The 144,179-nt window shown below is 36.5% G+C and overlaps 4 protein-coding genes across 4 annotated transcripts; 3 read left to right on the top strand and 1 right to left on the bottom strand.

Moving 5' to 3' along the window:
• The first annotated feature begins 45,203 nt into the window (after positions 1–45,203).
• LOC121422621 (calcium-binding protein P-like) lies at positions 45,204–46,085 on the top strand. The gene has a single exon (XM_041617779.1). The coding sequence runs from the start codon at positions 45,204–45,206 to the stop codon at positions 46,083–46,085; it is 882 nt and encodes a 293-aa protein (XP_041473713.1).
• Positions 46,086–64,372: 18,287 nt separating this feature from the next.
• On the top strand, positions 64,373–66,818 carry LOC121423333. The gene is made up of 2 exons (XM_041618687.1): positions 64,373–64,582; positions 65,982–66,818. The coding sequence occupies exon 2, from the start codon at positions 66,071–66,073 to the stop codon at positions 66,614–66,616; it is 546 nt and encodes a 181-aa protein (XP_041474621.1). The 5' UTR covers positions 64,373–64,582; positions 65,982–66,070; the 3' UTR covers positions 66,617–66,818.
• Positions 66,819–74,936: 8,118 nt separating this feature from the next.
• LOC121423057 (acetylcholinesterase-like) lies at positions 74,937–88,260 on the bottom strand. Its single transcript, XM_041618331.1, has 11 exons — positions 87,922–88,260; positions 86,958–87,140; positions 85,852–86,011; positions 84,657–84,734; positions 83,984–84,102; positions 82,403–82,567; positions 79,745–79,973; positions 78,964–79,171; positions 77,881–78,057; positions 76,829–77,001; positions 74,937–76,280 (listed from the first exon to the last, which is right to left on the bottom strand). The coding sequence occupies exons 1-11, from the start codon at positions 88,084–88,086 to the stop codon at positions 76,165–76,167; spliced, it is 1,773 nt and encodes a 590-aa protein (XP_041474265.1). The 5' UTR covers positions 88,087–88,260; the 3' UTR covers positions 74,937–76,164.
• Positions 88,261–93,897: 5,637 nt separating this feature from the next.
• LOC121423096 (3-phosphoinositide-dependent protein kinase 1-like) lies at positions 93,898–143,417 on the top strand. Its single transcript, XM_041618385.1, has 14 exons — positions 93,898–94,107; positions 103,830–104,090; positions 107,014–107,056; positions 108,515–108,652; positions 113,103–113,247; positions 123,779–123,885; positions 125,317–125,392; positions 125,739–125,807; positions 130,259–130,355; positions 131,553–131,723; positions 134,461–134,688; positions 136,984–137,081; positions 137,813–137,867; positions 139,649–143,417. Exons 1-14 carry the CDS (start codon positions 94,081–94,083, stop codon positions 139,748–139,750), a joined length of 1,617 nt encoding a protein of 538 aa, XP_041474319.1. The 5' UTR covers positions 93,898–94,080; the 3' UTR covers positions 139,751–143,417.
• The last annotated feature ends 762 nt before the right edge of the window (positions 143,418–144,179 follow it).

The raw sequence follows: 144,179 nt of genomic DNA, 5'->3' as shown, positions 1-144,179 counted from the left end.
GATTACTGTCTTCCGAATACCATTTGAAGGGTCAATAGCAGGCTTGACTAGTGAACTGGTGGGAGCTAATTTGAATTTACAGATCTATTGTTTCGTGAATAAACAGATCGGCTTATCGCGATTTCTAACTTTTCTCACTTGGTTTCTGGCAAGTGATTTAAGACAGGAAGGTGCTGTCTAAGATTATTGTCTTCAGAATACAATTTGAACTGCCAGTCGCATGCTTGACTAGTGAACTATAGGCAGTTAAGCTTAGACCTATTTCTTGTGATTGATTTAACGATTTCTAACTTTAAGCACAAAGGATTGTGAGGTCTTTGTCCACTCTGTTCCACATGCATGTATTTGTTTAATTTGTAATAAGAGTTTTGACCAAAGCGTTGTAATCTTTACCTCTGCATTTTCTGATTGCGATTCCCCCATTCTCGCTAGAACGACTGACATTGTCTGATACATCGTCATGGAATGCCTTCGGAAAGACTTGAGGGAATGGTTGTTTAGAGTAACTATGTGGAGCCTTTTAGGGGTATCGGTACCCATGATATTATTTGGCGCCATGGACATTTGGAAACCTCATATCATCGGGAACCCGAGATCCACAGGAAGGGCCTTCATGATCGCAGGAGTCACCCTGTTCATGCTGACGTCCTTGAGCCTCTGGGTTTGTTTCAACTCCTGCTGCCAAGGTGCGGAAGGTCCTCTCAACAATGCAACACTGCTCGAAGTAGAATCGTCTCTATCCACGCAGCACACAGTAAGTCACCCTCAGGTTCCGGTCTACAACCAGCATACAACCTACCAGCTTCTGACCTATCCACTAGACCCGGGTGACCAACACTCCATGGATGCTGAAGCCCCACCTTCTTATCACGAAGTGGTAAGCCTTATGGCTAAAGTGGATCCGGCAGAAAGGCCTGACGAAACGGACAGTTAATATATGTAGTATTATATTTTGAGCTTTGTGCAGTGCCGATTCTATCCGAGCTCTCATTTACCTCGGTAAAAGGCTAGCAACATACAGCCGCAATTAATGTTCTTCTTGCCATGTTTGCTGTATGACTTCGTATATAATGTGACATTCATAGTGATGATGAACAAAAGCGTTAAGAAACTTTAAAATCAAAGCAATACAAAGGAAATCAGAAGACTGACTCTCGCGATCGCGTTCATCATTAAGACAACCGTGGCCTTTCAAGCTGCTAATTGTTATTTTACAGTACTTACGAAAAGTCAGAGAGATCTTGAGCCATTACAGAAGCTACAAAATTCTGCAAGCAGGGCTTGGATTCAAGCACCACGTCGGACCATGAACCTTTTACTGGGTCCACATATCATCTGCGTTGTGATCTTCAAAAAGGTACCTGTCCGTCAGAGAACAGCCTTCAGAATGCTTCTTCGATAGTATTCATGGCCCTTCATCAACATTTTCCAGGGCATATCGATTGACTTACCTCTTCATCGACCTCGAGCTCGCCTGACTCCTTTATCATCATCATCGTCTCTTTAGGAAACATGTGGGGGACATCTCTTTCGTCGTTGTTGCTGCTGAGCAGTGGAAGAAGAAACCCGTCTATCTGCAGACTGCTGTATCTTTTGACCTGTTCAACGAGACCCATTTAGCCTGTTAATGAACTTTGATTAAATATCTGATTGATTAATCGGTTTCAACAGGTTTTGGGATGTTTTCACTACTGGGTGGGTATGTATAGTAATAATAATAATAATGGTCTTTATTAAAGTATCAAAACATTATTGGCAGCCACAGGCATAATTACGTAAAGGATGAACTCCGTTCAACCTTACAAAGATAACCAGAAAAGGGCAATATTTGAGTGGCACTACATGGTATGAGGGCGATCAATCAACTTGAAACACCAATAAATATTTAACTGATAGAAAAATGAAAGACAAAGGGGAACAAAAGCGTAGCCATGGTTACAGTTATAGAGTGGAATGGAAACGTTGGTCATTTGATTAAGATACATGGAGTAACTAAAACTGTATAAAGATTAAAAAAATCAAATAAAAGCTTTGCAAAGCTGAATGGAACACCGAGCACTTATAGAGTACTGGACATGCATCGAAGATTTAGATTAAACTCGACGCGTAATCGGGAATCAATATCAAAGCTCCAGTCCACCCCAGCAACCATCTGATCTGAATGAAATGACAAAATGAAAAGAAACGTGCACTACATGTACGTGGAGGAAATTGTAAAGTGCTTTGTAACCAAAAGTAAAATCGGTCTAGGAAACCTTCAATGTACTAGTATTGGATTGCATTGTTATGACAAGATGTAGATGTTTTCGCTGTCTTATCCGCTATTTAAGTTTGCATTCCTTTCTGGGGAAAAAAACTGTGATGATAGAGATGAGGAAATATCTAGATGGGAGCTAGTACTCCGGGCTGAAAATATATCTAACTAAATAAAGTAAACTTTACCGAGCAAATGGAAAATTTCATCGCAATCTGATAACAAACAACAACGTTATTGAATTTCGAAATTTAGCAATATTTTATGAAAACACTCAACGCCGTCATGAATATGCAGAAGGCATGCTGATGATGCCATGGCTACACCTTTCCTTTTATTTTCTTATGTTATTACTTTAAATCATAATGTTTTCATATTCATACTGCTGTGTGTGTCGCGGGTGTGACTATGTGTGATGTCTCTCTTACCCAAATAAGTTACAGTAATGATTATTTTACTCAATATGTCTATCCAAATTCAAACAGAATTGTATTATATAGGCCTAATTTCATAAAATGAAATATGAAAGAATAAGTGGAGATAAGGAGATATGAAATCATCTGCTTTCCCATTTCATATTCATGATTGCTTACATGTGTTTCAGCGAAATAATGAACAACTTCAAAGTTCACTTTGTTAATCCTAGTCCGACTTTGTCTGGTTTTACTTTGTCTGTAACAAGTCATGTACCGCTCTAAGAAGTAGGACCCCGTTTAGGAGAAATCTGCATGTTCCCTTGACAGTACAGGAGGTCCAAAGTACCCTGAAAATGGTGTATTCTCGACGGCTGTAGTCTTGTGCTGGACATCAGGAGAATACAACCGTACATTTTGTGTGTCGTGGGTTCGAATCCCAGCCATGGCGTAATTTCCTTCAGCCAGAAACTGATCCACGATGTGTTGTACTAAACCCAGGTGAGGTAAATGGGTACCGGTAGGAAGTAATTCCTTAAAAAGCTGTGTGCGCTATGAACGCCTAGCTTAGCCGGTAATATAGGAGCGCCTTGAGCACCTGACAAGGTTGATATGTGCACAATATATATAAATACCCTATATTATTATCACTGGCCATACTGCTATGTAGGGAATGTATTGTGCATGATATGGGCATACCATACTAATGAAATACTACATGTACGAGTAAGATATCCGGTTATTACCTCCATTGGCGGCGGAAGCCCCAAAAAATAGGGGGGCCCACGTAAAAAAAAAAATTAAAGAAAAAAATGTCATCAACCAAAATTTTAGAGGGAGGGGATATCCCCCAGAATTCGGGGGGGGGGGACACAGGAAATGAAATTGACAAGCCAAAAAAATGAAGTTAATAACAGATTTTAGGGGGGCGGTCCGTCCCCCACCTCAAATTTAGGGGGGGGGGCATGACCCCTGCTTCAGCCGCCTATGATTACCTCCCATAAAACCTTATCTTCGTTGTTTAACGTAGTATGTTATGTTGCATATTTGTATATTTTAGTAGGCCTACTATTCTGTCGGCTCTTGACGCATCGTATTAGGTCTTTAAGAGATAAGGAAATAAATGATTGCCAATTTGAACTCTGTCTTTAATACTGGTATTATTGTGGCATATACGGTCTATATTTCTTATATCAGTTACCATGCTGAACTATATATTATTTAAATAGACTTTAAAATTGTATCTATAGTCAGGCATTAATAGTCTACTCTTCACGATTTCCCTAATTTTCACTAAACCAAGACTAAAGCGTCCGACAAATTGCCATCTCATTTCAAGCAATTTGCAAACATTCTAGGGGGAAAAGCCCCCCACCCCAATATATATATATAAATATATATATATATATATATATATATATATATATATGTATATATATTAAAGGTAAAGTCCACCCCAGAAAAAATGTTGATTTGAATAAATAGAGAAAAGTCAAACGAGAAAAACGCTGAAAATTTCATCAAAATCGGATGTAAAATAAGAAAGTTATGACATTTTAAAGTTTTGCTCATTTTTCACATAACAGTGATATGCACAACTCAAATGAGACAGTCGATGATGTCCCTCACCCACTATTTCTTTTGTTTTTTATTGTTTGAATTATACATTATTTCATTTTTTATAGATTTGACAATAAGGACCAACTTGACTGAATTAGTATTAACAATGCTGAATTAGTATTGACAATGCTCATTCCACATATTCAGGGAGGAATTAATCGTTGTTTCACTTGACAATGAGGAGAAAAATAGAATATTCCATATTTCATATATTAAAATAAAAAAAAAATAGTGAGTGGATGACGTCATCAGTCTCCTCATTTGCATACCGACCAGGATCTGCATATAACTGTCTTGTGAAATTAAGCGAAATTTTAAAATGTCATAACTTTTTTATTTTACATCCGATTTTGATGAAATTTTCAGTGTTATGCTTGTTGGATTTTTCTCTTTTTATTCAAATCAACTTTTTGTTGGCATGGACTTGTCCTTTAAGGAAGCCTACAGGTTTTTCCTTTCCCCCAGAACATTAGATCTAATCTTAGGGTCAGCTGGGGGCCAGACGCAACTGATGATCTGGGGTCAAACGCAACTCTAAAAATCACGCGCAACTTGATTTTCAACCAATCAACAGCGCGCATTTGTGACTTGCGATTGATTTTTTGACTTGCGTTTAAACGCAACTCTTTCTGCAACGGGCCCCTGAGCGTTGTACCAGGGAGTAACGTACTCCCAACTCCCTGGTTGTACAGTTTCTGCTGACAGCTCCCTGGTTGTACCATAGAGCTATCATGGTTGTACAGTCTCTGCTGACAAGACCATGGACTATTGCAAAACGCCTGAGGTCAGGCGAGGTCGCACGTGCATCGATCTTCACGGGACGAGGTTGCACGCGACTGAAAGAATGTTCTCGATATTACGTAACACGATGATAGACTCTGATTAACGAGTGAAACCCTGGATAATGCAAAGACACCGTGTCCTCAGCATGAGGTCACGCGAATTCGCAAGCACATTAAGCTCTGTCCTCACTCACTGGATGAGGATACACGCGACTGTATTATGTAGCGCGACGACACTTCTTCACAGGCGAGACCCCATGGCGAGACCCTGGACTTGAGACGGACAAAGTAGACCTCTTCTCAGCGTCGGGTCGGGCGAGGTCACGTGATTTGGAGACTGTACGGTACGGTTGTAGAACTCGGGGACGATTCCTCCTGATTAGCGATGTCCTGACCATCATAAACAAAGTCTGACCGTGGTAAAGAGTACGACACAGCGGGTCCAGGAAGGGAGGGGGAGCGGTGGGGGTTCAGTTCTTAGAAGACACCATAATTGTCTTCCGTCCATATATTTTTCATAAAGGAAACTAAAGAGGTAACCTGGGGCGGTATTCTGAACATTGTCTTTTCTCCATATTTTATCTTATCTCAGAGATATGACAAAATCGGTATTCTGGTGGATGTCATAACTTTTGTCACAAAAACTGTCATAAATTTTGTCTCTTCTCTTTAGCGCGCAGCAAAAATACGCGGCTTTAAATACGCGTTATCCTTTTATACAAGCAAAAAATATGACAAAAGTTATGACAGGGGGGTAGCAGTCATAAATTTTGTCATATCTTTTAGTACCAAATATCCCGATACCCTGCCAACTGAATGTCAAGCAAATAATTATATTATTTAGATTAGATTGTGTTATTAGCTTCACTCATCTTCCATGACAATTTTCAAAATTATTTTTTCATGCTACAATTAGGCCCTAAATATTTATTCCTCCTTTTTTCCTCTGTTTTCCTTACTTTTCTACCTCTCCTCTAAAATTCTTCACAGCTCCCTAGCCCTGTCTCTCTTTGTAATTAAGCGCATCAATATACGCGTAGTTGCGCGATGCCAGCAACTGTTTTGGGGATACGCCCTACCTGCCACGGGGCTTTCCTATTGGCTAGAAAGGCTTCAACTGGGAACTAACGATGATTTTGGTTGGTTCGCTTCCGAAAAGATGGGTGGGAACTTTGAGAGATATGACAGGGAAAAGACAATGTTCAGAATACCGATTTGTGACAATCATAGCGGTGTCACATCTCGGAGAGAAATGAAAAAATTTATGACAAAAGTTATGACAGAGTTCCAGAATACCACCCCTGGCTTCGATCTAAAATATATTATACAGATATTGACTGATGGGGTGTGTAATACAAACATTCTTTGGACCGCCGGATTTGTATTTTCCCGAGGGGTTATATTTTCCCGAAGTGCGCAGCGCTGAGGGAAAATATGATCACGAGGGAAAATATTAATCCTTTAGGATTAATATTTTGTCATAAATTTTTTCATTTCTCTCCCCGACGGAGTTATATTTTTCCCAAGGGATTATATTTTGCCCGAAGCGCGCAGCGCTGAGGGAAAATATTATCCCGATTGAAAAATATAGCTTCGGAGGGAAGTTGAAATGTTATTTATTAAAACGATAGACCAGGCAATATCTGTTATATTGTGGATTCGCCATCAGATTGCATTCATCTGGCTCAAACCCGAAATCCTTGCTACAGCTCTGATCCATCTACGTCATAATAGATTTTTTTTTGGAAAATACATCAAGCGCGTTCTTCATGCAATCGACGCGTTAACATTAGCGCGTACATCATATAAACTACCTTGGTACGCAACTTGTATGCAGCGAGTGACGTCACCTTAGTGAATATAACGCCGCAATTGAAAATACAACGCAGTATATTCCCTAAAGTGACGTCAAAACATAGAATATAACAAATGTGATCCTCGCAGCTATGATCACGTGATGGCATATTGACCTATCACTGATTCGAATCTACATAACCTATGTAATATATATATTGCCATATATTATCCACACTAAATATAAAATAGTATATTTTCTTGATAGGGAAAAATATATTTTTCCACGTAAAATGTCCGTTAGGCTTCTAAAAGGTATACTCTTTCCCTCGATGTTAACAATTTTATGCCCTTTTCAGTACACCCCCTTTTAAAATGCTTTTCGGATAGCAGATCATACAAACGGTCGACTCGGATTTATACTAGCATGCCTAGAATAAACTGCATGTAGGCCTACCTCTTTCGTAGTTCATCACTTCAAGTCTCTTATCACATACCGAATAAATTTTTAAATGTGACCATGTATAAAGAGGGGTTCTTTGTTTTTTATGATTTGTTTTTGACGAGCGTCTTTCCATCTCGCAAGTGAATTTCACTGATCGATGTTCTTTGCCTTCGACATGTTTGTTTCATGGCTTTCCATAATACCACTAGTATGGATCGCTGTATACATGGTAGACGAATCTTCGAAATAACCCCATATACCACATGCACCATGTATACACCAAATGAACCTAATTCAACGCCAAAGACAGATGACCTCTTGCTACTATACCTTGCGAGCTATGTATAATCTGACTGTCGACAAACCATACAGGGATAATACTGGAGCAATTGGCACACATGCCAACGCATACTCCATAGAAATAAGTTTTCAGTTCGAAATGTTAAAGTAGGAATCAATGAGGTCAAGTACACCGATAAACTTGACGGAATGGGCACCATGCAGAGCACAGTTATTCCTCAATTCAAACCATTCAGGCATTCAGGTATTCAGGTAAGATTCGTTTTCGCTGTCTTGATAGAATAGAAAAGTAATACTAGTATATTACTATTATAATTCGATTTGAATGTGATATCCTATTATATGTAGAGCTTTGCTGGGCTTGTTTTTTTATGCCTGTAAAGAAATGCCGTATGTATAGTCTGTCGCACAGATTCATACAGCATTTTATTCTCTCGCCTCCCCCTCTTTGTATTATTTTTTTTATGGCGAACCAGTGAGCTTGTGTGCGAGGGGCGCATTCAACACACAGTAAGCATATTATTATCATTGAATAGTTTCATACACTGAAAATAGCAGTGTATATATAATATATATATATATGAAATTGATTAAAATATCCAGCATATGACAAGAAGGCCTTAGAACATAGACCTATTACTATAGTAATTGTAATAGGTCCTTGAGAGGTAGGACGAAGTAGTGAAAACGTGTTAGAAAGCTAGACAGAGTGAAATAAGAGGAAGGGGGGGGGGGGTAACCAAGTTAAAGAGGTTAGGTATCTCACTGAGATTGAAAATGATCATCGGAAATAGTAATTGTAATGCAACAAATGGTAAATTAATGAAGAAATAAATGAGATTCTAATTTTTTTAAATTAATGCAAATAAAGAGTCACATAGGAAATCGGAATTCCGCAGAACAGTTAAACAAATTACGGAAAATGAAATATATAATTTTTAACATTATTATGACATTAATCGTATTGACATTTAGCGATACAGAATTCAAGGTTATGATTATTTATCAAATAAGTATGGAATAATCCATGTAGGTAATCTGTCATAATGAAATGATATTTTGTCATAAGGGAGTATTTGGTATCAATAGGAGGCACATGAGTGGTTTCAGTAAATACAAAATAACAAGTTCCTGAAAATAAATACCTGTATGTTTCTATAACATGTATAATGTACATAGTGTACACTCAAATTCTTCAAAATTTACTTTCCTTTGTTATTAAGGCTTTGCAGTCTTAAAACCCAAAACGTCCTATTTCTATCTCATCTAGTTTACTTTCTATCTTCCCGACTTTCAACTCAACTTTCTTCCCTCCCTTTGCTCTCTCTCTCTTTCATACCTTATTTTCCTATTCTATCTCTTCCCAGTCCCCTTTCACTTCTGCTCAATCAAACTATTCTTGCTCTGATGCCCGTTTCGTAGTTAAAGTTGATGGACATGGCGTGTGTGTTTTAAACAAATCGTCTCTCTTATGCGTCTATGCTTTTCTTCTCCAAATAATGCATGAAATATTACATACTCATTTTTCTAGGCAAGCTTGTTTATAGAGATCGTATAACTTAAAAAAAAAATTAAGCATTGCGTAATTATGTGACCTATGATTATGTTTCACTTGTAAAACATTCTGCTATTCAGCCTTTGGCTACTACTGAAATTTTAAAGAAACCATTACCATTACCATCTATGCATAAATCAGATAAAGAAGCTGATGATAAAAAGCTAAACAAATGCATGTTACAATAAATGGTTGATACTTAACAATTTGGGAACAGGCCCAAGAAACATTCACTTGGGTGTAAATTATTTATTTAAAATAAATGAGATTGCACTGTCTCTTGATCTGTTTGCCCTGAATCTGACAAACACAATCTTCAAAATATTAGTGCAACCACATGAGAGTTGGTATAAAAAGCTCATCTCAGTCCTCTATTCAAACTATTTCTTTTCAAGGTTGAAGTGGACCCCTCCCCCGCCTCCCTCCGAAAAAGGAGAGTAAATTTTCTTTGGGCACACAAATGTCAATTGTAAAGTTGAATATGTTTGCATAGTGCATTCAACAATCCATTTCATCATGATTGCTTCCAAACAGACGGAACCAGTCATGATATTGCAAGTGTAACGATAAACAGCTGTAATAGTTATGGGTACAAATATGAATAAAATTCAACATATTATGAAATAAAAATATGAATGTATAATTCAGAGGAGCTGAATAGACTGTTTCGCCAGAACGCGCGTCAGCAACTCTCTCTCTTTCTGTAATAACAGATTATTATTCTCAACACCATTATTTCTTTACTTTGTTTCAGGATAGAATCTTCCGAGCATTCATCAAGATCGATCCAATATGAACCTTGAGATTCTGGGTACGTAGTATTCTATTCGACCTAGAAGGTGTCCGATGACTCCAAAATGGCATCGGTTAACAGACAAGGAGCCCCATCAGTCGTGCTCCAAACACAAACTTATAACATGAATTCAAATTCCCAACGAACCCAGGGTGGAGTATGCCAAGGATGTGGTTATTTTTGCGCACTTTTCTGGATAATCATCTCTTGTGTCTTGGTCTTCATTGGAGTCATAAACACTCTAGTTGGAAGCTTGAATGACGGAGCAAGCACGTCAAGCAGCAGTCTGACGTATGGAACGTCGCCTCGAGCAGTTGACCGTACTCAGCTGTACATTGGAATAAGTTTTTTAGTAGTTGGGGTAGTATTGTTGGTTCTTGCCATCATTTGTTGCCGAAGAATCAAGCGCAGTAATCCAATCCCGACTATGTACTCCGGTGCTGCCATGACAACAACTGTTATACAACCTCCACCTATGCAAGCGACAGGGGATCAACATGTCTACGTGTACTCGTCTCATCCAGCGGCACACCAATCAGGGTCTATTCACCGGGATCGATCTGCAGCAAACCAGTTCCAACCGGCTCAACCAGATGTAAACCGGTATCATACTGCGCAGCCGTCGGCACCTTCTGAGGAACCGCCGAATGTACCGCCGCCGTCGTATAATGAATTGATGCAGTCCGACACAAACAAAGCATTTCATCGTGGAGTTATGATGACTGATGTGTAAATGAAATATAACTTAATGATGAATGGTTATGAGAATCCTTTGTATTGACTCAAAGTTCTTTTAGGCGTCGTGATCTAGTGGTTACGACTCTCGTCTATCAATCAGAGGAACATGGGTTCGAATCCCAGCCATTTACATGATAGAGTGCTTTCCTTTAGCAAGAAATTTACCCACATTATGCTGCACTCAATTCAGGTGAGGTGAATGGGTACACGGCAGGATGCACCCACCGCCTTTAGCAACTGGCGGTATACACACCGTTTTGTTGGCTCAGTTGGTAGAGCGTTCGTCTCACAATCGGGAGGTCGGGGTTCAATCCCCGGCCGCGTCAGACCTAAAGACGTTAAAAGATGGGAGTTGCTGCTACCCTGTTTGGCGTTCAACGATTACAGGGACAGAGCCTCGTCGATCTGGCGCTGCACAGCGGCTGTCGGGCCCACGATTTATTGGGCAAAGCAAATTTTCGGAGTATTTCAGTTCATGTCTATTTCGAACAATAAATTATGAATTGGATTGGATTGGATAAACCGGCATAATATGTAGTGCGCCATCATTAGGCCTACATCAGCAATTACGAGATGGGGCCTTATGAACGCTTTATAATAATAAGGTAAATAGTACAGAAATACAATGAATGACAATGTCTCATCTCTGTTCCAGTATGGTCAAGATTCAAGAAGCATCACGAAGATGAAGGAGGAGTCATTGGAGCGATGCGAGAGAACACATGGGCCCCGTCTTACAAAGAGTTACGATTGATCCAATCAATCGTAACTCTATGGAAATCCATCAGTGTCATAATTTTTTTTCTACGAAAAACTTGCACAATGTTCTCTGTATGCAAAGAGAAGCAAATTGGATTTTCAAGAAAACAATGAATGCATGAATATACATCGTAGCTAGAAAATATTTTGAACAAACATGCATAATAGATGTTGTTGTTGCTGGCCATCCATAGTTACGATTGATCGGATCAATCGTAATTCTTTGTAAGACTGGGCCGTGAACATACCTTCCCTCAGTGACAGAAGGTACCTTTTTCATAGTTCCGTCACCTCTTGCTCCCGCGTAGTAAACACCGGTACAACACTAGGTACACTGGCAAATTTGTGAACGTGCAGAAAGAGCAGGACTGAAAGACATAGGAATAGTCCAATACTCTATCTTATACCATGGTCACATTTGTTCTACGGCGGCCGTACGGCGAGTCGAAAACAGCAGTTTTAACAATTTTTTGTACCAGCTACATATTAGGTGGTTTGAATAAAAATTAATAAAACGACTGTTTTTGACTCGCCGTACGGCCGCCGTAGAACAAATGTGACCATGGTATTACATGCCTGTGATAAATGAATTTGAATGTTTTATATTGTGTAAATCACGTTATTTTTTTTAATTATTTTTTTCCATGCTTGCATGAATTTGATGTACCCCCTCCGAGCTCTTGACGTGAAACAATGACTATGATATTTCATTTTTACTCGAATTACAGATTTACCACTAAAGGCATATAAAACTTATTGTTCCAAATAATAGCTTGAATTACACATTATACAGCCTTAGGTAATAATAATGATATTGACTGGCTCTTCTTTCAGGAAACATCAAATATGCTGCCCTTAAAACGAACCACATTGCCCTCGTCTAAAGACTCGGGCCATTCATATGATTTATATTTCTATGTTTCCGTTTTGTCATATTTCACTTTCCATTATACCCGTCCTCCATCCACTTTTGGTTTTCAGAGTACCCTCCCTGCACCCCATTCAGCTTCTTAATCTTGATTTCTTCCTCCTTCCATTATATTCAATCTTTGTTCTTGATTTGAAGATGTTGTTTTTTTATATGTTTTTTTTTGTAATTGATTACGAGTATGTGATGTAGATTCCACCCTATTCAGCTTTGCGCTACCATGTGATCTTTAAAGAAATACCTCTTTAAATTCAAATTCAAATCGTAAAAATTAGGTCCACCAATACGAACTGCTGTTTTTTGTAATAAATAGACCAAAGTGTAATGTATTACGTGATTCCTACCAATTTAGCTTTGGGCTTCCATTTGGTTTTTAAATGAATACCACTTCAAATCGGAAAGAAACACCTATGTTTTTGGCATTTCAAAGCTTTGCATTTTTTTTCGGTAAAACAGTTCCTATGCATGTCTTCAAGAAAATGCAATGAGAAAACTCATGTCTTACTTTCTTTTGTATCTAATGTTCTGAAGTTATATTTATTCAAGTTTTGTTTAACGGAAATGGAACAAAATTGGTTTGAAAACTGATTGAATGCATTAGATATTAATTGCTGCAACTTATTTCATTATAAAAGGGAGACATATGATGTATAAAATATGAAATGTTTATGATTCCATATAATAACGTAAAGGAAAGTGGGGACATGACACCAACAGCACGGTGCCAGGTAAAAATGGCAGAGGTAATAATGGCACAGGTAAAAATGGCACAGGTAAAAATGGCACAGGTAAAAATGGCAGAGGTAAAAATGACAGAGGTAAAAATGGCAGAGGTAAAAATGGCAGAGGTAAAAATGGCAGAGGTAAAAATGGCAAAGGTAATAATGGAAGAGGTAAAAATGGCAGAGGTAAAGATGATAGAGATAGGCTACAACATAATAATTATCATCCAGGACTCTTGTCGACGAAATGGGCTATAAAATATGATTAAACATTATGTTGTTTTTCGTCATTTATATGGCTAAACTCAAGCATTTTCTTAAAAAAATTTATTTCAACTAGTGACTGCATGATGAAAGGATCTTAAGCTCGTAAGCAGAACAACGCTTTACATACAAACCCAACGATCTTTTTTTAAATGTAAACACCAATGTGTGCAGCCACTAACCCTCTGAAACGAACAAGTTCGGGTGTACTTCGAACTACTTTCATAATTTAACCTGGATAAAAAAAAATAACTGAACACTCTGTAATAAAAGTATTTTTTTATTTCCACATCATGATGGATCATGATGAATAGATATTGATGTCACTGGCGGATCCATGGGGCACAGCTGGCCCGTGCCGCCCCCTCCCCCTTTAGAGGTACAATTAGAAACTTTTTTGCGTGTCATTTTTCAGGAAAATGTGCCCCTTGGAAAATCCTGGATCTGCCCCTGATTAATGTGTGTGTGTTACGTTAAATGTAAATGATACAATTATTGTTCAGTCTTTAGAGCAATACCTCAATGCAGCTAGTCCAAGTGGATGTCAGGTTCCCAAAGGGTTTGACGTCATATATGGGAAGCTGCCCCATGACATTTCATGCACTACAAAATGGTTCATAATTGTTTAAAAAAATATTTCAGGACCGTCAGTGAAATGATTTGTCTCTTGATATATACTGAAGAGAAAAAAACATTTGGATTTTTTTCTAGAAAATTACATTTCATTAATATTTTCTATACACCAAATATGGGAAAGCTGGTCGCAAATGACGTCATCATAAAAATATAAAAGAATAGATTTTTTAATCTTTGATTGATTTCCTAGAAACCCTCACCAATATCATTTTACTTTTTTTCTGCTATTCAACAATGACGATTAACTGAGGTTAAACTTCCCCTGTAATGAATTAAGTGCAATTGCGATCAGGAGTGTGCTTCATATTTGAATATTAATACAGCGATTTGACATGAGAGGGCCGTCCATGAGAGTCCAGAAAAAATAAGATATTCCAGCCGAAAGATTATCAATTTGGTGCAGACGATCTATCTATGATTTTAAAAATGTCACCCTTTCCATTATTTTTATTTTCTTAGAACCTTTCTTAGTTAATCTATGCAGGGCCCACATGCGGGGGCTTTTTGATTTTTTTTGCATAGGAGTTTAAGACCCTTTTTACCTATATCATTTTTACCTCTGCCATTTTTACCTCTGCCATTTTTACTTCTGCCATTATTACCTCTGCCATTTTTACCTCTGCCATTTTTACCTTTGCCATTTTTACCTCTGCCATTTTTACCTCTGCCATTATTACCTCTGCCATTTTTACCTCTGCCATTTTTACCTCTGCCATTATTACCTCTGCCATTTTTACCTCTGCCATTTTTACCTCTGCCATTATTACCTCTGCCATTATTACCTCTGCCATTTTTACCTCTGCCATTATTACCTCTGCCATTATTACCTCTGCCATTTTTACCTCTGCCATTTTTACCTCTGCCATTTTTACACCGAGCCAACAGCACACGTAAAGAATATCAATGAAATGTGCATATAACTGTTCTACCATTTTACATTTTCAGGGTTTTGCTTTGTAAATATTTTATGTATTTATACATTATTATTTCCAGCTCGGAGGACCCCTTTTCAATGCTGAAGTATACAAAAATGTTAAAAATTTCATATGAAATAGATAATCTAATTTTGGTCATGATATGCAGTTTTTGTTATCTTTTTAAAGATTTCAATAGACTTTAAATCCAGAAGTACATAGGCCTAATATTTTTTTCTTGACATGGATAAATTAAGCTTCACGATCTCACTTTTAAACACCATTACTTTGTCGGGACTCCAGGATTTTTTTAATAGGGAGGGGGGATGATTTTAAATATGGCTTCATATTTTCTCAATGATTGAATCATAGTAATATCATAGCCTAGAATTACACATGGTTACCATAAATGGTAACTTTTATGCAACGGAGATCAGACCTCTCATGTTTATGCTCTTCTCCCTTTCCCTTTTAAACTATTTGAAAAATCACAATGGACGCGGCCCCTGCCCCCCCCCCCCCCAGCCTCCGTGGCGCCTGTCCTGACCACTTGTGGTAGTATGAAAAATGTTCCCTTTTTCATACGGTTCGATATTCATAATGGTGAGTAACTACATCAACAGTCTCCGGAACAAAACCAGTACAGGACAGACTTCTTTATTTTTTCACGTGCAAAAACTGGAATAGAATGGCTGATGATAATTATTAGGTTTTTTTTCACCATGCAAAGTGATATTCGTATTGACAAGAAAACAGAATGGTATACGACTGTAGATAAGAATACATACTGGAATAAGAGCAAAGCCAGAATACATGGACGCGTCCCGGTCTAGTGGTTCATTACTCTTGCCTATCTTAGCCATGGCGAGTTTTCCTTCAGCAAGAAATGCATCCATATTGTGCTGCACTCGACCCGGGTGAGGTGAATGGGTACCCGACAGGATTAATTCAATGAATGCACTGAGCGCCGGTGATAGTAGCTCGAGCTATAGCCTGGTTAATAATAGCAGCGCTTACCTCTCTATTGTTTAACATGTTTAACAACAAATGTAGTTCATGCTTTTGAAAACCGTTGGACATGATGAAGCCGGCTATTAAAGTTTGGAAAGGAATTCCACGCATTGCGAATTTCCAATAATGTTTAGAATTATCAAATACGTCTCAAAATTCAATTAATGTGTCATCCTCTTGCGCTTAGGGATTTCTGATACAGCGCTATACAGGAAGTAGTTTTATCATGACTTTATTCAAGTCCAAAACAATGATAATTTAACAAACGATTGCGTACCAAGAGACCAGGGGGCCCGTAACACAAAGCTTACCAATCATTGTAAAAGATTTTTTTTTTCTGATTGCATTGGCCACAATGTACAATCAATCGTGAAAATCAAGCGTATTATTTATCGCTGACCTCTGTATTACGAAACCCATATTAATCATTTCATATACTAAACGGATGGAAGGGCAAAATATTTACATGGATTGAAAAACAAGACATTAAAAATTTATGTTATTATCACAGATCAATGTACCTGGAATATTATAAATGCTGGAGATTATTCAAAGCTGTTATTCAATCATTTTCATCATGCAGTTAGTCACCTTTTGCCAGAAACGAACTAAAGTTTTTTGTTTAAAGGGAATTAAAGTTTTTGTTTAAAAATAGCAATATCTTCATAGCCCCATTCTTCCAGCCATATAGGTCAGTATCTTAATTGATTTATATCTACCTGTTGATCTGGGATTCTGAATTCGAACGTAGAATTATATATACGATATACAATATACAAAAGATCGCCACTTAAGTTAAAATTTGTATTTTGTAACCTGTAACCTAGATAAAATTCAACAATTTTAATCTTGCTATAGTATTTACGGATAGCATGGTTGATTGCAACGTCAGGCAATAATCATCAACTGCACATCGCAAGTACATCGTAAACATATGTAATCAGACTGTACAGAATTACTTCAAATGAGAGTTCGTGTCGGCTCCACTACACTTCACAACGGCTACACTTCGCTACTCCTGCATGGGGGCCGTTGCATAAATCTGTTCGTAAGTTAAGAGCGACTTTAAGAAAGACTGGTGATCCTTTATTGTGGTAAATTGTATATTCAATGGTGATGGTTTAGCGCGTAAGAAAGGATCGCGAGTCGTTCTTAAAGTCGCTCTTAACTTACGAACAGCTTTATGAAACGGCCCCCTGATCATGAACTGTACCGGAGCCAACAAGAACCCTCAATTGAGGAAGTCCATGTGACTGAGGTATTAATTGAAACTTCTGGCAATAACCATTAACTGCATCAAAAGCAGTTTGGATCGAGTGGCCTGGGCTTTCAGCTAGAATGATACAACAATCTACAAATTAACAAGAGGAACCCTCTCTGTGCATCTCACTGGCAATGTCATATAACAAGCGTTTCAATCCGTACATTTTGTTTATTCCACATTTAAAAAAAAAACGTTCCGTGTGAATCAAAGGCTAAGGATGACCCCGAGGATCCCTCATTTCATATGTCAAAGAGTCATTTTACAGATAGGAATTAACACCCTGATATTTTACACGGGATCCTAAGGTCACTTGTATATAGACTGTTAAGGGTCAACCTTTGTTCCAAAATGTGAATTTCAATATCGATATGGATACCAAATATGCAGTTTAACTCGACGGCAATACCCGCGGGAATACCATTATGAGTTAATGGCTATTAATGGTGTAGATTGGCAATACATTATGACTCATATATGCTGCTTGGACGGTTGTACGTACGGGAGGTGCCCCAATCTACATCCGCGCACAAATCACATCCGTGTAAAATGATGTGTGTTTTCCATGGATAGGAAGCCAATTTATTAGAATGGAAATCTTTCCCACCCACCATATATTTACGTTAAGAATTGGAGACTACTTTCGTCGTGTAGTTTTTGTCAGCAGCTGCATATGACGAGGCTAGTGCCGTAGTGGCAACTTCTTCATAGCTTGTGGACACAAAATAATTATTTGATCAATATTGCAGGTGAGTGATATTATTACACATGAATAATTGCGGGATGTGAAGGGGATGGGGGATGCTTCCAAGAAATACGCCTAAAATAATCTTGCTTCGATCGCAGAGTACCACGTTTTCTCCACTGAATAATGCCTCAAGATGTCTATGGGCATATCTTTTCCCCTTTCCCAATTGGCGCTTTTGAAATATGTAGGTTAAAGGTCAAGTACACCCCAGTAAAATGTTGATTTGAATAAATAGGGAAATATCAAACAAACATAATACTAAAAATTTCATCAAAATCGGATTTAAAATAAAAGGTATGGCATTTCAAAGTTTCGCTTATTTTTCACAAAACAGTGATTATGCACAACTCAGCGACATGGAAATGGGTCAGTCGATGATGTCTGTCATCACTATTTCTTTTGTTTTTTATTGTTTGAATTATAGGCCTACAATATTTCATTGCTTGCATATTTGACAATAAGGACCACGTTGACTGTAGCATATATTATTAAACAATGCTAATTCCACATTTTCAGGGAGGAATTAATAGTTGTTTCCCTTGACAATATAGAGAAAATTATAATATTTCATATTTCACATAATAAAATACGAAAGATATAGTGAGTGAATGACGTCTTCAGTCTCCTTATTTGCATACCCACAATGATGTACATATTACTGTTTTGTGAAATTAAGCGAAACTTCAAAATATAACTTTCTTATTTTACATCCGATTTTGATGAAATTTTCAGTGTTTGTTGGATTTTTCTGTTTTTATTCAAGTCAACTTTTTGTTGGGGTGGACTTGTCCTTTAAGGTTATCCCCTTTTCCTGATTTTTATTTCAACTGTGACACCCTTACTCCACCCACCCTAATAACTGCGTGACATGAGTTACGGTTATACATCTCCCTTTCTGTTTGCGTTTGTAAACAAATGAGCATTGTATCCACTTTGTAAACGCAGGGAAACGCAGGAGCTGCCGCAATACAATTTTTCGTATTTTCCATGAGCTCCCTATTCTTCCAACTCTTCATTTTCGTTGATTCAGACAGTTTATATTTTAAGATTTACCAAAGTATTCCCAAATTTGTTAATGCCCCGTTTTCCGTTCGGCAAATCGGAACGTTTATTTTGTGGTTCGAGCTAAATTTTTTTATTGAGACAGGCATCTGGGAACATAGTCTTTGAAAATGTTACTGTTTTAAGGCATTAGGAACTGTATACAACTAATCCTACCTGCACATTATTTTGCGCTCGCATTATTTAGTGAGTTAGTCATATCGTATGACAGTTCAAAATTGCCACCAAGATGTTCAGATAATCATCTCTCCATGTCTACAATCCTTGGAAACATGATGAGATCACAAGATCTCGGATCTCGTCATATTTACACCTCAAGTTGTTTGAGAGATGATCAGATGACAAGATCTTGGCTCTCATCATGTCTGCAACAGGGGCCGCGAAACGGTTTTCAAAGTGTGGGGGAGGGGCTGACCATGTAAAAAACACAATCCTATGGTAACTTTTATGTTTTTGTACACGGTTTTGGAAAAAAGTGGGGGCTGATTAAGCCCCTCCCCCCCCCCGCTGCCGCTACCCCTGTACATTCCGTTTGAAAGATAATCAGTTGACGAGATCTTGTGTCGAGTCATGCCTTCATCTTTTAGAAGAGATAATGATAATGATAACAACTTATTTTCCCAGGGTACCACTCCAGATAGGAAACTGTTCTACCAGCGGCCCTGCTTAATGTAATATGGGTCTTTGATATTTATACTCGGCCTGGGATCGAACCCACGACCCATGAGGTGGGTGATCTACCACTAAGCCACCATGATTAGATTTCATGATCATGGATCCAATATCTTGTCATCTGATCATCTCTCCCACAGGATAAAGACGTGACGAGATCCCAGATCTCGACATCTGATCATCTCTCCCACAGGATGAACACATGGCGAGATCCCAGATCTCGACATCTGATCATCTCTCCCACAGGATGAACACATGGCGAGATCCCAGATCTCGACATCTGATCATCTCTCCCACAGGATGAACACATGGCGAGATCCCAGATCTCGACATCTGATCATCTCTCCCACAGGATGAACACATGGCGAGATCCCAGATCTCGACATCTGATCATCTCTCCCACAGGATGAACACATGGCGAGATCCCAGATCTCGACATCTGATCATCTCTCCCACAGGATGAACACATGGCGAGATCCCAGATCTTGCCATCTAATCATCTCTCCCACAGGATGAACACATGGCGAGATCCCAGATCTCGACATCTGATCATCTCTCCCAGAGGATGAACACATGGCGAGATCCCAGATCTCGACATCTGATCATCTCTCCCACAGGATGAACACATGGCGAGATCCCAGATCTCGACATCTGATCATCTCTCCCACAGGATGAACACATGGCGAGATCCCAGATCTTGCCATCTAATCATCTCTCCCATATCTGATCATCTCTCCAAATTCCAAACGGATGCAGACATGACCAGATCTCGGATCATGACGAGATCCAAGATCTCGTCAACTGATCATCTCTCCAAAAGGATGTAGACATGACGAGATCCGAGATCTCGTCGTTTGATCATCTCTCCGAATTCCAAACGGATGTAGACATGACGAGATCCGAGATTTCGTTATCTAATCATCTCTCCAAGAGTAGGTAGACATAGCGAGATAATTAACTGAACAGCTGTGTGGCACTTTTAAGCTTCGTGTTCATGAATTAATGTCCCGTATTTAGCTATTCAGTCGAGAAGCTGTTAGAAGAAAAGGCAGATTTTCATAATCAAGAATTACATGTAAACACATTAGTCATGATAATGATAAAAATTCAGTGACATCTATTCATCAAATAATAAGAAATGAAGTCAAATCGTTTTATCACAATAATAAACCCTTATGAAATTCATAAATGACCCTATATATTCACGCGCAGTGATTTCGTAAGATAATTGGCGGGAGGGCACGGGGGTGGACGGGTCGAGACGACAATCTCCCATAGATTTTTGTACAAAATTCGAGGGGGTGGATTGGGGGCACGTCTCCCCCACTCACTTTCTCTCTTTCCCTCTCGATCGCCGATCTTCTAAAAATTGCTCTTTAGCAACGATAACATTCATAATTAGCAACGATAACATTCATAATTCTGTTTCATGCATATTTCCAGGTAAAAGCCAGAGTACTGTAGAAGTGGTCAACGAAAAGGAGGGACTCTGCTTATATTTCACACCAAATATACACATTCTAATAGAAGATGGCCGCAACTACTACGAGCCCATGTTTGTCGCAAACGCAAACAACAATGAACACAAATCAGCAAGAAGTGTCATGTTTTAAACGTGCATTTCCCTGCGCGATATATCTGGGGATGATTGCTTTCATGATCATGTTTGCTGGGGCAGTTAACATAGGAATAGGATCGACGACTGGACGTGGTCTATCGGGCGACATCTTTTACCACTTTCGACAGTCGGCGAAAAGGCAGATGCATGCAGGCATAGCACTACTGGTTATTGGAGTCATCCTTATGATGCTGAGCATCTATTGGTGTCGCTACACCAAACGGTTCATGTCAAATGTACCAGTCACGTCTTTTTCTGGAACGACAACCACAGCCATCGCCCCAAACACCGCATGTGCAGGGGTAGTGCAACCGCCCTCTCTCCAGGGAGGAGGGAATCAACAGGTCTTTGTATATCAACATCAGCAGCAAGCAGGGGCTTTTCAACCGGTTCAAGGCGGTCCGATCTATTACGCACCAGCTCAACCGGGTATCGGTCAGTACCCACCAACTCAGTCCGGTATCGGCCAGTACCCACCAGCTCAATCCGGTGTCAACCAATATCCTCCAGCTCAACAGACATTACAACCATCAGCCCCTACGGAAGAACTACCCGATCAACCACCGCCAGCATATAACGAGTTGATGAACCCTGCCAACGACACCGTTAAGTCATATGGGAACGTCTAACGATGGAATGTGGTTTAGTCTCCTATTCAAAACTATTTATACCACCATCTTGCCATTATTGCAAGCGTTCATGTGGCAGGTCTTTATTGTCGCATTTTTTTGTAATGGAGTCAATTGTCAATGTGTGAATCTGCATCTAAAATAGTTCATCATAATCACGCATTTATCTTTCAAGAGGCTGTACTATTCTGTTGGCATCAATCTGTCTTTGATTGGAACCCTAATTTTATCACAGATTTTTTTTCACTTTGTAAAGTATCTATCTCATGTGCTGGTGATGTTTATTGCTTGTTGATTGTTAAGAATGTATGAATGTTTGTATGTATACAACCAGATGAATTATCCGAGGGACCTGATATTTAAATGCATTACGTAAGGGCACTCGCGCACCAACTGAAAATCGAACCCACAGGTCACCGGAATCTAAAACCCGTTATATCGACTGAACTCTCTTAGTATATGGATGATGCAACCATCATTTAATTTGTCTATTCTTCAGTTGTATGATGAATATCGGAATATGAATATGTAATGTAATAACCTCAAATTTCATCGCCAACATTAAGGTGTTCTTGTAATTATTTTATTTCAATCGAAACAACGTAGCACAAGTTTCAGCAACGCATGTACAGTATTTATTAATTGGACCTGTGTATTTTTGGAATCTTGAGGGCATTTCATAGGAAGTTTCAGTGCAATCCTTATTTTTGTACCGGTACGGTAGCATGCCCCCGATTAATATTGTCTTATGGTACATGTAACATTCGGGGAATTTTATGATAACTTTCATGAAACAGCAACCTGGTCACATATCGGGTTATCAAAATCAACGGTAAGTCAAGAGTTTAATTGGAAATGTAAAGAAATAGAAAACAAAGGAAAGACATAAAACAAAAAATATGGAACCCTCATTCTAGGACGCACTATTAGCTCCATAAAAAAAATAAACGCAAAGCAAACTTCTCCCCCTTACAACATGTACAAAGGGACGGGACAATCGATTCTCGTGAGCAGTTTCATTTTTGTCAAAGAAGTGGTGGCCATCTTGCAGTTGGCCATGTTGGCATATTTGTGGAAGTGTCGCTGTGTAGCGGTTCTGATTCTCTCCTTGAGAGGGTCGTGTGTGCGAATCCTGCCGCGGAATATAGCGACCTTTGACAGGGCGTCAATCCTCACTTTGCCACTCTCCACCCAGCGAAAGCCCATGTCGTATGCCTTGCAACTGAGACTTGGAAGTCTTGTTGGAAAGCTCCCCATGCAGTGGAGAAAGTGCACACATTGCGTGCCAGGATCCGATGACCGGGATAATCCTACTGGCAATGCAGCGCGCTTAGAAACAAGGCGTAACAAGCGCTATATAAATGTAAATTTTGTTATTATTTTAGGCGATATTTTCTTTTTTCCTCTGTGTCGACGTGATGATGCTAACTGCGATTTCAATCCTACTCCTAACAGGTATTTCATCGTGAGTAACGAATGACTTGACGCACGACAGGAGACCGTTTTATGCTCCATGATAATTATGTGCCCTACCACCCCAAAACCACCAATAAGTCGCCATGTAAGGTTCTCTGTAATTAGTCAAACTAGTAAATTAGTCTCCAAGAAAAAATAAAATGAAAAAAAAAGCTTATGTGAAAGAGCAATTCTTCTTTTTTACTGTGAAAATTTGAAGTCGTGAAGTTGAATAAAAGAAAAGATACACGAGTTACTTGGACACTACTTTTTCGGATTGCTTGGAAGTTTCACTAAGATTACACAGTATTATATACATCTCATGATTGAGAGAACCCCAGCTTCAAACCTTGTTTTCTCTTGCTGAATTTCCTCTGCATTCAATCAAGTACTTGTAATGGTTATTGTTGGTCAATTTTAACATGTTATATATCATTTTAAAGCTTAGGAAATGAATTTTCAAGCTCAATAAAAATATCATCATTCATTTTGGTCGACTTGTTGTTGGTTTTGGAGTGGCAGGTCACATATGTTCCTTTGTAACTGACTTGGTACATCTGGGCCCTGTTGTACAAAGAGTTACGATTGATCCGATCAATCGCAACTATGGACGGCCAGCAACGTCAACATCTATTATGCATGTTTGTTCAAAATATTTTTTATGATGTATATTCAAGCATTCATTGTTTTCACGAAAATTCACTGCGCTTCTCTTTGCATAAAAAGGAATTGTGCAAATATTTCGCAGAAAAAATTACAACACTGATGGATTTCTATAGAGTTACGATTGATCGGATCAATCGTAACTCTTTGTACAACAGGGCCCTGGTTGTACGTAACCTTACGAACAGTTTTATGAAAACCGACCCAATGTTCTTTCACAATCCATCGAAACTCATCCGGTATATTACGTTACAGTACTTTTGATAAGAATTATCTCGATCAGCATTCAAGGTTTTATAATGTGACAAATAAACAGTTTATTTTCAAGGTTTGTGTAAAGATGTCTTGCCATATTTATGTCTGGTAGATTTAGATCGCTGCTTCCGACAGTTATGGGTTTTTATTGTTTAAACAAGAAACAAACCAATTAAACAAAAAATTGTATTTGTCCTTGCATCATTTACTTGTATTTCAATAGCTGAAGAAATAAAACTGTAACTCGTTAAAGTGGAATAATTAAACATTCTTCGTTTGTTTAAGTTGGTTTGTTTCATATTTTTTCCTGTGACGAGAACATATTTATACTTGAAGATTGGATACTCAGAAAAAAAGAATATCATACACGATGGGCAATTATGTATCGCCTTATGTGTTTCAATTTTCATTCTTAATAAATGTAAACATGGTTATTAATATTGACCGACATTGTTTTTCTTTGACACTGAATGGAGTTTCTATTTCTTTCCTTTTTTATTGATTAATTGATTAAACGAAATATTTAGAAATTATCGGAAGAACAAAGTGCTGATGAACTGCTCACTTAAATTGATGGGCAACATACTGTCCACTGTGTTGGGAAATGTATGTGTTGGTGAAAACATATATTCTGGGCAATTATTATCCGATTGAGCAAATTTATTATCCAATTATTAGTTTTTATTACCCAATATCGGCAGATTTTAACCTATTCAGATTCAGATCTATTTCCAACAGAAATTGCATAAATGTTGATACAAATCATTTTCATACGTTATAACAAATATTTGCGATACAAATCATCGTCATTATAATCATGTTAAAAAAATCAATGATAATTAACATATAAAGATACATACAAAATACGGTGCAATTTGTAGAAAAAAAAGGATCTGTGGAAATGGCATTTTACAAGCATAGCTTGTATAATATGAACCTCCCTGAAGGAAGAGAAAAGAGGAGAGAGAGGAGGGGGGGGGGGGGAGGGCGCAATGGTTGCTATTTGCCTACAGAGACTTACTGAATAGATTAAAATGAACGAGACAACCCACAGAACAAGACAAAACTAGGAAAGAGTGATAGTTGTGTGGACACTATGTTTCCCAGGGTTAAAAGTTTGGCATTTTTTGCCCGACTATTTTAAGAATGTGAACTGAACGAAGCCTTGTTCGTAATGGTGATGATGATGGCATAATGATGATTAGTTGATTACCATAATAGTTATGGTGGTGATATTTATGAAGATGGTGATTGTGATGATTATGATGATAATTACCATTATACGATGAAGAAGATATTGGTCAGGATATGTAATGATGGTGATAATGGTGATGATAGTGATGATGATGATTGTTGTGATGGAGGTAGTGGTGGCTGTGATGTTGATGATGATGATGATGATATTAACGATAATGAATGTATTAGTAATCATGATATAATCAATTATCCTAAAACCATCTCGTTCATCAATATCACATCATCATCGTCGTCATCATCAAGCTATTTTATGCATGTACATATTTTATTTCATAATCATCGGTGATGGCCATCATTGCCGTTACCATCAAAATCGCTGTAATGATCACGACGTTCCTGACAATCTATATGATCATCTTGATAAAAACAGCGCTTTGATGATTGAAATAATGCTCATGAAAAACAAGAATGCACGAAATGTGTTAAAGACCTAAATTACAAATCTTTAACAGTTGTCATTTTTTTCTCGTCTTAATCATTTTTTGAAGATGCATGAAAATAAAGACGGATGTTATATAATAATAATAGTAATTAGACTTATATCGCGCCATATGAGACTGTATAACCTTAACTGCATCATATACGGATTCGTAAAATTATTAATTTTGATAAATTTGATGACGTCACGAAACAATGGTAATTGGAATTCTGAATCCATTATAATTACATTATAACATACCTGAGGGTTAAATGAGACATCATATCACATGTCCATGGTAAACTTAATAGAAGACATGCATTTGAAGTCTTTGAATTATCTTTCTTTATCTCTTTTCCCTTTTTATTCTCGTATCCCTTGTGTGTGTTTCCATTATTTCTTTTTTGTTTTGTTTTTTGTTCTTTGTTTTGTTTGTTCTGCTGTTCTCTGTTTTGTCACCTTCGTGTCTGTCTTCGTAGGCAATTCTAAAATGATTATTTAGAGGGGTCCACACAATACAAGCACTGCTTTTTAGTGGATCCCTCCATTTTCTCAGAATTTTATTTTATAATGGTTATGATATTTTGTTTATATATATTACTCTGTTTTGTTTTACTTCTACTTATAGATAAATATCGTATACTGTACATGCCTGAATTTATTTTGTCTGTATAAGTTCACTGTAACTATTTTGACTCATTACTTTGTTCTATTGAAAATGAAAATAAATAAATTGAAAATTGAAAAATTGAAGGAAATTGACTATTGGCGGATTTTGAGATAAACTGCATACACAATTTGAGGTTTTTGTTTTAAAATTATTTAATAGATAAAATTTTATGAAATTATAAGAGCTGATCTGCCAAATAACTAACAATAAAATTTATAGATAAATAGAATTATGACATAATTAAAAGGTGCCTACGTCAATTATCTAGACAAAAATTGCACTAGTTTGGGCCAATTGCCAATTCCTGTCCCATGCACTTTTGTGAGCCTTGCCCCTTGAAATAATGCATTTTATTGGAGCAGCCGCCATCTTTCGGACAGAGAGAGACACTTATTTCCTCTTGGTGAATGATTGAAGTAACAGTAGGCCTATACTTATTTAATGAGACCCTACCTGGCTACTCCCATTCCATTTTGCTTATTTTTCAGAGAATTCACAGAGATTACTGTTCTCCTTTTCTTGATAAGTATTATCAATCGAAATTTCATTGACGTCCGTTGACACAAACACTGCGAACGACAGAGAATAGCTGGTAATCGTTTTGGCTTTCCATACTAAGCTATTATGAATCGCGATAGGTAGGGTGCCGAGGGAGTTCGGTTCGGATATTCGACTTCCATATCGCAACACGACACGAATGCCTCCGCGATTCATGCATGCGGGTCAGTCTTTGGATATAACGGTCTTGTAGATTTTCTTTCTCAGCAGAAGTATCCGATTTGCATAACAATGCTTGCGAGAGGACTGTCTGAATTCCTAACTCTCTCGGAATTCACTTGACCGCGAGTTCGACACAGCACAGGACGGCAGTCTTTATATTATCAACGCTTCTTCCACGTTTTGAACTCTATAGGCCTTATCGTAATATGAATGGATCCGATGTTAACTATAAAATACTACTAAGAAATAACAATGAACCCAGAAATCAACCTAGGTTTTTTTTACGTATGAAATTGTTGTATGTATTCTATATTCCAACAAATCTACTGCATCTCAAAATTGACTTTTGTAATTATCGGGGAGGGAATAAAATTGTTTTGATGCAGGGTGGGATCCTCTTCGACTCATACTTCCTTATTACTAATAGAATTCTAATCATACTTCCTTATTACTAATGGAATTGTAATCATACTTCATACTATTTGTATAATTTACGAATTCTATTACGTAACATTCATATAAGAGGGCACTGGGTTCCGCATAATGATGGGCTGATGGATGGGTTGGGGTGAATGAAGCAGATGTGAAATTATTATTCTTATATTGTACTTGTCCATGGTTCTTGTGTAGTATTTAAATAAATTTCTATAAAATCTAATTTTTTACATTGTAAAAGAGAACTGTTGCTCGGCTAGCGCCATGAGCGTCTACTGACGGTGTGTGCGCTTTACAAATATACACTATTATTATTATAAATCTTCAGAGGATGTTCAAAGCAAAGTAAGGAAACCAGAAGTCAATTTAATACGATTTCTCCCATAATGATCTCCTAAAATCATATCTCAACGTGGACATACAACGTTGCCAACATATAACAGGTTTCATAGAAACATTTAAAGCATCTTAGAATGACTTGACTTTATGAAAATGTACAAGTAATCATGGTAATAAGAACACATTTCTGCTGCCCTAAGCTAATTGTGTTATATCATGATTACGACGCGTATGTTATCACCGTTGACATATGAGTCAATGAGAGGCTATTACAAAGGCATTTTTAGATAACAGATTAACTCTGTGAAACAACTTACTGTCGAAAAAAACTTGAAAATAATAATATTAAGGCAAATTCGTAACATTAAAGGAATGCATGTAAATCCGTGGTTACTTGGTTTTAAAACTTGGTACATTCACTGTTACACCAACTGAATAGTATCATCAAAAAGTAACCCGAAAACGCAGAATGCAATTATAAGGAATATTGAACCAGCCACAGATGATATATATACATTTATTGATTTTTTAATGAACAATTCATGGAAATTGACCAATGAAATATTCCTGTTTGATAAATCTTACAAATTATCTCAAATCAAGTAGATATTATACGTCTATGTATTTCATTCGCTAAAAAATAATTATTGATTATTAATGATTTATCTAGATTTGGAATATTATCAAATATTCTTATATTCAGGTTAAGAATCATTTTAAGGTTTCCTACATTGGTGTCAATTTCTTAAGAGTCATCCGTGACATGTATTAAAAATGTAAAGTATCGATCAAATTAGACGAAGGTGTTACCCCCATATTTTTATACTAATGTTGGAGTAAAACAGGGTTGCGTAATTAGTCCAACTTTATTTAATTTATATCTTAATGACATAACTAATATATTTGATACATCAGTAAGCGATCCAGTATCACTTTTTGATAAAGAACTAAATTGTATAATGTATGCTGATGATCTCGTTATTGTGTCGAAATCCCTAAAGGTATGCAAGACTGTTTAGATAAATTCACCACATACTTTAAATCCTGGATGCTAAACATAAATGTATCTAAGACTAAGATTATGGTGTGCTCAAAATTAGGGAGATCGAACGAACAGGTTTCATTTGAAATTAATGGAGAAACACTATGCACTGTTAAGGAAATGAAATATCTTGGTATTGTTTTCGCAAATAATGGATCACTTAAAGTGGCCGCAAGGGATTTAGCTGATAAAGCGAGAAGAGCATTGTTCAAATTGTACAAATCTTTTGGTTCCTATACTCCTAGCACTAAAACCTTGTTGCATCTTTTCGATGCAACGATACAGCCGATATTACTTTATGGATCTGAAATATGGGGTACAAATGCTATAGATATGGAAAAAAATCTACAATTAATTGATGGGAAAACAGGGCTATATTTTAAGCATGAATCTGAAAAGGTGCACATTCAATTTTGTAAATATATTCTTGGGGTAAACCGCAAATGCAGTAATTTAGCGGCGACAGCTGAAATTGGTAGATATCCAAAAGTCATCCAAATTGCAATAAATATACTTAAATATTGGATTCGAATACGTAATATGGACGAAGATAGTTTGGTTTACAAAGTTTTTGTAGAAAATGTAAGTCTATTGAAAAACGGAAACAATTGCTGGCTTAAGACAATTCAGGATATTTTTAACATATTAGATATTTGTCGGAAAAATGACACCCCCATACTCGATCCAGAAATATACCAATTTCCCCAAAAGAATTTATTACAATATGCAAAACATCCTTGGAAAGGAGATTTGACGAACAGTATAAATTGGATTTATTTAACGACAGGGACAGTAGGAAGGAAATAAACTAAGAACTTTTAGGCAATTCAAACTCAATATAAGGCAAGAAAATTATTAATGTTCAATACACAATGTCAATTTGAGAAAAAATATAACCATGCTCCGACTGAGCGCTCATAATCTACCAATAGAAACAGGGAGGTACAAAAGACCGGAGAAGATACAATCTAACCTGAGATTTTGTGAGGATTGTAATTTGAATTTGGTGGGGGATGAGTTTCACATTATAATGAAATGTAACAAATATAATGATTTGCGCAAAGATTTTTTTGAAAAGATAACTACCCTTAATATTAGGTTTTCTGAAATGGAGTGCCAGGAAAAATGTATTTACATCATGAAATTGGAAACTGATGCATTGATTAAATTATTTTGTTCTTTTGTCCAAAACATAATTAATATTAGGGGGAATTCTGAGTATTAAAATATCAACCGGCAAACACTTTGAATTAATACACTCGCAATATTCTTACACAATAAGTTTACATGTTTACATGTGATGCCATTCTTCTCACTCTTCCTCTCTCCCGCCCTCTCTATTTTCGAACTTCTTTCCTCTTTATTTCCCTTTCCTCTCCCACTTTCCTTTTGTTTTCCTTGTCCTCTCTTGGACATCAGCTTTTTTTTTACTCATTGTTAAAATGAGTACCCGAATAATGCCTATGTTTATAGTGTATACTTGTATATATAAGTTGCTTTGTTATGTTTGTTTTTGTTTTGTTTGACAAAAAATACTATTTTGTTTTTGTAAATCTCTTTATGTATATATTTTCTTGTTTTGAACAAAATGTTGGCAATTGCCGGTGACGTTCTGTAATAAATTCAATTCAATTCAATTCATCATTCAGTAGAGTAATAAATGAACTCACTGAAAGAGCCATGTAAAATAATGGAGCACGTAGACTCAGTTTTCGAATTTATCCAAGCTAGGAAAACAAGATAGGCCTAGAAAATTTTACTGCAGGAACAACAGTATTTTCCAGTAGATGCGAAATAAAGGTATAGAGATGAGATTAATTAATGTCAAAGAATCATCATAAGATGAAAATAATCACATTTTGCTTCAGATTTTAAAAGTAAAAAATATATCTTAATAGCCAAACAAATGGTTGAATGAGTGGTAGAGAGGTCATTACTTTAATGATTGAATACACGAGGTCAAATAACCGATGCATCACGGCATAACGTGTACAACTGTAATTCAGATTTGAATCTGAGACATGGTAATAGTTGATTTAGGTGGTTCCAATGGGTGAATACTAGAATGCACTCTTGTGCACCTTTATTCTAATACAAGTACTTTGGAAAAAGCAATCAGCAAAAATAAACTGATACTTAAGCGAAGAAAATAGTGGTGTTCAAATACGTATCTCTCATCGTACAAAAAAAAATGAAATAACTTTAATGACAACTTTGAAAGTGAAATTTGGGTGCTTTGAGCATTCTGAATGTATTTGCTGTCAACAGAAAAGAGCAGCTTTTTTTTTTTTTTTTGCAGGAGTTTCTGCATTTTATTCAGAAATCAATGATAGATTAACATGTTCACATAATTGAATGAATACAAATTAAATGTGACAATTTAAAAGATACAATGTAAATAATACAAACAAGACTGGTAATTAAATCATACCTAAGCATGTGATATAGTTCGGTAAAATACAGGGGCCAGCTATTATAAGCAGGGGCCAGCTATTATAATATTATAATATTATAATATTATAAGCACAGAGGTGCTTGAAGCAATAGCAGCCAGGAGCTTTATTGCTTGAGCTTGAGCAATAAAGCTGCAATAGCAGCTTTATTGCTCAAGGATAAGCCATGATTTTCCATAAAAGAGGTACATTCAACAAGGGTACAATGCAATTGAACCAGATTTCCTTGTAATTTGGTGTGCTATTGAAGTAAGAGAATTACTGAATACAAATATCATATTTGATCATACGATTGATATCCATTATTGGATGTTCTTTCAAATTAGAAGTCCAGAACAGGGCTGTAATGTATATAGATGTAAGTATTGATAGGAAAAGCTTCCTGAAAGTTTTCTGAAAATGTTGATGATTTGGTTTAGATCAGATAAAAATTCATGTTTCTGAAAACTGTTAATTAATTTTATCATTCATTACATTTGATATTTATTGATAAAAGTTGTATTGCTGTCAAACACGATTAGAATTGAGACAATGAGCTCAACTAGGATTTGTAGGCAGAAGGGTGCCTTTAATAATTCAATAATGCTTGACAAAGATGGGGATTTGGTTAACAGCACAGCTTGCGAAATACAATGGAGTTGATTCCTTTCATCAAACATACGCACGAATTGGTTTGTTACATTGGTATCCATTTTGTTTGCATGTTCTATAGGGCACAGGTGCCGTGCAAGAAAATGATTCCTAAACTTTTATAAATGTTATAGTCTAGACAGAAATGGGGATTCCCGTGCACAATCATGATAATGTGTTTTTAACCAACTTTTTTGTATTCACTGAAATGTCAAGTGAATGAATCTTGATGTTCCCTTTGCAAAATCGTGTCTCACGGGGTTCAAAATCGACAATTTTGTCTGCCATCTTTCATTTTTCATGAAAATCAATTACTCTCATATTTTTTTAAACAGACAATGGGAACATCTTAAATGAATACGCTTTTCACTATGATTTAGATGGTAGAAATCGATTGCAATCGTTTTCTGGACAGTCCGGTTAATATTTTTTGAAAATTGTAAGAATTTATGAAAAAAAAACATGTTTTTAGTCAAAAATTTGCATGTGCATTATTATCTTTCTGTGTTATCATTAACACAAACAACAAATGCAACATATCAGCATTCGACACGAATCCACGAGAATACTGATATGTTTCATGACAGAATTAATGTTTTAATTTGCTTAGATGAAGGGAAAATACCTCGAAATGTATTTATTAAGATAAAATGACACCAAAAAGCAACTGTGTCTTAGTCACGCTATTGATATCGACTACAATGCGATCGCTGGTATGCATTTTAAGAGAGTACAATAGACTATATCGGTTTTGCCTCGCCTTTGTTGTCATAACTGACATGCAGAAATGCATGTATTGTGCGTAGCGATAGAAAAGTGTACGTGGATAAGTGTGAGGGCAAAAGGCATTTTATACATAAAATCAACCTTTATGTTAATGAAACCTCTTGGCAGAGTTAGAGGAGGCATTACTCTGGATGTTACATGCAGTTAGGTTCAGACGTCTTAAAGCATAGTCTCGCAAGAGCCTGTTGAAGATTCCCCACCCTTATCCGTAGCTTGACTATTGAAATATTTTGCGTTTTGGAGCCCCAAATGTACCAAAATGGTGTAGAAAAACAACTTTTATTTTCTTGAAATCACTTGAAGACAGAAGAGTAGGCCTTTTCTATCAGCTGCATATAAAGAAGTGAGGGCACAGCAAAGCCTACCCCCTCAGGGGGCTGCCGAAGTCACCCAACGCCTTTTTCGTATTTTGCCAATTTCTTGGAAAAATCGCCACTTTTTAGCCCCATTGAGGCAAAATGGGTTTCTCCTATGCAGTAAACCACTTTTATTGTTTTTTTTTTAACCATTTGGAGATAAAAAGTAGATTTCCTCCATCAGCTACATATAAAGAAGTGCTGGCACAGCAAAGCCTATTTCCTTTTAGGGGCTGGCAAAATCAACAACCCCTTTTCCGTATTGTACCTATTTATTGGAAAATCTGCCATTTTAAAGCCCCAAATTGAGTCAAAATTCGGTTCTGCTATGTGATAAAGTCACTTTTATTACTTTGAAACCACTTGGAAACAAAGGAGTCGTATTTCCTCTATCTTCTACTTATAACGAAGTGCTGGCTTGGAGCCTACCCCTTCAGGGGGCTGCCGGAGTCACTTCCTTTTTTGTATTTTGCCCTTTTCTCGATAATTCGCTATTTTGGATCCCTAGTGAGACAAAGGCGTTTCTGCTTTGTCTTTTTTTAGCCTTGGCCTTGGGTATTTAAGCTTGGCCTTGGGTACTAAAGCATTGGCCATGGGTATTAAAGCCTTGGCCTTGGGCATTAAAGCCTTGGGCTTGGGTATTAAAGCCTTGGCCTTGGGTATTAAAGCCTTGGCCTTGGGTTTTAAAGCCTTGGACTTGGCCTTGGAGGTTTGAGCCTTGACTACAACACTGATTGGTTAGTTTCATTTATCGAATGTGTAGGACAAGTACTTAAACATATGAAGGTTTGTTCTGCTAGGGGGACTTTGGTTGTTCCCTTCTGGCCCTCAGCACCCTTCTGGCCATTTTTTTTCTCTGAACACAGTGAACGTTGTTCCTTAATTTCTAAATACAGTACTTGAAAATAGATCAAGGAATTTTCGTTTAAGGCAAAAAAATTCCAAAACCGAGTGTTATGTCTACACCTAAATGACTTTTGAGAGATTTTTGGAATGCAATATGTTGTAATTATTGTACGGTCGTATGACAGATACATGTGTATCTGCATAGCTGGAGGATCCACTTATGTTGTAGAGCAAAGTAGTGATGATGAAAATTGAAGAACTTGAAGATTATGTAGAAGGATATTCATTGTAAATATTGATAAGCAATTAATATGAGGTTCATTCTCAATTAGTTATAGTTTACTGGCGGTGGAGCCCACATGAGAAATTTGATGATGAATGTTTTTTTTAAGGAACTTTGGTCATGTTGGGGGTATTTGTTGAATTGGCATCATAACTTACAAACATGGACATAGGGGTAATCAAGTTTAAATTATTGTTTTGCACACATCTTAGATCACATGATCATGGTCAAAGGTCATTTTGGGTCAATGAATATAGTGTTTTATCATCATATAAATGTTTTATTTTGTGAATAATTGTTCAATAGCTGTTTTCAAAGTCAGCACTGCTGCTATATAGAACTTAATGCAGGCGAGACTGCCAGAGGCGTTCCATTTTTTTATGTGCGATGGTAGCCCCTCTTTCCATTTCCATGCTGTAATAATGAAGATATTGATAAGGATAATAACAGTTATGCCATAATATCGAATTAATGATGATATTATGGTGTTGGTGGTAGTGGTGATGATGTTGATGATGATGACGTTGATAAAAATGAGAAAATAATCATACTGATAAGAATATTCATAATAATGAAAATAATAATAATAACAAACTAAAAACAGTTTAATATGAGGGTTGTACCAATCACGCTTTTCATCGTACAAAGTTAATTACAACACAAAATGAAACTGGCCTATAATAATCATCTCTCTTCTCTTATCTTTATTTACTAAAAAAACAAGAAAAAATGAAAAGAAGTTGAAAAGGTAGTTGATAAATAGTTGTTGCTTTGTGAGATATAGGCCTATTTTCCTTTTCTGGATTGATATTACCGAGCATTATTTAAACGTTAGCTTATCACATATAGGCCTACGACTTTTAATCTTCAGGTAATTATTACATTGGGATTGAGAACAACTTATGTATGAAATTCAAGAAATTGTCTGTTTCAAAATTTAAAAACGGTTACACTTCGTAATTCCGAAGGTTCGTAATTCTGAAACACGTAACTTGTCTATACCTCGATGTTCGTTAATCCGAAAACGTAAAAGGGTTCGTTTATCCGAACATTTGTGGCGTTATCTCGAAGGTTCGTTATTCCGAAGGTTCGATGTTCTGAAGGTTCGTTAATCCGAAAACGAAATAAGGTTCGTTAATCCGAAAACGAAATAAGGTTCGTTGTTCCGAAGGTTCGTTAGTTCGAAAACGAAATAAGGTTCGTTAATCATTTCGTTTTCGAACCTTCGGAATTACGAACCTCATTTCGTTTTCGGATTAACGAACCTTCGGAATTACGAACCTCACTTCGTTTTGGGACTAACGAACCTTTGGAATTATGAACCTTCGGAAATACGAACCTTCGGAATAACGAACCTTCGGAATAACGAACTTTCGGAATATCCGAACCTTCGGAATAACGAAGCTTCGGAATTACGAATGTATGCGCTTAAAAACACGCCTGTGTATGAGCTTATTACATATTTATGTTTTTTTTATAAGAATAAAGCTAAGAAGTGACTGTTAGCCCCCCCATTGGTGAAAGCTGGATCCGCCCATGATCATCATTACTACTACTGCCACCACCATTACTACTACTACTTCTACTACTACTACTACTACTACTACTACTACTCAAGGTTAAATCTAGGAAATGTACTTTTTAGAGCTTTTTTTCTAGAGACTGGGCGAAAGTCTAGGCGAAGCGCCTACGCATATGCAAAATAATTTGAAAACTTTTTGTTTTGTAAATTAACTACACCTTAAAATCCCGCGTCGTGTAGTAAGAACGTGCAGCTGTACTATAGTTATCATTACGTTTCTTTGATTTGAAGGGAGCAAGACATGATTTGCCCCGTTTTATTTTTGCCGCATGAGGGCAACGTCAAGTTCAACTTGATTTTCATTTAACCTCTTATAGCAGACATAAATGGACATTGTTTGTTCTGTGTCACCGACATGATTTTGTTTATTTTATGCTGCTATGTCAGGAAGGAGTTTTGATATTTCTTTGGAGCAGTTTTAACCCATAGGCCAACGTGGTAAGTTTAAATCATTTCCTACCGAATAGGAATTCAATTCACAAGTCTTTGAAGCTCTGACGTAATCTACATGAAATAATTGTAGCAACTGTGTTTAATTGCATTTTATTATCATTACTACTACTTCACCACCATTACTACTACTACTACTGCTACTACTACTACTATTACTACTACTACTACTACTACTACTACAACTACTGCTACTTCTGCTTCTACTACTTTTGCTACTACTTCTACTGCTGCAACTTCTGCTACTACTACTCCTACTACTACTACTACTACTACTACTACTACTACTACTACTACTACTACTACTACTTCTTCTTCTTCTTCTACTACTTCCACTACTACTACTACTACTACTACTACCACTACTACAATGTAGTTCTACTTCTACTACTACTATTACGACTACGACTATACTGCGACTACTACTACTACTATTACTATTAATACTATACTACTACTACCAGTTAATGCATATTTAAAGAGTAGAGTGCCTATAACTGTCACGTTCCATATCACCTCGCTCCCATGTCGTAATCACACATCATTCTAAATTGCACTGATTCAGGCTAAAATGTTTTATTTTCTAATTCAGTAAGTTTTAAAGTTTTTACTGTCATAATTAAATGAAAGATGAACCTTATGTAGTAATGTATAATACACTGTAAAAAATATTGGGTTACATTCTTTTACCACCACGAGGGTAATCATGACTGTGTCCAACCAATTTGGGGCAGTATTTTACACAATGCGGGACTCACGTTGTCCAGTGAGGTAAATAAGTAAGCAGCAACTACTTTAGAATGGGCAAAATTTTCATCACACTGGATAAAAAAATCCCAAATGGTGGTTGGACACATCATCACCCCCATGGAAAACTTTTACCCAATATTTTTAGAGTGTACGAGGAATTCGTGTTTTTTCGCAGGTAACTTCCTCTTTGTTTGTGTTTGATGATAATGGTATTTCCCAATTTGGTTTTCTGTAAAAATGACGTGTTTTTTTTTCTTCTCGTTCCGAGCGAGTTGCAAACAACTGAATATTGTAAACCCTGATAAATATTGCAAATGCTTAAAGTGCACTGTTTCCAGACAGCAAATGAAGGCTAATACTATAGAACTGAATTGAATTTATTCTTCTTGATTTCAAATAAAAAAATAAGAGAAATGAAGAAAAGGAACTCACTGGAAAGCAACGCTTGTGTATGTGAATCACTTGCAATAAATAACTGAATAAAATATTTCGAATACAAAATAAAAAACATACTCATGGGGTCAAACTTTATATGTTTTTTGCGCTGTGCGAATAATTAATACAAACATGACAATATTTCATACCCCTGGTATACAAACAATTAAACACACCTAAAATTCTTTAGTGTGATCCATTTCCATATGATTACAAAAACTCCTCGGAATGTTTAATTTTTTATGTCTTATTACACGAAATGTCCAAATGTTTGAGCTCGTGATTCGCTCTCACAACATCTCGTACATATGATAATAAATCAGACAAGCCAAGATGCAAAATGATTATAATAAAAAGGAGAGCAAACAAATATCAAAGGCAGTGTACAGTGGAAGACAAGACAGGAAAAGATGTTGTTTGAAGGTTTGCATGGTGGCATGTACAATTGCTAATGTGGTATACGGTAAACCATGTGGAATGTTATACAAACAGTGGATAGAAGAAGAGAAGAAATGGATAGGCGAGAAAGTGGAGAAAGTGGTCTTCTCCTGAAGACGGACAGTCAACCTGTCAGAAACGTCGAGTCTCTCTACTACTCATCATCTCTGCTCGCCGACTCAAGCCAGCATCTCCTCATCAGCTCTACAACTCAAGCTGTTCTCACTCATCAATTCCTTCTGGTTTACAGTCCTTTTCGGGACTACTTTTAAGAAAGAATACTCTACTCTCAAATCTCCACTTTCTCGCCTATCCTTATCTTCTCTTCTTCTATCCACTGTTTCTATAACCGTAAACCGCATCAGTAAGACAGGAAAAGTCAGAACATAAAACAAGAAGCACAACAAACACTATACTCCATAAATTATCGCATTATGGTATTCATGGGAAAGCCTTGCACTGCAAAAACTCCGGTGTTGATTTAACACCAGCCTGGAATCTATTATGTCCACACCAGAGAAGTAATGAAACAACACCAGTTTGGAGTCGAACCGATGCTGTTTTAATACGAATTGGTGTTGTATAAACACTTTTCTCTTGTTAGACAAAACGAAACTGGTGTTGTTTAACACTTCTCTGGTGTGTACATATATATATTCCGGGCTTGTGTTAAATCAACACCGGAGTTTTTGCAGTGTGGAGTGGTTCAGAAATTACCTCTCTAACAGAAAAAAATTTGTTTTACGGAATGACCATTCCTCTAATTTATGTAATGAATAATTGTGATGTGCCACAAGGTAGTACCCTTGGACCCCTTTTGTTCATTTTATATATAAATGATTTTAGTAGAGCATCTAATATTCTATCTTTCATTATTTTTGCTGATGAGACGAATCTATTTTTCTCACAATGATCCGCTTACACTTGTTGAAATAATAGACTCTAAATTAACTAAAATTTTGAATTGGATCAGAGCTATCAAATTATCAATTAATCTTCAAAAAACTAAATTGATTTTGATTCGTTGCCTTTTGACATTTGTATTGAAGATTTTCAGTTGGAAAGTGTCTCGTCAATTAAATTTTTGGGTGTTCATGTAGACAATAAACTCTCCTGGAAATGTCATATTGATATATTTGTAAAATAATATCACGTAATATAGGCATCATAAATAGGTTAAAAACATGTATTCCTATTACTTCGTTACTTGCATTATATTCTTCTCTTGTATTAAAATATATGAATTATGGGATCCTTGTTTGGGGCAATATCCAATAAAATTTACTTAACAAAATATTACTATTATTACAAAAAAGCCCTCGTATTATTTCATTCTCACATCCTCGATATCACACTGATCCGCTTTTTCTTGATTTCAGAATTTTAAAGATTCAAGATCAGATAGGACAGTTAATGTACATATATACGAATAGTATGGTTCCTTTGCATTTCAACATGTGTTTGCTCAGAATAACAATTTTCATAGGTATCCTACCAGACACGCCGATAGCTTTCATCTACCTATCCTAAACACTCGTTTGCTCAAAATACTTTTATTTTCACCGCCCCAAATTTTGGAATTCCCTCCATAAAGATATTCAACAAGACCCATCCACCCCTTCTAAAGAAAAGAAAAAACAAATAATTGTGTTACTGTCTTACCAAAGTCATTAATTAGTTAGTGTATTTTCAAGAATTGCCTAAGCACACTCTCTTTGATCCACCGTTTGCACTCTCCTTGTTCTCCCCTTCTCGTTCTATCTACATATCAATCTGTGTGTCTCTCTGTCTGTCTGTCTGTCTGTCTCTCTCTACTTATCTTTGCCCTCTCAGCCTCTTCCTCTCTCACTCCCCCATTAGTACTTTTTTCTTCTCCCTCTCCTCTGTTCTTCGCCATGTCTTTGTTTTCTTTTGTGTTTTAGTATCGTCCCGTATATTGTCCAGCAAATTGTCCAATAAGGTTAAAAAGTAAACAGCAATTACTTTACATTGGGTTAAATTTTCATCGCACTGGATAAAAAAATGCCCAGTGTTGGTTGGACACATAATTACCCTCATGGAGCACTTTTACCCAATACATATTCATAGAGTGTACCAATTCATGTATTTTTTCGCGAGTAACTTCCTCTTTATTTGTGTTTGATGATAATGGTTTTCCCCAATGTTTTTTTTTGTAAAAATAACGTGTATTTCTCGTTCTCTTTCCAAGCGAATTGCAGCAATAATCATTGATTCGTTAACAAAAACCACACATGTTGTACAAAAAAGTGTTATATTCAGGAGGATTGTCGAGCTCTTGTTGGTTGAAAAAGTCCGGCAGACCTTGCTGGATAATGATGAATATTGCATTTTTAGTGAACATGGAATTAAAAAAAGGGTAATTCATTTCTATGCAAATTATACATGGGTTTTCCAAGATAATAACTATATAAATCACCGAACTTTAAAATATCATGTCTCTAGAAAAGTGCATCAGTGTGATTATGTGAAGGAAAATCTGCATGACAAACAATGGGCGTATATTATTTTTGTTCTGCAAAGTAGAATTCTGTTCAGGAGGTAGACATCCCAATTCCCCTATGCTATCATACCATAGTTCAAGTGCGACATAATCAAAGTTGCAAATAAAGTCAATACTATATGATTGGGGAAGAAGATTTTAACTTTGTTTATGATAGCAATAATTCTCGAAATGATTTTCCAAATATGATCTTCGTGTTCCTTCCAGGATAGATTCTTATCAATAGTTACTCCAAGGAATTTTAGTATTGTAAACTCTGTGTTAATTAGTATTTTCAAAAAGGATATTACCCGGAAGTTCATCTATTATTACTTAAGAGCATATATATTTATTCATTTTTTTTTAAGATTAAGTGATAATTCATTGACTTTGATCCATTCTGAAAACCTGTTCCAGTTCATGATTAATAGTGGCAAGTAAATGGCGGAGATCCTAATGAGATAGAAAAAATGTTAGAGTCGTCAGCGAACAGAATAAAAGATAAAATATTGGAAGACATGCAAAAGAATCAATACATACAAGAAAAATAGGGACCCAAAATAGAGCCATGCGGAACACCACAGTCACCATTTCAATGTCGGAGATAATATTTTCGACAGAGGAAAAAAATGTTCTCTATTGTCTATATGTCCTGAACCACCCCAAGGCTATTCCTCTGACTCCATACTAATTAAGTTTGTAAAGTAATATTTCATGAACTATGGTATCAATAGCCTTGGAGAAGTCCAGGAACACCCCAACAGTATGTTAAAAATTGTCAATTCCGCTAGCAATCTTACCAACTACAATGTAGTTAACAGTGCATGTGTAGTACTATGATTTTCACGAAAGCCAAATTGTAAAGAATGAAACAACGTATGCATATTAAAGAGTTTCGTGGTTAGAACATCAATTTTAAAGAACTTTATACAAATAGGTTAATATGGATATTGTTCGATAATTACCTAACGCATTAATGTCACCTTAAAAAAAAACACAGGAACAACACAAGCTAGTTTCAGTGATGAAGGAACAACACCATTAGACATGTTAGACATATAGATATATGCAAAGGGCTGGGCAATGACATCAATTTTTTTTCATTAAGATCGATTCCATCATGACCAGATATTTGCCTATTCATTTAAGTTATGTATTATGTTCGCAATTTCTGCCTCATCTGTAGAATACAATAAATGGAACTCTGGTTAATGTCATGTCGCAAATTTGTAGAGTGTTTTATGGGGTCAGGAATGAGTCTGGCAATATTTAAGTCAATACAAGAGAAACAATTCTAAAAAGTGTTTGCCAATGTATAGGTTTTCTTTCATTTTACCATCAGTGTTTATTTTGGAATCAGTAGATTCTTTTATGATTTACCTTGCAAAACTTCTTTGTTTCAAGGAATTGTGTATATCGTTTCCATATAAGTGAAATTGGGTACGCAAATACATATTCTTACTTTTCATAAGTCTCCCAGTAAGAATGTCTTATTTTCGTAGTCTGTGAACTTAAAAAACATCTTATGACGTGGTTTAATTATATATTTCTAATAAAGATTATTCTTCCTGTTAATGGATCGTAAACTACCCTAGAAGATCCATGAGGATTCTAATTTTTTTTTGTAATTTGATCTCTTTTCGTATCGAAAGAAAACAAATATTCCTATACTCATATATGAATCAAAGGCATCATTAGCATTTTGTAAAGTGAAGATTCCAGACCACTGTATGTTTTCTAGCTCTTGTTTGAATTTCCCCATATTATTTTAAGAAAAAATGATTTTTCTTTAGGTTAAAAAAAGTTGAGTTAACCGAGAAGTTAGTATTGAGTTTAAAATGTAAAAATGGTTTGACAAATCAGAAGGAATTATAACACCAGATACCAGCGCACGCGGTACATTCGTGAATACATTATCAATCAAAGTATAGCGGAGTTACAATACATTCTAGTAGGTGTAGTAAATGTTGATGTAAAAAAAACATGTAAGGAATAAATTCATGAAATGTTGAGTGAATGAGAATAATATATTAAGAGGTTTGCATTACAACCAACCAGTATAAGGTATTAAGCACGACGGGGCGGTTTAATAAGTCACTAAAATTGTTCAGAAAAGTCATCACGAAGACAATTTGGAGGTCTGTGCATAGCTCCAATAATAATTACTCCAATTATTCACGCGGCTCCGATCTGGTCGTAACTTATACTAGTACCGTTCTGAAAAAATACAGGCATACACTAGCTTCCACCTGATTTATCTGTCCCGTTATTCGTAATCAAATGAAACCCAGGGATTGAAAAAAAATATAATCCAGTAACCAGAGTGAACCAGGTTACTGATAAACCTATAACCGAACAGTTAATCTTCGAAATTGAGTAGTAGGGAACGCAATGAATCAAAGTTTGTGTTGACACTACGAATATCGCAGGGTAATATTGAATAGTCATCTTTAATGTTTAAATGCTTAGTTGCAGCTTATAACGAGGTTGATAGGTACTATCATTTGAATCGGATGTAGAATCAAGGTTAGGGGAGGGCGGTAAGTTGAGCGTAGGGGTAAGTTGTGCCACCACCTCCAGGTCAATAATGAATGAGTCAAACATTGTGGTGGTGCCATGTATTGACGACCCACAGCATATATTGACAACCCAACCAAATTATTTTCAACGTTTAAAAAAAAATCGGAGGAAAAAATTTAACTTTCAGTCAAAAGAGATTTTAAAAAAGGTGTAAAATAGCTAAACTCTTTTACCTATGTATCTTTAAACATAATAAAGGCATAAGAACAATATTGCCCATCAAGGTATATGGATCCTCATTCTTGCGATAGTCTGTTACTTGATGGATGCATAAGAAATGTGTTTGATGTGAAAAAATATTACATTAAGTTCGGGCAGGGGTAGGTCGAGCCAGCCAACATGGGGCAGGTTGAGCCATATGGTAATTCATAATGTATATAAAGAAGCCAGAAATTCTCAAGAAAATTGTTTTACAAATTTAGGGATTTTAGTATATATATAGAGAAATAGCAAGTGAATAGACTTTGAATAAAAATTGTCATGCTGGTTCTCGTCCCATAGCTTTTGTGAACAGTTGTTGTTTCTCAACTTACCCCAGAAGGTGGCTCCATAGTTGGGGCAAGTTGAGCCATTTGACTTCTGTTTTTTTCAAAGATGACAGTGACTTTCAGTGTTGGGGTAGAATGTTATATATAGGTAAAACATGTTTTCCCCAAAAATCATATTTTAAGGTATGGTACTTTTTTTTCTAACATGAAAAAAAAAGCAAAAATGGCTGAACTTCCCCCGCCTTCCCCTATTGTTTAAAGGTATTGTTTAACTTTGTGAGCAGCCGATTTAAAAAATTCTCAAACCAAGATGAAACATGTGGACACGTGCATGTATTAGAACTAATAAACCCTGAAAACAACCGTTATTGAGAATGAAAACTACAAGGCAAACCCCGATTTTGTAAATACGCGTCTTATATAGACGCCTAAATAGTACACATAAGTGTATGGGATGAAATTAAGATGGTGTTTCAGGTCATTTTATATTTCAATTTTTGAAGCACTAAATAATTATTTTCGAACGCAATTTTTTCTGGGCTTCATTTTTGTAACATATCACAAACACAGGTGGCAAGTGTGACCTTCTAGCTCAGATTTTTTAAAAGCATAACCAATCATTTTAAGGAGTTTATGGACGTACTGGGCAACAAAACTATGAAATTGGAATTGGTACTTGGATCAGACTGAAAAACGTCATATGATTCATCAAGGTCACAAAATGGCAAAAGAAAGAGCAATAAAACTGAGATGGGATTAAACCAAATGGTCATTCTTTGCTTGACTGCTATTAAGTCCATTCAAGCATTATGCTTCTTTGGCTTCAATAGGTGCGTTTAAAACGTTAATATTAACTTCCTGTAACTTCTTAGTTATTTAAGGCAATCAATTAAACATGCCGATGGTCATAGCTTGTTTAATCCCATCCAATTTTCATTGGTTTTTCTTTGGCCACTTTGTGACTTTGAATTCCGGAACCAATTGATATGAGGGGCGCTACAGCCAGGAGCCTCTTTGTGATTAAAACAATCTCTTGATTCTTGACATGTGCTTAGTAAAAATCATCGAGGCTAGCCTGTGTCAAAGATATGGTTCATTTTGACTAAGTGGAATATGTGTGGTGCGCTTGTGAAGTTTGATAAGTTTCTTTTGGAACCCAGTTCATTTTGGTAATTGCTCCCTTGTCCTATTTCTATCTTATGCACATTTATAGGTATAAAGTCAGCGTACTGTAAAGGTGGCCAACGAAAGGGAGGGACTGAGCTTCTATTTCGCACCAATTATACACATTTTGATAGAGGATGGCCGCAACTAGCACGAACCCTTCTTCGTCGCAAACGCAAACAACAACGGACAGAAAAAGGCACGCTTTGCCATGGTATAAACGGGCATATCACTGGGCGATATTCCTGGGGACGATTGCTTTCATGGTCCTGATTGCTGGGGCAATTAACATGGGAATAGGATGGAAATCTGGGAGTGGTCTGTCGGGCGGAATGTCTGACAGTTTCGGACAGTCGGCGAGGCAAGCAGGTATAGCACTACTGGTTATTGGAGTCATCCTTTTGATGATTAGCATATATTGGTGTCGCTACGTCAAAAAGTCCAAGTCAAACGCGCCAGTTAGTTCTTCTTCTGGAACAACGGCAACAACAACAGAAACATCCCTAAACACCGCAGATGCAGAGATTGTGCAACCACCCGCTCTCCAGGGAGGAGGAAATCAACAGGTCTACGCATATCAATCTCAGCAGCAAGCGGAGACTAGGCCTATTCAACCCGTTCAAGGCGGTCAAATCCAGTACGCACCAGCTCAACCGGGTATTGGTCAGTGCCCACCAACTCCATCCGGCATCGGTCAAACACAACCGGTTCAAGGCGGTCCGATGCAGTACGCACCAGCTCAACCGGGTATCGGTCAGTACCCACAAGCCCAATCCGGCATCGGTCAACCACAACCGGTTCAAGGCGGTCCGATCCAGTACGCACCAGCTCAACCGGGCATCGGTCAGTACCCACCAACTCAATCCGGCGGCATCGGTCAACCACAACCGGTTCAAGGCGGTCCGATCCAGTACGCACCAGCTCCACCGGGTGTCGGTCAGTACCCACCAATTCAATCCGGCGGCATCGGTCAACCACAACTGGTTCAAGGCGGTCCGATCCAGTACACACCAGCTCAACCGGGTATCGGTCAATACCCACCAACTCAATCTGGTGTCGGTCAGTATCCACCAGCTCAATCCGGTTTCAACCATTATCCTCCAGCTCAACAGACGTTACAACCGTCAGCTCCTGCGGAAGAATTATTTCCACCACCAGCATATAAGTCATAAAGGAACGTCTAACGATGGAATGTGATTTAGTCTCCTATTCAAAACTTTTTATACCACCATCTTCCTTAAAAGGGATACTCCAGGCTGAAGATATTCATATATCAATAAATAGAATATAATTTACCGAGCAAAGTGCTGAAAATATGATCAAAATCGGCTAACAAATTTATTTAACTAAGTTATTGAATTTTAAACATTTGCATTATTCCAGTGAAACAGTACTGGGCCTAGGCATAATTTATGAATATTCATTAGGTGGGCTGATGATTTCACATCTCCACTTGTTCGTTTGCATTTTTTATTATATGAAATCAGGTTTCTTAAAAAGTTTCTACCAAGAACTAAAACAATTGGATTGTCAACTAATTAAGTGCATTACTTATTTATTGCTGCAGCATAATTATTTCGTTATAATGGAGGCACATCATTACACATGTATGAAAAATGAAACAATTATCATTTCATGTAATAACATAATAAAATGGAAAGTGGAGATATGACATCATCAGCCCACCTAATGAATATTCACGACGACGTGCATAAATGACTGTTTTCACAAAAATATCAAATTCAAAACTATCAAATTAAAGGGATGGTCTAAGCTGGAAATATTTATTTCTCAATAAATAGAACAAAATTCACAGAGCAAAACGCTGAAAATTTGATTAAAATCGGACAACAAATAAAAAAGTTATTAAATAAAAAAAATCCATTATTCCGGTAATTTAATAGCAGTTCTAGGCATATCTTTATGAATATTCATTAGGTGGCCTAATGATGTCATATCCCCACTTGTTCTTTTGTATTTCATCACATGAAATTAGGTTTATTTCAAACATTTTCTACCAAGAACTAAAACAATTGGATTGACAACTGATAAAATACATTAGTTACACATGTATTTATAGCCGCAACTTATTTCATCATAATGGAGACACACCATTTACACATGTATGAAAAAAAATGAAACATATATGATATTATGTAATAACATAAGAAAAAGGAAAATGGAGATGTGACAACATCAGCCCACCTAATGAATATTCATTATGAAATTATCAGCGTTTTGCTTTGTGAATCTATTTATTTATATAAGATAATATAATATGAAGATATAGATATCTTCAGCCCGGAACATCCCTCTAAAGTTATGTTTGCAAGCCTTCATGTGGGAAGTCTTTATTGTCGAAACAAAAAAATCTTTTTGTTGGAGTCTATTGTAAATGTGTAAATCTGCATCTGATTAAAACTAAAATAGTTAACCATAATCACGCATTCATCTTTCAAGTTGCTGTAATACTGACACCAATCTTAGATGTGCTTGGATTTCTAATTTTACCTAAGATTGCTTTATTTGTAAAGTATTGATCTCATGTGCTGCTGATGTTGCTCTTTACCTGATTGCTGAGAAAATATGAATGCTTGTAAGCTTATAGGACGGAAAGGGTTGAATTCCTCTCCGAGGGGCCGGGTAATGCGTATAAATGCCTTTCCAAAGGGCACTGGCGCACCAAGTGGCAATTGAACCCAGTTCATCGGATTCTGAACCCCCGTTAGACCGGCTTTGCTATCTACATTGATTCATGGAGGATTGTCCATTCGTAATACACTCATTTTTTTCTCCTTCTTTCAAAATATTGGGGGCCAATTTATACAAGCAGTTGTGCTTTCTTTGACCCCTCCACGTGTAATATATCTTTTAATGTCAACGATTTGTATATACGTATATTTTTAATTGTGGAAATAAATTTGAATTTGAATTTGAATATCAAAAAATTTGAAAATTAAAGTGTTAACCTCGAATTTCATCGCCAACATTATGTCGTTCTCATATTTCATTTCAACAAAAATAATGTAGCACATGTTTCAACGGCGCTTGCACAGTGTTTATTAAGTATACTGGTGAGTGTTTCATAAAGCTGTTTGTATAAAGATAAGAGCGACTTTAATAACGACTGGTGATCCTTCACTTTAAAAACAAGAAATGTTAACTTAACATTTGAAAGGCTGGAGGAGTAACAATATTTTCTAGATGTTGCATTTACCACTTTAAGTGGTTCTACCCAACACTTAAAATGTGGGATTCAGTTTAATACAAGGTTGGGTTTAATATTTGGAAAAGGTTGTCACTCCTCCAACCTTTCAAATGTTGATTTAACATTCGAATTTTTAAAGTGTTTCTTTGGTAAATGGTATACATCATTGGCGATGGTTTAGCTTGTAAGAAAGGTTCACCAGTCGTTCTTGAAGTCGCTCTTAACTTACGAACAGCTTTATGAAACTAACCCCTGGTGTATTTTTTTTTCACTGGAATCCCTATTCTTGTGCAGGTTAGTATAGCACTGCCCCCGATTGTTACTATGGTAACTTTCGGGGGGGGGCATATTGTCATTTATGATAACTTTCATGAAACAGTCACCTGGTTACATATTGGGTTATCAGCGGTAGGCTTATATCACGGGTTTCATTGAAAGGTTTGATTATCTGAAAATGAAAAGAAGAAGAAAACAAAACAAAGAAATAGAAAAAAAATAAAGGAACCCACATTCTGAATCCAAAGGAGGACGTACTTGCACTAGCTCCATAAAAATAAACGCAAAGAAAACTTCTCCCTCTGGCAAAAGGACAAGCAATTCTTGTGAGCAGTTTCATTTTTGTCTCACCTGCATAGCAGAGCGAGATTATAGGCGCCGCTTTTCCGACGGCGGCGGCATCGTCAACATTGAAATCTTAACCAAGGTTACGTTTTTGAAATGTCATCATAACTTAGAAAGTATATGAACCGAGTTTATGAAACTTGGACATAAGGGTAATAGTGTATTTCTAGAGATCCTTGAGTCTCAGGTCCCATGACCAGGGGCGGATCCAGCTTTCGCCAATAGGGGGGCCGAAAAATATTTTGATCAACATTTTCTCGATTGGCCGCTACAATCTGGCTTTTTTTTTGGTTGGTTTTTCAAGGGGTAGTCCTAACTAAAGACTGAAGTTTTAAGTATATGTTAGTTTTTATTGCTATAAAAAATATAAGGTATCTCATGTGGTCTTAATATATAATGCGAGCGCGAAGCGCGAGCTAAAAATGTTTGATATTTTATGTCCTTAGAACTGAAGATTCAGAGCAGTTTTTATAATCATGAACAAAGATAAGTATCCAACTAAACAATGCGAGCGCGAAGCGCGAGCCGAAATTTTATCATATAGTAACGTGAAAAGTGACTCAATTAGGACTGTTTTTAGTGATTAATGGAGAGGATACAAGTATCACCAATTAAATAATGAGAGTGCGAAGCGCGAGTTCAAAATTTCTGATATTCCGACCTGAAAAAAATGAACAGTCTAAGCGCGTTTTTATTTAAATAAACAAGCTGTGTGTCTCAAACAATTAAATGCGAGCGCGAAGCATGAGCTTAATTTTTTGATATACTGACATGATAAAGGAACATTTTGACAAATTTTGGTAAGAATTTCCAAAGAGCATAGGTTTCTCACAAATCAAACGATGCGAGCGTGCAGCGCGAGCTGAACATTTTGATACACATTAACAAAATAACGAAAGCTTGATGTCCGAGCTGGATATATTGTATATATATATTGGTTATATATCAGTGTCATTTAACCCTCTTGAATGGGATTCATTTCACAGGCAATGCGAGCGCGAAGCGCGAGCGAAAAATTTTATATAAAGTCTATTTTCCAATTCTTCCCCTCACCTTTTTTTTTGGTTTCTTTTCGAGGTCGGGCCGGTCGTTACGAGGCTGTAAATTACACATCATGGGTAAAATACCTCTTTCTTACTTTTCTTTCTGTTTTTCGTAGTTTCTATCAACGTAAAGAGTACACCTTTTCTGCAGGTTGTCAAAAAATAGGGGGGGGGGGGGCGGGGCCGGCTCGGCCCCCTCCTGGATCTGCGCCTGATGACCAAGGTCAAAGGTCATTTAGGGTCAATGAACTTAGACCATAATGGAGTTTTTTGTGGAATTCTCATCATACCTTTTAAAATTTATGGATCTAGTTCATGAAACTTAGACATAAGAACAATTGATTATCCCTGAACATCCGAGTTTCAGGTCACATGCCCAAGGTCAAAGGTCATTTAGGGTCAACGAATTTTGATAATGTTGGGGGTATTTGCTGAATTGTCATCATAACTTGGAAAGTTTATGGATCTGCAATTGTAGTTCATGAAACATAGACATAAGGGTTATCAAGTATGTTTTGCACACGTCTTATAGGTTACAAGATTATGGTCAAAGGACAAGTTGGGTCAGTGGACATAGTACTAGTATCTTATTATCATATGGGTGTTTTCTTTTGTGAATGATTAATCAATAGCTGTTTCCAACATGTCCAAAGTCAGCACTGTTGCTACATGATGTACATTGAATCGCGTAATGTAGGCGAGACTGCCAGAGGCGTTCCCCTTGTCAAAGAAGTGGTGGCCAGTTGGCCATGTTGGCATATTTGTGGAAGCGTCGTGGTGTAGCGGTTCGGACTCTCGCCTTGCAATCAGAGGGTCGTGTGTTTGAATCCCACCATGGCCTAGCGTCCTTTGGCAAGGCATGATCCACGCTTTCCCACTCTCCACCCAGGTGTTAAATGAGCACCCGGCCTGTAGAATGCCAAAGCATGTAGTATGCCAGACTGAGTCTAGCATCTTGTATCTGAACCTTTGATGTTATCTCAAACTGATAATTGATCAATAAATTGTTCAAAAATTAATGTAGAAAAGTTCTCGTTACTTTTGCACACACAATATCTCACCATGTCTCACTGATTCGTTTGATAATTCTAAAGTTTGAAGTCACTGCTTACTAAAACTGGTTATGTTTTAATTGTTATCCTCATCTCTACGACATGTATCCATTTCCCCTCTTTTGAACCACACCCATACCCCTCTCTGTCCGCCTTACTCTCTCCCCTTTCTATTTTTCCCGATCGTTGAAGATTCTACAGCTACCTTTCACACTTTTTAATATGCCATAACCAGATGCCAATCTGAACTACATATTTTTTGAACTAGGATTATCCTTTATGATGTACACTCGAATTTTTCCAATTTTTCGTTCCTTTCAATTCTTACCTGAACTTTGCAGCCTTACAACTTCCTGTTTCTACTTCCTCTAGATAACTTCCTGTCTTCCCAACTTTCAACTCAACTTTCTTCTCCTCGTTTGCTCTCTCTTACTTTCCTATTCTATATCCACTCCCCCTCCTTTCTCACTTCAGCTAAATCCTACTATTCTCGCTCTCATTCCCGTTTCGCAGTTTTAGTTTATGGAAATGGCCTATGTGTTTTAAATAAATGTTTTGTGTGTGTGTCTATACTGTTTTTTTTTTGGTACAATAATGCATGATATAATTATTACGAACTCATTTATCTAGGCAAGTTTGTTTTATTTTATAGATCGTTAAACTTTTTTGATTTATTAAGCATTGTGTAATTATGTAATTCGTTAAAATGTTTATATCAAGATACTTTTAAAAGATTTTGCAATTCAGCATTTGGCTTTAAATGATAATATATATATATATATATATATACACCATTACCATTACCAACTTACCATTGGATAGCCCTTGATGCTCTTTCATAATCGATTGAAACGCATCGGGTAATTATTACGTTAATTAATATCTTTACATTCAGGGTATGATAATGTGACAAACTAAACAATTTATTTTCAAGGTTTGTGTAAAGACTTCTTGCTGTATTCATGTCTCGAAGATTTAGATTGCTGCTGTTTGCTTATATTGTTTGAACAAAAAGGAAACCAATTAAACAATAGTTAGGTATTAGTTTGTTGTTTATCATTTTATTTCACTATCTGAAGAAATAAAACCGAAACTAGTTATAGTTATACCTTTTTGTAAGAGAAATGGAAAATAGAGTAATTACAAACAAAGAATTGAAGAAGCCAGATAAGAGATTGCCGGAGAAAATGTAAATGTATTGTGATGTTCAGTTTATTATGACATGTGTGATGAATTATGAATAAATCCCTCGTTTAGAGGTACAAAAAAAGTTATAGTGGAATAATTAAGCATTTTTCGACCTTTCTCAGTTGGTTTGTTTCATATCTTTCTTTCTGTGACGGAGAGCATTTATATTGAATATTGGATACTCAGAAATTAAAGAATGAATAAATATTATGCACGATAAATTGCATCTTTTTTTTTTGACTTTCATTGTTATTAAATGTATGCATTATTAACGCGGATAAACATTGTGTTATATTTTCACTGAATGTAATATCTCTTTTATTCATTATATGAAGTGACGAGTGAGGGTTGATCAATTGATTAATTGCTTAATGGTTGCTTGGTTGATTGATTGATTGCTCGCTTGATTTATTTATTGATTGATTGTTCGCTTGATTGGTTGATCGGTTGGTTGATTGGTTGATTTATTGATCGGTTGTTTGGTTGGTTGATTGATTGATTGATTGATAGCTCGCTTGATTTTTTGATTGATTGATTGTTCGCTTAATTGATTGGTTGATTTATTGATTGGTTTGTTGATGGGTTGATTATTGATTGGTTGATTGATTGATTGATTGTTTGGTTGGTTGATTGATTGATTAATTAATTGATTGTTCGCTTGAATGGTTGATTATTGATTGGTTGTTTGATTGATTGCTCGCTTGATTGATTGATTGATTGGTTGGTTGATTTGTTGATTGATTGATTGGTTGATTGATTGCCAGCTTGATTGATTAAAGATTTGCATTATTCCGTTGAAACAGTTCTAGGCATGTCTTTATAAATATTCATTAGATGGGCTGATGATGTTATATCCTCACTTCTTTTTTTTTTTATTTTATTATATTATGATATTAGGTTTATTCTAAAATTTTTTACAAAGAACTAAACCAAATGACTAAGTGCCTTAGTTGTTTATTGATGCAACCTACATGTATTTCGTCATAAAGGAGACACATCATTTACACATTTATGAAAAAGTGAAACAAGTGTGATTTCATGTAATGAAATATAAGAAAAATGGAAAGTGGGATGTGACATCATTATCCCAACTAATGAATATTCATGACGACATGCCGAGAACTGCTTCACCAAATCTTTAAAATTCAATTAACTTCGCTATTTGTTATCCGATTTTGATGAAATATCCATTATTTTGCTCCGTGAATTTTACTTTTATTCATTTGGATATAAATATCTTCAGCCAGGAGTATCCCTTTAACAGCGATTTCTGTGCTCCATTTTAATTTCAATCCCAGATAAACTTTGCTTAATAAGTATTATGAATCGCAAGTCGACATTTGCGACCATTTTCAACGAGGTACGATGGCACAAACACTTCGAGCGACTGAGAATTATAATAAGTGATCGTTTTGGCTTTCCATAATAGAGTGTTATGAATCACCATGATGGGTAGGGCGCCAGGAGGGCATACCTTCATCACTAACTATTTCCCCATAGATTCATGTGTTAAAAGTGAGATTTGAAAAAAATCGCCAAAAAATAAGTCTTAATAATGACATTATCCACACCTTTATCGTTTGGTAGTTCATCCAATATCCTTCAAACGCTAAAGATATGAAAGGTGTTTTGCAGCATTTTTTCGCGCAACAGGGGCTCAAACCAAGACTACATGCAAACTTGGTTGCAGTCACAGTGCTCACAGGGTTTCTTGGGCAACTAATTAAGTTCCCATAAAACCCAGCATTGACAAATTACTTCTCTCCCATGGGACTGAACAGATTCAGTAGTAATCCCTCTCTGTGCCCATATGAAAAAAAAATGCTCAGATATGCACCGTTGATTTTACATGAATATTTTTCCAACCATTGCGTCATTTTATTTACTATTAGTGGTGTGCGTCCAGAAGCGTTCGCTTCGGATATCCGACTTCAATACCGAAACACGACATGAATACCTTCGCCATTCGTGGGGCCAATATTTGGGGATAACATTCCCGTCCACCAACGTTCATATTCAGTGCAATCTACTTCGGAAATGATGTAAGCTTTCCGCTCTTCCACACTTCCCATTTGTCAAGGCTTTTTTTAAAAGCAGGATGAATTCAACCAACTCTGAGAATATTGGTGCTATGTTTAACTTCTTTGAAACGAGGTAAGATTCACATCATAATGTTGAGTTATAACGGATGGAGAGAATGGATGATGACGATAATAATGGTGATATGATAACAATGATTATGATGATGATGATGATGGTGATGGTGATAATGATGGCGGTGTAGCATTGATGTTGATGATGACGGTAGTGGTGGTGATATTGATGATGATGATGAAGACGGCGATGGTGATGATTATGATGATGATGATCACGACGATGACGAGTGTAAAATCATCTACTTTTCAATACTTTATACGGATCTGGAATGAATGTTTCATTTTTTAATGATATGCTATGGTATCCCCTTGTTCCATTTCTATACTGTAAATATGATGATGATAATAATAATGATTATAACAGTGATGCCATGATATCGAAATGATGATGATGATGGTGTTGCTGGTGTTAGGGAATGATGTTGATGATGATGATAATAGTAATAATAATAATAATGATAATAAAATAATAATATTAGTAGTAATAATAATAATGATAATAATAATGATAATAAAAGTAAATGATAATAATGACCAAATAAAAACAAATAAACAAGTGTTATTCAAAGGACGCTGTTAATTAAACACATTGAAACACAAAATAAAACTATAAAGGCCTAATTTCAAAAAATGAAAATAAGATGAAAATGGAGTTGAAAGAACGATGTAGCTTAGTGAGATACATGCCTATTTTTTTTTTCTGCACGACAGTTACAGTCTGGGTATGCTCACTCGCAGTTTCACTTTCATTCTATAACAACATTGCCAGGCATATGATTACATTACAAGAGATGGTATTTCTATTCGTATAGTACACTCGCACTCTGGCTGCCATGAATATAGACTTGCCCTTGTTATATCATAGATATATGGTTACACTTCAACGCCGACTAATCCTCCATCATGGATGTGCCTACTTCGGTCAGTGTATAGCCGTAATACACTTAGGTTATAGCCCATAATATTTTGCCTCTTGTTGGTATATAAATTTGAACTAAAAAAATAATTATGGTCAGTTTTAGATTGTAAAAATAATTATGAGATATACGCATTAATCATGTATATGATATGGTAATGTACAAAAATATGGTTAACGTTTGATTGTAAAAATAAATCCGGAGGTATAAACATTAACCATGTATATGATAATGTATAGAATAATGCGATTAATAGGCCTATAAGTATTATTGTTATCATTATCATTGTTACTACAATTAATATTTTCATCATTATTATCATCATTATTGTTGTAGTTATTATTATTTTTATTAATATCACTATTTTTGATTCTTACTAAATGATTGCATTAATCATGTATATGGTATGGTAATGTACAAATATATGGTTAGCGTTTGATTGTAAAAATAAATCAGGAGATATAAACATTAATCATGTATATGATAATGTATAGAATAATGTGATTAATATGCCTATAAGTATTATTATTATCATTATCATAATTATTATTGTTACTACTAATATTTGTATTATTATTATTATTGTTGTTGTTATTATCATTTTTATTGATATTATTTATTCTTACTAAATGCCAAATTTAAAGGTCAAGATAACCTGATTATGACTTTTTTACAATCGTTTCTATGAAAAAATCTGTTTTTAAAACGAGTTTCAGGATTTTTAATTTTCGTTCATTTTTGCTTCTTACTTCAAGGTGTTTTTGGTCCATTTCATTTTCCGAATCCACTATCGTCTTCAAACTATCACACAAAAATTGAAACGTGAAACGCTCTTTCATGTGAAAAAATGAAACCTCAGATAAATTTTAATAAGAAATTTAATGATTCGATGATATGTACCATAATTTTGTTGCTTTATTGTATTATGTTTTTGTTGTTATGTTCTACACTATGCTTATTCCTTATGATTTCAAACTTTTATATTGTAAAAGCTCTTTGTAATTCGGCTAAGTGCTGCGATGGAAGTTTTTATCTTAATAAATCATTTTGAATTGAATATTCAATTCGATAAGTTATTTGCCAAGCATTGCCAACAACAACAATTACATTGCAGTATGAATCTATTTACAATAGATTAATTCATGCTTGTCTGTATGGTATCGTAATTACTAAAAGGTAAATAACTAATCATAATGATTTATGGATTATGGTTCTGAAGGACCTTTTGTTATGTACAATATTTTTGTTTTATATATACTTTTTTTCTGTCGTCGAAAATGAACCATCTGGGCTATTTCATCAAATTTTACAATTTCCTATATTGAAACAGATTTCGAGTATTCGCGGTCTTCTCTCATTATAACATAAATCAATTATTTATCCAGGTGTAATATAAACATTGATCATGTTTTATTTCGTACACGGTTTTTCTCTATTCATAGGAGAGAGCTCAACTGACGTTTCGAGGTTGATGAAGTTCAGAGCGAGCGAGGGATAGGCCTATATATTTCTGATGTCTTTTTCCTCATCGCAAACTGTAGAGATGAAAATGGCGGCATCAACAAGTTCTTTTCCCCTGCAATCAAGCACTTACAAGATGAAAGCAAATACCCCCAGTAGACCTTGCGAGCATCGCTGCTACCCATGTTCAATATGTTTAACGATCATGTCCTGTTTGGTCATCGCCATGGGAGCCGCCGTGTTAGCCATAGCATTGGCAAGGAAAAAAACGATATCCGACGGTTTGTACGAACATTTCCCGGAAATCAGGAAGTCGGCACACCGACAGTTTTCGGCAGGTATAGCAGTTGTTGTGTTTGGAATCATACTTTTGATCGTGTCTGTCGTTTGGTGCTTTTATATCAAGAAGAGTACTTCATCGTCAGGGGTGTACGCTGGTGTTGCCATGACATCCACTTCCGTTTTCCATCCGTCCGGCTCATCTTCAAAGATTGATCACCCTCCAGAATCTAATGGGAAAGGATCAAACACTCAACCACTGGGTCCACTAACATCAATTCACCCCAATCAAGCTAAATTTCTAGAAGCTATGCAACATGAGCAACCGGTTAGCAACCACCCATCCGCTTACAATCGGTATTCACCGGTTCTATCCACCCACGGTCAGTACTCGCCAGATAAACCGGCTAGCAAACGCCCATCTTCGGCATATTGCCTGCATTCGCCGGTTCAGTCCATTCGGGATCAAGCGGCTAGCACACGCCCATCATCCGCATACTGCCAGTATTCACCGGTTCAATCCACCCACGGTCATTATTCACCTGATACCAGTAAACCGGCTACGAAACGCCCATCTTCCACGAGCAGCCAGTATTCACCGGTTCAATCCACCCATTGCCAACGTGATCTTTCGATGGCGCCCTCACCGGTATCCCCTGGTTTAGACTCTCCTCCGCCATCTTATACCGATTTGATGCAGGTTTGGAAAAAATCTACTGTAGTCTGAGTATAGATTTCTGTGCAACCGCTTCACTCGTGGAAAACGGCCTGAATACGCAGCATATTTAATTTGAAGTCCCCTGGCACTGACTTTTGTACCGAAGGCCGGCCCCTCTGGACTTGAAATGTATTTGTACTTGTGCTCGTCAGGTGTAAATACCCTCTTTGGGATAAAGGTTCCAACCAGGGGTTATGCGGGCACACAAGTCTGAGTGTTGAAAACAAAAGAAACACAAGGGGGGGGGGGGCGTGTGGGGTCAAGTTTGATATAATGCATTTAATAATATTGAATATTTTCAGTGAGCGAATTGAGTAAGCCGTCAAATCGATGATATTAAATATACATGGGAATTTGGTATGCATGCATTCTTTTGTCACTGCAACATGTCCTGTACTCAAGGACGTCGCTATGCCTTTTCCAGTGGGGAGGGGGGGGGGGGGGTGGAGGCCCTTGATACCGACAGATATTGGTACCGATTTTCGAGGTCCGACGATGACGACTTTTGGAATTTTTCCATATTCTCATCAGCTAGTTACATTTTTTTGCGATTTAGACCTAAAACAAGGACATTCTAATCACTGTCGCTAAATGAGGCAGTTGGAACAGCCCTAGGTGACACTGTCGGTACACGAGGCAGTTGGAACATTCCTCCGTGACCCGACAGTTTATCATTTTTCTGACAGTCGTAGATCTCACTAAATGAAAGATGCGAGTGCGAAACGCAAGCTGAAAATTTACCCACAACCCGGCTATTTTAATCACTGTCGGTACAAAAGCGCGGGTTTAATTTTTAGGCGATTTAGATATAAAACCGGAACATTCCAATCACTGTCGGTAGATGAAGCAGTTGGGACATCCCTGGATGCATGCCCGGCAGAGACAGTTGGGACATCCCTGCGTGCCCCGGCAGAGACAGTTGGAACATTCCTGCGTGACCCGACATTTCATCATTGGTACAACAGCCCCTGCTTTCCTTTTTCTGTTTCTCTTTCCCTCTTTCTCTTTCCCTTTTCTCTCCTTTCTTTTTTCTTCTTCTTTTTCCCTTCCCTTTCCCCCTCTCCTCTTTTCTTTCATTTCTGTTTCCCCGATGGGAACGCAGATTTAGCGACGATATGAAGAGTAATGAGGTGGGGAGGGATGTCGCACCCCACCTCCCCCTTAGTCTGCTGGGCAAACCCTTGACTGAATGTGTAGCCTACTCATGCCTTGTGTACTGAAGGCTCTCTCAAACAGCGAGTTTTTTATGTGCTAGTCTTCGCGTGGAGGCACACTTGTTGATCAAAGTTCCAATGAGGGTCTGTGCCTGCAGGCTTCCTCCCCCTCCCTTTAGCAACGGCCCTGTATACTAGTTAGAATAGATTAGCATGATTAGGGAAGTATGTAGCGTTGTGAGATTTATAATGGCATGCACTTTAAATAAAACATCCAATCACTCGGCATGCTTAGTGTGCATTTTTGACAACATATCACAAACGACATAAAATATTGGTAGTCAATATCTTTAAATTATCAATGTGCCTGCATAGTTCTGTTTGACCTTGTGCCTTACATTGTTTAACGATTCTGTTACTCTCTCTCTAAATATGTGTTAATTATTATTACTATCTATAGTGGGTGATACTTTTACTGTTAATAATTTACTGAAATACATTAGGCCTATTTGAAATGCTGAATATGCTGGTCATATACGTTGAACCCTAAAAACCATATAATAATAGCCACTGCTACACCCTAAAAAGGATGGGTCAAAATGACCATTCTCTTGTTTGATATGGGTCCGACCGATAAAATTGGTCAAAATCAACCCAATTCCTGATAGATTCTAACCAATGATTTTTATTTCATTGTGATTTTTTTTCTGTCGGACATATTGACCAAGATAATGGTCATTTTGATCAATCCTTTTGAGTGTATGTCTTTTAACATATATGTACCTACGTAGTATTATGGTAAGATGTTGTTGGAACTTTGAACCAAGCTGACCCGGTGCCTTACATTGTGATTCATGTTTGTTTATACTACTTTTTGAACATTTTACTGAATTGCGTTGTTTGAACTGTACAATATGCTGGTCAGAAACATCGAACAAGTAATTGTATAATAGCGTCCGTGGAATGCGGTTATGTTAGCATAGCTTATCTATAGAAGATATTAACACATTTGTTTTTTGTCACTTTGATCAAACAGGTAAAGTCTGAAAACTCGATTTTTAATGGATAGGACTGCATTTATTTAAGCGATAATCATTTATTGCACTGTTTTATATATATAAAAAACATGTTATAAGTAATCAAATAAGCTCCTCAGTCAGTCACAAAATAATTATACAAGTTTGTTGATTAGCAGGTAGGCCTTAAATGTCATTTGGAATGTTTAGCACTCGTATTTCACGTTTAGATTAAGTTCAACGTGTTTAGGTGAAACATATCTATTTCACCCAGAGCATTTTCCATAAAATAAAGCTGACATAATTTCTGCGGGACAGTGTTCTACACTAATAAAGGAATAAAAATCCGTATAAGGTTGAGGAATTATTTACATTTACGCATGTATAGTGTGAATTTAGGATGAATGAACTATATTGATTGCACTGCAGTTGTCTGGTCTGTATGTAAAACTATTTATATGTATCATGCAAAAATGAAAGAGCAATAAGGGAATATCCTGAGATTGTCAGACAACGTGATATTTTTCACATATAAATCGACCAATTTCATGCAAATAATCATATAAACATGTAGGTGTACATTGATTTAATAATTCAATCCAAGAAGAATTAGAGATCAAAACAGAAAATACCATTAAACAAGGAGAAAAAAAACAGAAGAAAAACCAAAAAAAGAAGATTTTAACGATTTATTTTTATGAATACACCTGTCATCTTTATTAAGTAATTTAGCATGCCACATTAATGATTTATTTATAACAGAATTTCATTCTAGATATCTGGAGTGTTTTGCGCGGACTAAAATGTAATACTGTCCTTTCTTGAAAGGATGTTATAATAAATATCGTGATTATCGCTGGAATGTAACATGCACCCATCTTGTTCTTGTCGAATTAATTAATTTTTGATGGAATGTTTTTAATGTATGACCTTTTTTCTGACAGGAAAATCAAAATTCTGTAAAACGGTGAAATGAAATGTGAAGTATATTCATAAACGCGACACAGATGTAATACTACAATGACTAAGTGACTTAAATGACAAAACATCATAGTGGATTTCGTTTGATTGAAATCGTTTAACTCAACTCCAGTACAATCAATAACTTTTTTTTTCATTTCTCTTAATATCATAATCTGTTTTAGAGGTATTGAATAAAATACATCGCAGTTGTGTAACAATTTCCAGAACGCGTGTAGTATGTTATTTGCAGGGGCGGATCCAAGATTTTCCAAACGGGGGGCGGGGCACATTTTTCCCAGGAAAAAAATGACAAGCAATAAAAAATTAAAATGTCTTCAATTAAAAAAAAAGGGGGAGTGGCACACTTCTGTTTTAAAGGCATTTTTACATTACAAATTTTAATTGTGCCTCTTAAGGGGGGGGGGGCACGGGCCGACTTTGCCCCCCCCCCTGGATCCGCCAATGATTATTTGTCACAGAAGAGGAAGAGAGAGGAGAGAAAACGTGTAAACCAAATGTATACACAGTAAAAATGCTGTTTAAGATTTTATACAACGCTGTTTACTATATGAACCTTGCATTATTTGTTTAAACGTTTAAATAATCATGTTTAATTCATTGAAGATTAGATATTGAAAATTAAACTTTGTTGCTTAATATTCAAACACTTGTTTAAACTGTTTAAACAACTACTATAAGATTCATATAGTAAACAGCGTTGTATAATTTTTTATTGTGTATAGAGTATATATAAATTTCCTATGTCTACGAATGGTATACCATGTTTCTATGATTTAGGTCCATTTGAATCTTATACTTTATTTGTCATCTCGGAAGACAACGATTTTTTTTTCAATTTGACAACTCCCGAAACCACTCGAGGACCTTAATAGCTTACTAGTACTTAAAACTTCTTGATTCGAAGTGAAAAATTTGCATTAACATTACGATTGATTGGCTAATAGTAAACTTGGTATAGGAATTGTGCGTCGTTATGTCTTTATTAAACGGGGCTCGAATCATGAAGAAAACGCATATGTCGCAATGAGTGAAGAGGTCAGAGGGGAAGCAACATGGGGTATGTGGAAAATGAAAAGGTCGCTAACAAGCGTAGAAAGATAATTTTCATTTCTAAAATGAAAATTTAATGTTGTGATAGTTTTACATAACATTTAATAAGTATTATACTTCGCCCATTTCCTTTCCTTTTCACCTTCTTTACTTTTAATGGTTGTGGATTTTTTTTTCTTTTTTTTGGGGGGGGCAGAGCCCAAAGCCGCCCCAACTCTACACCGTTGAAAGAGACGTGTACAAACAGATCATTAATGTAAAAAGAATTAGGAATAAGTCTTTTCAATATTTCACCACTGAACGTAAAAAGATCCAGTACCAAATAAAAAAAAAATGCCGCCCCAAATGAGTTTATAAAAATGACATTACAAGGGTTAAAGAAACAGGCCCCTCTAGCTACATACTGTTCATACCCTGAAAGATTGCAGCAGCTACGAATGCAATGAAATGGGGGCGCAACACTATGGGGCCCCACTGATAGTTTTTGCTCTGTGACACAGTACCCTTTGGTATTTTATACCATGTCTCTTACATGAATCTCGTCAATCGCAATATAATGGTCGTAGTGAGAGACGATATGCCTCTGCCATATTGAATACTGTCATCTAGTGCCCTCTTGAACTATATAACACTCAAATAGTTTCCGGTTTCTTTACCCAGAATGCAATACTTTGGCTATGAAGTCAAATACATGAACCATGCAAATAATAATAATAAACAATTTTTATATACCGCAAAATTGCCTCTAAGCTGTTAAGAGAGGAAAATGAAGTATAAAGGAAATAAAAATAGAAATACTTTGCACAACAAAATGTATCAAAACTAATATTACAATTTACAATTTTCTCACAAGTAGGCGTTTACAGGGTGACCCCCACCCTGTAAACGCCCTTCCTCGAAAAAAAATGGCAAAATGTTGAAAGGTTTAGGAGTTAAAAACTTTTTTGGGTTGTCAATATGGGGAAGTGGTAAATTTTGCCGTTTTAGATTGTACTTTTTTTCCATTTTCATTTGCTTATTTATTTACTTACGTTTGTGTCACCTGCCGCTTTTCCGACGGCGGCGGCGGAGGCGTCAACATTAAATCTTAACCTAAGGTTAAGTTTTCGAAATGACACCGTAACTTAGAAAGTATATGCACCTAGTTCGTGAAACTTGGACTTAAGGGTAATCAAGTATTACTGAACATCCTGCCTTGGTTTCAGGTCACATGACTAAGGTCAAAAGTCATTTAGGGTCAATGAACTTTGGCCATGTTTTAGATAATTGTTGAATTACAATCATAACTTTGAAAGGTTATTGATTTAGTTAATGAAATGTGGACATAGTGGTAATCCAGTATCATTGCTCATTTTGCACATGTCGCAGGTCACTTGGTCAAGGTCAAATGTCATTTAGGGTCAATGAAGTTAGTAGCATATTGTATGAATGGTGTTTTTGTGAATTATTATTTCATAGTCATTTTCAAAGTTAGCACTGCTGCTATATTGAATCGCGTAATGCAGGCGAGACTGCCAGAGGCGCGCCTCTTGTTGCTTTTATGTGTTTGTTTATTCATTCAATAATTCATATATTCATTTGATCATTATTATGTGGGGGTTTTTTTGGGGGGGAGCACTAGTCAGAATCTTGAGGAGACAAATATCGATCCATTCTACCCGCTTTTTCGACCGTCTTTTATCATAGCATGTCTTGTACTTGTACTATTTTCAATACAAATTTAAGCTTTAACAAGAAAGTTTGTACGGGGCTTGTATACCCAACAAAATGATACAAGATAATTTGTCACCTTTACTATTTACATCATTATATTCTTACAGATGACAGGAAATGCGTTCGGATGTTTTAAACTTACGTTGTCAATATACCAAGCTTCAGTATAAATATTATTGAGATAAAGTTTAGAAAGTAGCATTTGAACTTTGACCACTTTTCCTCTCTTTATCTCCTTTTCCCCTTATTATCGTGCATTACCTTTTTACCAAAATGAATGTAGTTTTTACTAAAATTTCTAGTGAGTCTGTCTTACTATATATGCACGAATAATGTCGCAATTGAATGTTCCTGATTGCAAAACATCAATGAAAAGAGCGCGTGTGTTTTAGCCTATACTAGCGCACACCTAAAAGCCCCAATCATTTCTTCCACCAAAAAGCATCAACCCATTTAAAGCCAACCCTTCACCATCTCAGCACACTGCAAAAACTCCGGTGTTGATTTAACACCAGCCCGGAATCTATATGTCCACACCAGAGAAGTGTTAAACAACACCAGTCTGGTTTTGGTCTGACACCAGATAGGTTTTTATACAACACCAATTGGTATTTAAACAGCATCAGTTTGATTCCAAATTGGTGTTGTTTCAATTCTTCTCTAGTGTGGACATATATAGATTCCGGACTGGTGTTAAATCAACACTGGAGTTTTTGCAGTGCAGCTGCTACATCCCAAGTGGTGCTCCGACAATACATGAGTCATTACTGAACTGTAACTTCAACTGTGCTTCACCTATCTGATAACAGACCCCTGGAAATAATTGCGCCTATATCGTCTGGCCCTTCCCTGCTTCTCGACGGACGTGGATTCTCATTACAATCGCGAGATCGAAATGCGACGCCGTGATAGATGTTGCGGGTCTTGTCATTACATGGCGTTAGGAACTAAGATAGCAGAGCTTCAAATCATATACATGCTGGTATTAAGATGATGTTAACTGTCTTATGATACTGATTATTGTTAACACTTTGATTCGTTTTGTGTTCACTGGAGGAGGATCAATACCTTTTTTTCTTGACCAGTTATGGAACAGCGCGTTCTGTAAGGTAAGGCTATGCTACAAAATATTTCCCGGGATAAATTTCTTGTTCTCATGTATTAATAAATCAAGACACCAACCAAAATGGTCTCAAATATTAAAGTTTAGTTATCTAATTTTTTAAATTTTATTTTATCCTAATGTATCGCGGTTTCTATCGAAGATTCATGGCAATTGCTCCGGCGACAATTGTTCTGATGGAAAAATATGCACGTTAAGCAAATTATAAAATCTAACCTCAAAAACTAAATAAACCCTATCCTTATCCTGTTATCATTTTGAACCAAGAACTCTATTGCAACCCTATAACTCTAACCCTATGTCTTCTGAAATATTAAGACCCGAGAAAATGTCGCAGGAGGAAATGTCGTGTCACCTCGTGCTTATTCATCGCTATTCATAATTTGACCATTAAGTAGTGTGATGATAAAATGATAAGGGAAGGAAAAATAAGATTATTTTACTAAGACATCTCTTTAAGTGGAGCCTTGTTTTTACTCAAGTGACCGTATCATAAAGACGATATGCAGATAGAATAATGAGTATGGATGGATGGGGGGGCGCCAGGGTATTTGGATAGGGAAGTAAGACAACTTAGAGATTACGCCATTCTTTATCAATAAAAAAGATGAATTTAATGATAATCATCTTCGTTCTTCTTAAAGAAATATAGGGCTATCGCCCCCTGCCCCTCTGTGCATGGCGCAAAACTGTTATGAATTTTGGTTTAATAGCCCCTTTGCCCCCATCACTGCTTCCATTATAGGACTATAAAACTTTCTTCTTATTGGGAAATGCATATCACCATCACAGTCAAAATTATATTAAGTTACAACTAAAATCATAAATTTATGTGGATATTTTTTTTGTATGAAAGATTTTAGGCCTTTTTCTCGTTTTATAAGTTCCCCTGATGTCATTGAAACTAAAGAGAAAATAAAAACTATTCCTGTATATCATAAGAAAAAAATAATCAAATGAACCTGTCTGCTGTCCTGGGACGCTGCATATTAAGTTTTCTTAGAGTTAATTATCAAAACATAATAACACCACTCCTTTAACCCTGTAATGTGATTCATCTTTGTCAAACGGGAAATTGTGATTGGATAAGCTACAACAGGACAAGGAGTATTGTTCTGAGATATTCAGAATTATCAGAATATCATATAAAAAGTCTCTGTCAGTACATTGTTTGATATTGATTTTATCAACTGAACACAATTGGGATTGGGTTTTCATTTAGGTCTACAGATCTTTATGTATTTTTTGTTGCTTTGATTTCTGAATTTTCACTGGCACTGATCATTGATCATGTTTTAAACATTTCTTTGAAAATGGAATCTATGTCGGAAATGGATGCATTCACTATCACTATATGGGTCATCTCGCCTCTTTTCCCCCTCCAGCGTCGTACTGCGAAGGACAACAACCGCACAGCTGCCCAACATTTTGACAATCATCGGATCCAATTAGATCAGCTGGCTTGTTTTCAACCATGCCGAGCCTGAGCACGCAATCGAGCAAGTCATCTGTATCATGGCCCGGGCATCCCATGGCAGCGGGAAGCTACATGCTCCAGGCGGCTCAGGAGCCCATCCTCGTAACCCACACCAATTTCCAGGCGGCGGCCCCGCCCAGCCGATCATGTAGTGCAAACAGCGACCGAGCCCAGTCACCAGCGAGTAATCGCACCTTTAAAGCCGCCACGCCCACAACCACCACTCCCGCCTCAACCAAATCCACCCCCAGCAACTCACATTACAGGTGCATCTGCACCATCGCGATCCTCTGCTCACTCCTCGCGCTGTGCCTTCTCATTGCCGGCCTGGTATTCCTGCTCGATGGTGTCGCGTCGACGTCGAGAACGGTGGGCATTGTCCTCATCGTCGTCGCCACCTTAGTGACAATAGGCACCATGGTCTTGTGGAGGTATACCTGTCTGCGACGTAAAATGGTTCAGGAAGGACAGCAGGCCGTCACTTTAAAGTCTGTGAAATCGAACACCAGTTCGTCGTACGTACCACAAGAAATATATATTTAGGTTGTGATTTGATCTAAACTGCATTCAACAAACTTTGAATTCCCGAAAAAAAACGCATTCTGTTAATTTTAAGTGGTTATTTTGGATGAAATGTGACAAAGGAAGCCTTTGTGAATATCGTCTGCATCATCTGGTATTCATGTATTTCGATTTTGAGATACTTTATTATAGCATGTTTAAATACCAAAATAGGTTGTCTCCGTGTTCTGTCCAATGGCAGAGGCGGATGCGGCCGCCCTTTCATTTTTACTTCAGAAAATAATCAAGTGGGGGAGGGGGGGGGGGGAAAGGATGCCCGGGTCTTGCAGCTCTTGAATATTCCTGTAATTATTCGAAAACATAGATGACTTCACCTGCTTCTAAATTATTGATCAGCCCGCGAGCGGAACAAAGCATTTATTTACATGTCTCAATTACATATCCACTAAAGATACCGACAAATTCCATTTGGAAGTAAAATAATCACGTCTAAAATTGTTATAAAGCCATTCCACTCGGCCGTAATAATTATTCAGATGCGTTGATCATGTAATTGCAAGCCAACTGTATCTAATAACATACCGCAATCGGGATTGAAGGCGTAGGGCCTATAGATGCGGATTTGGTACACATGACTGCCCTTCGTTCAACGACCAGGCAAAAAAAGAAACAAGAAAGGAAAGAAAATTAAAGAAAAGGGTTAAAACGTGATAATATATTTTTAAAGAATAAAATTATCAAAATTTATCTCAAAATTAGATTTTCTATTTAAAATGGTCAGAATTTAGTCTCGCTCGCCTCTTTTCAAAATTTTGCCACCAACGCCATTTTCAGCCCCCTTGAGGTCCATTGTTGGTCCATTACGTCACTGATTGTGATCTGGATGGCAGATCTATTGTTTAAATCCATCAGTATTACCCTCCATCTAGAAATGCTTTTAGCTTTCATTTTCGTACTATAGTGACGAGTAATGGCAATACACATTAAATATAGAAATGAAATTATCCAATTTGATACCAAACTTTTGTCATTTTATAAGTCCATAGGATTGAGAGTTTCGTGAGGTCATTTTCATTTCCTGTAGCGAGGGGTACACACTCTCATTAATGTTTTAGCCAACCTTTAAGTTGGTTAAAACAAGAATCTATCAACTGTTGGTTAAAAGCAAATTTAACATAAATGCAATGTGCATTTTAACCAACAGTAGCAGGTCGGTTCATATATTTTACCAACTGTACACTGTAAGAAAATTTATCCTTAAAATAAAAGAAGTTCCTGCAGCAGAGTCTCGAGAACACCTGTAATCTTTCCAGATTGCGTAATCTTACATGAAATTGGTATTTTATGTATGGAACCTTACAAATTTCCTTAAATAAATCACCCTTTTCCCCTTTTTAAACAGAACTGTTCTGTTAAATTGAAGAAAGAAATCCTGATTTATGAATTTACAGAATGATTCCATTATTACTATTTGCAAAATCTTCTCTTTTTTCTGTAATATCAGTTTTTTTAACAGTGTACGGGTTTGGTTAGCAACAAATGTCCCGATAGTGTCATGACTACAGTCACACGGACCAAGCCGACTCCAGGCTGATCATGCCGATAGAAGGAATACGCGTTATTTTTTGGTGGCATGTCATCGGTTGATTTGGATTTCGTGTGTTGGTGTGACTGCGATATTAATGTGTTGGAATAAAATTACAGCTCGAGACACAAAGTACCATATAATGATCCTGTATCACCGTGATCACGACCTCTGGTATACTGACGGAGGAGGGGGCTTTGCGGCCATGAACCCCCCCCCCCCTAAAATCATCCGACCAAGAAAGGGGAGAGGGTGATTAAGGAAAAGGGGTGAAATATATATTTTTCTGGAGTGTATGTCAAAATATACTATCTGAAAAAACGTGATGTTTGTATTGACAAGTAAAAACAAAAATTATTCGATCGAAACTACTTATGGTATTTCATATAGCATGCCATCGGTCGTTTTGGAGATGATTTCGATGGTGTAATTGTAACATTACTTATATACCAACAACATATACTTGGAAATAAAAAAAATATGTTGGCCTAATGATGACCTAATACTTAAATCAATCCAGATATAGGACTAAAAGACAAAGAAGTCTGCATGTCGATTTAATTATTTTATCCATTTCGTATTTTTTGACAATTATTTGCTATAAATAACTAAAAAAAGAATAACATGTATTCCCTTCGATTATGTTTGTTGAGTTTGAAGAAAAGAATTATATGACATTCTCTAAATGGGTTTTTAAGATTCTTCGCTGCATTGATTCTTGATTGTTGAGCCCCGTGCACGTTGTAAATTATTCATTTTTTCGAAAATGCATTAAATGAACATTCTTCTTTTTATGTAATTCTACTGTCTGAGTTGCATATTGAAGTTTTTTTCGAATATTAAATAAGCTCTGTTTATCTTCAAACCTCTGAGTTGCATTTTCTGTATAAAAACTGACGTAACTAAGGTATTTTAGGCCGGAAAGCCTATAAAATATCATGATGCTCACTCTACAGACTTCCTTAATCATTATTTTACAAAAAAAGATCGTCATTTCGTCAAGTTTTACTTGTTTAAAATAAAAAGGAAATATAAAATGAAATATCAAATATGAAACAATTTAAAATAAACATGTTTTTAACATGTTGAGTCGATGGTACACAGAGGTACAAAATTACACGGAGGTCGAAGAACACGTTCATTTTGCATGATTATCAACTGATCACTTTCCAAGCCTGATAAGAAGTCATCAGCGTTTTTGTATGGTTACCTGAATCCAGCAACTCTGCTCATATTAGAGAGGATTATACATGATGCATGAAAAGTGGTTGGTCATTATAATAATTTACCATATCATAATATACAACAGTCACATGTACTTTACATGTAAGGCACTACAATGATTGATCAGAATGGTCAAAGATCTGTTGGTGTGAACATGATTGCGTGCGAGCAAAATATAAATGGTCAAGATCGACCCAAATATATGTGGATTCTAGGAAATAGTTTGGTTACTTTGGACCATGTTAGGGCCAGACACACTATATACATGCACATAATGGTTGATTTGACATTCTTAAGAGGCAAATATTGTTTTAAAAAAGAAAACGAAAAAAAAACTGTTGTGATGTTACAAAACTTACAAAACAGAAACGGGTGATCAAACCGTCAATCCTTGACGGATTCTACCAAACTGAAGCACACTAACCCTAACCCTAAACCTAACCCTATTGTTTCGTGCTTTAATTTTTTGGAGCAGCTCCCCCTTTAAATGAATGAAGTAACTTTGTGGAGCTTTAAAACAAATCTGAGCTTTATGGAGCCCTAAATATTGTCAGTGCACGGCACTTTAATATTTATTTATTCATTCATTCATTTATATATTTTTAGATTATCGACCACTAAGATGGAATTCCCTACCAGCTGAAGCTGTATTTTCTACAATAATATTTCAAGAGGAAACCCTGTCAATTTCCTAACCAACATTACATGCTTTGCAATAACTAAAAAGTTATTAATTCCCCAAGGTACATGGGCCGCGATCGATTAGCTCAAACATCTTTGGTGATTTCTGTCTGACCGTAGTTGCAATTTTTGTTATTCTCAAGAAGTTAAACATCCCTTTAAAAGGTCTGTCTGGGGACTGTCATAGTGGCGTTATGATGACTGTCAAGCTACTCAGTTGGTGGTAATTAAGATGAGTGGTATGTCAGGAGTTCAGAGGGGTTCCCAGAGGGGTTTGGGTACGGAATAGATTTTAATAGCTACCACGTTTATCTTCTAGCAGGGATTGGGGTATCGTTTCTTGGCCAATTAAAACTATATACAGTAAGGTTTCACCCACTATAAAAGAGAGCTTTTTCGTTTTGACTTGGAGGAAAGAGGATAACAATGATAAAGAAGTGATAATACTAATGGTAATGATGATGGTAATGATGATGTTAATGATGATGATCATACTACTACAACTACTACTACTACCACTACTACTACTACTACTACTACTACTACTACTACTACTACTACTACTACTACTACTACTACTACTACTACTACTACTACTACTACTACTACTACTACTACAACTACTACTACTACTATACTACTACTACTACTACTACTACCACTGCTACTACTACTACTACTACTACTACTACTACTACTACTACTACTACTACTACTACTACTACTACAACTACTACTACAACTACTAATACTACTAATACTACTACTAATACTACTAATAGTAATGATAATGATAATATGTGATAATGATGGTGATATTTGAAATAATATGATAATAAAAAAACTGTTAACTATGATGAGAATAATATTGAAATAAATATGAAAAAAATTATAATATTTACATCATTATCCCTAACCATGGTCAAAGTAATGATAAAAATGGTGATAATAAAAAACAGAGAAAAATAACATAAAGGAATATGCATTACTATCAGAAGTAGTTTATATACCACGCTGCGATAATGATTTACGCAAGGATTTAATTCCACAGCCCAGCTCAGAGGAGATGGCTGTGATAAAAATTTATGACCGAGTCCCGACTTCAGTATTGATTCGAAAACGACTATAAACACATTCATTCTTCCCCGGAGTCATGGAAGGATTGATGATGACATGAGCGACTCGAACATTTCCCACGAGATATAAGCCACATCCTTAATGTTCACGATACAATAAATTGTTATCTTTAGAAGATGCCAATACATTTACGCCCCCTTTTTTAATCTTAAGCTCAGGACAATGTTTAGTAGCGTGAATTGTACTGGATTTTCATTCTTATATTCAGCTCTTACATTCAAGTAGGCTTACCATTACTGTATATATTTATCTTTAGAAGATATTAACATATTAAACTCTTATTTTATCTAAAGCTTAGGCCAATGTTTAGTAGCGTGAATCGCATTAGATTTTCATTCTAATATTCAGCCCTAACAACCACGTATATAGGTTTGCTAATTACTCATAACATTTTTTAAAGTCAGATACAACTGTTATCTTTAGAAGATATTAACACATTAAAGCCTTTTTCATAAAAAAGGCAAAAACACTGAATGCTCCGTTTCGTAAAGTAGTTAGATTTCAGTCTTATTTTCAGCTAATACAACAGCATAAGCTTACCATTTATGATTACAATTATCTAAATCAGTTACAATCGTTATCTTTAAAAGATGTGTACATAATATACTCGATACTATTTAAAGCTTTGATAAGCGAATGTTTAGTAGTGTAAACTTTATTGATTTTCATTCTTATATTCAGTTCTAACAAACACGTTGGCTTACAATTTTCTTATTTTTTATATAAGTTTACTGTTAACTTTAGAAGATATTAACACATTAAAAAAGCCCTTTTTATCGAAAACTTAGGCAAATGTTTTGCAGCGTGAATTATGTTGGATTTTCATTCTTTACTTCAGTTTTTATACAACCACGTAAGATTACAATTACTGAATACGCTTTTTAATCAGAATAGTATCTTCAGATGATATCAACACAATAAATCCCCTTTTAAAAAAGGCTGAGTCAATTGTTTAGCAGCGTGAATTATATTGGATTTTCATTCTTATATTCATCTCTTACAAACACGTAGGCTTACAATCACTGATTACAATTTTGTAATCAGTTAAAAATGTTATCTTTAGAAGATATTAACACATTCATAGGTGAATGCTTAGTAGCGTGGGTTGTATTGGATTTTAGCTCCTACACTTTGCCCATACAACCAGGTGGGCTAATTGATTACACTTTCTTAAAAATCAGATCAAACTGTTATCTTTAGAAGATGTCAACAAAAACATATACTCTATGCTATTTAAAGCTTTGATAGGCAAATGTTTAGTAATGCGAACTATATTGATTTTCATTATTGCATTCAGCTCTTACAACCAATTAGGCTTACAATCTGATTACGTTTTTAAAGTCAGATTCAACTACTATCTTTAGAAGATAATTATTAACACATATAGGCTTAGGTGAATGTTCAGTAGTGTAGGGTGTATTGGATTTCCATTCTTATATTCAGCTCTTGAATTCAAGTAGCCTTCTCATTACTTATTGTATAAATCATATATCAGATAATCCATGATCAGATATAGCGCCCTATCATCATTTCTATCAGTGGGGGCCTTTCGAATATCATTCTTATAAATATATTTTCGGGGGAGCATATCGATCCACCCTTACAGTTTTTAACAACTTGAAACAAAATATTGTGATACGCAATGCAATTATGAATGGGTATGAAAAAGCTTTGGAAATCACTAGAAACCCAATAAAATTTTTATTAAATATAATTAAACGTAAAAAATGCATTTTACACATTTTTTGTCCCCACCTGATAAACATCGATTTCTTTGTTTTTTTAAACAATTCATAAAATTATTTAATGTTATCAGTGATATCGATTTAATAAACAAAACTCAACGTATCATTTACAAATAAGAATCACTGCATTTTTGAAAATGCAATCAAAGAGAGAAGGAAGGAATGAAACATAGAAAGAAGAGAGAGAGAGAGAGAGGGAGAAAGAGAGAGCGGGAATGGGGGAGGGGGAAAGGGTGAGAGATACTAAACATGACAACTACGCCAACACACTACATTGTGATATCATGTACGTTGAGTACAGGGGAAATTCCCGGGATACCAGGGATGTTTCTATCATCTCTTCCCCTTGAGCTATAGATCCACTCTTTCACACTCGCCCTCCTATCTCCCACCATCAATATAATATCAATTCAGGCCAGCAGGGTCCCGTCTTACAAACAGGAACGATTGATCCAATCAACAACAACTACGGAAAGCCAGCTACGTCAACATCTTAAAACACTTCAAAATGTAGGCCTATTCTAGATACGATGTATATTCAAACATTCAGTTTTTTTTAATTCAGTGTGCTTCTTTTTGTTTATAAAGAAAATTGTGCAAAATTTCCTACAGATATAATTATGACATTGATGGCTTTCCATATACTTGAGGTTGATCGGATCAATAACTCTTTGGAAGACGGGGCCCTAAGTTTGAAATGATATCATACATTGGAAGGACGACAGCATGCTGAAATATATACTGCAGATCTAATTATGAATATTAATGATATTAATTCATATTGGTCAAGCCGCTGACATTCATTATCCAAAATGTCTTTTCATCATCGTAATTCACATTAGGTTAATAATGTAAATAAATAGGGATTGTACCTTCACTTGTTCATTCCTTCTGGCAAGAGTGCTTTCAGTGCCCCCGTTGCCCTCATTAGCTTGCCCCCTTTCCTCTATGAAAAAAAATGAATTACCCGAATACATTCATACCTTAATCACTCATTAACGAGCTCCGTGTTTATCATTGTCGCAGATTGATAAAGAATGCAAAATTCTTCAACATCTGGTGGAGTGGATGTCTTTCTTAACGACAGATTACACTCGTTCGGGGATAATATTCAGCTTTCACCGTTCTGATTCGATTCAGCTGTCATTTCTAACAGGGTCAATATTAGATCCCGTCTCAAATGATGGTCAAAAAAATACGTTGCAAGCAATGGAGGCCACCCCCCCCCCAAAAAAAAAATATATATACATATAAATTGAAATATATAAATAAATAAATAAATAGATAAATAAATAAACAAATAAATAAACAAATAGATAAGTAAATAAATGAATTGATAGAAAAAAGAAATAAAATTAAATGAAATGAATAAATTAATGAAATAGATGAATACATAAATAATAATAATGAGTATTTACTAAATTTTGCCGAAATATGAAATTAAAAAACCCCTTACATTTGAAAGCACTGAGCAACACGCTTCCCTTGTAACTAATTTTATGTCTAATACGTGTGTTTTTTTTTTAATTGAAAAAAAAAACAACGGGCACCCCCTTTGTATGCAACAGTATATGCCCCCACCTCTGATCTCAATCAGCAGTTCAGGGGGGGGGGCAGAAGAGATATCGGAAAGCATGGAAAGGGAGGTATCAAGTGTCATTAAGGTTCTACGTAACAACATCCAAAGCTGCATAATACTTGGTATTTCCCAATTGTCGAAATTCAGTCTCCGATGTACAGTATATATATATATATCTCCGATATATATAATAAGTAAAATTGTTTATTATTATCATTACTAATGGTATTATTCTTACAATACAAAAATAAAAATTAATACATATAGCCTCTCAAAGGCCAGCATTGTCCAGAGCCAATACATGGCACCGAGACGAGTGGCGGTGCAGCGCCCCCTTTTGCCTTGTACTTGTTTAAGCGTATTTTCAATAATTCCTTCCACAACATGCAATTGAGTTTATTTTGTATGTATTTGAAGTTTTAAAATATGGATTATGAAATGACCCAATAGTCCCTGGAGAATAATATTAATACAAAAAAGGGATATGATCGAAATGTCAACTAAACAACACCAGCTAGATAATTCTTATTGTTTAATATGCATATTGAAAACACTTGCATAATAGATGAAAATATCAAATTATAATGAGAGTAGCAATAAAGTTCTATCGAAGGAAACAGTTCACCTCCTTTTTGTTACTTCAAGAAAACATCATATTTGTCAACGTTTATACGTTTATACAAGCTTATGTATAGATTGTAATGACAAGTGATAATAGACCTAAAGAAGTAGACCTAAATGAATGGGAATAGAAAATAATGGAAGGCGTAGATTTTTCCTATTTTGAAAAGAATGATAAGGCCAACAAATGATGTTTCTGTCGGAAGTCAAGGGGGTGGGGGCACCTATTGAAAGTTTGTTTTGATCGGTCATTCGATCAAAAACTAAGTTTCCATGCAAAATTGAAAACAATAGGACACAATTTTTTTTATTTCATACCCTCCACACCACTAGGCCTACTGTTTCATGGCAAACATATTCACATAATGTTGTGGGAAGTGTATCAAAATACTTGTATGTAGGTCTTAAAGCTGTCAGCTACAAGTGCAATAAGTATTAGTCTTATGAATTTATCCAATAAATCTTAACGTTGTCTGTATTGTTACTTAATCATAAAAGTGGTAAATTCAGCCTATATCGTTTAACAAAGAAGAAAGTAACATTGTAAACAATATCATATATGAAATAAATATGTCCAAGTTTTCGCGGAATTGTTATTTTTAACAATAAGTTTTCTGAAACAAAAGGCTTTTTTTGTAATTCACACAGACAGTTGCAAGAATATTCTTACATTTCTATACATTTATGATTCTATGTTGAGTGGTCACTATGTATTATTTTTAACATGAAATACCGGCATTCATCTTTTACAGAACTAGCTATCAATATCATTATTCCGATTTCATAAAAATGCACACCTAAAATATCTGCCCATTTTCAGCTGACCTTCTCTATGAAATCTAAATCCAGGTCTTCTATTCATATTCAAAATTTGTACTACAGATCAACTGGTTGACTTATTTGAGAATAATCATAGTCAAATATTGAGTCGCACTTTATAGGAGTATAAGTTTGTGTGAGTTTTCAAAAAGCGAGCATATCGCATGCTGGAACGAGATTAGTTGCACCGTGGAGTTTTCTTGTATTGGTCATATTCATGTTGCCAGTCAGACATTTCACCTTGCCACCTGCTAAACTCACTCCGCCAGTCCAATAAACCTGGATCCATCGAAGCTTCAGAAATAGAGAAATAACAATCAACATGATAAATTATGAAAACTTTTTAACCGTCCTCTCATCTTTGTGCACGGCAAGAAAAAAAAAATTATAAATGCTATGGCTGTAACCCTTAGAAAAAACTTACATGAATGAATAAATAAAACAATTTACCGCACGGAAGGTTTGCAGTTTTGGAGATTTTTTTTTTTCATTGAACAAAATCTACATAAATTTTCACGAATCCATTAATTCCCCTCAAAATGATGAAGGTTTCTAAGAACTCATGGTCAGCCCGCCCTCACACCGTGCCAACATGAAAGGTTTTAAAGTAGTTTTCAGATTCAGTGAAATACGATTCCCATCATATAGAATTTATAAAAGGCAAGATATTGATGTATCTCAATCGTGTCTGTTAAATACAAAAGACTGTTACCTTAATGATGATGACGATATAGATAAAAAGAATCATTCTAAACTGCATTGTACGCTGAAAATGCAAAGGAAAATGAATAGCGGAAGTACGAATACCGTGTTGAAATGTAAGAAAATATATGAATGAACACCGATAACGTCCTGGAGCTTTGGGAAATAGTCATTCCAGAAGTGACACTGATTGGCCTTCAGTGCTCTTCCTACACCAAGATCCAGGGATAACTCCTTGTAAGAGAGCTCTGGTACCGTGAAGGGTGGCCAGGTGCCCAACCCTTCACTGGGGTCAGCTCCAGATGTTGGATCCCTATTGATAAAATAATATAAATGCATTTTACATAATCTTCCATCTGGAATTTTACAGTAGTTTAACAATTGTAAATCTTACATCTGTTGTCAGTTGCTTGGAGTTCCAACACACACGCACACCTTCCCTGGAATTATCCCCAGTTGTAGATCAATACAAGATTCCATCCTTCACGCATACACACCCTCGCCCCCTGATACATGTACACCCTTATGCACTGCAGCACTGGACGCACGAGACACACGGAAATTTATTTAAAACCGTTGAAGTCTGCTCTAATAGCGTAATCAGGTAATCTTCTTTTACAATGTATTTGTTTTCTAAGAATGAGTAATTTTTTTGCACTGTGGACACCTTGACAGTGTGACTGTTCACAGCGTGTTCACATGGTCGACTATGTGAATATAATAATGATAATGATAACGCAGTTCTTGTTTAGCGCATATCACATTATGTCATAAAGTTTATGCGCTTCCAAAGGACTTGGATATTATTACCCCGGCTTTAGCCCCGAAGCCTTTTACAGCGCGGTGGCATTTCAAGGAATAAATTCCTGCCAGGTACCCATTCACCTCACCTGGGTTGAGTGCAGCACAATGTGGATGAATTTCTTGCTGAAGGCGATTACGCCATGGCTGGGATTCGAACCCACGACCCTCTGTTTCAAAGTCAGAAGACTAATCCACAACGCTCCACAGTATGTGATTCACACTGTTGGAATGCTCTAATGCAACAGTGTGAAGGTGATGACACATTGTATACCACACCGTGAACACACTGTGGTGGCACTATGAGCTTTCTAACAGGGGCTTACATTTTTTTTTCTCCTAAAGATACTCTAAAATTTTCAAAGATGCAGTGTAACTCATATTGCTTTACCCAAATTTAGCAAAGTTCGTCCAGAACTTCATCATCTTGACCGACAACTTCTTTTCTTCGTCCGTCATCTGGTCTAAACCTCTCAAAGGAAGATGTTCAATGAATGGCAGTCCAAAGACAAACGTAATTTCTTCTGCGTGACCAGCTCCAAACCAATCTGGTAAACCTAGACGAGAGCTGCAGAAACAAACACGGCCTTGATTATTTAGCATTATTCATTCATCTTCTTTCACAGCGTCGATTCTTTTATTAGCATTATCATTCATAATTATTGTTCTCAGGAATCTGGAGAGCCTTTCATTAGATCAGACATCTTTCCTTGATTTTGATTGGCTGAGAAGAACTGTTACTATGGTGATGGCAGATCTCGAATAACGCGTCTGAAAAGTCCTTTCATGAGCGCTCTCGGTGTTAAAATATTTGAATACTTGCAACATGTTAATTCAAATACTTCATAAAGCGTCACTTAAGTTAAGATGTATTAACTACATTAACAAAGATGGCAACCTTCAGATAAAACTCTTTTCGTTCGCAAACTCCCACCATTAGTGCGATATGCCCACTCTTTTTAATTTCCCGCTTTCCTCATATAATTGAATGAACCTCAATCGGTCCTTCCGTGTCCATTACGAATTATTTGAATCAAATTTAAAGGTTATCTATTCATCTTTGATACAGGAAACTCTAAGGCCGGAAAAATAATGTCCAGAAAAATAACCATGTCCCTGGGAGGCGGGGGTGCTGTAAAAAAAAACTATAATCAACAAGTGAATCCCACGCAATAGTCCCTTATTGTTAAATAGTCTCCGATTTGTACGAATTTGCGTACGACAATTACTCCTCCGTTAATTTCTCAAAAAATACAAGGTGAGAGTTGGAGTTATGATAAGTCTTTGGGGTTCAGAATCACGAGCGGAGGTTAAGATAAGGTTAGAAGATCTGGTTTATCTTTTGCCTTTTTGCCTAACTTGTGCATTTTCTTTAGAAGCGATTGTCGCAGAAGCAAAGGTCCATTTTTTGGAGGCTATAGCCGCCTCGTATTCATGATACATTTACCTACATCATTTCAGCTCGTATACGTACCGTGACGGCTCGTGCGTCATAAAGTACTTGAAGACAGGGTCCCCCACACCAGCATGGTACCTGACAAACTGATCCGAAGGATAGGCGAATCGGTGATCTCCAGCAAACTCTATGAAAGATGGCATCAGATCGGCAGAAGGGTTCTCGACAATGGACCAGTCCGTGTATTGCTGAAGAATAGCAGCGATCAGGAAATCATCGGTGACGCCTGGTGTTTCGTAAGTAAAACAATATTAATTACATTCTGGTAATGCATGCAAATACACAAGCTGTAGATTCGCCACCTTGAAGATCAGAAGTATCCATGATGGCTATGATTAAAGTTATGATAATGCTGAAACAAAGTTTATATTGATAATGAATTACAATCTATATATGATTTAAAATCAAGTGTGACGCCATCATGATAGCCAGATGAGAGGAAGAAGATAAACAGAAGAGGAAGCGGAGTATGGCAGTCGTTTACGAAAAAATAGGAAAAAAGTGCAGAGGGGTATTTTAAATTATTTTGCTCCAGTTTGCTCAGATAAAGCATATCGGTGACACGATACTATTTTTCCCCTTCGACAACTGCTCCGGCTTTATTTCGTCTAAGAACTATGGGTTGGGTGAGAGTTGCAATAGAGTTTTAGGTTGAGGGTAGAGCACGGCATTAAATCCTTGGTTGATGTTAGGCATTCGATTAGTGTTTGGAATTGTCGCTGGAGCAAGTGTCATGGAATCTGCACTTTAATACCAGACCCTTAAAATTTCAGAAGTAATTTCAACATACTACACATACCATATGAGGCCATCGATCCTCTAATAAATCCTTCTAAGCTTGTACTATTCAGTGTTGGTCGTGGTAGATGAAGACTACTGGCAAAGAAGATTTGAAGGGAGAGAGTTCCGTCATCTTTGTTGACACCAGTCAGTACAGGGCACCTCTTGAAGTCATTTTGCTCATACAGATTGGCTGGTTTGTCCTCTAGGAAGTTGCCGTCCACAGAAATGGGGCATAAGGAATACGCCTGCAAAAAAGGATAACAAGATGAAGATATTAACATACCGTTTGTATCTAAAGATCAACACTGTATCATGTGTCGACACATGTATCAACGGTCAAATCCAGCTCCTTGCCAAACCCTTATAACTCTAATTTTGATGTTGAGTTAGCTGGTGACTTATCAAGTTATTTCACTGAAAAGATTGAGTCTACAGTCAAACACATCCGGCACACCTGTTAAAGCGGAGTGAGAAAGAGAGCTGGACAGAAATGTACCTTATACTCGTGTGATGATGATCTAACTGCATTTACCTTTTTTAGAAATACGGAGAATCATACGGAAGATTCCAAAGTCATACTCCCTGGTCCTATTCCAACTACAGTTGTGAAAGGAAAGTGATGACTTGATGGCTGTGCTCTTATCGAGGTCGAGGATTGTTAATGCATCTCTGCAGGAAGGAAATTAAGTTCCCTGGAGAACTGAAAGTCACACACGTCATTCCTGTGCTGAAGAAGCCGTCACTTGATCTGGAAGAAATGAGCAGTTACCGTTGACGATAAAGTTGTTGCAAAGAGACTGACGACACATCTGCAGGACAATGACATTCACGAGCCTATGTAGTCTGTCTATAATCAGCTCCAAAGTATCACGACAGTTCTTCTTAGGATATCTGCTGCCATACTGAGAGCAGTTGACAAGAAAGCGGTCATAATCGTCATCGATTAGCAGCATTTGACACGATAGACCATGAAGTCCTTCTCCAAAGATTGAATGTAGACTTTAAGGTTGATACCACTGCCTTAGCATGTTTCCGGTCGTATCTCCACTGTAGACGACAAAGGTAAATATCAATGGGACTTTCTTAGAGTGTTTTCGCAAGGGTTCGTCCTAGGACCACCACTCTTCACTCTGTACACTGTGCCTCTTGGTGAAATTACTCATCATGGAATACAAGTTCATTTTTACGCGGATGATATGCAATTGTATGTGACCCAAGGGTATGAGACGATAATGCTGATGCTATTTTGCGTCTGACTACCTGCCTGGCAGAAATCCGACAAAGGATGGTTATGAATTTTGTCAAGCTGAATGATTACAATCCTGAATATCTATTGTTTCTCCACCACACATGCGTAACAAGATTTTCCCATGAAATCTTCAAGTTGGCAGTGTGTCTGTCCCTCCTTCAGATAAATGCTCGCAATCAGGATGTTTTCTTCGACTAGTGTATGAAGATGGACAAGCATATTTCCAAGGTATATGCCAAGCGAGCCACTACCAGTTACGAGATATATCACCTATACTCACTCGTTCTGCAGCAGAAAGCCTAATTCATTCCTTGATGACCTCTAGGATTGTCTTCTGTAACAGTCTGCTGGCTGGTGCACTATGCAAAACTGACTTCAGGGTATGTATTATGCTGCTGCTCGCCTGCTTACTGGTGCAAAGAAATATGACCACATCACATCTGTTCTTACGGAGTTGCACTGGCTACCAGTTAAGTACAGGAGCGAATGCAAAATCTTTCTCATGATTTTCAAGGCTGTCCATGGTTTAGCTCCAGGGTATGTGACCTCTCTATAAATAGAACAACGCCGTCTACGTCCTGGCTTGTGCTGATCTGGTACTGGTATCACTCTTCATGTACCCATCACACACCTAACATGCCTAAAGGGATATAGAGACCGTGTCTATTCATCTATTGCTCCACGCCTGTATGGAACTCCCTTCATTCTTCGCTCCGGGAAATTAACAACATTGCACTCTCAATCGTCCCTCAAAACTCACTTATCTCAGCAGATGTGTAGTAATTAGCTTACTTGGATGAGCCTAACAATGTTTAACAGAAATATCATCGTCAACATCCTCCTCCTCATCATCAAATGAGTCTTTTTGTAATAGATGGCTATACATATATATAACAAATAATTAGATTTTCAGTAATCTGTGGTATAAAATATTCACATGCATTGATCCATTATTGTTTTTTTTTATATAGTTGTAAACGCCGAAGTAATATTTTCACTCAAATAACATTATAATTTAAACACTCTATATTCATCTTACTATTGGATCAGTCAAAAGCAGATCACGTGATAGTGTCAGTCATCTAGCTGGCCTCGAATTAAAAGTGACATAGTTTGCCCATCAACTTCATCAACAGCGATTATTATCATTGATTTCAATAGTGTAATTTCAAAAGACACTCAATCCACGTTCGTTACTTCTGAAAAAGGTATATCCTTTGCTTAAAAAATCTCAACGGGCTTCTATTGATAACTGATGAAGAGATTACAATTTTCGTAGGGCCTTTTTCGGTCGATAACATTATTTATCAGAATCATTCGACAAATCGGGTAATTATGTCAATTGCTTATATATTTTATCAAATATAGATTTAGCAACCTTCGGAAATTTAGTATGTACCATCATGTTATCTAACATGTACTCACCGGTAAAGAGGCGCTTAGAATCTCGTCTGGAGTCTTAGTTTCCAAACATGCGATCAAGGCAGAAGACGGCGACGTGGCACAACCCAAGGCCTCCCCGAGATTCCTGGCATTTTGTACTTCCATCTCCGCCGGTCTGGGATCAAAGGTCAGAAATGTAGATCCACTCTAGAAGAAAGAATAAGAAAAGACGGTGGTAAAATTAAATAAGAAATAGTGAGTTCTCTCACAGTTAAGTATTTAAAATGCCTGTCAATTGACAATGAACTGCTGGGAGGCCTTTGTCAAACTTGGTGAACCAGAAAAGCAGTTCGTCCCTATTTTCGGTGCTGGCGAAAAAATGCCGATATGCCGTTTCTCCTGAGTCCAGGACGAAACTGCTGTATTGATTCACCAATTTTCGACAATGACCTCTTGTTCACTCATTGTCAAAAAGTGCATTTGAAATACATTTCCTATGTTCTCGATAGCGTTCTGCGAAAAATTCCTAATATCAGGGGCCGCTGAACGAACATGAATGTGGGTAACTGAATATGCATAAAATCTCATTTTGATGCTTATTTTCACACTTTTAAACATGATTTCTGATTTTTTTTTACCCGCAGAACCATTAAGAAATTGGGAAAATTAAGAGGAAAAAATGTTAAGATTTAAATAGCTGGCCTTCATCACGTTTACAATTAAAAATTTTCTAAACTATTTCAATTAAATTCATTAAAGGGATGGTACGGGCTGAAAATATTTATATCTTAATACGTAGAGTAGAATTTAATTAGCAAAACGTCCACAATTTCATCAAATTCGGATAACAAATAAAAAGTTATTTAAATTTAAAGTTTAGCTAGCAATATTTTGTGAAAACTATTTCAATTAAATTCATTAAAGGGATGGTACGGGCTGAAAATATTTATATCTTAATACGTAGAGTAGAATTTAATTAGCAAACGTCCAAAATTTCATCAAAATCAGATAACAAATAAAAAGTTATTTAAATTTAAAGTTTAGCAATATTTTGTGAAAACAGTCGTCATGAATATTCATTAGGTGGGCTGATGATGTCACATCTCCACTTTCCGTTTTCTTATGTTATTACATAAAATCATATTTTTTTTTCATTACTTCATACTTATGTGAATAATATGTCTCCCTTATAATGAAATAAGTTGCAGCAATAAATATCCAATGCATTAAATTAGTTCCTGGAGAAAAAAAAATTGCATAAACCTAATTTCATATAAAAAAAAAATACAAATGAACAAGTGGAGATGTGACATCATCAGCCCACCTAATGAATATTCATGACGACTGTTTTCACAAAATATTGCCAAACTTTAAAATTCAATAGCTTTGTCATTTGTTATCCGATTTTGATGAAATTTTCGGCATTTTGCTTAGTGAATTCTACTCTTATTTATTAAGCTATTAATACTGTCAGCCCGGACCATCCCTTTAATTTAGGTTTATTATTATTATTATTATTCTGTCACTTATTTATCTACGTTCATATCTAATATTTCAATCAGTCGTTCGTTACTTTGTTTAGTTTTCAAATCCATTACAGCATGATTGAATAATACTGCCTACCTGGATGATGGCTTGGTTGAATAAATGACGACTTCGTTTAGAGAGTGTGAGGTAATCTACTGACGCTGCTCCCGCACTCCCCCCAAATATAGTAATTCTGTCTTTATTTCCTCCGAAAGCTATTTGAAAAATTGTAATAATAGGATTTTTATGTAAAAAAGTCAAGATTATTTGAATTCAGAAGTGCGACATAGACTGTAATTAAAGTTTATATGTACGTGAGCTTGCCTTCTTGAGGAGTATTATGACGGCATACTTAATTCTTAACAGCTCCCCTTGTCTGTTTTGTAGTCATTTTCTCCAATCTCGTTGATTTGATTTGATTTTATTGATTTCCGTTTCACAACATAAGAAAGATAAATATAACATGATAAGGTCGAAAATACTTCAATCCGTATTGGCCCTATACTATTATATTCTGGTTCTCTGATATTTTGTACTTGCTTCCATTATATTTCATAAATGTTGTAATCAAAGTCTATAAAGCGTTTTTACGATTTAGACTTCCGACAAAAGCTGGTATCATGGTTCTCCCTTTATTATCCTAATTGCAATCATTACAGATAAGATTAGTTATCGAAATCTTTAAGTGCATGAATACAATGAAACGTTATCAATATCAGGGTTTTGCGGTAAAAATAAAATCGATAATGAATTGGAATCTAGCAGCTACCTTCAACGTTGTCGTATATCCATTGTAAGGCTGCTACCTGATCCAACATACCAAGATTACCAGGTGCTTCTGCATCCTCTGAAGGAAAAAAAAGTAACGATATCTAACATTCAACTACACTGAAAAAAAAATCAATACCTTTAACGGAAAATTTATATTTTTTTCGACCAAATTTCAGAATGAAAAATAGCGTAAAATATACAAAAGACTCAATTTAACGAGAGAGTTGGGTGTTTTACTCCCAGCTCCCTATTTAACAGTTGCGTAGCAGGTTGCCAGCAATTTATCATATTTCTAACGGCAAAATTCCGGCAACCAGATGCAAGACTTTCTTAAGGTTTCTCTTGGGTGTCGAGCTTATACAGTATTTTCACGGTATAATTGGGCAGGAAAATTCAGTTTCCCCCATGATTCACATGCATTAAAAAAAAGTTTTTTTTGTTTACGTTTTGTTTTTTTACATTTATTAGTCTATCTATTTTAAAACATCATAATTACAATAGTTCACATAATGGAAATATTTATCATAACAAGATTCTATGAACTTTAATAAGTACGTAACACTGTTTTCGTTGTGGCGATGCGTACCTATATGTATATATATCTTTATCACAAAGTGATGGTTCCAATTTTGTATTTTCTTATTACTGTCTGGTCCCTCTCTTCATCTCTCTTTCATTTCATTGAGACAGTCACCTTTCTTTTTCATTTAACATGCTTGTAGCTTTCATCTTTCTTATGCAATGTAAATTATGTGTTAAATCTTACTATATGTATTGTACCTTATGAATTGTTCAATTAATATTATGTATTATCACCCTGCCTATTGCCAGTGAAGGGGAATTTGTCCCATAATCACTGGCAGAGGACCTGGGTTTATTGTAACTTCTCTATTTGACTATGAAATAAAGATGATTTATATATATAGTTTTCCATCCACATTAAATCCCCTGGTAGATCGCAGACCCCCTCCCCCTTCCACCCCTTCATTAGTGTGGTAACAATATTAAAAAAAATACATCTTTTGTCTGTTTTTCCACCTTGAGACAAAATGTAATATAAAAAGCGGTTATCAAATTTTGAAATTATTCAATCAAACTTATACGAAGTTACCGTGAGTGAAAGGAATTTTAAGACGTATGAGCATGGAATCATCGGAAAATCAGAGTGAGATGGGTGCGTTGCCGAAACCTACTGGTAGTAAACTTTGCGAAGACAGCAAGACGATAATTTATTGTAACTACGATGACGTCACCGACAGCGACCAATGGGATTCCGTTGTAATCAAGATCGTTGGCTGTTCCTGCAACAAATCCCCCTCCGTGTATCCAGACCATGACTGAGGCATTGGTGGGCTGCATAAGGAATTAAAAAAAGTAAAATTTATAAGGGAAGCTTATCCTGATGTTGGCATTAATAAAGGCAGAAAATATTGCTGACGGTTTGATGAAAATCCATTATAGAATAAAAAGGCTATGATTTTTAAAGCTTTTTATTTGTGACGTCATTTGCGAGCAGATTCCTTTTTAACGAAACATTATGGATATGAATTTTTTTTCGTAGAATGGGGTCTGCAATGTCGTTGTTTTTTGTTTTGTTTATGTTTTAAAGAAAATGTCATCTTAAGAAAAAATATATATATATCACACAACCATAACAACGTAAGGGGCTATTCATTTCATACGTCACAAAATCAAAGTTTTCAAATTCATGCAGCCTCAGTAGACCTAGTCTGCTATGCAGACTCGTTAAATCAGCTGAGGTACACACACTACAGATGTGGGTCTACATTTGTAGACTAATTTTATCTTGTTGCTATCTTCAGCTCCATTTTGGAAGTATTATTGGATTCTTTGAGCAATAGACCACTGACTATCATTGTAACTCGTCCAAATGCACTATCTTATCTATTAAACCATGGTGGAAGCCCCAAATTATATTTTCCGGATGGATATCGATTATGAGCTTTGACCAGTTTTAATAAATGGCAGCTTTTACAATCGCTGTTTTCGAAGCCATGATGGGTTTTGGATTACTGGACCACTGATTATAATAATTGTAGGCTGTCCTTACGTATTATATTAGCTTTGAAACAATTGTGTAGAACTCTTTTTTTATTCCCGAGGTGGATGAAGAACTGCCCTTCTGAGTGACCATCCTATTTCTGACGCCATCTTGGAAGCCGTCTTTGAGAAAATGAAAGAAGCCTCACTTTCGACCGCCTTTATCATGTTTAAGGCTTGGAAAGGGCTTTCAGTCCCATAACTTCCACCTTTTTGTGTTTCTTTGCTTATACTTTACCTTTGGGCTTGGCGAATAAACATTAAGATAAAGACAATCCTCCGACACTGGACCAGTGTAAGAAGGAGGAGGAAGAGGCTGGGAACAGGCGTCTTTAAACTCTTTCACGGTAAGAGGTCCATTCCATGGTTGTTTGGCGACTGGTGGCTTGAAGCGACGGGGTGGGTCGGCAAACGGCACTCCCTATATCATGGAGAAAATATCATATCAATCAAAAAAGATTGTAACAATTTTGTTTGTATGTATTACGAATTGTAGAATTGTACGAAAAGGATTCGCTACATAGATTTAAGATTGATAAATGTATTACTAAATCCCGAAAACAGAGTAAAAATACACATGGAGTCCGCAAATAAGCAATTTTACAAAGAAAAATAATAAAATTGCAATATGAATTCAAAATATTACGTTAATCCAGAAAATAGTGCAAAAGTGAGACAAGATCTGCTAAGCTATGAAACGGTGTATTTTTATAGATTTGATAGACTGAGATTATTTGAAAGGTACTTTAATATAAAATTAAGCAATAAAAAAATGAAAAAAGGAAAGTCGTTGTAACCAGTGTAAGTTATTGGCACTAATAAAGGGTAAAGTCAGCCAAGCCCCCCCCCCCCTCTCTCTCTCTCACACACACGCGCGCTCGCGCACACACCCTTTTATTTCTTTTCCATTACAAAACACACAAACACAAAATAAAATGCAAACTCATGGTTCATTGTTATCCAATCTGAATGCTACCTTAGGAATATAAGCATTTCTATATAGACGAAAACAATAAAGGATTTTCAAGATTATGTTTTCAAGAGTGGACAATTATAAACCGCAACATCTTCTTTAATGAAACTGTTAAAACATAATCCATAAAATGTGAAATATTTCAGTATACAATAGAGCTTTAAAGACTCGATGTCTGATTTTCGTCATCGATGATGAGTTAGAGTACACGGGCCTTTTGAGAGCTTACCAGATAAACATCAAAGTTTTTATCAACGCCGATATAGTCCTCTTCTGTGAAGTTGACCGTTTTACCTACGAGTATCCCTTGAGCTACTGTCACCGTCGGATCTGCAGTTGATATGTCAGGCATTAAGACAAGGCACAAAAGGCTAAATATGATGCAGAATTCCATTGTTTAACAAACTTTTTTAGTTTGATGTTTCCATAAAATCTATCTGTACGTGCGGATCTCTTCGTTGCAACGCTCTCTTACGGACTGTGAGTCATTGGTCCTTCCTTGGGCCTCCGTTCGGTATATCGATCGTCATCATCATTAGAATTCTAACTTTACCTCTGCCTTTTCTTTCATAATACCATAAGTAAGCAGAAAACGTTGCAAGGCCTTCTGGACTCTGTTTACAAGTGGAGAAAGCTCAAAAGAAGTGAAGCCACTTGCAGAATGGAGATGAGGATTTGTGTAAACATTTCCTTTTGATCAACTACAATTGAATTGTGTTTCTGAATTGCCAATACCCTCCCCAACAGTGGCGTACCGTGGGTCACGGCATTGGGGGGGCACCTGCAAAAATTTCGGGTCACTTAGGGAGCGCGCGAAGCGCGCTCAGTTGTCAGGTATACTGACCTAATAGAGATATTTTAAGGACATGCAGTGCCATCAAACGGATATGTATCTCACTGATTAAATAATGCGAGCGCGAAGCGCGAGCTAAAAATTTTTTATATTGAGGGCTAAAAATTGACATTATAAGCGAATTGTTTTGTAATCATGATACTTAACTGTCTCGCTAAACAAACAATGCGAGCGCGAAGCGCGAGCTAAAATTTTTGTATATACTGACCCTAAACAAGGAAATTTTAAGGATTATATTTTAGAATCAATTAAGATTATAAATATCTCACCATAGTCATCTAATGCTATTGCCATCCTTTGCTGATTTTGTTAGAATTACATCTAAACACAGTCATGAAGCACCTTTTGTAGTCATGTAATCATGATTATCATACGCATCTTACCAATCAAATACTGCAAGCGCAAAAGCGCGAGCTGAAAATTTAGGAAATATAGACCTGAAGAGGAGCATTCTAAGGGTTGTTTGTAGGAATTCTCTAAGACCCTACGTATTTGACTAACCAAATGATGCGAGCGCGAAGCGCGAGCTGAAATTTTTGTATATAATTGACCACAAACATGGATATTTTAAGGACTATAGTTACGAATCCATTAAGTAAGAGTATACATATCTCACCATAGTCATCTAATGCGAGTGCCAAGTGCTTGCTGATTTTGTTAGAATTACATCTAAACACATGGAGCACTTTTTGAAGTCATTGTAATCATGATTATTATACGCATCTCACTAATGAAATACTGCGAGCGCGAAGCGCGAGCTGAAAATCTAGGAAATTCAGACATGAAGAGGGGCATTCCAAGGCTTGTTTGTAGGAATTCACTAAGACCCCACGTATTTCACTAACCAAATGATGCGAGCGCGAAGCGCGAGCTAAATTTTTTTGATATTTAGATCAGAAAAATTGACATTTTAAGGAATGATTTTAGGAGTTCATGAAGAGCAGAAATCTCACCAATCCACTAATGCGAACGTTAGCACGGACAGGAAGTGTTTTATATTAAGACCTTAAAATAGGGCAATAACTTTCAGTAGTCATGAAAAAGAAGAATATATCACTACTTAAAACAATAATAACTCTAATTGCAAGGAAATATATTTTTTTTGCATATTGATTTGAAAATGGGAGGCTTTAGTACAGCAGGTCTACATATCTCGTTAAAAAGTCTATGCGAGCACCAGGAACAATGAAGACACAATTAAGCAAATAATGTTTCATAAAGTTGTGAAAAAATGCTTTTTATGTTACGTAACATAATATAATATAAGACTATGATAAACAACAATTTCTTCTTTCCCTCACTACGTTTCTCTTCCTTTTTTCCTCTTTTTCTCCTTTTCCCGTCTTTTTTTTTGGCCAGCCGATGGGGGGGGGGGGGGGCACGTGCCCCCCCCCCGTAGTTACGCCACTGCTCCCCAATATACCCCACCCCCGTCTTTCACTCCCCCCCATTTTGTTATTCGGTAGACTTCCTCTCTTATTTCCCCTTCTCTGTGTATAATATTCACGCCCCCTTCCACTCCCCCACCACCATGACCACGCTTCCCCCACCCCGTTCTCCCTTTTTCCATCGCTATCCTGACTTCTGTTCTTTCTTCTGTTCGCTATACTCTCCTCCCTTGACGGCGATCCCGGTGGTAAGGAAATGCCCCTTACCCCCTCCCTGACCAAAAATCCCATGAAACCGATCCTTGTGAATATCTCACATAGTAATTTAAGAAAAGGGAATATTTATTCAATACAAAAACACGATTGGTATTCTGATTTGCTGAGGAAAAGTACAGGCAAATAAAAGGGGTGGGGTCTTTCTTCCATGACCACGATAACTTCATTTCAAAACTCGAACAACAGTCATAAAGTGGAGCGTTGTGGCCCAGTGGATTAGTCTCCGGACTTTGAAACAGAGGGTCGTGGGTTCGAATCCCAACCATGGCGTAATTTCCTTCAGCAAGAAATTGATCCACAATGTGCTGCACTCAACCCAGGTGAGGTAAATGGGTACCTGGCAGGAATTTATTCCTTGAAACGCAGCGCGCGTAACAGCTGCATTGCTAAAGCCAGGGTAATTAGGGTGCATATACTGTAGAGCGCTTAGAGACTTCTGACAAAGTAAGTTTTAAGCGCTATATAAGCAAGTGTAATTATAAAGGGAGTATTTTTCTTTTATTTTCCTTCTTTTCCTAAAATCTCTCTTTTCTTTTTTTATCCCTATAGCTAGTTTTCGATTTCTTCATCTTTTCTGCCATATCTCCTCTACCTATTCATTTCATCATTTCATTTAATTTCATCTGTGGTGTCCGTTCAAAACGGATAATTGTATACACTTGTCATTTCTTGTACAAAAAAAAAGAAATTCACAAAATAATATACTGCAATAACAGTAAAAATCAACTGAAAATTATTAACATTACATAATAATACAGAATGACAGGATATGCCTACATGATAAAATATACTATTTTACAACATGGAGCGTGGCCCAGTGGATTAGTCTTCTGATTTTGAAATTTAGAGAGGGTCGTGCACGGGTTCGAATCCCGGCCACGGCGTAATTTCTTTCGGCAAAAAATTCAACCACATTGTACTGCACTCAACCCAGGTGAGGTAAATGGGTACCTGGCAGGAATTTATTCCTTAGAATGCCACCGCACTGTAAAAGGCTACAGGGTTAAAGCCAACTACCAATATCCAATTGGGCGTAGGGACGCATTTGGCAGTGATTCGTGAATGATATTTTGTTAGGTTTTCATGTTCAACAAGAAGATCTATTAGATGATTTAATATAGTTTGTCTACTCCCCCCCCCCCCCCCCGAACCCCACAATCAGGCTCAGTGGCTTACTGTGAGTCACGTCATGGGGGGCACCCGCAAAATCGAATCATTTTAGTGGGCGCGCGAAGCGCGCTCAATAGCCAGGTGTATGCTGACCTAATAGAGATATTTATAAGGACCGTGCAATAAAAGGATGTGACCCTTTGGATGTGACCCACTGCGAGCGAAAAGCCCGAGCTGATTTTTTTTTATTTGTATCCAGACCTAAATAAGAGATATTATAAGCATTTTTGTATTCAGTTGTTTTGGTTTGGTTTTATAAAAATAAAAATCACAATAAAATACATTGCACAAGGTATGAGATTAAATATAGATATACAAACATTCACATAAAAATATACGGATGGATCACTCTATTCAGAGCCATTAATATAATGGCTCTGTTCTTCCTAGAGGTCCAGTAATACGAACCAGCTCACTAAACGATGCGAACGCGGAGTGCGAGCTAAATATTTAACCTAAACAGGGACATTTAAAGGACTATTTTCGGGAATTCATGAAGAGCATACATATCTCACCATAGTCATCTAATACGATTGCCAAGCGCTTGCTGATTTTTTTTTAAATAGAATTACACTTAAACACATAGAGTAGTTTTTGTAGTATTCGTTAACATGATACATATCTCAATATTGAAAGCGCAAGCCGGATTTTTTTTTTTTTTTGTTTGATGTTCAGACCAGACAAATTCTCGAAATGCGAGGAAATATATTTGGTGTGTATAATTAAAAACGGGATGTAGTATCATTTAATCCCATGCATTTTTATCTCATTAAGCAGACAATGTGAGCAAACAAACAATGTTTCATAAAGTAATGACAGCGTAATGTTTCTTATAATATAAGATAAACATACAATCTCTTTTTTCCCACTTCGTTTCTCTTTCTTTCTCCCTCTTTTCTCCTTTCCCCCGTTTTTTTTTGCCACCAGATTGGGGGGGGGGGCACGTGACCCCCGAGGTCCCCCTTGATTACGCCATTGATCAGGCCGCACAGGTACGTAACTCTTATTTATTTATTTTTTTTTACCTTACTACTGTTTCATGTTGTTCTAAAACGTTCAAGTTTAACGAAAATTTAAGTGTGATGCTTGTTTGGATTTTCAGGTTTTATGGACTTGCTACCAAATGTTTTTCTTTTTTTAATCTTTCATTTCTTACTCTATATATTTCCTCTTCGGAAGCAAATCTAAAATTATCGGACGTTGTATAGGCTACATAATTTATACTTACGAACTGCACTTTATTAGCAGTATACATTACACCTGATAGTGGCCAATACTCTAAGCTGCAAGAAGAGGGAGGAAAAGGAGGAGGAGAAAAAAGAAGAAGAAGAAGGCCAGGAGGAGGAGGAGGAGAAGAAGAAGAATGAGAAGGAGAAGGAGGAGAAAAGGAAGAATGAGAAGAAGAAGGAGGAGAAGAAGGAGAAGGGGAAAGAGAAGAAGAAGAAGAGGAGGAGGGGAGGAATCGAAGGAGATTATTCGATAGATGGCGCTATTTATAGGGCCTTGTAAATTCCCATTGCTATCATATCATCCCATCAATATATACCTTGAACGTATTATTTGATTTATTTTATTTTTGTTTTGTTTTGTTTATTTGTTCAAATACGGATAGTTGTACCATGCAGAGCAGGATGTTTCGTGTATGGATGAATTACCGTGTAGATGGATGTGTGCGTTTTGTGACGGGAAGGGGGGGGGGGGGAGTTGTGGGTGGTGGTGAGTTTTGAAGTGAGCTTGTGTGAGTGTCTTGGGAGAGAGATGGGGGGGGGGTGGGGGTAAGGTTATGAGTGTGTAGGCCGACGTTTTTTAGGCTAATAACCTTCCTCTAATTAACCTTTTTAAAATCTTTAATTCTTTTTTTTTCTTGTACAATTAGGTGCAAACGAGATTATATTTATATTCGTTCAGGAAAAAAGTCACCTTTTACAAAGTCTGTTTTTTATATTTTTTTTGTCGATTGATATGCCCCCCTCTGCTTTCACATTGTTATGGAAGAGAAATATTATTGAGCAGCTAACTTCATTGTAATAATTTTGAAAATTTATAATCTCATTGATATTGATATATTTATTTGTTTCGTATATGTACAAAATCTCGATTTGTATGAATTGTGATTGTAAACTTCTAAAGTAAAGAAATCATTGTTAATTTCTGGCATTAAAAGTTTATGATTTATGATGTTAAGGCATTTACTTGAATTTTTCGAAACTCTTAAAAAGGAAAACCTTTCAAGCTGATCTGCAGGGAGTCAGGAATTAACCCCTGTCCGTAAGTAATTTGCAGGTGAATTGTTATTACATTTCACCAGGCCTCGCCTTCTCCCGTTTCACACAGTACACTCGTGCTCCACCGTGCTTTTTTCTACTGATGAGTGATTAAATAAAATTAAGAAATAGTCATAGGTCTATATTTTCATAAATTTGTTTACTTCAAAGTGAATATGTCATTGAAAACGATAGCCAAAATAGGAATAATTGCCGATACCATACAACGAAAGAAAGGAAATATCTTTTTTTGGCTAGCCATCTTCAACGTGTTTACAAATTGGGGGTGAAGCTTCAGGGCCGATTCGTAATTCAACAAGACGCAAAAAAACAATTTTGTGTTAAGAAGAGGACATTGTTTTAGTTGATATGATATTCTCTAGGTGACTAAGTATATCTGCAGCAATTTGAGGTCTTCTTCAATTGTTTTACGTGCGATGGCAAGTGTAAATTCTGCAGAATATGTAAGTAGACCGACCGGCGAGCTCGAGCTAACTATTTTTTTTCATCACAGGCCCTGCCATTCAGGACATGGACACTCTCGTGCATGCACTGGCGCACTGGCGAGTAGGGTATTCGTAATTTGCACACTGCAGTAGTTACTAGCTTATGTCTCGAGTCTATGCAACATACAATACCCCCAATAAAAAGGTATTTAATATCATATTTGTATTGTACACCAAAATACTAAATATTACATTGTCATAATTATGATCCGCTTAATTAAAATAAATCTTGTCAATCTTCAAATTCAGTGATTAGGCCTAGGCTAGGTAATCCTCACCCATGGGTTCATATCGTCTCGCGAGCGAAGGATTATCAGTCATACGAACTCGACACACCACTACACTTCGAAAATATAGGGCATTATCGTGAAATAGGTGTCCAGTTTCCTAATTCCCCCGGACACTTACCAAATGAAAAACATGTCCTCCTTTATTTAAGGCTCAGTTTCGGTTCGCCGCGATATGTCTCCCTCTACTCGTACTCGAGCTCTCAATCTCTCGTCTGATATGTCATCATATAGCTTTATTTAGTCGCTCGTGCGCATGTATGTAAGGCTTGCTCCTTGCTAAACCTTGTTAACTCAGGTTAACTAGTGATTTATTTTGTTTTGGTGTCCTATTTCACGACTATATTAAAGCTTGTTTACCCTTGTTAAATTATGATTTTCATTTGTATTTTGGAGTCCTATTTCACGACTAAATTAAGGCTTGTTAAACCTTGTTAATTGGTGGTTGGATGTCAATGAGAAGTTACGTGGGGAAATAGGTGTCCACTGTGTACAAGTCTATGGAGAGTTTCTCCGTGCGTTTCTACAGACTGGTGTCCTATTTCACGAGTAAATTAAGGCTTGCTAAACCTTGTTAACTAGTGATTTATTTTGTTTTGGTGTCCTATTTCACGACTATATTAAAGCTTGTTTACCCTTGTAAAATTATGATTTTGATTTGTATTTTGGTGTCCTATTTCACGACTAAATTAAGGCTTGTTAAACCTTGTTAATTGGTGGTTGGATGTCAATGAGAAATTACGTGGGGAAATAGGTGTCCACTGTGTACAAGTCTATGGAAAGTTTCTCCGTGCGTTTCTACAGACTGGTGTCCTATTTCACGAGTAAATTAAGGCTTGCTAAACCTTGTTAACTAGTGATTTATTTTGTTTTGGTGTCCTATTTCACGACTATATTAAAGCTTGTTTACTCTTGTTAAATTATGATTTTCATTTGTATTTTGGTGTCCTATTTCACGACTAAATTAAGGCTTGTTAAAAATTGTTAATTGGTGGTTGGATGTCAATGAGAAATTACGTGGGGAAATAGGTGTCCACTGTGTACAAGTCTATGGAGAGTTTCTCCGTGCGTTTCTACAGACTGGTGTCCTATTTCACGAGTAAATTAAGGCTTGCTAAACCTTGTTAACTAGTGATTTATTTTGTTTTGGTGTCCTATTTCACGACTATATTAAAGCTTGTTTACTCTTGTTAAATTATGATTTTGATTTGTATTTTGGTGTCCTATTTCACGACTAAATTAAGGCTTGTTAAACCTTGTTAATTGGTGGTTGGATGTCAATGAGAAGTTACGTGGGGAAATAGGTGTCCACTGTGTACAAGTCTATGGAGAGTTTCTCCGTGCGTTTCTACAGACTGGTGTCCTATTTCACGAGTAAATTAAGGCTTGCTAAACCTTGTTAACTAGTGATTTATTTTGTTTTGGTGTCCTATTTCACGACTATATTAAAGCTTGTTTACTCTTGTTAAATTATGATTTTGATTTGTATTTTGGTGTCCTATTTCACGACTAAATTAAGGCTTGTTAAACCTTGTTAATTGGTGGTTGGATGTCAATGAGAAGTTACGTGGGGAAATAGGTGCCCACTGTGTACAAGTCTATGGAGAGTTTCTCCGTGCGTTTCTACAGACTGGTGTCCTATTTCACGAGTAAATTAGGGCTTGCTAATTAAACCTTGTTAACTAGTGATTTATTTTGTTTTGGTGTCCTATTTCACGACTATATTAAAGCTTGTTTACTCTTGTTAAATTATGATTTTGATTTGTATTTTGGTGTCCTATTTCACGACTAAATTAAGGCTTGTTAAACCTTGTTAATTGGTGGTTGGATGTCAATGAGAAGTTACGTGGGGAAATAGGTGTCCACTGTGTACAAGTCTATGGAGAGTTTCTCCGTGCGTTTCTACAGACTGGTGTCCTATTTCACGAGTAAATTAAGGCTTGCTAAACCTTGTTAACTAGTGATTTATTTTGTTTTGGTGTCCTATTTCACGACTATATTAAAGCTTGTTTACCCTTGTTAAATTATGATTTTGATTTGTATTTTGGTGTCCTATTTCACGACTAAATTAAGGCTTGTTAAACCTTGTTAATTGGTGGTTGGATGTCAATGAGAAATTACGTGGGGAAATAGGTGTCCACTGTGTACAAGTCTATGGAAAGTTTCTCCGTGCGTTTCTACAGACTGGTGTCCTATTTCACGAGTAAATTAAGGCTTGCTAAACCTTGTTAACTAGTGATTTATTTTGTTTTGGTGTCCTATTTCACGACTATATTAAAGCTTGTTTACTCTTGTTAAATTATGATTTTGATTTGTATTTTGGTGTCCTATTTCACGACTAAATTAAGGCTTGTTAAACCTTGTTAATTGGTGGTTGGATGTCAATGAGAAGTTACGTGGGGAAATAGGTGTCCACTGTGTACAAGTCTATGGAGAGTTTCTCCGTGCGTTTCTACAGACTGGTGTCCTATTTCACGAGTAAATTAAGGCTTGCTAAACCTTGTTAACTAATGATTGTACTTTTAATTTTGGTGTCCTATTTTTCGCGACTAGCTTGTTAAACCTTGTTAAATAATGATTTTAATTTATATTTTGGTGTCGATTGAAAAACCGTCCCTCGCTGTAAAAGTCGTTCAATAGAATATTGTGTGAGGAGCAAGGAACCAGAAGCGACTGCTCTGTGTGGAGAGTTTCGCATCGGGAACAAAAGGTTTCGCATCAGATCTTTTGAAAATTGTTGAAGCGAGGATTTCTTTAGAATATCATGGTAAGGTAGATCCCGGTTCAAATAAGTGTCCAGTTTCCTAAAGCACGGAATGGCCAAATACAGTGGGCTTTTGCCCACATAAAATATTATGTATAAATAAATATTCCACATCCTGCTATGACACTTACCGAATCATTTAGATCCTTCCGTGACTTCTCCTTGAAGTTTCTTTCGAAAAATATGTATATTTTCTTGATCTTTAGTGAAGATTTTATGGAGATAGAAATCATTCAGCGTTGATATCAATTTTCTCCTGAAGAGGGCGCGCGATTTATATTCATATCAAAGACACGACAAGGGAAAGAATAGGCACCTACACTATTTTACGCGCATATCGACGCAAGGCATTACGCAAAGTCCGTGAAGTGTCCAATCTTTTCATTGTATAGACTTTGGTATACCGTATACGTATTATTGACGTTCGTCAAAGCTTGTACTGCTGGTTTCTTTCCAGGCATGTATATTATTTTCATTTTTTTTTTATCAGTCATCTTTTTAAATTAGGCAGTGTATACAGCCACACGCGTGTGTCTTTACCATCCAGCCACACGCGTGTGGTTATATCCAGAACACCTATCTGTGGATACCGCCACACGCCGCCAGTAATAACAGTAAAACACGTATGTAGGTCTGACCGTCTATATCACGATCAAAATAACCTCATTTCTTCATTAAATTCTTACATTCTAAACCCCTTTGATATCCTTAGATCGTTTCAATTTCATTCTCACCGTCTTCTCTCCTTGCTTTTCTTGTCTTGTTACAAACGGTCGTCTGTTTAACAGCAAATTCTCTTTTTCTACTTGTGTCGATTCTGGCTTCCTTCGCGGTGGCAGACCCATACAGCGTTAGCGCAGCGCAGTAGCTCCGATACACAGTCTGGGTTTCGTACGTACGCACGTACGCGCACATAGCCTAGAGTCAGTAGAGAATCGACACAAGTAGAAAAAGTGTGGAAATTTGCTATTTAACAGGCGGCCTTTTGTAACAAGACAAGAAAAGCAAGGAAAGAAGACGGTGAGAATGAAATTGAAACGATTTAAAGAAATCAAAGGGGTTTAGAATGTAAGAATTTAATGAAGAAATGAGGTTATTTTGATCGTGATATAGACGGTCAGACCTACATGCGTGTTTTACTGTTATTACTGGCGGCGTGTGGCGGTATCCACAGATAGGTGTTCTGGATATAACCACACGCGTGTGGCTGGATGGTAAAGACACACGCGTGTGGCTGTATACACTGCCTTTAAATTAATGCAAATGAGTGTTATCATCACCAATAATAATCATTAATTATGTTTTTTGAAGGCATTTCATTAATTGGCGCCCATAATTAGTAAATTAATCATGAGGATTGCGCATTCAAAGAATTTAGATACAGTTATAAAATTACCGAGGAGCTGAATCAAGGTTGTGAAATTATTAGCGCCACCAACGGGCTTCCTTGTATTTCCGTGGAAGAGACAAGCGAAGTCACTTTCGAGGCCGAGGTAAGCAAAATGTGCTTTTTTTATCGGATTATTATTTTATTATTATTATTATATTCAGCAAAATCTTGCTACTTACCGGCAAGAGCCCCGGTGCGTAGCGAGAAGGAGCTTCGGCAAATATTACTTCAGCAATGAAGCGATGTTTGCCGACTACTTCGAAATCCAGGGTCAAACACGGTCTATTGTACGAGGTTAGTACATACTAACCTCGTACAATGTGTGAGTGGGTAATCCTAGGCTATAACCTGGTTTGACATTGAACATGTTGAATGAGTGGGCCTAATCTGTAATCATTTAAATCGTCGCCAATAAAATGTAATGAAATGTTTTTCATTCTCCAGAGGCAGAGTCGGAGTCACTCACACGTATTGCGAGGTACACTAATCAGAGTCAGACTCAGAGAGTAAAAAAAAGAAATATTCAAATTAATTTTGAGCATATTTTTTATTTATTTGTGAGGCCCTCTCTTCTTTGGTGTTGTAAAAGTGTAGATCTAACTCATAAAATTTCTCCATAATTGTAGGTCTATTGAGTATTGTAAGAAATACAATTTTGGGCCAAGGAATGTGATGAAGTGTAACGAGTTAGTCCTTGACTTACTGTGCTACCCCCCCCCATGAAGCATTTAACTTTTAAGATTTATCAAGAACAATAAAAGACATAGGGGTCTGGACAATTAGGCCGACAGACTGAATACTTAACAATTAAAATATCCGCAGCAGAGGGCAAGGGTATTAAGCTGCCTGAGATTTCATTCTTTCTTTGATATTAAATTGTGCTGTCGTAATTGTGAAATACTACTACATAACCTTGTTCATTGAATGAGTGCATGTATAGAAAGAATAACAGGTAAACTGTGGAAGTGTGATCATCATCATTTCATCTTATGTTCAACAGTTCAATCATTTTATAAATTTCATATTACAAAATACAAGTAATTCCGATTTAACCTTTACGTACATGTAGATCCTTGATCCATCTTATTTCCTCTATTTTGATAACTCATGAACTTCATAACAAAACGTTTGAAATCTTGAAGTAATCAAATCTGCAGTGTAAGTTTTTATTGTTTTTGTTTGATTTTGTGTCATTTTTTTATATTCATGAATGTGTATATACCGTATATATTTTCACAATTATTTGAAAACACATTGCAAGTAAGTGGGGGATTCTTTAAAAATATGAAAATACAGTTTAGAGTTTAGACTCTCATTTCTAGAGGAAACAGAATTAATTTAAAAAAAAAAAATTCTTATCATTTACATCCTATATGACAAATGTACTTAATCCATAAAAGACACATACATACACAAGCTAAATGCACTCAAGGGTTCATTACCATCCTGCCTGTGGGGAATCTACAGGTAGGACTCACTCACACAACATGCGAGGTTAGTAATACTAACCTCGCACAACGTATGTGGTTTTATAGTGGACTTTGACGTTTTCATTCATCACACGAATGTGAGGGAATGAAAAACGCCAAACATTTGAGTATTTCTCCACTAATGGAAATTTGTTTTTATGATTTAACTTTTTTTTTTAATGAATTGGAAATTATTTATAAAAGTGTTTTTATCGCTTACCTCCAAGTCTCAACCAGGATACTCCGTTCGATCCGTCCTTAATACTGCGGTGGAAAGTACGCAAACAACAATCGAAAAGCAATTTTTCGTATCGAACATTCTCAATTCAAGTCGTCAGCGCATAATAGGAAATTGTACCAAAAATCAACAGGTTGCATCTCATGTATATACTTATTGGTAAAGTACGCCATCTTTTGACAAGATGATGATGAAAGTGGATTGAACGAGCAAGAAAATAATGCTGATCGCCTAGAATGCAGCTAGCTTGCAACACCGTAAACAAAGGTACGGTAGGCACTTAAGAACCGCGCGCCCTCTTTAGGCAAAAGTTGATATCAACGCTGATCAAGAGGCATCTACGTGAAGATCACGAAAAATGCTCTTATTTTATTAAAAACAACACCAAACAGAATTCAACAAACGATCCATATGGTTCGGTAAGTGTCATAGAATAAATATAATGCTTAGCTACGATGTAAAGTCATAGTTATTTTAGTAAAAAGGGTGTGAAAGATTCGCGTGCACCAGGTGCATATGAATCCTTCACACACGAGACGATTTGAAACCATGAGTGGGTAGGACTATGGTATGCCAATGCTGTACACAGTACACAATTTTAGAAAATCCTTAATAAAATATCTCTTTTCTGACCCAAAATACTAATTTATTTTTCATTAGTAACTTGGGAGTAATTTTTGTATTCACCAGAGCACTTAAAAACTTGAATTTTGGGCATATTTTTTGTACGCCCTCTATTGATGGAAAGTAATGAGGCAAGACAGTTGTCATTTTTCAATCTCTATTTAATTTAAAGAATCACATTTCCTTAAAGAGCCTTGTACATGTAGCTGTAATGGAAACTGACTGTTTAAAAATAACGCATTTGTCCCAAAGAAAAGGAGAAAATAAGCCAAACACTGCCAACCTTATTTCACCACACAGGGAGTAGTAACAGAGAACAAGGTTATATCATAACCTTGTTTATAGAATGAATGGCTGAATGTCTGTATATCACTGTACATAATCAACCAAAAGGCATATTTCTAGTACTTTTCACATGGCATTTTCTCTTGTACTTGTATAAAAATGCAATATTTTATGTAAAGAAACGGTGATCAAAGTTGGATATTTAATTTTTATAATAAAAAATACATGTACATGTGTTTACAAGAGCATGTATTATTTATTTTTAGTATACCATTGCACAATTAACTTGTTTGCCGATGTACAGTAAATCCCATTAAAGGTAAAATCCACCCCAGAAAAATGTTGATTTGAATAAATAGAGAAAAATCAAACTTGCTACACACTGAAAATTTCATCAAGTTCTCGGAAGTTAAATAAGAAATTAATGACACTTTAAAGTTTTGCTTATTTTTCACAAAACAGTGATATGCACAGCTCAAATGAGAAAGTTGATGATGTCCCTTATTGACTATTTATTTTTGTTTTTTATTGTTTGAATTATACAATATTCAATTTTTTATGGATTTGACAATAAGGACCAACTTGACTGTATCATATCAAGGTTGCAAGTCATCTTTGGCCAAGTAACTTTCACCATTTTGTGGGATCTATTACTGATGAATAATTTTCATTCACTTTTTAGGATTCTTTCTATGTGATTTTGGGGACTCTTAAAGACTGTATTTGACATTGTGGTTTTCCTTACTCTTACATTATATTCACGTAGATGGAAAGACCCATAAATGACAATGTACGTGGTCATGTACACATGCATGTACACTTTGTAGTTCATAAATACCAGTACTGACACTGTAGATTGACGATTTCAGCTTGTGTGCAGCTGATCTACCGGTAAATTGGCTCACCTTCATAGCAGAGTGAGACTAGTATAGGCGCCGCTTTTCCGACGGCGGCGGCGTCAACATCAAATCTTAACCTAAGGTTAAGTTTTTGAAATGACATCATAACTTAGAAAGTATATGGACCTAGTTCATGAAACATGGCCATAAGGTTAATCAAGTATTACTGAACATCCTATTAGAGTTTCATGTCACATGACCAAGGTCAAAGGTCATTTTATAGGGTCAATGAACTTAGACCATGTTGGGGGAATCAACATCAAATCTTAACCTGAGGTTAAGTTTTTGAAATGTCATCATAACTTAGAAAATATATGGACCTAGTTCATTAAACTTGGACATAAGGTTAATCAAGTATCACCAAACATCCTGCATGAGTTTCACGTCACATGACCAAGGTCAAAGGTCATTAGGGTCAATGAACTTTGGCCGATTTGGGGGTATCTGTTGAATTACAATCAAAACTTTAAAAGTTTTTGGATCTGATTCATGAAACTTGGACATAATAGTAATCAAGTATCTCTGAACATCCTGTGCAAGTTTCAGGTCACATGATCAAGGTCAAAGGTCATTTAGGGTCAATGAACTTTGGCCGAATGGGGGTATTTGTTGAATTACCATCATAACTTTAAAAGTATGTTGGTCTAGTTCATAAAACTTGGACATAAGAGTAATCAAGTATCACTGAACACCCTGTGTGCATTTTAGGTCACATGACCAAGGTCAAAGGTCAATGAACTTTGGCAATAATGGGGGTATCTGTAGAATTACCATCATAACTTTGCAAGTTTATTGATCTGACTTTTGAAACTTGGACATAAGAGTAATCAAGTATCACTGAATATCCTGTGCAAGTTTCAGGTCACATGATCAAGGTCAAAGGTCATTGGAGGTTAATGAACTTTGGCCACATTGGTTGTATTTGTTGAATTACCATCCTATCTCTGTAAAGTGTATTGGTCTAGTTCATAAAACGTGGAAATAAGAGTAACCAAGTATCACTGAACATCTTGCGCGAGTTATAGTAGTTTTCAAAGTCAGCACTGCTGCTACAGTATGTTGAATCGCGTGATGCAGTTGAGACGGCCAGAGGCATTCCACTTGTATAAAACATGTAGGCCCTACATGTATGTACAGTATATTCCAATAAAGAAGAATAATTAAGTAATAAAAAATACAAAGAGTAATGATAGTAATTACCGGTAACAGTTATCGATACTTTACAAATGTCAGTATCATACATGTTCATGTTCATGTGTGTATTTGTAGAATACATACATGTACTGTACACTATTACACTGTACAGTTTACTGTATATACAGTTTGTATTTAATAACTTGTTATACTTGTGTGACCTTCTGTTTTGTTTTACCTCGAAAGCTCCCCAAATTTCTTTGTATTTTGTTGTGAACAGAATATTGGCAGATGCCAATGGTGTTTACAGTTACTTCAATTCATTTCCTTTGATAAATAATCCTTTTAATGTATACAGATACTTGATACACAAATAAACTTTTTGGCTTTTAGGGGATAAACATCTCCCATCTTTAATGAGAGTCTCTACCTTGAGATTTTTTGTACATCACTGCATTGTTTGTCAAAAACATAATTGTCTTCCTATTTATATTTACCGGTACATTTACACACTTCCTCTGGAAAAAACAACCAATGAAAATAAATATTCTGTTGTTTTATTTTTCCTCTCTGTCCCGTCGTGGATGCAGCCAGAGTGTAAGCCGATCATCCATTCACCCATGAATCTGTCATGTCACCAAGAGGCCATGTCGAAACACAATAGCACAGACTCACAGCCCATTCCTGGTGGTGGGAAGGGCAGCGGTAGTAGTAAGGCCAGTAAGAACCCCTTTCCAACCAGTCCCCAGCCCACCGGTCAGTCTCCTTCCCCATCCTCGAGTTCAATGCTGAAAAAGAGGAGAGCAGACTTCCGATTTGGCCGTATCTTGGGGGAGGGATCGTATTCAGAGGTAAGCTATCCTACTTTCGCATACATTTATATTTTAATATTAAAGAAACTTAAGCAATTTATGCAGAGTCTTTATTAAGCCTGAGTCATATCGATTATTTTGAAAACCGGTGTTCGACAGCTCTAATTCGATCGAACATCGATGCATCGAATATTGAAGGCGGGGAAAATTTAGTCTTTTGTTTTTGTGTCGATGCGATGCGCTTTGCATACTACGCACTGACGGTATGCGCTGGCGTTGGCCGGGTGAGCGTTGCACAAGCAGATGACAGCAAAGTTCGTTTGTATTTTCCAAGATAAAAAAAAAACACAAAAAAAAAGGCCGGGGACCAAAGCAGAATTCTTCCCAAAATATCTTCAACAATGATATTTGCTGATGACAACATATAAGTTTAAAATGAATCAATAATAAAGACATGAATCACGCAGAGTCGATCCGAATGATTTTCGGTCAAATAGCATTCGCAGTCCATTCACCAGCCCCGTCCGCAGCTCCGTACACTCACTCCCGAAACGACAGGCGTGCTTGACGTCATCAGCGCCAGCAAACAAGTGCAATCAACTGAGAGCGCTGTAACTTGCCTGAGATTGTTTAGTTGGATCCTAAATGAGCTCCAAATAAATTTATGGGAATAAATACTTTATTTTCTCTGGATGGTCATTTGAATTGCTATTCAATGCTGATATAACGATTGTGAGGACAGATTGTGGAATATGAGTTATGACGATGTTCGAGAATTAATCCTGATGACAATCCAGTTTTTAGACGCAATTGAGCATGCGATCAAAATAAATACGAATGTTTTGAATCGAGCCCTAAATTCATCTAAATTATTACGATTTAACAAGATTTTATGGTCATACTAAGAATATTGACGATGTCAGCAAAGTATGTTATGTTCATATGGAAGAATTAATACTGGCCCGATTATTTCTATTGTTATTCCATCTCTGGACGTCTCCTCCAAGCTCCGAGAAAATAAGCACAATGCGCATGCGTGTTCGATGACGTATGACATATTTTCCCATTCATGAAATCAGAGCCCAAAGTTGGGCACAAACTAGCTTCAAATTGATGGGGAAAAAAATCAAACGCAATTTTCTCTGTTTTGTCATGTAAAATGTTATTATATGGTGATATTACAAACTTGAACAGAGTTTTTGCATGTAGACAATGTTCGAGAATCAATCCTGATGTGATGATTATTTTTTTTAGACAAGTGCACTAGCTCGAAGTCAAGTCGATCGTCATGAGATGTCCGCCATTGAAAATTGAAACGAAATACAAACGTTTCACATCAAGCTCTAAATTCATATTAATGATTATCATATGCAAATTATTGTTAAATATTACGATTAAATAATGTTCTATGGTCATGATATTAATATTGTTCATGAAAGCAAGATTTATTTTACGTTGATCGCGTCAATTTCCGGCCATTTTCTGGTTTGATTAAAGAACAGTACTGCGCATGCACGATCGATGGCCATGACTTCCATTCATGAATTCATCGTGCATAAATTATCTCGGCACAAGCAGACGAGTAAGACTCGAACTATGATCGAAATAAACTTCAAATTAATGGTGAATAGCATCATAATTACTCAATCGGTTTCATTTTGGGGGCAATAGAAATCAAGTAAGTAGTAGTAAAGTTGGACATTACTGATATTTTGATGATTGATTGTGTAAACCAAACGAATCGGCCGGCCGACGTATTTTATTTTTTTTTTCGATGCACCGATTTTGCAAAATCTGCACCGGTGTTCGATCAATGTCATCGATGTCATCGATTTTAAAATCGATTCGACTCAGGATAAGTCTTTATTAAAGTGATTGGTTAACATTGGTTTGACTTTTAAAAAATCTGAGCTAGAAGGTCACACTTGTCACCTGTGTCTGTGATACATGTATGTTACAAAAATGAAGCCCAGAAAAAATTGCGTAATTTATTTCATGCAAATCACTATTAAGTGATTATGCTAATTTATGTGTAATTAGTATGCAAAATCATACTTTTTCCTCTAACTCCCTAAATAAAGCTCCAAATGTACTAATTTTGGGTAAACTTTTTGTGGTGTTCTTAGCAAGTGTACATGAAAAAAATTGCGATATCAAATCATTTTCTTATGTATTAAATTTTTTTTTGCAATTTCTTATGTATTTTTTTTTTTTTTGACCTTTTGTTTTCCATTGTTTTTTCAATGAAATTTGTTTGGGACTGTTCTGTGATCATAAAAAGCATCCAATTAATACATTTAGACCAGCAAAACTTAAAATAATCATACATTTATTAATTTTGGTTGAAAACACAATTTGCATTGACTTTGTACAGGAAATCACGTTTTTGAGCAATTTTTGGTCCGACATGCACTTACATAATGTTGCGTAATTTCGGAACCACGTACCCGGGTGACGCAAAATTGGTCTCAAAAGTTGCGCAAGACTTGAAAGTAAAAAGTCAGCGAGCAGCGTGGTCAGAAAATTTTGCGCGGCGAAAATATTGCGCGATTCGTTGAGGGGGGGCCTCCGAGACCCCCCCCCCGGCCTAGATAGGGTTAAGAGATAATCATACACACAATGAAATGTATGTAAAATTGTGCCATGAAATGTCAGTTACCATGAAAATGCCCTTTAACTGTACATATTTTTAAAAAAGGGCTTTTACCACTTTTTAAGGCACCTTTAATGCACGCAGGTTGTTTAATTGTGATAATTTTTCACTTATCGTAAATATCTTTATCTCAACGTCCAGGGGAGCATTTTACAAGATGAATAGTCAGTGAATTTCCACCGAATATTGTTATAAGCTACCAGAATACTTGCATCTGATTGGCTCAGAAAATTTGATTCATGCAACACTGCCCTGATCACCTTCAGTCACTGATATTTTTATACATGTACTTTTCCTTTGTTATACCAGGTTGTGTTGGCTACAGAAATATCATCTGGCAACCAATATGCAAGTAAGTCAATATGTATTTGAATCCATCTCATTAATGCAAGCCTCCCAGTGCCCCACGCTGTATTCCACCAAAACAATACTGCAATACTCTACAGGGCTACCAAGTCTCACGCATTATGCGTGAGACTCAAGCATTTTGGACTCTTGTTCATCCCCTCAAATCTCTGTCTCACGCAACCATCACAGCCTATCCCCATATACATTGTTCATAATGTCTGTGATCTCACTCAGATTCACAGAAAATCTCACGCATAGCTGGTCTTGAACTTGGCATCTCTGACTCTATCACCTCATCATCACTTGAGAAACTTGTAGATTTATGGATATTGCGAGGAGAATTGGTGAGATTCAAAATGAGACTTGTGATGAGTTACAATCATGTCTTACACTATGCAATACAAATCAAATACATTATACTGGTAAGCAATTTTTTATTGATTTTTCTACCAGGGGTCAAGAGGCTTTCGGGCGGGACCCGGGTACTTGGGTTTTAGTCCCGGCCCTAATTGAGTTTATTATCAGTCACTATAATGATGAGGCTATTACACAGTTTCCTCATAATATTCCTCATCCATATAATAAATATATTGTGCTGTCTGTACACAGTTTGCCAAAAGCAGTAATTTTGAGGCCTAGTTCAAACTTTATACTGACCAGTAGAAAAGTAATTTTTAGATCAGTTTATTTTTGTAGAGGTACATGTAGAATGTACAAACAGTAGGTCCATTGGTATTGTGTTTTTATTCATTATTTAGCCATTAAAGGACAAGTCCACCCCAACAAAAACTTGATTTGAATAAAAAGAAAAAAAATCAACAAGCATAACACTGAAAATTTCATCAAAATCGGATGTAAAATTAGAAAGTTATGACATTTTAAAGTTTCACAAAACAGTTATATGCATATCTCGGTCAGTATGCAAATGAGGGAACTGATGACATCACTCACTCACTATTTCTTTTGTATTTTATTATATGAAATATGAAATATTTTGATTTTCTCGTCATTGTCATGTGTAATGAAGTTTCATTCCTCCCTGAACACGTGGAATTCCATTATTTTAACATTTTGTGCTTCAGGCAAGGAAGTTCTAATCATCAAATTTGTAAAAATTGAAATATTGTATAATTCAAACAATAAAAAACAAAAGAAATAGTGAGTGAGTGACATCATCGACTCTCTCATTTGGATGTAACTGGCTCGTTCATGTAACTATTTTGTTAAAAATAAGCAAAACTTTGAAATGTCATGAATTTCTTATTTTACATCAGATTTTGATGAAATTTTCAGCATTGCCCTTGTCTGATTTTTCTCTATTGATTCAATTCAACATTCTTCTGAGGTGGACTTGACCTTTAAACTTGGCTTACTTTGGTATGCATGAACATGAAAAGTACAAATGAATTATGTATGAAAGTGATTTAATCCTCGGTGTCTTTTTCTTTTCTTTTTCTTTCAGTCAAAGTACTTGAAAAGAGGCATATTTTACGGGAGGGGAAGCAGAAGTATGTTTTACAGGAGAAGGAAGTCCTGAGCAGACTAGATCATCCATTCTTTGTCAAACTATACTTCACCTTCCAAGATAATGACAAGCTGTGTATCCTTTGAATACCAAATATTGCATGAGATTCAAACAATTCAATTTACATTTTAATATCAAATTATAATAATTTAATTCATATCAAATATTCATTCAATATCTCTTTGAAGATACATGAGTGTAGTCGCAGTAAACCAAGATTAATTGTCACTGCATGTATATCATTATCGATCTAGATCCGGTACAGAACATTGTGAAATCATGAAATTTAAAAACAATCACGCCAAAGATCCCCAACACAGATATGCACACATGGGAAAGTTTATCATTGCTTCGGAAAAGACCCAACATCTGGTTGGAGTATCATGCTTACATGTACATGTACATGTATTTTGCTAATTTCTCAGAATTTACACAATTTACGAAAGTACTTTGGCATACTCTTTTTGTTGGTGGTCATTTTATTTGATTCTCATCATCCTGTATGCACTCATTATTAAATGTTTACCCCAACTAGCATTCATCTTTGAAAATAACCCCCCCCTACTAACAGGGCCTGTCATCTGGCAAATGTGTGGGACATACAGACTCAAGCAATTGGCCTATTGAAGCCTAGTGGGTGTTTCATATTAAAGCTGTTCATAAGTCACGAATGACTTATTACAGGACTGGTGATCCTTTCTTGTGCTCAATGAAATATCTCTATGTAGCTGACTTACCAGCTATTATACAGATATTGCCTACCTAGAGTTTGAATATAACATTTCCTCCCCGACGGAGTTTCATTTTTCCCAAGAGATTATATTTTGCCCGTGCGCCACGCTAAGGGAAAATATTCTCCCGATGGAAAAATATAGCTTCGGAGGGGAGTTGAAATGTTATTTATTAAAACGATAGACTACGCAATATCTGTTATATAATCTATGTGGATTCACCATCAGAGATTGCATTCATCATCTGTCTCCAACCCAAAATTTTTGCTACAGCTCCAATCCATCTACGTCTAATACATGTACATCAAGCGCGTTCTTCATGCAATGGACGCATTAACACTAACACGTACATCAAATAAACTAACTAATTACGCAACTTGTAAGCAGCGAGTGACGTCACCTTCTATAACGCCACAATTGGCAATTCAACACAGTTATATCCACTGAGGTGACATCAAAACCCAGAATATAACAAATTCGATCCTCGCAGCTATGGTCAAGTGATGGCGTACATGTATTAACCTATCACTGATTCGAATCTACGTAACCTATGTAATACAATAACATATTCCACTCGTTTGTAAGGCAATGTGAAGTTTTGCAAACAGCTTTAATAATGAAACAACCACCAGGGGCCCGTAACACAAAGCTTAGCAATGATCTTATAACATTTTTCTACGATTGATTGCATTGACTACAATGTACAATCAATCATGAAAATCAAGAATACGGTTGATTGCTAACCTTTACATTACGGGACCCAGGTCTGTCCATCAACAATTGGTAAAACATACTTGAATGATATACTTGTACATGTATGAATGTATAAGGTTGTGAATTCATTAGGTGATTTTTTTTTTTACTTTGAATTATTTATACGAATGAAACCATTAAAAATATACATAAATGAAAGTTGGAAAAGAAGATTGATGTGGATACATTGTAAATCTGAAAAACAATTAAGAGTGATAAATTGGTCTAAGATACAAATACAGAGATAATAGATACTATAGGTGTCAGGATGAGTTTTGAGCCCATTCCTTATATGCTGGTACATGTACATGTAGCTTTTGTTTATAGTTCTGGTGAATCACTATTCATAAATTATTTTTTACATCTACCGTATTAAAGGACCAATGTTTTTGACATTTTGTAATGCAATAAAAGTATTAATACACTCTTTACACATGCTGATGCGTGAAATGAGAAAACCCCAAATACGTTGAATTTCTAGGAATATAATATGCTGAGCAAGATTTATGAGGGTATTTACAAGTAGTGTGATACTCCTATTACACCATGGTGAAAAACAATAATTTAAATCTCCTATGGCGAAAATGTCCTGCAAGGGTAAAGATTGATAGTGCTATCTTATACCCTTTTCATAAACCTATCCTCCAATTAGCCGCCTAAGAGTAATGCGGATAATTCAATAAAAATTGCGTTCATAAACTCCGAAAATAAGCCGCATTATTTTTACGAGCGCCGTCCTGAAAAAGGCGGATAATCGCCATGACAACTGGACACGCCCCCTCCGATGCGGTTGTGTTGGAAAAGGGTGACCTTGTGACCGCACCATGGCAATTATCCGCATTATTTGGGAATGCGTTCATAAACTCAAAATCTTGTCCCGATGCTGCTATTATGCGGATAATAGCAGCATCAGAGTAATGCGGATAACTCTTGTCCTCCTCCAATTTTACGACCAAATTATGCTGCTATTAGCCGCCTAATTCATTTTAATGGGGTTTATGAAAGGGGTATTTGTCATGCATGATCAGCAATAAAAATTACATGTTGTACATGTATATATAATACATGTAATTAAAGAACTGTATATATGATAAAACATGATGGTACAGCATGGTTGCTTTTTCATAATTTCCAAAATGTCAAATGGTTTTTCAATGTTTACTGAGATACGGGGGGGGGGGGGGGGGGGAGATAGACTGAGGCCCATGGTCCTGGGGGAAAAAAAAGAGCCCCCCAAATTTCCCCCATTCACTGCAATGTTAAAGCTTATCAAATGTTTCAAATTTACGCAATTAGTTTTGGAAAGAAGCCCCCGAAAAAAAGGGCCTGCTGTTGTACAGCTCACTCGTCGTGCAAAGTAATAGTCATCATTGTTATCATTTTTGTCTCACCTGCGAAGCAAAGTGAGACTATAGGCGCCGCTTTTCCGACGGCGGCAGCGTCAACATCAAATCTTAACCTGAGGTTAAGTTTTTGAAATGATGTCATAACTTAGAAAGTATATGGACCTAGTTAATAAAACTTGGCCATAAGGTTAATCAAGTATTACTGAACATCCTATTAGAGTTTCATGTCACATGACCAAGGTCAAAGGTCAATTAGGGTCAATGAACTTAGACCATGTTGGAGGAATCAACATCGAAATCTTAACCTGAGGTTAAGTTTTTGAAATGTCATCATAACTTAGAAAATATATGGACCTAGTTTATGAAACTTGGACATAAGGTTTAATCAAGTATCACTGAACATCCTACATGAGTTTCATGTCACATGACCAAGGTCAAAGGTCATTTAGGGTCAATGAACTTTGGCCGAATTGGGGGTATCTGTTGAATTCCCATCATAACTTTGAAAGTTTATGGATCTGATTCATGAAACTTGGACATAATAGTAATCAAGCATCACTGAAAATTTTGTGCAAGTTTCAGGTCTCATGATTAAGGTCAAAGGTCATTTAGGGTCAGTGAACTTTGGCCGAATCAGGGGTATCTGTTGAATTACCATCATAACTTTGAAAGTTTATTGGTCTAGTTCATTAAACTTGGACATTAGAGTAATCAAGTATCACTAAACATCCTGTGCGCATTTCAGGTCACATGACCAAGGTCAAAGGTCAATGAACTTTGGCCGAATTGGGTGTATCTGTTGAATTACCATCATAACTTTGAAAGTTTATGGATCTGATTCATGAAACTTGTACATAAGAGTAATCAAGTATCACTGAACATCCTGTTCGAGTTTCAGGTCACATGATCAAGGTCAAAGGTCATGTAAGGTCAATGAACTTTGGCCATGTTGGGGTTTTTTGTTGAATAACCATCATATCTCTGTAAGTTTATTGGTCTAGTTCATAAAAAGTGGACATAAGAGTAACCATGTATCACTGAACATCTTGTGCGAGTTAGAGTAGTATTCAAAGTCAGCACTGCTGCTATATTGAAACGCGTGATGCAGGTGAGACGGCCAGAGGCATTCCACTTGTTACTATTATCATACCGGTAATTATAATTTTATCATTATTGAGCTAGATACATGTACTATAAAAATGTAAGAAAAAACCCAAGAAGTATAAAAACACCCTCTTTTTCTTGATTTTTTTAAGGGGGGGGGTTGATTGGGTAATTTTCTGGTTAACTATGATTTTTATTTTCCTTTAAGGCCTGGTCCCACTGGCCGACAGACACAAAACATATTCATAACGGATACAGCAGATAAGCAAAATTTTGGGGCGGCTCCATCTGCTTTCATCCGCTCCAGACAATGGACAAAATGGGCGAACAATGAAATCACAGTGGATGGATGCTCGATGGATGTAGAGAGTATGAAACATGTATGCAAAGAATACACAACAGATAACGTTTTCCAACAGATGGCAAGATTCTTTTCCATTTTACATCCACTCTATCCGTATTTGTGCAGTGGGACTTGGCCTTTACATTTCGGGATACCATCATAAAAATTAATGAGATGTAATTATGTGGAGTACATGCATGTACATACACGAAAACGATCATTTTTTTTTCCTGAACGATGACTCTTAGACTTTGGTCTGAGTTTAGCGAAACGTGGTGAGCTCTTACCGTACATCAAGAAACTTGGTTCGTTTGACGAGAGTTCATCAAGGTTCTACACTTCAGAAATCATATTAGCTCTTGAATACCTTCACAGTATGGGAATCATACATAGGTAAGCAAATGAATCACTTTCACTTTAATCCTCTTTTTAATCTTTTGCCCCGAGGGGGGGGCACTCGACCAAAAAAGTGGTGGGGGTGTGCCGCGGGCGAGACAAAAAATGTGGGCCTTGGAGCGGGCTTATTGTAAAATGGAGGGTCCTCGGAACGGGCTTCGGAACGACAAATGTTTGTGAAAACGGGGGTCCTTGGAACGGATCGCCAGCGTGTGAGTGCGTATGCATCCCTATGGAACGGTCATGTGTGCATGATGCAGCTAGCGCGGCCTCCGCCGGGGAGCTCTGCGGCGGCTTTTCACCAAAATTGCGGCTCATTCAATGCGATCGGAGCAGCGTAACGAAAAATATGCGAAGCTTTGGAGCGGATTTCTCTCTTTTTTCTCGATAAGAAGAAAATGCTATGCCTTGGAGCGGCTTTCTTTGTTCTTTTTCTCAACAAGGCAAAAATGCTATGCCTTGGAACGGAAATTTGAGTGTGAAAATGGGGGTCCCCTCCGCGGCACATACCCACTATGCATTATATACTGAGTGCCCCCCCCCCCCCCCGGGTCTTTTGCCCACCTTATAGGGGGGGAGGTGCATAATGTACATGTACACTATGTTTTCTGTTTATTTTGTTTTCATTCTTACTATCATTTTATGATATACATGTACACTGTAGGAGCGACAGTGGTCTGATTAGTTTTGGAGTCAGGAGGTCATATCTCACAATGGTTATACCTGAAAAAAATCTCATTCTCCTGATAACTGAAGAACCACTTTAGGGACCATTCCATCGTGTTGGCGCAAGAATGCCATAAACACCACATTTTGGCGCATCGCATGTGTTTAAAGTGCCCCTAGAAGCATGCTTAAGGGCCTTTCTGCACCGATGCATTGCTAAAAATGTTTTGCTATTATTGGGCATTCTTGCACTGACACAACCAACTTCAACTTTTATAGCGAAGATGAGCGGAGTCAAAGGTCAAATGCTTGAAGGTCACAGAGGTCATCATTTCCAAATTTCAGAAGTTACTTGTTGGTGTTTAGTGAGTAATTGTATTACTGACCGGCCTTGTATTACTGAAAGCGCACATCATACGCATCAGAAATAATTTCATATGCTCAAAATTTTGCAACATATGCTTCCAAAGAGAACTTGCATCGAAAGATGATGAAAATTGGTCAAAAACACATTTTCAAAGTCTTAATATTCTAAAAATAATAAAATATGGTAAAAATAGCTCATCAGTAAATTTGTTGTTTTCTCAACTTTTCCCATAGAAAACACACGTTCGGTAATACAATACCCTTTTCAAGTGACCAAAATATTTCACATGCGAAGAGGGTCCGACTGGAAGCTAATATCGTAAAAAAGGAAAAACGATTTCGGCAAAAATCTACATACTTATATTTTGTAGGTAATTGTGTATTTATGGTAAAAGTTTGGTGAATTTGAATTCATGGAAAGTGTTCGGTAATACGATCCACTACCATACATGTATTTGATCTGGCAATGACAATAAATTGTGACTGCATGCTGGCTTTGCAAATCTACCTAGTTTCTATAAACTTGATTTTCACACATGAAAAATCCTGGGAGGTGGCCCTTACCCCCCCTGTAGCATCCCCCTTGTATAATTGTACATGTACAGTCTGAAGCACATTAAATATCTGTGTTAAAGGGGTACTCCAGGCTGAAAATGATATGATTTTTATTAGAGGATTAAAGAAAAATCAGATAAACAAAATTCGAAATTTTTCATCAAATCGGACAAGGAATAACAAGGTTACATGTATGACATTTTAAAGCTTTGATTATTTCAGGAAAAAAAAGTTCTATGCTTGTACTATTATCAATATGCAATGAGCAAGCTGATCATGTCACATCCCATCATTATTATTTTGTATTTTATTATATGAAATCATGTTTATTCAAATTTTGTTCACCAAAAATGAAAATAATTGGGTTGATAACTGTTTTTAATATCACACAAGGTATTTATTGCTGCAACATACATCTTTGTTGCATGGGAAGCACATCATACAAACAGGCATGAAAAACATAAAATAATTATGATTTCATGTAAAAACAAATGAAAAATGAAAGTGGAGACATGACATCACCAGCCTACCAAATCAATATTCATGATGGCATGCATACAACTGTTTTCACATAGATATTACAAGTAAACTTTAAAATTCAATAGCAACATTATCATCAGATTTTGATAAATTTTCAGCATTTTTCCCTGTGAATAATGTATTCAGCCCAGAGTACCCCTTTATTAACAGACTCTTTCACTTGCTCAGTGGGTTCTACATGTATGTGATCTTTGAAGCTACCTTACATGATGAGTGAATGACAATGCTGCACTCAGCATGCTAACTTCATCCAGCAGGGATAGGTGGGAGATTCCCAATGGGTGATTAACCCTGCGTGGTGTTACTATTTACATGTAATTTAATTTATGTTGAAAAGCAGCCATCAAGTGATATTTGGTAATCATTGCGTACCACTATAACTTTGCCATGTAAATATATCAAATGACAACTGCGTAGCCAGGATTTGATTTAGGAGGGGCGGTAAGTGCACGCAAAGCGTGCCATCACTTTAATTACGAAGCACGCTCCCGGGGGGGGAGGAAGGGTGCAGATTCCTCCTCCCTCGCTGAGCGCAAAGTTTTCGGTGTCTCATCAAATTTAAATCAAAAGGAGAGGTCTCTAGTACCCTTATTAGCTCAAATTTAATTGACTTGCTGTGATTTAAAGAAAAATTGGTTTCGAAAGGAATTATGTGCATCCAACATTAGAAATAATACCTTTCCACAAGAAGTGCTGATCAAAGCTAAAAAATTTTATTGAAAAAAAATGAGAACAGAATCGGTAAAAAATGCCAACTTTGGTACATGTTTGATAGCAAAAAAAAATGATTTAGCCACATTACTTGTCTTTAGCTCACAAAAGAGAGTAGAAGACGGATGTGCAAATTGTGCAGGGAGGAGATATTCCTTTCCGCAAATAGCGCTGAAACTGAAATTTTAGAAATTCTCAGAAACATTACAAGGAGAGGGATTTTTCTTTCCCCATGCATGCAAAGCATGAAAACTTCTAGCTGTGATGTATTTTGAAGTTTAAAAAAAAAGAGAGAGAAGAGTATGTGCCATTCCGCTCATATTTTAAAGCGCTTCCTTTTGCACGAGTATTCAACATTTCAAATTTACAGGATAGGAGATTAATGTGCAGCAATATGGAATAATAATTTCATCTTATAAATATGCTTATGCATATAGCGAAGCACAAATGTTATGCCTGCACTTAGAGCAGATACTTTCCAAAAATTGCCTGCTGAAAATGAAGAAATAGCATACAGGACGGGGTGGTAGTGTTTACTCACTCTGACCAGAAGAGTGGAAATCTTGTGTCAATGTAATTTTAAAAATATACTTTTCATACTTTACACCAAAGTGTTTTTTTTTATAATTTCTGGCAGAAATGCACAAGTTTCATAGCCGGGGAGGGGAAAAAATAGAGTAGAAAAAAATCATTAATATTGGGAAACGCAATTTCTATATTATTCTTGTGCAGAACGCGGAAGCAAAAGTTTGTATGAGGAGAGAAGAATGTCTCGTTTAGGTTTTTATTCTTTTGACAAAAATAAGAAGAAAAAAAATGGAAAAACAAAGTTATGCCCTCCTTTTCTTTTCTCACTTCGCTTCCTTTTCTCCCTTTTCCTCTCCTTTTTTTTTTGGGGGGGGACGTTTTTTGGGTGCAACTGCCCCCAATGCCCCCTCCCCCTGGTTATAAATGCGCCTGTCAAATGATAGCGTATTGATAGTGAATGAAATGGATCAAATGAATTACTTGTACAAGTACTTTTTTCAAGTATAGTCTATCTGTATGTCTGTGACACTAAGAATGTGCTCTGGCTTTACAGGGGGTTCATTTTGTAAGGTTATGTTATTTGAAATATGCAGATTTTCTGAATGTATACATGTACATGTATAGGAAAAATCAATTGCAGTTCTTTTCTGATACAGTGTAGCTTGGTATTAACTTCAGACCTTACTAATACTTCCATAGACTTGTGTTCATAATTCAGCTTACATGTGTGTATGTACTGAAGCAGTACAAGTATGAAATAACAGGTACAGGTGCGAAAAAATGTACTTCTTTATCCCACTTCAAGCCACCTTTGTTTTTCAAGATGCATGTATAATCCTACATGTACATGTATGTGTGGAGAGTGAGCTGCATAAGGAATTGAACAAGGATAAATGTTTAATAGCAGAAAGACGAATGATGTAAATAGTATTAGTAATGGATATTATTTCAAAGCAGGTGTTAAAAAGGAGTTTTTATAGCCATTCTATTTTCGACTGCAGCTTAACGATGCATGTAGTGTACATGTAATCATCACTATATAAAAAGTAGGATGTTGCATGAAAACATCCAGTATATCAAGGACTGAGGTGATTTGGGCATCATTTAAGTAGTTTGTTTGTTGCAACAGGAGTGGAAATTAAAAAGCCAACAGGCACATGTACACAAAAAATGTGTGCATATCCACGATAGCCCCATCTCACATAATGATCGAGCGATAAAAATTGAGAACAGGATTATGTCGTACATTAGAACCACCCCCCCCCCCCCCCCGGTTCCTCCCCTCTCTTCCTCTGTCTGCCTGTTTCCTGGGTACACACTTAGGTGTATCCGCAATTGAACAGTGATTGTTTTAAAAGGGAGGGGGAGGGTGTGGGGTGGGTGGGGGTTGGAATGGGGCAAGGCCCAACCAATTGGAGATACAAGACCCGGGGGGGGGGGGGGGGCACTTCCATTGACGAGTGGATACCATGCGCGACTATGGGGTCTCAAAAAGCACCCTAAACAAGTATTTTCCATTTTCTGAAAATGCACCCCTTAAACAAGTGTCACATTGGCGTGTTAAACCCTACCCTTAACAAGTATTGGAAACAAAACGATAACCTTGGCACGTATTCTCTGAATTGAACCCTAAAATAACTACAGCAATATATTTTAATTTTTATATGTCACAGACTTTGGTCGTCAATTTTACCTTTATGGGGGTTTAGTACACCCCCACACCTGGCGCTACGGACTCTGAACACGTAGTGTTGACTGTTCATCCTTTGTAAAATATTTTAGTCTTTTTTATACCCAGGAAAATTTGACCCTAAACACTTAGCTTTCCTAGCGAAATTTTCCCCTTTTTCATTATTTTAGTGTTTTTGACACCCTTATGACATGTACGTACATAACGTGTCCTATCTTGAAAAAGACATCCTTTTTACGTGTTTTTTTGGTCGCGCATGGTATCCACTCGTCAATTCAAGTGCCCCCTTCCCCATGCAAGAGGAATAGTCTGCAAGCTCAGACTGATATTTGACACTTTAATGAATTATACCATGTCTTTAATATGATCTCTAGAGTATCAAAAATTCATACTACTGTACATGTAGATGCCAAACTCTGCGGCCCGAATTCACAAAGGAGGTTTTGAAAACCCACGGTTGAATCCATGGTTTATGCAGATTTCCTGTATAAATTACGCTTATTCGACTGCGTATATTTAAGAATGTCCAATGCTGATGCGCGCTTTTGTCACATTGCATTAAATTGACGCCTGTTACCGTGGTTATCCACACTATTTTATTCATGAGTCCACTGTTTTTATTCATGAGTCAATTCTTCAAACAGTGGACTCCTGAATGAAATAGCGTATCTAACCATGGTAACAGGCGTCAATTAGGCGCACTGTGACAAAAGCTCGCATCATTATTGGACATGTTTTATTCACGCGCCCAATACACGCTAAATAAAGCGTAATTTATGCAGTAAATCTGCATAAACCATGGACTCAACCGTGGGTTTTCAAAACCACCTTTGTGAATTCGGGCCTGCATTATGCACTATGCTAATTGTGAAAAGCAAGGGTCTGTTCCTGCAGACTAATCTAACTGTATCTACATGTAAAACATCCATTAAAACCAATAATCCCACTCTCTACATTTTTTCCTGGTTTGCTATGTCGATCACAGTGGTATTTATTTCTCACTTCCAAACTTCCTCTTTTTAGTTTTATTGCACAGGTTGTTTTGTCTCAGTTTTCAATTCCATGTTTTTATTTCCATCTTCCTATTCATCTTCTCTACACATCCTGGTTATGTTTGTTTGTTTTTCTCTATTCCCTCTAATAATAAAATCATCACCTGCTTCGGATTTTTCTTTTCTAATAGAGAATTTTGTCATCTTTTTATTAAAGTTTTCTGTTTCCTCCACCAATTTCTGTGTTTTTAGAAGCTTTTCTGTCTTCATTGGTGTCATTCCGGGTATTCCCTCGCTATTTAACCCTGTTTTGAAACCTGTTTTTATCCACAGTTCTTTACTAAATATCCATTTTCCACATTCTCTAACTGCCTACCCTCCTTTAACCCTAAAAGGACTAGGCTATTTGAGATGTATTGATGACAGGGGAGGGGGGCATGATGGCCCCCCTTTTGATCTTGGCCACCGTTCGCGCGATCGCGCCGAAATTTGGCACGCACATTCTTTACCGCATAAACTACAAGCCAGTATAAAAAAAATTCTGAAAATAATTATTATTTGCATATTTAACACCCAATTTCACTTCAAATTTTCTCTTTTTTTCCAGATGTCATCTTTGTAATCTACATGTAATTTGAAAGTTTTTATGAAGAAAAATTGCAAAAGCCAATTTTTTTCCTTTTTTTTTATATGTATTTCTTTGTTTTTGGTCATGTGTCATGAGCTCGCCCCCCACCAAAAGGGTGGTGCTGTTACACACTTTGGCTTTGTGCTATAGTAATTCTTAATTATTTTCAAAACCATAGAGGCTATTTCAACAAATTTAGTATCATTTTAAAGCTGAATTAATAAGGCAATAGCCTGGAAAGTTTCATTGCTGTAGCCTTTATAGAACTTGAGTTATATTTCTCAAAAGTCAGGACACCAGAGGTGATGAGGGGTGGTGCCGGAAGCGGCTCCGCCTGTACAAAGTCAATGGGAAAACGCAATTTTTGGGAAAACATCAATATTTTTGTCAAAACTTGGCCTAAACCTACAAACGTGGTATCAAATTAAACCTAACATACTCTACTTTACTGTCTAATGATTGAAAAATAGGTTTGGCCATGTCATAGACCTGTGTGATAAGGTTGAAACATAAAAATCTGATAAATTTGCAATGTCTTAATTTTGACATTACTTCCAGATTGACACATATTTGAATGACAGTTATTGTTAGCACTAAACTTGCATCAATTACAAAAAAAAAACTTCCTACAATTCTGAGGGGATGAAAATACTGCTCAGTATTAAGGCAAATCATCCAAATTATTAACTGACAAAGGTCAATGACCTTCAAACATCCAGAAAATGTGTTACGAATTTTAGAAGGTTTAGCATTATTTTCTTAAAAGCACCAAGTTTGTACATCTTCACTGATGTCTTATTACACATTCATGTATACATATTTCACTAAATTCACACACTGACATTGAACAATAAGTGTCTGCGTGAAATGGTCAAATGGACATAACCTACCTCAAATGCTATCATACCAAAGGACTGCATACTATATTTTGGCTTTGAACTCATCAAAACCCACCATGGCTTTAAACTATCAAACACAGACTATGTGGATATAATGTGTGCAATTGCACTTTAGAAACTTCTTTCATGAAGCTGCAGTAGTCATATAAATTTATGTATGTTTGTACATACAGCATCTGCAAACTTGTTTCAGTCTTTACTCCTGAACCTATAGACATTGTCTCTTGCATGTCATCATCACTTGGCAGATCATTGTAATAAGAGCCTCGATAAGAACATTGTGTAACTTAAATTTCAATTGTTACTTTTCCTTTGAATTGTTTATGTACCTACATGTACCATCAATTCCTTTTAAAATGTTAATAGCTTATAAATTCTGATGTACAAGGGAAAGAAAACCCAACAAATATTGGTATTGCAAGAATTATAACATCTGATATATAGTATACAATTCCTGAAACGCATGATTTTTGGGGGGCTAAAGTCGGGTCAATTTTCAGATCATTAATTGAACATGAACCCTACACAATTATATATTGTTAGAAAGGTCTGAATGTGTTCTGTCATAATATAGCATTATTTTTGTCATAGGGGGACTACACAAAATTTTATGACAAAAACCATGAGATTTAAAAAAATATCAGAATTTCCCTATTCAAATCCATGTAAAACTGTTGCCTTACACCTTATGCTATTTTTGAGTGCAGATTTGGATTCCTTATGCAATTTCCTTTCAGAAAATGTATACTTTTGCTAATCATAGGGTGTATACTTTGTCAGATAAATGTTTTTAAAGTTGAAAGTGCGTCGCGAAAGCAAAAATCACCATGTAACACAAAAGGGGGCGACCTCATGATGCATGACCTTTTAGAATTTCTTGTGTATTTATTTGTTTTTTCATCTTTTGTTTTTTATTACTGTTTTTCAATGGAAATGATTACAGACCATTTAACAACGAAATTAAACCCTAAATTAATTAAGCAGACCAATAAGAACAAAAAAATAATCACCCTTTTATGAATTTCATCTCCCATAGACTTTGTACACAAAGTATAAACATGTGCTATTTTCATCATGACATTGTCTCGTAAAAACCCACGTGGCGTACATAAAATTTTGTGGCACTATTAAATTGCATTTCGTAAGTGTCGTTGAGGGGGGGGCATCATGCCCCCCTCCCCCCGTCCGTTTAGGGTTAATGTACATGTACAAAGACATACATGATTGATGTACATATTAACATTTACACATTGATCACACCTTTCTTGCCTATATGTGTTGAAATTAATTCAGTTTCAGTTTAGATTCAGTTTATTTATTCAACCAATCATAAAAACAAAGAAAAATACAATGTAAAACAATTAAATGAAAGGTTTGGACCCCTATAAGAAACAGTGCTTGTGAATTGGGGCCCAACATATATACAACACATTAAAATTAATACAATACAATACATAATATACGAAAGGGCGGGGGGGAAGAAAAAAAAGATAAACAAATTGGCTGGCCATCATTCAACACTCTCACACACACACGCCGAACACACCATACAAACACACATCCTAATCATCTGAAAGCAGATCATGCAGAAAGAAAAGTGAGAAAGTGAGATAGAGAAAGATAGATAGAAGGAGAAAAGGAAAAGAAAGAGAGAGAGAGGGAGGGAGGAGAGAGAGAGAGGATAAGAAGAGAAAAAGGAGATGGTTAAAAAGAATGCAATACATCAACAATGGGTTAAGTCTCAGAAAAAAATCGCTTTTACATAATTCCCTAAACCTTGACAAAGTGGTACTAGACCTGATATCATCTAAACCATTCCATTTGCTTAGTCCTACATACAAAAATGAATTCAATGTTTTGGTGGTGCATACACACGTGGTTTGTGTAATAAAAATCTTTGCCTAGTATTATAAGAATGGATGAGAGAATTATTTACAAACATATTTTTAAAGATTTGAGGAACATTACCAATATGAAAATTAAACATAAATATGAGTGTGTTTAGTGTTACAAGCCCCTGAACTGGAAGAATCTTCAATTGTACAAATAAAGGATTACTGTCATTCTAACTTCTTCTTCTATCCCTGCCCCTCCCCGGTTTGGAGCTGCTTTTAATCAACCAAAGTATTAAAACTTTTATCACACAATAAATCTTATTTTGCAGCCATGGGGATTTCTACTTTATCTGCTTCTTCATGGAAACATCCTCCTGATAGTTTCATGTAAAAGTTCTGTCAAAAGGGGATTTCAGACCGCCTCGAAGTTTGTCAGTTCCAGGTATTCTCTGATCAGAAATTTACCCCGATCAGAAAATACCAGGTATTTTGGGAATGTGAAAGCAAACTACGTGCAATTTCCCCGAAAGAAAATACCCGCTATAAAGTAGGTACTTGGCGAAATTACAAGAACTTTCGCGGGGATTTTTCCAAGGTCGCAGGTATTTTGGCAATGTGAAAGCAATTTACAGGAACTTTTAGCCAGCGTGTCATTGGGCGCGGGCGCCGTGGGTGACTGCTGGGCTAGTGATTTTGAATCTCGCACCTTGCCTGTTTATCAGACCATACTGCGCATGCTTGTACATGTAACTTCAAGAACTTATCCCGAAGGGTATGTTTCGGGGCGGTTTGAATGCAGGAATAATTAATGGGTATTTTTTACCCTAAAAAAGTTCTCATAAATTAACGGGGATTCTTATGATCGAGGCGGTTTGAAACCACCTAAAGTGTCAGTGACTCTCACTGGCTAATTTGTGCTCGACCAATTGAATTCGCACTAGCTATTAACATCAGTTGGTGAAAAATCATTGACAAAACTTCACGAATAGCTCCTTATTATCATAATCATTGTCATTACTTCTAGTTCATTTTTAAACACAGATGTTAAGTTCAAAGACCAGCAATTAATAGGTATGTGTGTTTTAATACCTTGTTTTCTTCCAATGTGTTGCCAACAGAGACCTGAAACCAGAAAATATTCTTCTCAATGAGAAGATGCACATACAAATCACAGACTTTGGAACAGCCAAGATTATAGGGACAGATGATAAGAAGGATGGGTCATGTAAGTTATTTTGTGTTTCATTCTTGATATACATGTATATGACACTGTTTGGCAGGCCTCTACAATTTTTTTTTCATCACTTGCCCTGTAGGCAAGTAATGAAAAAAATTACTCAGTTTCCACCGTTTTTGACTGGTTTGACATTATATGAGAGATAGTTGTGAATTATCCAATGGATATTGAAATTTACTGACATCTAATTACTTAATTTACAACCACATGCCCAGTTGGGCAATTGACTTCGAGAAATGCTTGCCCGCATGTCACTTTCACTTGCCCCGGGCAAGCAGGTTTGTCGCGCCCTGATTTGGTATTCCCTGGCAGATATTTCATGAAGCAATTTTTGTATTAAAGTTTCTATTGATTTTACATACTACTCATGTTCCAAGCATCCATTGTGACAATATGAAGATGAACCCCCCCCCCCCACGTTTGGAAGTTGGAAGTTAGCATGGTGGAAAAGTGAAGGGTCAGGGAGGGGGAGGGTATTCTTCACCCTTTTATAGTTAATCCTGACACATCAGGCCTACAATCGGGTATCGATGAGTAAAAGTGGAATATGATATTACTTTGTTATGATTACTTTTTTTAGAAACTTTGTGCATTAATTTCATTTTTACTTTTAAAAGTCTTTACAGTGCCAAAATGTTCTTCAGAAATCAATAATTTATAAAATATTGAATGAAATGTAAATAAATAAAGTGCCCATATATAATTTCTAAGATAATTGTTTGTGATAGCCAATGGTATATCCAGGCATGGTGCACTGCGAGGGCCGCATAGCCCCCTGTATATTTTGAAAATTGGCCATTGAACATTAGGGGTGTTTCGATAACGTCTTTATCGCCAGTCTTGTCGATAATCGCTTGTTTTTTGCCACTTACCAATATCGATAACCTTTCTCTCATTGTTGATAATACCCGTACGAAGACTTACTAGCCACAAAACACGATCTTACCCCCACTGCACTACAATCATGACAATCCAAACATCGTGAGCACACATCAACATGTGCATGTACATGTAGCTAAATCTATGAAATTCTTATTGATCCCCCCTCCTCCCATCTCAAAATCCTGGATCCTCCACTGGTCTTTGCATAAGACTATTTCTTTGATTGGAAAGGCATTGAGAAAACTGATATGCCACCTTAATCTAGCTTACCGGTATTTCATTAGGAGTGGGATGTTGGATTTACATCTAAACATAAAATGAAGTCCAAGACTCCAAGTAGAATGAGGAAAGCTAAATGAGGAATTAAGTCCCAACTATCAAAATAGAAACATACCTGATTCTCTTGATCGTATCCTCTATTACATGTGTATAATTTCCTGTTGATCGTTTTATCTGTTTTTGTTATGGATTTTTGGATTGTGTTTGATTGAGCCAGATATTATTTTATCAATAACATTTAATGTTTTCTTTTTGCAGCTCGTGCAAATTCATTTGTTGGTACTGCTCAGTATGTGTCCCCGGAGCTACTCACTGAAAAATCTGCAACAAAAAGGTAATTGTTTCAAGATCTTGTTCATAGTGTACATGTAAGTTAGAACATTTTTTTACATGTACACTTGCATCAGTCTTGTCCATTTTTTCTCAGGTGGAGAGAGAGAGAGAAAAAAAAGGAGAAAGAGGGGGGGGGGGGGGAAGGGAGGAAGAAAAACCTTTTAGTGTCATTTATTCAATGTTATTAAATTACATGTTGATATTATTCATTTGATAAATTAAATTTATAATTGAAAGTCTTTAAATTTCTTTTAAAAAATGCAACTTTTGGTAATTTGTCTACACAAGTTTGGCTATAGATATTATTGACTTTCTGTAACCATGTTTCTATACCATCCTCTATTTAGCTCGGACCTCTGGGCTCTTGGCTGCATAGTGTACCAACTACAAGCAGGGCTACCTCCATTTAGAGCAAGGTAATAAACTTTCTACTTTTATTTTCACTTCTCCACTTGAAGGTTATAAAATCAGTGATCATGTATGGTCAAAACTATTATATATTTCTCTGCTCAAGGTAGCAAAATAACATTTTTTTTTTACAGTTTTGTTTTTATGTTCTTGTTCTCTTTAAAAAAAAAAAATTATTTTTATTGAATGAAAATATAATTCATATTTATACTAAAGCACCCGTTATGAAGAATAATGTTTAAAATCTGAATAATAACTTTATGTTTTTCAATATTTTTTTTCTCTGAACATTCTTGATGATCTAATAATACTGTAATGTACAGTGATGAATGTTCTGTTTTTTACAAACCTACATGTACGCATATACATTTATGTACATGTAAATTGCAGGAAATTGTTGCTATTGTTGATAGGCCTCATATCGACATTGATGTCCACATACGAAGGGCAAAGGGGCACTCGTTAACACATAAAATGGGTCCTCAGAGTAAAACGGGCACTGAACACGTTCGTGAGGAATACTTTATTTGGGTAAAAAGGGCACTGATAGAGAAAGGCCACCTATAAGAAGACAAATGGACACTTGCTAATTAAATGGGTCCTTCTATTATGAAAGGGGCACAGAACATGTTTTTGAGGGGCGCTTTTCTTGGGTAAAAAGGGGCACTGATATGAGAAAGGTCACTTGGTATTAACACCTACATGTAAAAACGGGTCCTTCTCGGGTGAAAGGGATACAGTACATGTGCATGTTTGTGAGGGGCATTTTTCTTGCAGAAAAGGGCATCTTTTCATTGCTTCAAAAAGTGGGGCACTGTGCCCCTCCCCCTGGATCACCGCCCCTACATGACAAAAAAAGGCAAGCATACATGTATTATAAAATGTACATGTAAAGGATATTCATTTCCCACATTATCTCTTAGTATATTCCTAGCTGTCAGTAAAAAAAAGGATGCAAACCAGTCTGTTTAGACTTGATACTTCGAGAGGTTTATTAGAAAGTTACTAGAGCAAGTTAAGTTTCCATGCCATGATTGTTTTTGTCCACGGATGAAATTCAAGTAGTTTTCCTGGAAACCGATCCCATGCATAAAGTTTTAAACATCAGGAAATATATTTTGTCTGGAATAAAAGAAAAATGCTGGTATATTAGTGTAATTCTTGCTGCTTGTTGACAGGGAAATATAGTGCAATGCCTACTATATGATATTAAAAAAAGTGGAAAATTTATTCTATACATGTTTGTCACGAAGGCACTGTATGTAGTATCACTGCCTTGACACAGTTTAATATTGTCAGGGCTCGAATGAAGAGTTCAAAGAGGCAAGGCCTTTTTTAATATGGCACTTTTAAATGAAGGAAAGGGAAGGAGGCGCTCATTTTAGGGGCATCCAAAGTCATATAAAAGGGCATCCATAGGTGCTTTCAGACCACCTTGAAGTTTTTAAGTTCCAGATACTCTTCTCTGATCTACCCCAATCAGAAATTACCAGATGTTTGGCAGTGTGAAATATCCCCTAAAGAAAATACAGGTCTGCTAAATAGTAGGTACTTGCCGAAATTAACTTTTGCAGAGATTTTTCCACGGTCGTGGGGATTTTGGCAGTGTGAAAGCAAATTACAAGAACTTTTTCCATCCAGTGAGCAGTTGGGTGTGAGCGCCGTGGCCTCGCCTTCTAAGCGGACCATACTTTGCACGCTCGTAACTTCAGGAACTTCTATAATGCACCCCGAAAGAGTGCTTCAGGGCGATATGAATGCAGAAAATAATTATCGGATGTTTTTTAGCCCGAAGAAAATCTTGTAATTTAACGGGTACTCTGGTGATGGAGGCTGCTACACTAGATAACGGCAGGGCACCAAGGCTTCAGACAAAAATGGTGTTTATTTTGGTCTTACGTCTATCAAAACTACACGTATTTGGAAGGGCATCAATTTCGTTCTAAGGACATCGGAGGCCATGGTTGGCCGGAGGTTTAATATGAGCCCTCTAAATAAATAGCTCCGGTAAAGACTTGCAAAGTGCAACAGTTTTCTAGCTAGAGACTTGATAGTGGTGGACTGGTGGTCGCAATTCATGGCAGTACAATTTTTTTTTGGTTGAGTTTTATTGGTTGCTGAAGCTGAGAGTGAGTGAATGTTATGTAATAAATATGATATTTTTGCAAATCTTTGAAAATAAACTGATACTTATAAATATAAAGTATACATTTTTTTTTATTTACACTATTTAAAAAAGATGAAAGAAAGAATTAAATGCAAACACAATTCTTCTTTGCAAGAAGTTGTTAATGAAATACTTTTAATTTGGAAATTAGTGGTGGTACATGTAGGAAGCAGTGTTAATCATGAAGATGAGTGGTGGTCAGAAATCTGTACCAGTGCTAACCACCATAGCTACATGTATAATGCAATACCAGTGTACAAAGGCACGTCTGTGGTTGATACACTTAAACTGGAAGCTGTATCCTAAGGAGCAATTTCTTGGTTTGATGCACGCCTGTGGTTGGTACACTTAAACTGGAAGTTGTATCCTTCTAAGAAGCAATTTCTAGGTTTGATGTTTAGCAGGCATCATTGGCTTTATCTAATATTGTTTTCCCAGAGATGGAAATAAGCCTTTATTTGTTATAAAATTACGATACAGTACTTGATCTTGGTTTCATTCATTTTAAGAGGAAAAGCAGTGTATGAAATGAAATTATACATAAAGTCTAGATAAATTCTAACCACTGTACAAAAGTCAATTTTTTTTTACAGTGGTACACATGTACACACATATACATGTTGCTCTTAGATGAACTGTATAACTTTTTCTTTTAGATTATTCTGTGGGCGATGTTGCCATCATGAAATGATGAATAGTGGCCTATAATTGCCACAAAATAAACAATAGTAGAAAGTTTTTACCTCATGCTAATTCAATGAATCAACAGTGTTCTTATTGTAATACATCAATGCAAATAGTAGAATATCAAATTCAATCTCAAATTGCTTGTTTGTGGGCACTTATTTCTGAGAGAGGATGATGGTTACATTTAGCCGAGAGAGCAATCATATACGTTTGGCTGAAGTATATTATGCTTTTCACACTGCATTTCCTTAACCCCATACTATCCTTAACCCCATACTATCTTTTTTTCGATTCACACTGTCTTTCTTAACCCCATACTATCTGCTCAACCGTGGTTAATGCCCTAACCCTGGACTATCCCTCAGCTCATGAATATTGATGATTTTACCATACAGAGCATGATTAATGTGCAATTCGACTTCTGTGATTGGCTAATGCTTAGCCCCACTTTCCTTAGCCCTGTTTCGTTTTCACACTGCATCTCTTAGCACCGCAATTGTGGTGCTAGCACCACAATAAGCCGGCTAACCCTGCTTTTTTGCAGGGCCAGATAGTACCGTACTATTTACCGTGCTAGCCCACTTTGCTAAAACGTAGTGTGAAAACGAAGTGGGCTAAGCTTAACTCCGGGAAATTGGTGGGGCTAAGACCCCCTCTTAGCCCCACCAATTTAGGACATAAAGTGCAGTGTGAAAAGCATATATGTCTTTACTTGTACTTCCCATGATTAGTCCTGCTATGTGTTAAAACTTGAATGAATACTAATTCAAGGTATGGATGGATTCTTGCCCTATTTTTCTTTTAGGTCTTCTTTAATACCCCTTGATTAAAAATCTTTTATTTTAATTGGCAGTACAACTAGATAATAAAAACATGTTTACTAATTATGATTTAGTAAATAATAAAAACATGTTTACTGCTAACATGTTCTGGATTTAATGGCTTCTTTGTGAAATTGAAAACATGTTATTGGGATTTATATTAATCTCTTGGAATGAAATGAGCTATTTAATTGAATATAGTGAAGCAGGGTCAAGTATACAGTACATGTACCATAATGTATTATTTGTCAAAAGAAATGATTTATTCCAAGCTCTTAGAATTTTGCAGTCAAATTGATAAAAAAGTAAATTATGTGATCAATTCTGACCTGTTGATTTGCTACCCAAAATCCAATAATAAGTCTCCAGGGAAGGTTCTTTTTTAATATGCAAAACAATAATTTGATCTTCAAAAAGCACAAATTAGAAAATAATCTTTTCTGAAAGAGTTATTCTTCCAAGTACTACTGTCAAAATTTGAAATTGTAGAAGTTAAATAAAAATTAGCTAAAGGAAGAGATACATGTACAAGAGTTTTTAAACCAAGCTTTTTTTTCCTCTGCGACCCTGGTGTTGGTGTTGTCATTTTTAAGTTTGGTATGTTAAAAATTGACCCAACACCAAAAGGTCAACACTAAACTTGATGGGTGTTTTGATGTTGTTAAGCTATCTTTATGTGGCAGTGATCTTGTTCGACTGACAATGTTAAAATGCTTTGGTCATTTTGTACAATAATGTGATATAATGTAATAACGTTGTCTTCTCATACCATTTTCCTCAACAGCAATGAATATATGATATTCCAGAAAATAATCAAGTTAGAGTATGACTTTCCAGATGGGTTCTCGCAGACAGCACGGGACTTGGTCTCAAAACTTCTTGTAAGTGCAATATTACTATCTTCATCTAAAATGTGAATCCAGCAATCATGGTGTCACAGATAATGAGATTACAGGGGCATGGTTATGTAGTACATGTATGTACTTCCTGTTGTCCTTTCAGTCATTCACCTTCACTTGTTTACAAACTCCCCCAATGTCATCTAAGAATCCCAAAACCCCCGATACCATTTAACTCCTAAACCTTGACCATAAAGAGACCAACCCTCAGTGACGTCAGCTAACTTCAAGGAACAAAAGTTCTAAGAAGTAGGACTCACACTTCCAGCCCCAGTCACTTGCACAGAGCATCACCACAACCCTATATACCAGAGAAAGTTTGATAGACAGTTACCAGGTACCTGTAGACCAATCAGATCATGGTTAGACCACTCCCACCTTAAATTGTTACACCCTCAAAACTAATGATATAAATAAGACTTCTTGATTATTAGAGATACAGTATAATACTAGACCCACAGTCATCCAGATAAACTGACTGACTTCAAGACTTAGACGTCCATCAAATATTATCCAAGCTTCACATTCTCAATCTTATACTTCAAAATTATCATATTCATCGTCTCCTGTTACATCTTAATCTTCATGTACTTCGAACTGTAGCTGAATACTGATGATTAAATACTCCGTGATTTTGAACTGTATAACTCTCTACAAAGTTTCTTCATTATGCTTCCCAAAATCATAATTACCGATCCCAACACGACAGTTAAAGAGAAATGCCAGTAGTTGCAGTAAACACTGATTTCATGAGAAAGTCTGTAAATCCAGGCTAAAGCTGAGGTAATAATAACATCAGTAAGCAGGTCCCACCGGGAGAACAGTTTTCAGAACAGAAGTGACTAACCTGGATGCATATGAAGTTATTATTATTATAATGATCACTGAGTATACGTATTTATGGTTGGTATTTCAAAGGCTATATTATTGTTAAGGAAATGTAGATTTTTTTTGGGGGGGGAGATACTGACCAAGATTGCCACTATCTTTATGTGATTTGCAATATTGTATTCCAGTTTACATTGAATCCTATGCAAATTTTAGTTTTTTCCCCCTTTTCCAGGGCTTAGGAGGCATTTTGAGGCATCTTGAAGCCAGATGGCCCCAGCCACCTATTTAATTTTACCCCTGCTAAATGTACTGGTAGTTGATATTTCTTTGTTTTCCTCGCTATTGTAGGTTATTGATCCGCTCAAAAGATTAGGCTGTGACGAGTGTGGCGGGTACCCTGCCCTGAAGGCGCACCCATTCTTAGATGGCGTTGACTGGGACAATCTCCATGAGCAGAAGGCACCCGTACTCAAACCATGCACAGTGGTCGATGGGGAAGAGATCCATAGCGAGTACTATGTGAGTATCACAGGGCCCTCGCCTTACCATAGGCCTGTATTTTGAAATCCTGTACTGACCACACAGAAACGTTGTTAGTGCTAACAGTGCGCTAACAGAGGCCCGTTACAGCCGGCAATATACCAGCGATGTTGGATGTTACAAGAATGCATTACTTACACATTGAAATAAATGTTTTGACTTCACAATCCAAAAGATGTGACTGGCCTTACTGTTAGCACTCTGTTTAGGCTAACATACATTTCATTTCTGTGCCGCCGGCACTCCTTAACTCAGGCCCATGGTCTAAATCTATTAAGATTATGGGAAGCCAATTTTTTTTTTATAAGCATATTTGCATGATATGTTACCCCTCTTGTCTTGGCTCTTCCCTCATGTCATATTGATGAAGATTTACATGTACTACTTCAGTAAATTGTTCCAAGTCAGTTACAAATTGCAAACAGAAACAGATTATTGTTTGAGTGTCAAATGAGCTGGAAAATTTAACTTGTACTTGTACAATTGGCTTACCATAATCAAACCATAACTTTTATAGACCAGAGTTTAAATGAAACAAGCATTCAGAAAATGAGCTATAGAGGTAAAGTGTCTTTAGGCCTTAGGAGACACTATGCAGTTTATCAATATCCTGAATGCTGATAATTACAGATGGAGTATTGGTGACAGGGTTCCCAGCCCATCAGGGAAATCAAGGAAAACTATTTTACATTTTTCCAGTCAGGGAAAAATCAGGGTATTTGATTTTTAGATAGAAATACCGTATATCAGGAAAAACTTCCTAAAAGGAGGGAAAAATCAGGGAATTTGATATGCCCAAAAGTCGAAAGCACGGTAGTCAGTCAGACTGTTATATCTTGTTGCATATCAAAACAATATCCATCGAATGACCAGTTATGGTGGTACCAGTTAGATTTACATTATTATACTGAAAATATGTGTAATTCACTGCAACAACTTAGAAAACATGCGAAACTGGCAGAGATGCCAAGTTCAAAGACCAGCTATGCGTGAGATTTTCTGTGAATCTGAGTGAGATCACAGACATTGTGTACATTGTATATTGGGATAGGCTGTGATAGCAGGTGAGACAGAGATTTGAGGGGATGAACAAGAGTCCAAAATGCTTGAGTCTCATGCGTGAGACTTGGTAGCTCCGAACTGGGAATGGGTTTAAATAATTATCAGGGAGTTTAAAGTTCATCAGGGAAAATTTTGTTTTCTTGAAAAGCTGGGAACCCTGGGTTAGTAGAGAAAAATGTACTGAAAATTTTTGATACCATTTCCAGTATTGTATGTGGTGCCGTTCCATAACCGTTTAAAGGTCAAGTCCACCCCACAAAAATGTTGATTTGAATAAAAAGAGAAAAATCAAACTAGCAAAACGCTGAAAATTTCATCAAAATTGGATGTAAAATAAGAAAGTTATGACATTTTAAAGTTTTGCTTATTTTTCACAAAACAGTGGTATGCACAACTGAAATGAGACAGTCGATGGTGTATGTCCCTCACTCAATATTTCTTTTCTTTTTTATTGTTTGAATTATACAATATTTCATTTTTTATAGATTTGACAATAAGGACCAACTTGACTGAATCATAAAGTATTTAACAATGCTCATTCCACATGTTCAGGGAGGATTTAATCGTTGCTTCACTTGACAATGAGGAGAAAAATAGGATATTCCCTATTTCATACAATAAAATACAAAAGAAATAGTGAGTGGCTGATGTCATCAGTCTCCTCATTTGCATACCGCCAGGATGTGCATTTAACTGTTTTGTGAAATTAAGCAAAACTTTAAAATGTCATACCTTTCTTATTTTGCATCCGATTTTGATGAAATTTCAAGTGTTATGTTTGTTGGATTTTTCTTTTTTTATTCAAATCAACTTTTTGTTGGGGTGGACTTGTCCTTTAACTTGAGCTGATCATTACACACTCTAAATTGGCAACATGATAAAACAACAAATTAAATGTATCAAAATGCAAATCAGCAACTTTTCAGTGATGTCATTCTTCTTTCATGCAATATATCCATGAAATAAATCAAACATTATCTCGGAAATCAGTTTCTTTTACAAATGCTAGGATCGATTGGGCCTCTTTTATTTACAACAGCTTCTCAATGACTACCATCTGATAAAGCATCTTTGTTTCAGGTCAGAAAGTTGTTTACCCCCCCCCCCCCATGTTTCCACAAAATTATACAGGAAAAGATCATTTCAACTACTGAAAAACTTCCTCAAAGTACCTCTTGAAAATGAACACATATTGAAGTCTTAGCTTTTACAGATGATGACTTTAAATTTTTCTTGCTCATTATGCAGCGTAAGTAGTTCCAAGTCTCAGATCGTTTTATGATTATTGATAGGCTCAAGTGCTATGATTTTTTTTTCTTTTTCAACCTTCTTATTCATTTTCTATTCGGTTGGTGATTGGTAGTGATTTTTAACCTGATTGCTTTATAGTAAGCATGAATGCTTGTAAGCAAGCAACCAGGGGACCAACGGCTTAAAGTCATTTCCGAGGGACCTGGTAGTGAAGATAAATGCCTTACCAAAGGGCACTAGCGCACCAAGTGGGAATGGAACCCGGATCACCGGAATCCAAATCCCCTGCTCTACCGACTGAGCTATCGCGCCTCCCTCAAACGAGAATAAACATCATTGTACTTTGTGCTGTTTAAAAACTGATTATTATTATTGCTATTGTTATTATTATTATTCCACATAGGTTGATGATTTTGACTTGGAGTTGAACCCTACCAGCTTAAGTGAGTACCTAAAGAGGATCGAGACGCACGACCGCGCCCATAGTCCTACCAGGGATAACAAATATGTTGTAGATTTTACACCGGGAGAGCGCAAGCAGAGACTGGAGAGGCAACGGAAGGAGAACAAATGGCATCGGTTTGTGGAAGGAAATCTCATACTAAAGAATGGCTGGGTGGATAAGAGGAAGGTTGGTATCAGACCTACAGACCTAGTCAGCAATCTTTGAGCATAGATTACACTCGGATTTTACAGCCAGAACAAAGGAAATGGTCCAGTGAATCTATTGTTCTGCTATTGTTCTGGCTGGTCACTCTATTGTTCTGGGCCCGAGTGTAGATTCAAGTGTAATTACACTCAAAGATTGCTGTCTGCCACTGTAGGGGTAGTTCACAAAGCAATTATAATACACTGTCCACATAATGCTTCTCTGTGTTGGTTGTCTTCAGTCTAATCACTTTTCGGCTTGCTGAACCTAGCCGGGGCTTTGCCCATGGCCCCCACCAGGAGCCCTAGTTGTGTGGAATCACTGAGACTTTTTATAAAAGGCTACCAAGCTGTATTGACCTATGACATGCATTCATGCTAGTGCACTAAGTTGATATCCATTTCGTTGTTAAAATCTTTTTGTGACAAATTATTGAATTGTATACTATATACATGTACGGGGTAGCAAGTAGGGTACCAGACCGCGTTGGGATACAGCCATAAATTTTGACAAGTGACACACATTTACACGCTACTAATGCTTTTATTTATTGCAAAGTGTCATCTTTGTCTCGCCCACCAGAGGTGAAGGCGAGACTTAGGGATCCAAATGTCGTCCGGCGTCCGTCCGTCCGTCACAAAACCTAATGACACATAACTCCACAACCGTAAGTCGTTTTTCAACCAAACTTGGATGGTAGATGGACTTGGGGGACCTGCATGTTATGCTGCACTCAGAGGTCACATGGTAAGGTCAAAGGTCATTTTCAGGTCAACGTTAAAGTTTACATGCAAGACTCCCTTATGACACCTAACTCTGCAACCGTAAGTCGTTTTTCAACCAAACTTGGATGGTAGATGGACTTGGGGGACCTGCATGTTATGCTGCACTCAGAGGTCACATGGTAAGGTCAAAGGTCATTTTCAGGTCAACGTTAAAGTTTACATGCAAGACTCTCTTATGACACCTAACTCTGCAACCGTAAGTCACTTTTCAACCAAACTTGGATGGTAGATGGACTTGGGGGACCTGCATGTTATGCTGCTGTCGGAGGTCACATGGTAAGGTCAAAGGTCATTTTCAGGTCAACGTTAAAGTTTACATGCAAGACTCTATTATGACACCTAACTCTGCATGCAACCGTAAGTCGCTTTTCAACCAAACTTGAATGGTAGATGGACTTGGGAGACCTGCATGTTATGCTGCAGTTGGAGGTCACATGATAAGGTCAAAGTTTATTTTTAGGTCAATGTTAAGTTTACATGCAATACTGTCTTATAACACCTAACTCCGCAACCGCAAGTGAGTTTCAACCAAACTTGGATGGTAGATGGACTTGGGGGACCTGCATGTTATGCTGCAGTCGGAGGTCACATGGTAAGGTCAAAGGTCATTTTCAGGTCAACGTTAAAGTTTACATGCAAGACTCTCTTATGACACCTAACTCTGCAACCGTAAGTCGCTTTTCAACCAAACTTGGATGGTAGATGGACTGGGGGACCTGCATGTTATGCTGCTGTCGGAGGTCACATGGTAAGGTCAAAGGTCATTTTCAGGTCAACGTTAAAGTTTACATGCAAGACTCTATCATTACACCTAACTCTGCATGCAACCGTAAGTCGCTTTTCAACCAAACTTGAATGGTAGATGGACTTGGGAGACCTGCATGTTATGCTGCAGTTGGAGGTCACATGATAAGGTCAAAGTTTATTTTTAGGTCAATGTTAAGTTTACATGCAATACTCTCTTATAACACCTAACTCCGCAACCGCAAGTGAGTTTCAACCAAACTTGGATGGTAGATGGACTTGGGGGACCTGCATGTTATGCTGCAGTCGGAGGTCACATGGTAAGGTCAAAGGTCATTTTCAGGTCAACATTAAAGTTTATGTGCAAGGCTCTTATGATAAGTGTTATCATCCCAGTCATTTCACAATGAAGTTTCGATACAATTCTGTTGCGTGCCCTCGCAAATCACAATATTTCTGGTCATTTTCACAAGTGGGCGAGACACAAAATCGCTCTTGCCTTGTTTTAGGATTGTAGAGTAATTTAATCAGTTTATTTTTGTAGCTAGTTCATATATCAAAGAACTGTTACTGAGCTAGCGCCACAAGTGTCTTTGGACAGTGTGTGCGCAATACAAACCACACTATGATTATAATCAAATTTGGTGTTAAAAGAATAGTTGCATTTTATGATTCATGTGTAAAGCGGTATGTATGGATGCGTCTTTGGTATGATTATTCTATGAATTTTTTCATTTGCATACCGCAGGGTTTGTTTGCCAGGAGGAGAATGTTACTACTAACGGAAGGCCCCCACTTGTATTATGTAGATCCTGAAAATATGGTCCTCAAGGGAGAAATACCATGGTGAGATAAACTAACATTTAATTTTTAACAAATCAGTGTTTCAGACAGTTTGTAATTAAATAATAATATAGGATTTATATACATGTAGTGCACATATCCACCTTGTTAGGTGCTCAAGGTACTAATATATTACCCTGGCTTTAGAAGCTAGTCTACCTATTCTGGTGTTTACAGCATTTTGAGGAATTGCTTCTTGTCATTACCCATTTACCTCACCTGGGTTAAGTGCAGCAAAATGTGGGTGAAATTTGCTGAAGGAAACACTCCATGGCTGGGAATCAAACCTACGTCCCTCAGATTGAAAGACAAGTTTCAACCACTAGGCCACAAGGCCTTCATTTTTATTGTCAAGAAGGCAACGTTCATGATTTTAGCAAGAAAAACCATTTCCATTTAATGCTACATGAGTATTTATTTTTCAGTTGCATGCTTTTTTTATGCCTTTGTGTACATTTTATTTGGATTTAACCTAATGCATTATTGATAGAAAATACATTTTAAGATTTTTTTCGGGGGGGGGGGTGTTTTTATTTTATTTGTTGTATGAAAAATGTTAAAATATGTATAAAAATTGAAATTACACATGAAAATGTGAATATCATAAATATGCTTATAAAACGGAGCCATTAATGCATTGTTTCTGGGCTGGTATTCACTTCAATTAAAAAAAAAATCTGCAAAAATTATTGTGGGAGTAATTCTTATATGATCTGGCTATCCATCTTTTTCAGGTCACCGCAACTGAAAGTAGAAGCTAAGAATTTCAAGACATATTTTGTGCATACAGTAAGTAAACAGTCACATCCTTTGTTGTTACTGTATAAAGTATCAGAATGTTCTCTGAAATGTTGCTGCAGAATGGTCATTTATGCCATGTAGGTTGACGATGGAAAAATGTATTGCACAAATTCTACTCTGATCTGTACATCCCAGAGTTTTAAAATTGGTTGTAATACTCCTTCCATACTTTCCTTTGAGATGGTATGGGATGGGACCTTTTCCTCCTTTTTATGAGATGCAATTTTTTAATAGATATATAAAGTGTACAAGTCTAATAAAAGATGCATTCAAAATTATATGAACATTTATAAAAATGTTCTTTGCTTCCTTGTCAAATTTGACACACATGCACAGTACTAGTCAATGAACTGAGACATTGTTTGAAATATTATATAACATGTACAATTTGAATCTCTCAACTTGAGTAATTATTTGACATACATGTAAACAAAGTGGACATGCTTATTAAAGGACAAGGCCACCCCAACAAAAAGTTGACTTGAATAAAAAGAGAAAAATCCAACAAACATGACGCTGAAAATTTCATCAAAATCGGTGTAAAATAAGAAAGTTATGATATTTTAAAGTTTCGCTTAATTTCACATAACAATTATAAGCACATCGTGGTGGGTATGCAAATGAGGAGACTATGACGTCATCCACTCACTATTTCTTTTGTATTTTATTATATGAAATATGAAATATTCAAATTTTCTCCTCATTGTCAAGTGATACAACGATTAATTCCTCCCTGAACATGTGGAATTAGCATTGTTAATGCTATATGGTTCAGTCAAGTTGGTCCTTATTGTCAAATCTGTAAAAAAACAAATATTGTATTATTCAAACAATAAAAAACAAAAGAAATAGTGAGTGATTGACATCATCGACGGACTCGCCTACATGTAGTTGTGCATATCACTGTTTTGTGAAAAATAAGCGAAACTTTAAAATGTCATAACTTTCTTAATTAACATCCGATTTTGATGACATTTTTAGCACTATGCTAGTTTGATATTTCTCTATTTATTCAAGTCAGCATTTTCCTGGGGTGGACTTGACCTTTAACGGACCCAGAGGTTCCGTCATAAGAATGTATCATATATATCTATGTTCTCAAATTTACCGACTAAAGTGGACATACTACCTTGTTAACCTATAGATCGTGTTAATGGAATATGACTTTGTTACACAGATATTGCCTACCTAGAGTTTGAATATAACATTTTCCTCGCTTCTTAGGGGAGTTGAAATGTTATTTATTAAAACGATAGACCAGGCAATATCTGTTATATTACGTGTACATGTATATACTCTATGTGGATTTGCCATCAGAGATTGCCTTCATCATCTGGCTCCAACCCAAAATTCTTGCTACAGCTCTGATCCGTCTACGTCATAATAGAAAAAAAAATGGAAAATACATCAAGCGCGTTCTTCATGCAATCTAAGCGTTAACACTAGCGCGTACATCAAATAAACTTCTTGATGACGCAACTTATTAGCAGCGAGTGACGTCACCTTAGTGAATATAATGCCGCAATTGACAATACAACGCAGTTATATTCACTGTGACGTCAAAACCTAGAATATACCAAATGCTATCGTCGTAGCTATGATCACGTGATGGCATATTGACCTATCACAGATTCGAATCTACATAAGCTATATGATATTATAATCTATTTACTCATCTGCCAAATGGTCTGTGCTACCTTATCCACATACATGTATGGACTGTGTTGACGAAATATAACATGCATTTCCTTTTTTTTTCATTTTTCCAGCCAAATCGGACATACTACCTTATTGATCCAGAGAGTGATGCAGTTGAGTGGTGTTCAGCAATCAAAGAGATGTACAGACATACGTACCAAAAGTCTATTTAATCTATCACCATCATCCTCTGCTACCTGCTCCATTCTATGGACCAGTGGGAGGATCGGCCCCCTTTGCTTTGTCCGAGTCCATTGATGGTTATGTGTGATGTTTGCAATCGTATTGTATACTTCTTATCATAAAATGCTATTTATGATTCAACCTAACATGAAGGGTATGTTGAGGTTGCTGATTTGGAGAGAGATTATATGTGATGTCATTGTAGTTCTTCAACCTGGTGATGAGGTTGAGTAGTGTACTTGCTTCAACCTGGACATAAGATTGAGGGTGTATTTCATTTCAACCTGGTGATGAGGTGGCCATCTGTAGTTGCTCCAACCTGGTGATTAAGTTAAGCATTTTAATGGCTTCAACCTGGTGATGAGGTTGGGGGTTGAGGTTCCTTCAGCATGGTGATGAGGTTGGTGACTGTACTTGCTTCAACCTGGTGATGAGGTTGAGGATCATAGTAGTTCCTTCAACCTGCTGATATGGTTGAAGATTGTATTTGCATCACCGGGTGGTGAGGTTATGTTTTAAGTTGCTTATCCTGGTGATAAGGTTGAGGATAGTAGGTCCTTCAGCCTGGTGATGAGGTTGGCATTGTAGCTACTTGAACCTGGTGATGAGGTCGGGCATTTATTCTATAAATTCACAAAAAAAAGAATAAACCACGGACAGGGGAAAGCGGGCTTGAATCGGCTGTGTCATACAAATATTGATTATCTCAAATGAGTAGAATAATGAAGTTAACATATATTATTAATTGTCACATTGTTGTGATGTGTCATTGTATGACATACCTTATTCAAGACACTACAATCAATGAGCAATGCCAAACCTGTATTTCCCTGTGAATAAACCGAATATTGATCTAGTGTGTTTTCCTAGAAATAGGAATATAGAGTTAGATATTTTTTTTTTTTCTGAAAATTTCTATTCAATTTTCTTAGTGTATTTAAAGATCTATGGAAGATGTTGAATAGATTGTTCCAAGCCATGTAACATAGAGCTCAGTGATTTATTGTGATGACGATGTCTATGATTGTTTTCATTAACTTTTGTGTGTAATCAATCATAGAATTCAGCCCAATAATCAATCACTAAGGTTTATGTTTCAGGGCGCTGGACATAAAGTCTCTGTATAGCTCCGAATGTAAATATGTCAATGGAGAGATATAGTATGTATGCAATAATGTATTGTACAGTAAGTGGATGGATGGAGTCCATATTCTATCCTTTTATCTCTAGAATTGTGCCCATTTGTGATTGAAATGATTTTACCGTTACAATAATGTCCTTGTGTATCACAACAAATCTCATAATTTTATGTTGCTTATTACTGTATCACCCACATTTATATAATCATATGCCTATTTTGTCAATCCTCGAAATATTACAGGCGTTCCTTCCATTCATGTGTTTCGTCTTTACATTTTAATCAGTTTTCTGTCACAATATATATGGTAAACTCATATGATATGGGTATATGTACACACTAGGTTACCCATGTGTAGGCCTCATAAGTGCTAGTACGTGTTCTTGGACATATTAAAGTCTATAGTTCAATGTTGAACTCACAAAGACTAGTATTTACAGATACCGTGATGAGTATACTCTTTCAATTTATTTTTCCGGCTGGTATACACTATGAAGTAGACTTTTGAAGTGTGGGGCTCATGGCAGAATATTATTGTACTTAACCAGGATGGGTCCACCCAAAGAGCCCTGTGGAACTCCACGTGTAAGCCACCATGTATGAAGCAATGAAACAAAACACGTTTGCTTCATCACTGGTATAGTTTTATAGGAGTTTCCAGTCCGCATCGTAAGATGTGGTTTCTGATGTTTTCCTTTCATTTAAATGTCATGACAGTTGAATTCGACAGCATTCTTTCTTTCATTATGTTAATGTTTAAATACTGTTTTGCTTTAGAGATACATTAGGAGATGTAACATGGTATTGTTTTTAGGAGCCTCTGACATGTCACAGCATGGTTAGGATTGAAATAGGAAGACAACAGCTGAAATTTTGATGATGAATTTTAAAATGACAGGTATTTGAAGAGCAAACTTTTGCTTCAGATGAGGTTCACAATTTTTGATGTTGGTAAATGTGGCAAGAAGCACCATTTATGCCATTTTATATCTAGCCTTTCTTCATACTAGGTCAATAATTATTTGAAAATGCTGTGATTGATTTTCAATGACTTACTATCATTTATTTCACTTTGGAAGGAAATTAAATATCTATCAAATTTGTATAGATTTCTTAATATTACAACGATAGTGATTTTATATTACATGAAATTCATAATACATATAAAGTGTGTGTACATGTATAAGTTTGGGGGTAATAAGTATGTGTAGACCAAGTCTTATTTTGTTTTAAAAATATTTGCTTCCTATATGTAAATCTGTAAAGAGCAATGTATATTGGTGGTAAATGTGAAAAATTAGTATCTTTTGTAGTGAGGAAAATACAGGAGTACTGAATGAAATAATAGATATTGAAATTGAGTGTCATTGTGTTCAGATTGTGAGTTTAAAAAACAAACTTATTTGGTATTTATTACAGAACATGTTTCCATTTGGTGGAATAGATACCTTGTCTTTGTATTGAATTCATCCCTATCAAATATGAAAATTAGATAAGCGAAATCCTTACATTTCTTGGCTCTTCTGAGGAATCGTTCCTGTTCATATATTTCTGCTTTTGAAGTTGTTCATCATCAGAGATGTATTTCCTATCAAGGTCAGAATACGCAGTGATACCTTTTTTCATGAAGCATATAGTTAATCCAATTTTTACTGACTTCTTTAATCTGAGCCAATCAGGTGCGAGGATTTTCAGCAGCTTATAACAATAGTCGCTGAAAATCACTGCTTTCATTCCTAGTCGTTTATCATTACGGAAATGTATTATTCCAGGGTTTAGAATAAAGTTAATATCTTTGGAGAGTATGATCAGGCAACTACATGGCCGTCTGCACCAGCCCGAGTTTTCAAATTAGCGTGCTATTTCTGATCCGGCACATTATCTCAATCTCAACAATCTCTAGGTTATTTGTAATGGAGACGCAATCATCGCACTTGTTCGCAGGATTAATCTCGAGATTGCAATCCCAAGTTAACTTGGGATTATTTGCAAAATAGACCCCTATTTTACAAATTATCCCGGTAAGTTGCAGGTGCAGACGCACTTGGGATTATTCATTCACAGCGTCGGACCATAATGCATCGATGCCTTGCTCGAGCAGGAATCACTCTTCTTGTAATGGTGGAGACGTGGGGTTTCTTGAATCCCGAGATTAATCGTGAAGAGGGCCGATCGGGCTAAAATCTCGTGATTGGGCAAACTCGGGCTGGTGCAGCACCACCTATTGATAGTTATTACTCACTTTATTTGTTCTGATCCAATCTGACACAAATGTTTTTAGTCGCGTATATATTAAATATTGTTTATCAGCAGACACTGATTCGATTCCAGGGTGCAAGAATTTGCACTAGCTTACAACAATAGTCGGTGAAAAAAACTGCTTTTGTTTCAAATCGTTTATCAGATTTTTTTTCCAAGATTCAGAAATGAAAAGTGATGTGTTAAGAGGGTTTCCCACAAAGTCAACTTGACAAGTTACAGGATCTCCTTTGCTTGACTTATTTTTCTACCTTGTCCTGGATTGGTGTACTCGTTAGTTTCCTTACATTTTGTAATTTTGCTTGGACCTGTCATCCTGCAACTGGTACTGATGTTGATCTTGAGTTGGGTCTCGGCTTTAAAAATCATACCTGGTCCAGTTTCATAAAGCTGTTGGTAAGTTAAGAGTGATTTTAAGAATGACTGGTGAACCTGTCTTGCAGTAAATGATATTTGCCATGTTCATTGGTGATTAATTAGTGTGTTAGAAAGGATCCCAGCTGTTCTTAAAGTCGCTCTTACGAACAGCTGTATGACATGCCCACCTGAATGATACTAATCTTTAAGGATCTAACACACACATAAATTTCATACTCATCTCTTCCATGTTCTCTCTTCATATTCTCTATACATAAGACAACTTTTGATCAAATAATCATAACAATTTGTTGGTATTTGCATAATTTCAAAATAACTAAATGATTGGGTTAATTGTGGATTCAGTCATTTGTTGAATAAATAACCGCATGTGCTACATTTCTATAGGGCGACCCTTGGTAAACTTTTCAAATTTGCTTGTATGTTGTTTTTATGTCGTAATTTATGTAATCTAACTCAACATGTGCACAGAATATGTACACAAAGATTTACTGCCAAAACTAATATCTCCTCCATTGCACATTGTAATATAAAGGCCACCCACAAACCTTTAGTAGCTCCTGTTATGTATTTTAATGTTTCATTAATGAAATCACATGCAGAACGCAAATGATATTATAAAAAAAATGATCGTTTTTGTATAA

The sequence above is a fragment of the Lytechinus variegatus genome, chromosome 10 (genome assembly GCF_018143015.1).
Source record: "Lytechinus variegatus isolate NC3 chromosome 10, Lvar_3.0, whole genome shotgun sequence".
Taxonomy (NCBI): Eukaryota; Metazoa; Echinodermata; class Echinoidea; order Temnopleuroida; family Toxopneustidae; genus Lytechinus; species Lytechinus variegatus.
The sequence above is the reverse complement of the archived record's forward strand: the minus strand, read 5'-3'. Positions and strand labels throughout refer to the sequence as shown.

Coding starts and splice junctions, on each gene's coding strand:
- LOC121422621 (XM_041617779.1), top strand. CDS start 45,204: ATGGGAATAGGATGGAAATCTGGGAGTGGTCTGTCGGGCGGAATGTCT.
- LOC121423333 (XM_041618687.1), top strand. CDS start 66,071: ATGCCGAGCCTGAGCACGCAATCGAGCAAGTCATCTGTATCATGGCCC.
- LOC121423057 (XM_041618331.1), bottom strand. CDS start 88,086: ATGGAATTCTGCATCATATTTAGCCTTTTGTGCCTTGTCTTAATGCCT. Junction 84,735..85,851: donor CTTCGCAAAGTTTACTACCA/GTAGGTTTCGGC, acceptor TTTTTCCTTCAG/AGGATGCAGAAGCACCTGGT. Junction 78,058..78,963: donor ATGACGCACGAGCCGTCACG/GTACGTATACGA, acceptor TTGTTTCTGCAG/CTCTCGTCTAGGTTTACCAG.
- LOC121423096 (XM_041618385.1), top strand. CDS start 94,081: ATGGCAAGTGTAAATTCTGCAGAATAT. Junction 107,057..108,514: donor ATCTGGCAACCAATATGCAA/GTAAGTCAATAT, acceptor TTTTTCTTTCAG/TCAAAGTACTTGAAAAGAGG. Junction 125,393..125,738: donor GAAAAATCTGCAACAAAAAG/GTAATTGTTTCA, acceptor TCCTCTATTTAG/CTCGGACCTCTGGGCTCTTG.